Raw genomic sequence first — 138,147 nt, 5'->3', positions numbered from 1 at the left:
TCAACAGTTCTATCACACCAGAGATGTGATGATGATGATGATGATGATGATGATGAGACCTTATACTTCTTCTACTGATGCTGCAGTTCAAAAGCAAGTGGAATAATCTGACATTTAAAAGACATTTTGAGACTCAGATAAGGTTCCATCTATAATCACATCGGGAATGATGGGTCATTAATCTGTCTTAAACGCAGAAAGCTTGAAAGCGGTGCAATTGGATGAATAAAAAAAATGTGTTTTTAATGAAAAGTTATGCTTTCAATAAATCTATACATTTTATTTGGCATTTTGCCCTTTCCAGAATACCACTCCGATTCACACGTTTCATATGAAAACTAATTCAGGATGCAATCTTTCACCTGTCTTTCTTCTTGAAGTTTTAAGAGAGAGCCAGGCAGGGGAACTGGCAAACGCCCCCAGTCAAATGTTACTGCAGCATGCCAGAGACATCACAATAGAGCCTCTGTGCAAGGAAAAGACCAAATGGGTGCACACACACACACAAAAACATCCCTCTGCTCCTGGGCAGACAGCCACTGACCCAGTGCAGCCCCTCTGTCAATAGATGTTTATTGTGCTTCCTTTAGCAGGAATCTGCAGCAGAAACCTGTTACTGTGCTGTATGCAGGCTAGCACAGAATTGGAAAAAAAGGTAAGCTCATCTGTAGTGTGTTTGTACTTTTTGGGGATTTTAAAAGTGATAATTCATTGTGTTTAAATTCAGATATGGCTGTTGGTGTTGTCTTTGCAGTACTATAAAACACATACTCTGTTTTTCATGCATTTACTTTGACAGATTAGTGTTGTCTCGAAATACATGGAAAGTTTCTTACCAGAAAGACAAATGAGTGGTGAAAGAGGCTATAGCAGTATCATTTGGAGCTTGTCAGACCTCTGACCACACATGGCAACGCGTTTGCATAAAATAATGAATGATACCACAATGCATTAATGCTTTAGAAACTCACTAAAACTCTTACTTCTAGCTAGCCAGGGTGGTTTCTCCCTATCCGCTATGTAGCCAAAATGGAGACCACTGAAAGTGAAGGGGTTCAGTAAGGATGGGCATGACTTTCAACTATTTGATTAGTCAATATATTATAAAAATAAAACTTCAAATAATTTGCACAACTTTTTTAGTCTAAAATACATATTCATACATATTGGGTTCTTCCACACCAAACCCACCAAACACATCCATGTCTTTATATACCTTGTTTGTGCACTTGTGTGCAGTCATGTTGAAACAAAATCAGGCCATCCCCAAACTGTTCCCATAAAGTTGTCCAAAATGTCTTGGTTTGCTGAAGCATTAAGAGTTCCTTTCACTGGAACCCCACTCCATAATCCCCCTCCAACAAACGACACACTTGGCACAGTGCAGTCAGACAACAACCGTTCCTCTGGCAACCAACAAACCCAAACTCGTCTATTGGATTGCCAGACGAAGAAGTGTGTTTTGGCACTCCAGAGAACATGTCTCCCGTGATCTACAGTCCAGTGGCAACATGCGTTACACGACTGCATCTGACACTTTGCATTGCCCTTGGTGATGTAAGGCTTTATGTAGCTGCTTGGCCATGGAAACCAATTCCATAAAGCTCGCTACGTATTGTTCTTGAGCTAATCTGAAAGCCACATGAAATTTGGAGGTATGTAGCAACTGAATCAGCAGAAAGTTGGTGACCTTTGCACACTATCTGCCTCAACATCCTCTGATCCCACTCTGTGATTTTACATGGCCTACCACTTCATCGCTGAGTTGTTGCTGTTTCAGTCACTTTCACTTTGTTAGAATGTACCAGTGACCCGTGATTATTTCACAACCTGACTTTTACACAGGTAGCATCCTATCACAGTACCATGCTTAATTCACAGAAACTCAAAACAGTTATCTCTCACTTTCTTGTATGACAGATCAAATTTGCATTTTGGTGCATAGTTGTGGACTATTTTTTTTTTTTACCAATTTTCAGCAGAAACTTTCTGTTGGATTGGGGCTGTTGATCATGTCCTTTAGCTGATATTCCTTCCCTGAAGAAAAGCTTGAATGCTCTTAACTCTGGAGCAAGGCACATTATCATTCTGAAAAATGGCATCATCATCATCAATCTTACTTTCTATCAATGGAATCAGAAAAGTGTCGGAAATTTGAGTGTAATCCTGTGCTTTTACCGTTGAAGTAATGATTGCCATTTCCGCTGGGCTTTTACCTGGCATTCAACACCATGTCATATAAGTGGTGAAATCTGGTTGTTTCGTCAGGGAGTTGTCTTTATGTGTTTCACTGGAAACAACTTTCATCCAGTCAGTCGGACTTTTTATTTTACTTGCTCAGAATTTTTTGGCACATCCTACAAGTTCAGCCATCATTTTTGCTGTTGGATTTCATTCTCAAAGTTGTCATATGTCTCTTCATTGTTTCCTTCCTTTTAATCTGCCAGGTGCAACAGCTCATTAATGTCTGCAAGCTCTCTCTCTTTTAACTGCAAATTATTTTGCATATTTTGCTCTGTGCAAGACTTTGTTTCAGGAATGGAGATTAAAATGTGATTCCAAAATGTTTTCCTCGGCATTTGATATTTTTCCTCTACGTGATGAGGAGAGAAAAAGTAATAATACGACTACTTCCACCAGGGGTTAAAGTACACTGGCATGATCTGTAACTGATAATCAGCAAGGGGTTGATCAGACTATAAAAAGTACCCCCTCAATGGCTAACAGCTTATTTCATTTAAAGCATCCTTTCTGACACCTTTCTAAATCATAATTTTTGCAAAATGGAATTAATATTTTATTAAATTTGACCCAAAACAAGTGACAGAGCCCATAATCTCAGACATTGTATACATGCAGATCAGACATTTTGCCATAGACTTCTATAGGTCTGGAAGTATTTTGATAACACCTTCTTGGTGCCATTAAAATGAATGAACATTTAAGTCGATTCTAAGTTGGTTTCACTTTCCAGACCCAGCATTTGCCTCCAAGTACCGCTAAATGAAGAGCTTCACTGACCTACTCACTTTTCAAGTCTTTGACAACAGAAAAGACAAATGGATTCATTGGATTGGATGACTAGTGCATGGATAGATAGCACTCAAAAGAAAATAAACGTACTCTAGCAAAAACAGCCTTGATCCTGCCTTTTGTTCCCTTATCATGTTGTCACATCAGTTCTCTACCAGCAGTAAAACAATGACGATCCAAGCTGAAATATGTTTGTACACTAGAATGCAGTGTTCTTCACTAGTTAATGCCTGTGCTGTAGTTCCTTGGTTTCATTATGAGACATGTCATTAGCTAGATAATCAAGCTTGTTCCCATTATCGCTACTCATTTTAATGAGGTGTGTACAACCACAGCACGGTCTCCAGAGATGAGCCATCATACAACACGGCCCAATTCTCTTCTGCATTTTCTAATGCTCTGCTAATGGGCCTAAATAAAACAACATTTCTTTTAGTTAGTTCACAGTCTTCGGGGCTAGACATTTACTCAGGCGATGTGCATAGACCTTTGTTTGTTTAAATGAATAGTAATGCTGGACCTGCATAGCAACTTCATTTCTGCTCCACTGCAATTCGACCAGCACACACTGGTTGGATATTTTCCAGAAGAAATATGTAGTGTCTCCACCATCAGAGAAGGCTATGATGCATGACCCGGTTGACTCGGCTAATAAATGATTTATCAAAAGCACACATAACCAGTCTAGGTCAGGTTTGTGGACACAGCCACATGCAAAGAGAGGCAGAAATACGAGAAAGCAGTGAACGTGAGAGCAGAATGTCGAGGCTCCAGATGGCGTCGCTGACAGGTGTGATCATCATTGGGAATTACACTACACTTGTGATACTCTGACTGTAGACCTCACAATGTGTGATATCGCATCTCTAATTTCAGCCACACATCACACCACAATCAAATGTCTTGAACGTGGGTGACTTTTGAAATCAACAACAGCAACATAACTAAGCAGAGAGCCAACATTTGTATATAGGTAGGTAGGTAGCCTAGAAATAACATTATTTATTTTAAAAAAAAAACAGCTTTTCAAATCATAAAATCAGATCAGTAAAATGAAAATTAAAGGGAAATTGGGAAACTTTCAACAAATCAATTTCTTATTTAAATTAGGCAGTCGTTTTATCCCATATTGCTACAAACTCAAGCTTAAAAGAAAATCAATAGTAAATCAACTTCTGCTATACTGATGTGATACATGTGGTCAGACAGAAACCAGATCAGTTTGTCAGCTGGAAGTTATTTCTCAGCTGTTTTTCTAACTGAGATAGCTGCCTTTGACAAATCTCATTACTAAGGCCTGAGAGAATCATTTCAATAAGAAAATCACCATAAAAAGACAATTTTACGTTTGCTTTATCACAGAACTCATCAGAAATTGGTTACATTAAAATGTAGAAATCTAGTTAAGTCCCATTTTGTTTTACCATTTAGCTTTCAGCTTAGTGACTGTTGATTAGGGGTGGCTGTAGCTCAGGAGGTAGAGCAGGTCACCTACTGATCGGAAGGTTGGTGGTTCGATCCTTGGCTCCTCCAGTCTGCATGTCAAGTATCCTTGAGCAAGATACTAACCCCAAGTTGCTCTCCAATGCGTCCATCGGAGTATGAATGTGTGTGAATGTAGGTAGATAGCACTAAGTATAGTTAAAGTGCTTGTGAGAATGGGTGTGATTGGGTGAATGTGGCATGTTGTATAGAGCGCTTTGAGTGCTCTGAGAGAGTAGAAAAGCGCTATATAAGAATCAGTCCATTTACCATTAGACATGCAGCTAATTTGAAACTAATTTAAAACTGTACATCAAATTGGTGGAAACTGTGTAGATTAATGTTTTAAATACATCTTTTTTAATTGAAAAAACTGGCAAAAATTATTGAGACTAAACATGGGGATAAAGGTTCACTGCCCTTGTATTTTACTTTGCTTTGCTCACACTATTTTTGGTTTTGGTTTCTGGATGTTCTCATGTTCTAGCGCTTTAAGTTTCTAATTTTCGTGTTTATTCAAAGGCTAAAGTTTGGACTCCTGTTTAGATTTCATATTAGATATCCTATATCATGGTGATTACTCTGTGTTTTGTTGTCACTTCTAGACAAAGTTTAGTATTTATTAAATTTTGAGCTCTACTTAAAGTTACCTTTTTTTTCCTCATAATATCTATATATAATTTGAATCTTTGATTTCTCTCTTCATGGTCTCCTACTCCTCTTGTGCTGACTCACCCTTTCCATCTGCTTCTCGTTTTTGTTACTCTCTCACTCGTTCTCTCTCTCTCCATCTGTGTGAGTGTGTTTGTGTGTGATCAAGGTAACCCCACTTTTGGCTTTAAGGGGCGGGACCTTCACCTAGGTAACGAGCTCACCTGTTCCCAATCATCTCATCCCCCTTACTGCAATTTAAGGTTGAGGAAGACGTTCAGTTGATCCCTGCTTGTTAAACTAACACTGTTGGTGAAGCTGGCTTGTTTGTATGTTTTACTGTGAGTTTTGCTCACCTTTTTTTCCCATCTGTGCTTTGGCCTTTATGTGAATCTGAGAGTGAGAATATTATGATCTTGAATTTCACTAACTCTAAACCTTTTTGCCTCTAGCTCTGTGACTAACTGTGTGTGTAATTAAACCTGTGAACTTTTCTTCAGAGTCCTGCGTATTAACTTTAATCACTCCGTTGGACTGGACAGTGATTTTGCTAGTCAGATGTTCTGCTTTGTGATCCTGTGTTTTTGTTCATGACGTCATTGTTGTCTAGTCTTACCAGATTGTTGAAATTCTGATATCTATCCATCCATCCATCCATCCATCCTAATGTAAGGGTGAACAATATAGGGAAAAAAATCATAAATATCACAATGCACAGTGAAATAAATTAAAGCACTACATCTGTCAAGCTTAAAAGTTCCCTTTTACTCTTAAGTGAAGATATCCATTGGTTTAAATATTTTCTGTACATATGGTTTAAAAAACAGTGTTCCCATCTTTGTTATGCTCTCTGTCCCAGCAAAAACTCAAAAAGGCATAAAAAGAGAAGTGAGAAATGAGGCTCATGTAGGGATCAGATGTGCAACTTGACCAATTCTCGCCACACTCCTGTATAGCTGGGAAAGTGCCGTCTTGTTTAATGCTTACGGCGAGTGAACCTGGTAACGAGGGTCAGCTGCTTTACCAGCTGACATTTTTCACCGTGCTTACTTGCATCATAACTTTGCTATAACGTAGGCTGCTGCATTTGTGATTTCGCTGTGTCTCTTCATTTTCATCATAAGGCATTATAGAGGAGAGCAGAGTATAAAATCTTACTTTGTGCATGCATTGCATTTTACAGGTAAGCTTTCAACTGTGCATTGTGCAATGATTGCACTGCTTCAAACGACAAAAATGTTTCGTGGTGTTACTTGTCTTTGTGGAAACATACTTTTGACACAGTTTGCAGTGTATGCTACTCTGCTTCTTTGTCAGAGTTTAAATAGCCAAATATATCCACGCTGCAGAATCCCACATAAACCCTTCTTTTCAGCAGCGTCCTTGTCTTTTGAGCCTTGGGCTGTGGCCGTTGGGGTGTCGTGTTCAGGACTGCTGTTTTTCAAGTTTTTGTTCACAGTTTCCACTGACATTTTGTCTTTTATCTCACTTACACTCTTAACCTCTTGCTGCTGGTATGTACGGCTGCTACTCTACTCTCTGTGGAGGAGGAGCAGCCATGTCGAGCTGGCTCTGTTCCCACCACTTGATTGGTTCGGTGCAGCACTACTCTCATTGCCATTGGTCTTTTATGTTGTTAAACATGGATCTGTTGACTTTATATTTATCTTGTCTCATGTTTCTATCAAGGAAAAGTTCATTCTCAATATTTATCTTTGTCATTTTATCTCCCAGTTTCCACAGCGTTCCCTTTGCATTAGTTTACATCTAATGCAACTTTACATACATCTTTCACTATCTGCTTTTTCTCATTTAAGGTCAAAAGTAATTTCCTGTTTTATTCTAATAGCCAGTTTTATTTCTTGTTTTCTTATGTCTTGATTTATATTTTACTTCCTGTCTCTTGATTGTCCTGAATATCTGCACTTGTGCCTCATTCCCCCAGCTGTGCCTTTTCCATGATTAATAGTGTATTATTAGTTCAGTCTTCACTATGCCTTGTGTCAAGACATCTGTAATACTCCACAGTTGTTTTCCTTGTTTGTTGTTGTGTTTGTTGGATTTTCTTTGTTAGATATCATATTACATTTGCAAAAAAACACCAAGAAAAATGTGTCCGCTCTTCTTTCACGGCTAAAAAGACTTTGGCTGATGGACAATAACGGGTAGAAGGAAGGAGTGTTGGCACTGAGACATTCTGTGCTACAAACAAAATTTGTTACAGGAGCCTTGATTCAAACATCCCGTGTGTCCCAAATGGTTTGGGACAATTACACGTATCATTACATCTCTAACTGAAGAACAAGACGGGACATGTTTGTTTTATTGACATTTAACCACATTTGTGTGTGTGTGTGTGTATGTGTATGTGTATGTGTGTGTGTGTGTGTGTGTGTGTGTGTCATAACCAACTGAAAATACCACACAAAAAGTACATAGTTTTTTATTGTTACATATTAAACACAAATGGACTATGAAATTAAACTAAGTTCATTTTAAGGTCCCTCATATAACGCTTTCAATTAAGCAGTTCCAATGCTTTGTTTGGACTTTCACATTTCCTTGTTTCCATAATTTTGTTGCTCTTTATTACACCAGTGAACAAAATACATTTACCAGCAAAGACATAAATGCTGCAAAGTGTGGGCACATTTATATTGTCTCTGCTCAACGCTGTCGGACAGAAAAGCTGAGTTCTGGCAGTAAAAAATGTAATTTGACCTAATGGTAACTTATGTTATGGTGCTTTGTGTGAATGTGAGAGAAAGAGAGTCTATATTTATGTCTTCAAGCACTCACTGTAGGCTGTTTTCAAAAATCCGTCACAAAATAACTGTTTAGATTACCTTGTCTTGGTTGCAGTTGAGCAGCTACAGCTGTGTGGATTGGAGTGTACTCTTCTCAAGCGGAGTGCTTTATCACTATTAACTTCCCTCCCAAGTGCTATCATTTTCTCTCTGTTTTTCTCCCCTCCTCTCATTTCCAGACATAACAACATTTTGTCTCATGGTCCTTCTCTCACTCTCACTGCTTACTGTTAACAACAACAACAAAAAAAAACATGCATGATGTATATAACATGTCTGTTACCATGCTCTTCATTTTTGCAGGCTGTCTTTCAACGTCTTTTTTTTAACACCACTTCACAGAAAGGAGATGGTGCAGTGAGAGAAAAAGAAGTGGGAATAAAACGCGGCAAGTGTTGTCTGAATACAAATTGCAGCTGTCAAAAGCTGTGATATTAACATTTGGCTCAGACAAATATGCTCCTTTGGCATAAAATATAGTTGCTGTTATTACTGCATCTTCATTTCAAACACTCATTATAATTGGCATTAATTCAGTGTTAGAAAGCTGTGAAAATGTAATTTCCAGTTCAAGAGCTCCAGCCGGAGCTTAGCAGGAGTGAAGAGCATTACACTGTCTGTTGAATTGGTTTTGCCCAGCTTAGATTGCCACGACTCCTCTGCTGAGAGGGACGGGTTAATAGAGCGACGTCTGAGGAGGCCGAGAGAGTGGTACAGACGGATAAAGAAGAGCAGGAGTGTGCTTATTTAGATGTAAGGGGAGGAGTGAGGGATGCGGAGGTGTGAAGGGGGATTGAGTGATGGGCTTGATTTCACCTGTGTGCTCGTCTGGCTCCATCAGCTGGCCTGCAGCTCCGATGCAGTTCATAACGCCACTCCTACCTACATCACATGGCTATTTGCAGGAAGCCGCTGTAGTTTGATGGTCAGACATATTGGTCATCACTGACTCTTTGCAGGAAATGAACAAACTGAGGGGGAAGGCAATTTCTTATTTGGCTTCCCTTTCATTTCTCTCCTATAAGCACAGTGAACAGACTTGCTGTATCGTGTTTATTCATGCTGAAAATCTTTTATTATCAGCCTCTGCTTTGTAGACAACAGTTACCATTTTTTCTTTCTGTGCTTTTGTTTCTTTCTTTTTTTTCTGATAAATGTTGAAAGTGTGTTTGTGTATGTGTGTGTGTCTGTGTGTGTGTGTGCTTCTTGTCTGTCAGCTGCTTTTGTGCTGCTCTGTTTTAAAGTTCTGTAGGATTTGTTCTGCTTATTGGCTGTCTTGTTCCTCCCTGAACTGTTTGGCTCCAAAACAGGTCTGTGTGATAGTTGGATTTCTCTCAGGACTCCTTGCAGCTAGCTGGGCAACGCTGGCAAGTCTTCGTGTTTATGAGACAGCGGGCATGTGTTTGGTCCCACCTGGCAGGGGGAGATGGACGGGGAGGGGGCTTGAAGTAGCGTGAATGAGAGGCCTGTTGTGTCCCTGTGGGGAGCGGGTGGGCATATTGGAGAGCAGCAGGTGCTCAGCCAATGTGGGAGGTGGCCTAAGCCCCCAGAATGGTCACCTCGAAGAAGGGAGATCCTCTGATTGGCTGAGGATCAATACTGACAGGGCCAGCGATCATGCTGGTTTGCCAAGTACCCAGTCAGAGTGCACCTGGCCTGGAGTCACATGACCGGAGATGTCTCAGACAGACCCTGTGTGTGGTGCTTGTCCCTGGCTCCTTTGAAGTCCTTGATTCTGGCTTATTTGTGCTGTGACCACATGGGGAGAGGAGGCCCTTCTCTTCCTCTCAGGAGAGCCACTGGGAGTGGTTTTGTCAGTCTGCCAGTCACCATGGATGTAGCTGCTTTTCAGCGGATGCCTTTTTGTTTTTGAACTAATTTGATTTTTTTTTTCCTCAATCTCTCCAGGGGTGGCCAGTCAGTGTTCTGCCTCTTTGCTATTAGAATACCAATAACACACCCACCAGTGCCAACTTAACAGTCACCCAACCAGGAGTCCAGAGGGTCTGCTTTCTGTTCTTGGGTCTTTCGAGTGTGTAGATGCAGGCCAACAGAGCTGCCTGGACAGAGTATGAGTGTTGCTGTCACCCATATATTTCGCTCCAGCCTTTGAAGCATTGTTAGACGTAAATCAAGCGTTATGAGATCACTGCAAAGCTAGCAGTTGGTGTCATTTATCAAGAAAATTAGAAAATGAGCATAGTGATGTGCAGCAAAAGTGCCAAAGGACAGTTGTGTAACTCAAGAAGTCTTAGAAACTCCAGACTCGGTGGGTCTTTCAAGAGGAGCCATGTGCACATGCTTGTAGTCCCTGTGATTTATCTTTTGATAACAAATATATAAATACATTTTATAGGCCGATAATATTTCACATCTGAACTTTAACCATAAAGATGTTATCAACAGGGCAGAATAATTTACTGTGTCCTTTGCCCTCTACAGTTCACCGCTCTAGCACCTTTCTCCTTGACCGTGAATGACCCTGAATCTGGGTGGCCAGAAACCAGAAAGATGAGGTTACCAAGAGGAAATAACAATCTCCCATCTCTGACTGTGGGCGATCCTCATCTGCTGCTTGCAACTAAAACCTACAGCTATTATGTCATTATTTCCAGCCTCTGCAATAAAAGGCTGAAAAGGAAAATGAAGAGAGATAAGAGCAGGGGAGGGAACAGAAAACTGAATAGTGCAGTCTATTGTTGTAAAATTGTTCATTTTTCTGTGTCAGGACAGAAGGGAAATCAATAGGAGATATTGATGTTGAGCTCCAGGCTCACTTGTATCATTCCTGCTTTGTCATTTTTCTAACTGTCTCTAAATTGTGATTGTAAAGGTGAGTGGTGTTTGAAGTTGTGTGTTTTTGGTTGTGTGTTTGTGTGTTGTTGATCCCAAGAGCAGATGGCAGAAAGACACCCCTGTGTTAGGGAAACAGAATTTCAGCACCATGCCTACCACTACATAGGATTTGCGAGCATGTGTGTGTTTTTTTTTTCTCTGTGTGAAACGTGTGAAATTTAAATAATACATAAATATAAATAAATATATCCTGACTTTATATTTCAAAACAAATATCATAACCCCGTGGGCTGGTGGGTGTAATGGAAGGGTGTGATCCTAAATCCTGTGATTGCAGAGATCATGAGCTTGTTTACGGCTTCAACTGCAGGATTTATTTTGCTTCCTAAGAGCATTTGTACGCCTATAGTTTGTTTGGTATGATTCAACTGATGAGTTTGTAAAATTGTAGCTTTTCCACATGGTTTGGTTTGCTTTCACACAGAGAAAAACCCAAGTGATGAACTCCAAGCAAACCAAAACGTGTTACTACAAACCACGTGAGAATGTTCAGTCTGCTCATTGGCCAGATGTGTCTGTGGGACCAACAAAAGTAAATACAGGAACAGTGTTGGTCAAGTTACTTGAAAAAAGTAATCAGTAACTAATTACTGATTACTTGCCCCAAAAAGCAATTCCGTTGCTTTACTGATTACTTATTTTCAAAAGTAATTAATTTCTTAGTTACTTAGTTACTTTTTAAAAACACGATTTACAACCTGAATAGGTGATAAAGCAATAGATCTTTCAGCCCAATTCTACTTTTTCTGCATAATCCATCATACAAAATGTAATCAAATGGAAAAGTCTCTTTTTAAAACTTGTTTTATTAGTTTTAATCTTTTAACTTTATGCATCAAGCAAAAATTTAATTATATGCAACATTCTCTGACTGGGAGACATTTGTTTGACATTTAAACCTATTTTCCGCACATTCCAGCACATAAAATTAAATATTTTTTGGTGTTTACACTCAGTCTTTCAACTAAATGCAAGTGAAACACAGCAGAAAATAAATAGAATCAAAGACTCAGCAGTCCTGTTGCTCTATTTTCACCTGTATAGCAGGCGGATGTTTGCCCTGGTGCAGGTGTGCCGCAGCAGTCATTGGAAGAATCCACAAGTTTGTCTGTGAATTTCCCATTCCCTGGTAGCGTACTCGGTGCTTGCTCTGAAGTTAAGGGGTTTTTTCGCTGTTAAATTAGTTTTCTTTCCACGTAGTGACGCTAATGTTTTTGTCACTTTTTACAGAATCAATCTCAAAGTAAGGTCAGTACTTCCACGCTTTAAACGCTGCACAGTCATACTCTCTCCCGCACTCGATATATTATCCATTGTTGATCTGCACACAGCTGTTGCCACGAACATTGCACTCGCTTGTCATGAGACACTCTCGCAAAACGCAACGTGCTTACGGGAAAGTAACAGTAATCTAATTACCTTTTTTGCAATAGTAATCCCTTACTTTACTCGTTACTTGAAAAAAGTGATCAGATAACAGCGTTACTGCCCATCTCTGTACAGGAAAAAGGTGCTGTGTAAAAAAAAAATAAAAAATTTATGTTTATTTCAAGCCTAGTTGCTAGCCCATACAGACCTTTGCACATCTATAAAGCCTTCCCACATTGAGAATACAAAGCAGACGTTGCTACAATGTTTTTCAACTCAAAATTGTAAAACGCACCTGGTAGCTGGTTCTGATCGGGGTCTGCTCCGCAGTTTGTTTGCAGTGTACTGAAACTACCTCCTCCAAAGGGTCTTGGTGCAGTTTTTTTGGCTCGCACCCGAGTGCTATTTCTGTGTTTACACCCGTACAAACAAACTGCACAGGTGCAAAACAAACCCAAGGTTGATTTAAATGAACTAAAAAACAGCCTTAAACAAGGAAACACAAACTCATAAATGAATTCCCATGAATACCTGCCACGTATTCATAGGTTTTGGGAATGTTTGGAGGGGGTGTTGGTTGTTTTTATTATCTTTGTATTATAGTTCTATATTCTGTATGATTGACATTCTGGCTTTTTGTTATGGTTATGTTCCAGTTATATGTGTATTAAGTTAACAGGAAGTTGTTTATCCCTATTCTGTTTATTCAGTCTTGTCTCCATGTTTTCTTATCTTCTGTCTTTGTGTCAAGGTTGTGTAATGTCTTAGTCCAGGTCTCAGTGTAAGTCACTTCATTGTTTTACTTTGATAGTCTCTCATCCCTTGTGCACTGTTCTGTTTTGCCATTAGTTCATTAGTTCCTTATTTCTGCGCCATCAGGATTATTTTGTATTTTTTGCTTTCTTTCATTTAGCAATAAATCTGTTTTGAGTTTTACTTTGTACTTTGGTGTCCTGGTTTGGAACCTAACCTGCCTGCTACATGGCCATCGTGATATAACTAACAACCTTTTGTAAAGTATGATGTCACAGATGTTGATACATTGTCAGGAATTGCACGAATAACCTAGCAAGTTACATGGCAACTGGAACGAAACAAAGTAAATCATATGTCCATGACCGTTTTTCTTCTTCAGTGGTACTTGAATTGCACAATATATACTAATATATAACGCATAGCAAGTCGGTAGTAAATTCATTTAATTACATGAAATTACATTAATTACTGCATTTGCATCACCTCTTATTTCAATAACACAACACATATGTCAATAAGCCCAATTAGCTTAGTGTCACAAAGACCATTTGTGCTTCATCAGCTTGGATATTTTACTTTAAGCTCACTTTACCCGCTAGTGACAAGTCTGTTAGCATGACCTTGCACTTAATACTAGCAGTTCCAATCTCATAACATTTTATTTTATATTCAAACTTAAGTTTAACTGCTTCACAACAGTCTTAGAATTTCTAATATTTTACGTACACGTCATTTTGAGGACTATTAACCTATTAACAGAAAGAGGCACATTTCATGACCTTGGATTTAACTGATTTTATTATGTTAGCGCTTGCCTCAATAAAGGTTTACGATCCTCCTGAGCGCTATGCGCCACCTAGTGGCATCTTAAAGTAATGCCCTACGATATTACACATACAGTGCAGTGACATAACCATTGAATCAGTAATTAAAGGCATAATAAAATCAAACAAAAATGTATATCTTAACTTTTTAACTCCTATTTTAATCCATATTTATGTCCTAAATGCAAATTTTCAGTCTAAAAAGTAAATATAGGTAAATATATTGGACAATTGCAGAACATGATTTACTTTGAGTGCCTTGTTCAGTGAGAATACCAGAGAATACAAATGTCAGTACTCTGACATTTGTGCAGGATATTGGAATATGCATCACGTCTCAGACCTGTAATTAACACTTGGCTTTTTATTAACCTCAGCCACTATCTGCTCTTAATCAAGTGTTTCAGTCATCTTACCCTCACTGTACCTGATGAACATTTTATATGACATAGCTATCATTTCTAATCCTAAAAAGTAACTTGATACTAAAATCAAAATCATTGTTTTTTTTCTCCTCTCTCAATGAATTTGCAGGCACTCGGATACAGAACAAAACAACCACATCAAGGCCCTTTGGAAGAGGTATGGTTTCCAACAAACTCTAGAGCAATTTAGTTAGTTTGTTTAGTAAGAATGTGATCTTGATCTGACCCCACCTATTAGGTTTATGCTGCTAAACACCTAGTTACGTCTGAGTTCAACACTTTCCCATAGCCAGGCATGCTTTGCATTCTGGTATACAGTAGAGTACAAGATAAATGCAGATTACATAAACTATAAATATGAATGTTATGAGTAAATTCTCCATGTTATCTGCTTGTGCCAAACACAGCACCTTCTTCTTGTACTTAATTTTTTTGCTCCCGCCCCACAACATGTGGTTTGTAGTGATGCATTTTGGCTCGCTTGTTTTGTTGAGTTCATTTGCATTTGCAGGCCATTTTTGTCTGTGTGAAAAGAAAACAAACCACGAGAAAAAGCTGCAAGTTTACCAAGTCATTAACTGTTTCAGACCACAGGAAATAACCTACAGGTGTAATAACACCATTAAACAACTGTGCAGTAAGAATACTGAATAGTTCAAGGTTGGCAAAAACAGGATTTTAAATGTGTATTAAGTGATTCATTATACATACAGTTGTTTTCATATACAGCCATTGTCAAAGGGTAAATTTAAAACATGACTTCAAGGTTGTCTCCTTGCCCTCTATTTCCCAACTCTCCTACCCTGGAAGCCCAACTCTGACCACTTGCTGGTGCACATTTGCAATTTCACCTTGGAATGTAAGTTGTGTAGGGAGCACATATGAACGTGTTGAACAGAACCCAACGTTCATGTCGATGATAGTAGGTGGTGGAGAGATTTGGCCTCCAGCTACGACTCAGAAAGAAAGGAGGTGTAAAATCCAGAGTAAGGGAGGACATTTGACACAATGCCTCACCCTAACAAGCTTTCCCCATCTGCCCGACTCACCAGAAGCCCACCCGCATCTTTTTTTAGTTTCCAAAAGTTGTGAGTTCATTGTTTTGACATAACAGATGGGGTTTAATTCAGTTCATTTTTATTTTTATTGCAGCACTTCACAACAACAGACACCACACAATTCTTCATATTGCAAGGTAAATGTACTACAACAATACAAAGGGAAGCCAAAAGCACTTGGTATTGGTGGGAAGAAAGAACTCCCTTTTAACTGGAAATAACTTCTGGCAGGACCAGACTTAGGGAGGGGCAGCTATCTGTCGCCACTGGCTGGGGATGATGGGGGAAGACAGGGTAAAAGAATCACTGTGAATGAGAGCCAGAGATGAAAAATAACGATTAAAAATGTAATCTAATTACTTTTCTTGATGTGGCGTTATGGCTCAAGTCAAGACTTTTTAGAACGCTTTTAGAGTAGCCTCATAATAACGAATTACAATAGTACAGCCTAGAACTATAAACTAGTTTTTCACACAGCCACATTACCCACAAAGTGGATAAGAATTTTTATGTGTCTGGGCTGACGTATGCAACTTTTTGGTCTCATCTCTTTAAATCTTCATCCATTGTGAAATGTAACATTCCCATCTGGTGACATGGGTTAAGTCAAAGCAGTGACACACGAGAGATGACCAAACAACTATTTACTTATTTATTATGAATTTCTCTCAAGGGTTCTACAATGAATATGTCCATTCCTGCAATGAGTCTCACTCTCCCAATTTGATTGCCAGGCTGGGCTTTCTTTTTTCCGCTTCTACCCAGCTTTAGAAAATATATAGTTCTGCAAATAACAGACATTTATTTTTGAATCACAAAAGCCCTCGTTGCTCGTTTCTAGGAGACAGACCTGAGTCAAGCTATCATTACTAGTCCCATCATTACTGGTGCCCACATATGTGCTACTTTATAGTCAAACGACTTAATTTTCTTTCCCCAGACAAACGATTTGTGCACATGTGCTGGAGAACACATCACGGCACTTCTAAACATTTACACCCTGCAAGACATCACGACACAAACACTTACACAAGTAATTAGGTCTGAAAATCTGAAATTAAATCACAAACAGGCTAATTCCCTGGGAATGGCATGGGGAAAACATCTCTCCTCATAACTGGCAATTGAGAATGGGCCTATGTCGTTGTCTTAGCAAAAAAGTAATTAGCGTTAGCGAGATAGAGACTGAATTATAGCCGAATAGGTGACAGGAAAAAAGAGAGGTTGAGAGGATGGGAGTTTGACGGAGAAAAATAGAGAGAACCTTTGTGAAGGCAAGTGCTGGATGTATACATCTATAAGCTGCTTAATTTTACATGCTGTTTAAACAGGCAATCCATTTTTAAATACTTCCATTTTCCTTGGCAAGCACTTTTCTGTTCTGAGGTAAGGGAGCTCTTTTTTTACTGCCATTTGCTGTCTGGCGTACATACTGTGACACTAAGGAGCGCTACAAGCACAATAGCCAATGTAGTGCTATTTTAATCACAGCCACAACTGTACTTGGAAACAGTACCCTGAAAAGCGTCTGAAAGACTAGCTGTTTTTTGTTATTCTGGTTGTTTAACCATATTCACGATCATTACCTGTCTAAAATTAATCTTCCCCATACCCTGTCAGACTACAGGTCTTAGCATATGCTGTGCGTCAGAAAGCGAAAGATAAGCACCATTTATCAACATGAAGTGTATTAATTAAAATGCATTTTCTTGTTGTTCTTTTCAGCCTGGTGGCAAATATTGGATTTCTAAAACATTATGTTACAGGTGCTCGTTAAAATCAAAAATGTACATATCAATTTCTTCCCTAGTGGGTAGAAATCTTAATAATAATTAAGATGCCTGCAGTACATTTTTGTGGATTTAAGTGGTATTTAAATGAAAGTAGCAGTCTGTACAAGAAAGCCATGCACGATGAAATGTCTCCATGTGGAAAATGGGAAATGGCAGTGCAGCCAGGGAAATAAAAGACAAACTTGGGAGGGGCGGGGGGATCATAAGTATTTCTTTCAGGCAAGCAGCTGAAAACAGCACCTCTGACGAAATCACACATCGTCATAGTCAAGTCAACAAACCTAACATGTGCACTTGTTTTTGCCGGGGGAAATTTCCCCAGTGTGAGATGCATTTACGCTTGCATGGCTACAGTGGCCAGCTCTGGGCATTCAATGTGCTCTTCTGACTCTGTTGAGATAACTTTCCACCAGTGTGCCAGAGTCTGACCCTGGCTCCAGGCCTGCCTGAGGGGCGTGCGACTCATTTCTAAGCCAGAATGACTTTCTGGTCCTGGATGCTTCCTCATAACTGTCTTGGCTGGTTTCTGACTGGTCTGAAATTTTTATTGGACAAGCCACACGCAGCAGCTTGTGTCTTATAGGAATGTGAATGGACAAAGATCCTACCGCTTTGATTTTTTTCTCCTCTGTCCTTGTCAGAGGTTTTCAGATGAAATATGAGCTAAGAACAGAAATACATCTCTGTATATAAATATATATATTTTAAAGGGTAGTAAAGTGGTTTTCTTCTTAGTTTTTCTTATTGAAAAACAACACTATATATAGATTTTGTGAATATTCAGGGGGTAGCAAAGTGTCTAATAGTTCGGGTGAAGAAATACTTTGTTGGGTATTTCTTTAGTGTCGCCAGAGTTGTTTTTGGTGATGGGTTTGTGTGGTGTAAAGTCAGTCAGCAGGGGAGACAATGATTTATGTGTCGTGCAGGAGGGAGGCTACACATCTTGCTGACACAATCCAGCCATCCAAAGGAGTTATGTCCACCCAAGTACACAAAGCAAACTGAAGGTGGACCAAAACAGGACATAAAATAAACTTTAGTTATTACCTCACACTTTTGCACACACACACACACACACACACACACACACAAAAAGAAATATTCACACACAGGCGTACAAAGCCTCCAGGCCAACCCTCCTTCATTGGCTGTTTGCTCATCTGCTCCTCTTTGCCCAGCAAGAAATGTATGCATTGCCACGAAGCATAAATAAACATGGATCAACACATGCACACAGGCATAGATGCACACATGCGATGCAAAGCAAAGAGACCAAATCACACAGTAAATAAGCATGTTTAAACACATTCACACATGCAAACAGAAAAACCCTCCCAGTTTATGAAAATCAGCTGCAAACTTATGGGCATTCAGATGGACGGGAAACATGCTAATTAGAATTGGTTTATTAGTAGATTGTTTCTCAGCAGTATCTTTTTTTTTTTTTAATTAACAAGGTCTATAGTCATTATCTTATCAGAAGGACACAGGCTGATGGATGCAATTGTTGTCCGTGACAATATGGAGCAGAACTCATAGAATATACTATTGTTCTCTTTATGCATGTAAGTGCATGATAACACACATAAATAACATGCATAGATTTGTGGTCATGGTCTTGAGGTGGCAGCCTCTTATTCGCTTCACTCTTCTTTATTACCAATTGCAAGTCAGAGCCAGATAGCTTTTATACAGCTGCCATTTAGTAACTGCAGAGGCAACATACAACAAGCTCTGCAGAAGCGCTTCACATAACAAAGTTGCCAGTCTGTTACTCAGTCTGGCCTCCGAGTCTGACAGCAATTGCTGCCAAATTGGTCATATGCCATCCAAAACTGGCCACAACTGATCATCTGGGTCTGGACTGCAGCCAGCAGCCCCCCCCCCCCTCCCCCCCCCCCACCCCCCCACCCACAACCTTCGTATGAACTACACGTGCTCGCAGAATAATAGACAGCTGTGTTTGCGAAGCCAGTGCAAATTTACAGCCCCTTTACCCCAAAAAAGCTGGGGCTTTGTGTTAATTATTTAAAAATCATTTTAAATTAATATTTGTAATAGACAGTGTTACAAAACAAAATCATATGTTGATTTTTTTTATAACGTTTCAGAAGCTCAACAGCTGAATGCCTGCTTTGTCTTTTTTTGGCCTGCATTTATATAGTGCTTTACTCAGTCCCTAAGGACCCCAAAGCGCTTTACACTACATTCAGTCATTCACCCATTCACACACACATTCACCCACTGGTGACGGCAAGCTACATTGTAGCCACAGCTGCCCTGGGGCGCACTGACAGAGGCGAGGCTGCCGGACACTGGCGCCACCGGGCCCTCTGACCACCACCAGTAGGCAAACACGGGTTAGTATCTTGCCCAAGGATATTTGGCATGCAGCCAGGAGGCAGCCTGGGATCAAACCATAGATGCCACCAGGCTGACCTGCTCTGCCTCCTGAGCTACAGCCACCCCATTTTGGTTATACCTTAAAATGTTTAGCTCACAGACTCTTTTATTACAGAGCAATGCTGGTAGAACACGTGTAGAAAATGGTTTGGCATTGTCTTTTCCCTGAAATGGATGGATGGATGGATGGACGGAAGGACGGATGGATGGATGACCATGCATATACACTAATTTGACCAATTTTTCAGGTTCACCCATTCAACTGCTCATTAACATAAATATCTAATCAGCCAATTACATGGCAGCAACCCAAAGCTTTTAGGCATGTAGACATGGTCCAGATGGCCTGCTGAAGTTCAAACTAAACATGGGAGAAAAATGTGATTTAACAAACTTTAAACGTGGCATGGTTGATGTAATTTTCACACACAACCATCTCTAGGTTTTTACAGAGAATGAATTCATGCCATTATCCTAATCTTTGTAGGAATCTTTGTTCTAACCCTAACTCGGGATACAAAAAAAAGACATATAGAGGGATCTCGGAGTACAGCCACTACTCCTGCATATCAGAAGGACCAGTGGAGGTGGTATCTGGTAAGGAGAAAGGTGTTTCGAGGTACTCCCCACTGGGAAGAGATGATAGGGTAGAACAAGAACCTGGTCAAGAAATTTTATATCTTGTCCAGCCTTGGAATTCCTCCAGGATGAACTGGAAGGTATGGCTATAGGGAAGAAAGACATCTGGAATACCCTGCTTAACCTGCTGCGATGATGACCCAACTACGGATAAGCAGTAGGTAATGAATCAATGGATAATGGATCTAGTGAGCGACAGTTCTTTGGACAAAAATGAGTTCTAGACTTCAGAGCTTAGATCAGAATGGCCCGACAGCTTCAAGCCAAAGAGTAACTCAGATATCAAAGTGTCCAGTGAGTGTTAAGCCCAAGCATTGTACTCATGCCACGTGCATTAATGATTACACTTTCCCTCTGCTCTTCAGCTGGATGATACTATATTTATGTTTTTTCAAAAGGAATTTCAAATTTTGATTACCCAGAGGACAGTGTTCTGCTGTGCCTCCATGAGTACGGCGACATTTATGTATTCTGCTTATGTTTTTTTTTTCTTTTGGAGTGCTGAGTTTTAAATTGGATTTGTGATTGCGGCAACAAACTGTTGTCACTGACACTGGTTTTCACAAGTGTTCCAAAGCCCATTCAGTGATTTTCACTACAGTGCACTCCCCATTTCAATACAGTGTTGGTGTTAAAGCCTTGTCCTTTATATAGAATAAAGATTTCTCTGGGTTCTTTTACTGATATTATGTAACATAGATGATGAAATCCCTACATTCTGCAGTTTGACAATGAAAAGGGCATTGTTAAAAAATCTTTAACAATTTCCCAATGTGGTTTCTTACAGAATGTTGAACTATTCCTTATCTTTAATTCTGAAAAATTAAGCCTCTCTCATGGTTATTGACCTGTTATCAATAAACTTTAATAGCTGTAGGGATTTTTTTTCTAGCTTTATAGAAATTCTTTCTGCCTTTTGTTCTCTTGTCTTAACTCTTCTGAAACATATTTCTGTCACCACAGATGAGCATATTTTGAAAAAGTAATAATTTTACAGTTTCAAATTTTCAATATGTAATATTTTTTCAAATGAAGAATGCGGCTTAAATGATTTGAAACTGTGACATTTTAGATTTCATTACATTTTACAGTCCCTCTTCTTCTTCTGTTTCCTCTCAACAAGTTGAGTCTTTGGTGGAAATTGAGTTGTAGACATGTTCTACATAAGCATGTTTGTGTTTACTGCATACAGATCTATAGAGAGAAAGACACACACACACGTATAAATCCACAAATACACCGAGAACACCAAATTACCAAAACACATCTGAGAAAACTCATCTAAGACTGATGCATCGCAGCTTAAAGTAAGGGTGTTTTCTGACAATTATGGCAAAAAATGTCCTGAGTAGTGGGCCAGACAGAAGTGACCTTTTATAATGCAGAGGCAGACAAAGCAGGATGAAGAGAGAGGAGGTGGGCAGCCGTCTAAACACACTCCAGCCTTTGCGTCATATTGGAGTGTGTGCTTAGGGCTACATAGGTCTGATTAGGAATGGATCGGTGACTTTTTCCGTACCAATAAACCAAGCATGTCCACATTTTCTCTCTCGCTCACTTGTTTTTTTTCCCCTTCCTCTTCTTCTTCTGTTTCCTCTCAACAAGCTGCACTTTTTGTTTGTGCTCTGAGTGACTCACCTCTGCCAGGTAACTGACAACATATATTGGACACCAGTGAGCCCATTAGCATTCTGAAGCATCACCACCGGAACAGTTACATGACGTCAGCGTCTCTGTGGAAACTCATTCAGGGATCAGGGTCAGATTCACATTGTGCCGCAACCATATTAAAATTCCTTCTGTCAGGTTGTCAGAGAACACACTTTGAATAATCGTTGTGTGTCTCTCAATCTGTTTGCTGTTCCCATAATAGCTATCATTTACAATCAACATTGTTGTTCGGTGCTGCTGCTGCTGATAAATAGTCTGAAACACCTGCAGGGCACATGTATAGGAAGAGAAATCCAACCATGGTGAGATGTAACAAAACACCTCACTGACTCGCTAATGTGTGTTTAATTGTCCAAACCAGCCTGAAAGCCTGCAAGCTCGTATGAGCAGGAGGACTGATTTCGGCCTGAGATTAGTTCTGTTCTGTGATACATGAGTGGACAATCACCCCTACTGAGTGATTGAGACACTTTTTTCTAGAGACAATAAATAATCACAGCCTTGTTTTCCTAGTGCTGGGATAGCTTATTTTCATATGCAGAGACATTGAAGCGTGAAGCCCTATGGACACAAAACTCAACTTTATTTCTTAATGTATTTTTCTTTTGCTTTCTGTTTGTCTATATTAGCATCTGGACAGATGGCATCAACTGGGATGTTCATGAGGCATTATAATCCATCCAGTATCCATGGCCAAGAGAGTGGACATTAGCAAAGGTGGGCTAGTGCAGACTGGCCAGTCTTGCCGCTAAGTTGGCTAACAATTCTAACAAAGGAGTTAGCCCCAGTGACAGACTCAGTGACAGTTACACTCAGGACCAAACAGGATAGAAGGCCTCACACCAACCAGGACGAGGATATTGCATTTCCATTGAAGTAAGTTCCCTCCTCTTCTTCCTGTGAGATACACAGCATGGTGGGGCAGATAAGGGCGCCTCTATTTGAACTTCACGGATGCTCAGCGACCAATGAGTGGCAGCATTCGTACCAATCCAGGCCTGCAAGGATTGGATTTGTTGATTCAGGGTTGATGTGTGAGGTCTGCATGAGTGTGTGCATGGGGCCCACAAAGGTATAGTATTGATTTTTAAAAAAGAATAACTTCAGAAGTGTTTAAATCCAAATTTTGCAAGTGACTGTTTTTTTTCTGTTCTTCAGTAAAAAATTCCCTCAAAAGCCATCAGTATTTTTTTTAATGCTGTGTGTTATGTTTTCTCCATTGTTAAATTGCAGAAATGTGCTCTGAATGGTTACATCTGCTTTGTGTGGCTCACGTTTCTATTACATATCAATGTTGGTGGAATAACAGGAATAATAATTGTGTGTTCAAATCACAAGATATGCGGTTAAATCGGTTTTAAATCACATCATCTGCACTTTTGTTAACGTCAGCATAATTTCACCACACACATCTTCCACAACAAAAGCCACAACCACTTCATCCCTAGTTTAAACATTACATCATTGAAGATTATATTTGATTGGTTGACAACACTTGTATTTAGCTATGTGACTATGTGCTGCGGGGTTCAGCAGCTGCCTTATCTATTTTAATTATATCTGTTTCTCTCTGGGGGGGGGGGGGGTCTCTTTTTTGTGGCTGTATATGAAAGACTATTTTAACCTTGAAGATAATAGAATTTAAATTTAAACTTAGACAATATCATCATAAGGACTGCTGAATGCAATGCCATTTTTCTTGCATATTAAATATCAAAATTAATTAGCACTTACTACTGAAGAGGGCAACAACAAGGACAAAAGTTTTCCAACTTTCTGTTATGCCTTAATATTGCTGTTCTTTGTCCAACATAATTTATTGACAAGCTTCATGGCAGAAATATAGTGAGCTGATAACACTATTGATCAGACATTTTCATTTTATCCCACTCATCTACCTGCTCAGTGGAAGTGGAAAAAGTAGCCCTACCAGTGTCTCTAAACTACTAAGCAGCTTTGTAGTGCATTAGATTGAAGGCCAATAACATTAAAGGTGGATTATGTAAAACTGTTTGCTAAGCAACAGCTTAAAGTTTAACAGTTTAAAACATTTGAGAAAATAATGACTGGTCTTTTATTTTAATCTGGTTTCATTATTTTCTGGCTATATTGCTTCACTGTGTGTGGATAATAAGTTGAGAGGAAACTGGAGGAAGAGTGTTCTTGTTGACAAGTCAAAGTATTTGTGTTTAGTATTTGTATTTTCCTCACATATGGGCTCAATTAAATCTGGACTTCACTGTCACTCGATTTTTTTCACATTTTGTCCCAATTTCTTTTAGCACTGATTGTTGTTTACACAGCTGTTGTTTACTTGGATTTTTAAATATATTTGTTGATGATGATAATGCACTAGCATATGCTCGTATCTAATTCAGTCATCATACACTTACATTTAAAAAAGTTTTGTGCTGAAGAATACCTCAAACAGTTACAGGCACCATTGGCGAGCAGGAGTAAAAGTAGACCCAGCCAATTAGATCTTATGCTCTTATGCTGCTTTTTACATCGCTTACAATGGACCCTGAGGCTGAAATCCTGTAACTCCTACAACAGAAAATCATGCAGGTTGGTTGTTGGATAATTTCTATGCTGCTGCACAACATCTGAAGAAGGAAGACATCACCATGTCCATGTGCTGCAGAAATTAAAGAAAAACAAGAAACCCCACCCATTTTTTTTTCTTTTTACATCTGGAACCTTTAACATTTTCCCTTTCATAACTACTAGACATAAAAATGCTGCAAACTTTAAAATCCACTTATAAGTAAATTCCATTCATTGTGCGACTCGCATGTGGGACATAGTCCACTTACTATAGTAAACATTCTGCGCACCCTTGTGCAGTATGTGAGTCAGATGGTGTGACAGCTTAAGGCCCTAAAGAAAAACATGTGCAAGCTTTTGTAATGTGTTTTCTTGTTATGTATTCTCTGCTTTTGCTCACCATAAGCATCTCTGCTGATGCTCACTATAGATTTTAATCACCCCCAAAATTACTTTTATGCTCTGATTACATTTTCTACATGAGCTGGCTGACTAAACTATGAAAATAAAGCAATTATAAGAAGATATTGATCTTTGTCAGGTGAAACTGAAGCAGTGTAGCAGTGATCGGTGAATGATCTTACTCCATTTGACAGAATTAAATAGATATTGCTCTCCCCATCCTTAGGGATTGACAGTGACATGGCCTTTATTAATGCACTAAACCCCTAGCTGCTCCACTCAAGCTGCTCGGTGGCCAAACAGTGAACAGCTTAAAGGGCATCTCCCTAATGTGTCACTATGTAAATGGGAAACACCCTGCAGCAAATATGACAATTCCAACCTGGAGTGGCTGGTGGGGGGTGGGGTGGGGGCGGGGGTTGTGTTGGGATTTATTGACCCACTCAAACTGACACAAACAGATGAGAGACTATTTAAATAAACTGTTCACCTGCATTGTTGCACTACACGCAGGCATAAACTGATAGACTGCAGTAGTATCTGTGCTAGCCAGCTGTCTGTCACCCTGAGTAACATTTACATCCTGAGTCCGGAACATTAGAAGGTGTGTGTGCTCAAAGACTAATTAGTGCTTGCCAGCATATCGTGTGATGAAGGTAATGGAGAGACTAATCTTGGCCCACCTAGATGTTTTTATGTTTTGTCTTGGCCTCTCTGCAGTTTCCATATAGACCAAATCTGAGAGTCGATGCTCCAGAGAGCTCCGTCACATTTAGATAGTTACAGCGGGAGAAGTGAGGTGATCACCTTCTTTGAGTTCCCAAGTGCATTTATCATGATTCACCTGCTGCTACTGAGAGAGAAACTACAGGAAATGTCAGTAAAAACATCCAACATCATGCACTACTGACTACCTGACAGACAGGCCACAGTATGTGAGATGGGCCAATGCTCTGTCTGATTTGGAGATGTGCAGTACAGGAGCTCCACAAGGGACTCTGCTGTCTCCATTCATGTTCACCTTGTACATCTCAGGACTCTCAGCCACCTACTCTGATTATTCTGCAATGGTTGGATAGATGAGGAGTACAGAGAACGAGGGGATGATATTATGGAGTAGCCTTGGAGGATTCATCTGCTTCTGAAAATAAAACCAGAGAGATAATGATTGAAATGGACACCAGCACGACCTGTGTTTTTACTGGGAGGGGATGCTGACATAGTGAAGCAAGTAAGCATAACTGCATGCCAACTGCATAACAACATCAACCACAGGTTGAACAGGAAGACTAATATAAAATGAGCAGGTGCATGAGGTTATGTGTTTGGCAACGTGTGTGGTGAAAAATGATGGAGATCAGTCAGTTGTGGCGAGTGCAGTGATCTGTTGAGGGAGCACCATTGGAGATTAGGAAGGCTGGCTCCGTGACTGGCTGCAGATTGGACAGGTTTGAAGTTGGTGGTTACTAAACAAACTGTTATTCATCGCGACTGATCCTGACCACCTTCTCTAACAATTACTGGACAGCAAAGTGGAAAAGGTTCTCTGACAGACTAATTCATCACAGCTGCCATGAGAGATATAGCCTATAGTATTTCTCATTTTCATTCATTCATTTTCATTTTTTTTTACTATACTGACCATGTTGATATGGCAGCTTTGGCTAATGAGAAAAGGTTAGACCTCAGTCCATTCTTTAGTATATAGAGCAATTTCTTTTATTTGTGCAAGCAGTTCTGAGCCTGGTTTTCTGTCTTGACCTCTTGGTTAGTATTTATAAGTTTGATACCCCACCCTCCACCCTGTGAGCCTGGATTGGATAAGCAGAAAAGAATGGATGCTTTCTAATGTGAGTTATCTTTGTATTATTTCCTGTTTTACTTTAATAGTTGTTCCTTGTCCATTGCTTTTAGTTGTGTTTCCCTCCTGGTCTGATTGTATATAGATTTAATTTAGCTGTGTCTCGATACCCTTCTGTTTCCAGCCTCCCTTTGTGTATCAATAGCCCAGCCTTCTATTTAATATTTGTCACTCAGCTGTTGTACTTTCCAGCGTGTTTACCTTGTGTACTCCTGTGATTGCTTTGGATTTCACTTGGCTTGTTTTTGGACTTACAAATAAAGTTGTTCTGTAAACTGCTGCTGGAGCTCTGACCCCGTCAGACTTTATGCTCTTTACTCTGAATTTGTGCCAGAAACCTCTAGTCTGTTTCTGCGGCCTTTGCCAATTAAAAATTAAAGCTAATACTGATGGTACTAGCTTTACAGTTCAAAAAAGAAATTAACTGAATGGTGTATCAAAGGTCTACAATTTTCTCTAAGGGGCACTAATTAATTTTTTTTTTTAAATATTTCACCTATAACACAAAAGTCATCCTTAATGTGTTGCAAAATGAAAAATCAAAAGATTACTGAAGACATTTGGATGCAGTTGGAGTAACACTAAGTAGCTGTTGGGTTATTTCACAGGATAATCGAAAGTTTTGACCTCCTGGTACTCCTCTTCTAGGATTCTGTTGAGAATTTCGTGGCAATTTATCAAATAGTTACAGAGATATATGTCTAACTTTTAGTCCGCCTATTGAGAAGAACACAGCCCACATCAGCTGGCCATGAATTTCTTGATAAACTCTCCAAATTTGTTTTTCATAGTCATGGATAAAAGCTGGTTTATTCTCCATTGATGCCCTCCTTGATGTCTCTCAGTCTGTGGACTCCAATTTAAAAACTCAAGCAGTGGATACTGAATATCATTGCCAAACCTTCCCATCTTTTTCATCTTATCAGACCTCCTCTTGCACAGCTCAGTCACACAAACAACACACACACAATCTCTAATCCCTCTGGGAAATTTGTGCTCACCCACCTGAGAACCGGTGATGGAAAAACATTACCCACAAAATATCAATAACTCCTATCAGGCAATCTGTCCCTGTTTTACTTTTGATGTTAAAAGGCATTAAATTTTTTTCTCTGTAATATCAGTCTGGTCCCAGATGTAAATTCAGACAAATACAGATAAAGACATATACACACACTCAAACACGCAGGCAAACTATTCGAAAGCACACACTCACACATTTTAATTAGCAGCACTTTAGTGCAGAAAGCACTAAACCGTAGGCTAATTAATCTCCACAGTCTGTGTTTTCGCTGCGAAACCACCTCAGGGAGGGGTCCAGGTTTGCCTCTACGTTAAGGAGTTTATCTGCTGGGAAACAGGAAACAATAAAGCTGAAAATATTATAAGGCAACAAGGGAAAGGCCATCAGATTAATATGCTGTTAAAAGTATTTGCTTATGCAGTACACTGATGGTCAAGTCCCGTGCCATGAATGTGGAATGTCAACTTTCTCTGCTGGCTTTCTGTGTGTGTCTGTTTTGTGTGAATATGTGTATGAGTGTGTGTGCAGGTTATGTGTGAGTTCAGCTTGGTCACATACTGCTTCTCATTACAAATCCTCTCATGACTGTATGCAATTTGTGCCTCTGCTCTGTAGCCTTTTATCAGCAGGCAGGCCAAGTACCATCTCTCTCTGTCTCCTTTGGTCTCCATCATCCCTCCTCAGTGCATATTTGTCAATCACTCTGTTTCTTTCTCTCTCGCTCGCTCCCTCTCTTTCTCATGCTGACATTTCTGTGGACCTAAAGTGCAAATTGTAATAATTAGCCGAGAACATCTACAATTGTGCGTTTCCTGGGCGTATGACGTCAGTTCTGGCCATTCGAGGATAAGATGACTGGATTCTCTGTGCTCGTCGGAGCTGCTTGGAATATCGGAAAAAGAGAAGAGAAACTCAAGAATGCAAAATCAGAGCATGAACCCACAAAGGTACTTCTAATCCTCCTGGCGTCTCAGCGGTAAAGGGCAAATGGCTGATCAGATTGCTGAAATTGAGGCTAGACATCCTGCAGTAATAAACCTGAGTGTGAGTGGGAGTAGATTGTCAAGATAAACTGCAATGGCAGTCTAATTTCACAAACAAAGCAGCAGTTGATTTGCCTTCATCCAGATGACATGTACGGGTCTGTATTAATGTATGGATGGCTGCCTTTTTTTTTTGATGGATATGCAGGTTGATGGGGAAATGTGGGCCAGCGCAACTGAGATGATTCTGCCCAGTGCCTCCACCATACCCACAACCCCTCCCCCATTAAACACACACACAGATAGACACACATCGGCACCATAATACTGATCCTCTTAAGTGTCAGTCTGAACTGTAGGGGCACAACAGGTCTTGTGCCCCCACTGTGTGTGCTGGCCTTATTTCCATTGCTCATTTCCTGCCCTGGGCAACACCTTTCTGCAGCTATTCTGTGACTCTTGTGTCCATCCAACAATGCCCCACTTCTATTTTTTTCTGCTCTATTTTTCTAATATTTAAAAATGAGATATTTACTCCCTTGGGCGCTTGAAATGTGGGCGGTTCTAAGCGAGCACCTTTGTGGGGCATCAACGTGGCTTTACTAAAATCTTCGCCTTAAACACAAATTTGCCTCAACAGAGATACTAATAACTCAAAAGTATACAAAATAGCAGTAATTCAGTAAGGATCACTTTAGTCAAAAGAAGAGTGTCATTTTCATCTACAGGTATTGGTAGTGTTTGGTAATATTGCTGTTTTCTGGGACCCTCACCCCACACAGAGTTGAGCAGACATCAACAACAACAGACATGCCATATCAGACACAGATATTGGGTTAAGATGGGTTGAAAAGTGTTTTGCAGATGGAGCAGCAGCTCTGGGTCATCTAAAGCAACTAACAGTGATGAGATCTGCCAATAGGATCTGTAGAGAGGTATGAATTTAGCCAGCAGCAAAGTCTGGGGCAGAGCCCAGCTGTCACTGACTGACGTACGGGAATTACAGAATTTGGTGCGTCTAAACTACGGTAATGGTACATTCAATTTTACTGTTTTTGAAAAAAATCATGATCTGAGGGCAATTTAACCAAAGAGAAATGTTTCACTTCAAAATAGGTATTGTGTGTGTAGCTGAAATGTATTTTTTTTAATAGCCTGACCCCTGGCAAGACATTACCACTTGGTTAGCCCTGAGCTTACTAACCATATGTATTGAAGCTGCTGGAGTAGCACACAAGCAACTCAAAATATTTTTATGGAAATTCTTTAAATAAGCTCCATTTTGAATACTCAAAATATTTTTGCGACCCAATCCTTTAGCACTTCCCACACACCTTACACTTTTTTTGGCTTGTTTCTCTTATTATCTAATCCAGCTTCTCTGACATTCACTCTGTCTGTGGAGCTCATCTTGTCAATTGTTTAATGTCTAACAGGGAAACAGCAGCTGTTATAAAGGCAAAGCTTTTACTTGCTGCTTGAATGATGTGACTTACAGCCTTATCGACTCTCACCTCCACCTAAGAATTGTTATAATACAATGGCTTCTCAAGACTGCAAGTCTTGCTGCCAGAAATCAACTGACCAGCTGACTTTTATAGGGACAAACTATATATATAAAAAAAATACAACTTTAAAGTATCTGGAGTCCCTGCATCAGCTGGATGCTCTCTGTTGATTGAAGAACTCACGCATCATCTCACCTAAAGCTTCTGAAACAGTATTGAGTCAGTCATTTAAACAACAGCACATCAGTGCTCTGGTGCTGCTGCAGTGCAGTTCAATTTTATTTGTGCCAGCTGAGAGGTCTTCATAGTGTGAACAACACCTTGAAGGACTGACTCACTCCCCTGGCTGCAATGTTGTTTATCTTGCAGGGCAACATGAGAGCACAGAGACGCCATTAACACAAAAAATGGGCAGTTAGCTTACAAATGTCATTTCTGAAGGCTGGAAGAGGAAAGCACGTGGAAGTGTTTAACTACGCAAAAAATTCAGGACTCTGAATGATTTATTTGTTCCATTGTGATGAGCATACAGTCTAAGATTTGCGATGGCATTTAAATAACAAAGATCAGGAAAGAAACTTCAGCCAAAAATGATATTTTCCCCAATACAGGCAGGCTCTTGCTTTATTTTAGAGTTTAGTCAAAGTACAACAAAATAGCCCTAACATTTTACCACTTATCTTCCACAAAGAAACATATTTAAAGTAGCAACAATAGCATTCATTACAGTGAATCCAATTGGCATGAATGTAGCTGACGAGGAAAGTACTGTTAAATGAGCAAAATAAAATCAGATACTTTGCTTCTAAAATGCACTTGTGGTAGTTATGCTCGCACACACCTTCATGGTTCTTCACTCAGTCTTAAAATAATCTAATTTTAAGCTCTTAATTTGCCATCATTCACTAGAATTCCTTTTCAGCATTACCGTACGTACAGGTTTTTCTCATCCATGGCAACAGGAAGCAGTGTCAGGCAGAAAAGTTAAACAACAACTCCGCATGTCTGCTGGACAACACTGCCTTTGTTTCATCTCCAGACATTCTGCTTCAACATGGTTCCGCGCACTCTCCGTCAATACGCCGCCGTGCCATCCTGTTATTAGAGCCGTTTCAGGAAATTAATTCCACTTTAATTCCAGGGACTAGACAGCACTTCCACTATCACAGCTTCCTCATGTCCAGAGGCTTAGTCCAATTTGCCATCATTTCAAAACAAGACAAATATGTAAACAGCTTATAAAGTATGCACACACGCAACAAAAAGGAAAGAAATCCAAAGCATTTGTTTCCACAGTGCAGTGTTTCTTTTTTTTCTCACTCCTCTGCAGTGCAAAAAAGGAAAATACGAGAAAAAAAAGCATCAAATAATAAATAGACTTTCTCTTTCATATATATATTTCTGTGTTTATACATATATATATATATATATATATATATATATATATATATATATATATATATATATATATATATATATATATATATATATATATATATATATATATTTGTGATGATAGGTCTCTACATGAGCACACAGCTCTTGGCCCGGTCCTTCCTCATGGCCGGGGCCTGGTCTATTTGCTCAGTCCGACCCGGCAGAGGCGGAAGGGGCAGTTGCGAGACTCGTTTCAGGCCTCTGCGGGAACTGCTGCGTTTTAGCTGCGGCTTGTGCGGCCGTCGCACTGACGCCAAGGTGGTGATGTGGAACACATCCCGAACACTGTTTTCAGAAACCTTGGAGGTGCACTCCACATACGCCACCGCTCCCATCTGACGAGCTATCGTGCTTCCCTGGAACATGGAGACAGGCAAAGAAGAAATGAAAAAGGAGGCAAAGCTAAATTTGAAAGTACAAGAAGAAGAAGACAGGGAAAACACGCATCATTTTAACAATCAGAAATCATGTGGTATAAATCCTCTTAACATTCGTTGTCCTCTCTTCAGTGATTTTGACTACTTGTGCATTCTTCTTTTTTTTGTATGTGAAATCCTGAATATCTCTCAACAGTGGCTTTTCATTAGTTTCCTCAGGCTTTAAGAGGTCGTGTAAGACATAAGTTTCCTTCATGTCATTTTTCAGTGTTTCAAAAAGAAAATTAAATATCCCCATATGCACTCCATCCTTCATTGTTTCTTGGCATACGCAGACACTATAGCTCAACAGCAGAAAACTAAATGTCCCCCAAAAAAGAGGCAGCAATTCTGAGATATAGATGTTGATCTAAACTGATGACTGAAAGCCAGCGATCTGAACATGTCTGTAGATAAATGAATTTCCTCCAACTGAAGCATGAATAATGTAGATGCTGACTCCTCAGTCTGCAGTAAAACAAAAGGATGGGAATCCGCTGGGCCAGTTTTGATATGGTCTATGAGGCTATTTACAGGGAAGATAATCACACTAGGTACCAGAGCTTACCCCTGAGTAAAGTTACAATAACTGAGTTATTTGAAATTGTAAATTGTTTGCTCGTGATCAAATCAGACACAAATTTAATTTGAAAACCCCCGAGCCTCTGCCTTCACTACAGTACTACATATCCTCATCTGTTGTTTAATGATCAGAGTTTAAAGCTGTTAAAGCACATGCCGAGGATCTAACAGATGAGACAGAACTGCATTTCCCATGACCCCTACAACTGCATGTTCTCCAGCACAGAGAAAGCTTTTCATCTCAAGTGGAAGTAGTTTGATTTTCATCGCAGCTGCACTGAGGCGTGTATAAGAAGCGATGAAGGCCTCATTAGGTGAAACAGCAGATTTAGATTCCAGGGTGGCGGTGGGAGGGGAAAGAGGTAGATTGTAGTGACAAGTGGAAATGCTCGATCGAATCTCGGACAGATTAGTGTGGAAATGTCTGGAGTTCACCCAGTGGTCATTCGCAAGGCGACTTCTCAGCTCTGCTGGAATTCAATTTAAAGATCAGCAGCAGGATAGCAACACAGGCTATTAGATTAGAGCACCGAAATGTTTATTGTGCACAGCTTTGGCATCTGCCATGTGACACACATTTTCTGGGCATATTAGAGAGGCAAACAGTAGGTGTCTCAAAGCAAAAGAGAGACTGAGAAGGACCATGACAAACGTTTTCTATGGTTCTAGCCAGTAAATGGTCCCCGCTATTTTACATTACCTCCGTGGTTTGTCGCTCTTCTTTTGTTTACGTGTCTTATTTATATGACCTGTCTGGGGGTTTTTTTTCAGTTGCTGAGTTTTTTTAGAAACAGCATGCTTTTAGCCTCCAGTAAGCTCTTAGACAGTAGCGGGAAAAAGGCTCCTTTGTTTTGAGGGCTTTTGTATGGTGGTGAAAAAAGCCCCTCCACTTTTTGTATGTCTAACACAGGAGAGCACACAAATTGAACACACTGAAAGCTGATTAAAATTCACAGATTTACAGAGCAGTTTATCATCCCCTCCCCCTTCTCCCCCATCCCCTTGGCTTAGAGGTCACGGCAGCATGTGATAAAAGGACTCACTCATTTATCAATGTCCATTTTCTATTCATCCTGCATTTTGAAAATCTGTAAATCTGCATGAATATTTCATTTCAGGGGGAAAAAAAAATGTTTCCCTAGACATAAACTAGACTAACCACTTGTGCTTCTTCCGCAGCCCTTGCCATAAGCAACATTACATTCCCTGTCAGCAAATTCTGGCCAAAACGCCAACCCCAGCAACATGTCCCCGAGGGGTTTAACGCTGTTCTAATAGCAGTCATGTGGTATTTTATTGTGTTGCATGAGCCTTTTCTCACACTCCTTTCCTGTGGGACCGCAAAAGAGAGGTAATGCCACTGCTGATACAACACAGAAAAATCTCATTTTATCGCTTTATTGCTTTCTAATTTCTTTTCCACATCTGTTTTCAAATCTGTCTGTCTTCCCAGGGCACCTTGCAAGTCTCAATCGTATTATTTATCTCACTCCATTCTCCTCTGATATCCATCATCTGCTAGCTCTCACCTGCTCGTGGGTGACAGGGATGAGGCGCTGTTTGGAGAGTTCCCTCAGGGTGTTGACGTCTGTCCTCATGTCCAGCTTACAGCCCACCAGCACCACCTTGGCATTTGGACAAAACTCTTGCGTCTCTCCTTGCCACTGCAGGAACGTGAGCCGACAGAGAAAAACCGAAAGACACTCTTGATTATGTCAAACATGAGCACTGAGCGCTGAGCTGCCTTTGCTGAAGTACAGTGATGACCTTTTGGCTACTCAGACACTGGATACCTGAGTTTGAGGGAGATTAATGCTCTCTTGCTAAAAGACATTTGTTCAGCTTAGCAGACACAGCAAAAACAAATGCATAACTTTGGTGTGTTTTTTGTGGGAATTTAAGTCCAGCCTTCAAAAGGTTGGGGATTTTGGTTTCCAGTGACTTTTCTTATGTCATTTTGTTCTCAGCAAATTACTCAATGTAATTCAGTAAAGACTTTTTAACTTGACTAATCCATCCATCCATTGATGTCTGTTCTCTTTATTTTTTGTCAACAAAGCCATTCATCAGTCAGCAAAACTAAATATTTTGTTCCAGTCATTTGTCAGCCTTCATTTGTCAACTGTATGATGAATATGATTTTTTCTTTTACTTTTGTTTGAGATAAACAAACATTTTACAGAGGAATAAACCACCCCTCTGTAATTGTACCAGGTGGAATGAAAAAGTTCAACTATTCTGCCAGTAAACATCAAGCATCCTACTTTCTTTGAATTTGTCGTCACCACTTCCAGCATGGGTGCTATTTTCAGATATTGCTCCTTTTAAGTCCCTTTTTGTGCGCTGAATCCCCTCACTGTGTCAAAATGTCAACTCTTCAGCTTTCATTTCTTTTTGCAGTAGAGGACAAAGTTGCGGGAAGCCAAATCTGGCAAGCAGTGTGGATGAGCGATTATTGTGTTGGTGTGTGTGTGGCGGAGGTGTGGTCCCGGGCGCGGCTGCAGGGGAGGGGTGGTGCGGTGAGCTCAACGGGGCGGTGCTGGAAACGCAGGTGAGAACAGCTGATGGCGTTTTGGACTGATGATGCTTTCCTTACCCTTTATAGTGAGACGGGAGAGGAGCGGAGGGGGGCTGGAGATCAGCTGTGACCGACAGCTGTCGGACTGTGGTCGGTCATCACAAACAACGACAAATAAACTTGGTGTCTGAAAACAAAGACCTGGGCGTGTGTGTGTGCCTGTGTGTGCCTGTGTGTAGTGCATTTCACAGTGTGGCCAAAAAAACTTGTCACTGTTCTGTGTGCTGGTGCACAATGACACAGTGACGGACCGCACAGTTCATATGCTCTTCTTAATACACCTGAGAACATTGATAGTCTGACCCAGGGAAATTAATTTACAGCGCACAATTCTGAAAATCTCAAAATTAAAAAAGGAAAAATAAAACAATGCACATTTTTTTAGTTTGTACATCTGGCCTTTATGAACTGCCTTTTGGCTTGGACACTGCAGATATGCAGATCTTATCAACAGGGGATATCCTCCACATGAAAGTCAGTGGAGTTTGATGTTTTATCTCCTCTCAAGTTTGGGCTCCATGGTAAAATCTCATATGCATAAAAGGGCAAAACAGCAGCAGTGCTGGAAGTGTTTCAGAGGTCTACAAACAGAAGACCTTAACGGTGCAATGTGCCAAATTTAAATTGGGTATTTTGGGGGTTTTTGCATTTTTTAAATGGGCAGATTTGTGAAATTTTACGAAAGCAGCTCATTATTGGCATTTTCAGCACAAAACAGACAACTAATTAATCTTAAGTGTGATGGAAAGGGGTGATAACTGTAGAGATTTATTTAAAGTTACATTCATTGTGGGTACATTTTACATTTTCAATTGTTTAATTAATGAATTGTCAGACTGTTAAAAAAATCAAAACAAAACAAAAAGGACAGGAATGGAAAAATCTTGTCATAAAATCTGTAAATTATTATGAGTAAGAAGCTAAAACTAGAAATATTTGGCAGTTTTGCTTGAAAAATGGCTCAAAGATGAAGTGATCAGCAAAAAAGCCACAGATTAACTGGTGCTGTCAACCATCCAGGATTAATCAGGTAATTATTTTACCGCTAATCAGATTAAAGAGACTTCCTGTTTTTTTATGATACAAGGCAATGTTCACTATTTTACTGCAACAGCTATAGGGCCACGTACCGTGACTTTTTCACTCGTGCCAGCTAAGTTTGGACGTCTGTGTGGTGTGTTATACTTTCCTTACTCAGTCTCCATCAACAAAATCTATTTCAGGTTCTGTTCTGAAAAGGTTGAGCAGTCTTCCTTCTAAAATCACCCTGAGATTAAATGTCACTACTGAACCAACACAGTGTCTCCTCCTGGCAACACAAATACATGACAGCCCTGAAATATTCCACATGCCATGTGCAGAATGTCAGGGTGTCCATTCATCCCTTGTACTGAAAACAACCTCTGACCTTTCAGGCACATCCCCATTCTGTCAATGACATCCAATCAAAACCTTTGATTGTTTAACCCTCTCTCCTCCACCAGCTGTCGTCTAGAAACATTGGTGACCCCCCCTAGCTCCTGGAGGTCAAGAGTCTAATTTAGGATGGTGATTGTGCCACAGGTTTTCCATGTGCGCCTGAGTTTCAGGGATTATTGGGATGACAACTAGGGGGCAGGGGTCATGGCAACCCCCTGCCAAGTGATGCATGGGAAAAGCTAAAGCTGAGGAGCAGTGCTGCTTCTCCTGTTGACAGATTCCACGGAGGCTAGAAAGATATTGGTGGGTTAAAGAAATGGTGTCCTGGGTTAGATCTACAAAAGTCTGCAGGGGCATTTTAGCAGCTCCCTTTAGACCACTAAACACGTCAACAGACCAGCCATGGGAACTGTCTTCAGCCCACAAGGGGTGCAGTTCAAAGGCAAACTCACACACACATGGCTTCAAGATGAAACACCACTAAAAGGCACAGGTCTGCTTTTCATGATACACATGCATGCAAACAGACCCATTAAGTTGGGTATAATTACACCATGGGTGTTTCACTATACTATGTGGGCACACAATCTGCCACTGGCTGTAAAAACACGTCCAAAACCACATTTGATGACGCCACCCGGCTATTACACCCATCCCAACTGCACTGTTCCCAGCCATTAGCCACCTTGCAAATGTTAACAGACACCAACAAGTGAAGTATTCAGCATAAAACTCAGATTTTATATTTTAAATGTTCACAGAAAGTCTGTTTCTAACACTCCTCAACATTCTTCTGAAATGTCTTCTCTGATATGTCTGGTGTGTCTAATATGCGTATCTGATATTCCTTTTAAACCTAGCCGGCTGCAAGCCCTCTTATTTCATTCTTCGCATTGACCTTCTATTTCTTGCAGGGACACGGGTCAAGTATCCATGGACATTTTGATGAGATAAAGGAAAGCGAGGCTTTAACCTCAGTGCTGATTTGCTCCATTGTTAAGCCGTGAAAAGCTGCTGGCACAGAAATCTAAGTCGATACAAGATGCTGATCAGGAAAAAGTGAATTGGATTGGTTTTTCGTTGGTTCTCCGCTTTCACTGCGATATTATATGCTGATCCAAAGTATTGAGAGGGGGAGTAAAAAATACTGACCTTCTTTATGACACTGTCCAAAGTCTCTGGACGGCTGATGTCGAAACAGATGAGCACTGCATCTGAATCAGGATACGCCAACGGCCTCACATTATCGTAATAAGAAGAACCTGTGAGCACACAATAACATATGGTGTAAGGTCATGGTGTCTTTGGGGAAATTCCTAACTGTTTTTAACCTGATTTAACCCTGCAAGACTCTGCATCCCAACCATATGGCCTACTCTGTCAATTAGAAACATACTGCACACCCCCGGAAAGTGATCCAAAGGTCATTAATACATGAATAGCCCATTAAAGCAGGCAGTGTGGCACACACATCGACATGCTGCAGCTCGAACACACTCTCCAGATGTAAATGAACCTTGATCTTAGCAGTTATGTGCACGTATTTGTGCATCTTTTTCTCTTGGGCTTCCACACAGCTGTGCCTCTCCTGTCACAGTACTTCAGGAGGAATGTTGAGGAGTTAGTCATAGCAGCACACACACACATACACACGCATATACACAAAGGTGAATTATAGTGGCTTGAGAATTGGAGGACTGGTACATACGATCCATAATCATCTTGAAACGACAGCGAATGCCAGCACAAAGGCCAAACTAAAGGTTGAACCCCTTAATTCTCTCATCTCATCCCTCTTTCTGTCTCACTTGCAAATGGTCCTTGATTTAAATTCTTCCATTTTCTTTTAGACTCTATGAGATTCACATGCGCTCACACGCTTCTCACCACTCTTGCTTTTCAATTTTGTACCTTGATCAAATTTGAGGGCAGAGTGGCGCCTCTGTACTTCCACAAGTTGCTCACTTCCACAGTTCCTGCTCTCTTGCAGCTCTCATTAGGAGGCTTGTAAAAATATCTGGGCTCTCGTGGATGTGTGGCTGCGGCCACGGGCACCCTCCCTCCTACCGTCAGAAGCTGCTGTAGACCTTATGTTCTGCATAAATTTCAAGCCTCCATAACTCAAAAGTTTGTCACATTGTGCATCAAATCTACCAAAATTAGCAAATCACATTACACCGTAAATAAATATTGAACGCTTTGGAAGATTAAACAGATTTAGGTTCATACAAGCTGATGATTTTTAATATTTATACAAAACCAAAGTTTATGTTTGTTTGGTGTGTCTGTGCTTCATACCAAACCTGACCTGCCACACAATAAACAGACTGTTAGAGCTGCGTGCTTTAGTCTGGTGTTCTGCACAAAAGCACTACACCCCGCATCACTATGTTCTCTTTGTTAATAATGGAATGAGTATGTGACAATAGCTGCACGCGGCCCGCAACCCCATCATTCAGCTTGCTGTCCTGTAGTGACCTGCTCATTGCTCTTTGAGAACAATGCAACAGGCTGCCTGTCACATCTTCACAAGCTGGAATGGTTTTGTTTACATTTGTTTGTCACTAAAAATCCATATTAACATCAAATGCTTAAAAATATTACCTGAAGTATCAATTAAATCAGAGAAAAAACAAGTATGCTTTGTTTACAGTGGCTTCAAATTTCTCTCAGTTTAACACTACTGACTTTGATATCATTGTTTATACAAATTACTACCCCCTGCAGCTGGCAATAATACATATTACCACATCCTCACAGTGTGGTGACTAGATAGTGCGTTTCAAATTAGCATTCAATTAATTTTTATAAAATCTTGCTCACCACATGCACACAACCATTTATCTGCTGGCTGACTCTTTAACACACTGACTCTTTTGCTTGTCAAAAGAAGATTATTGTTTCCACTTACAGCAATTTGTAGTTCTTATATGGCCCCGTTTAGGACCTCCCTGCCCTTCTGAATGGTTGGAGGTGGGAGGAGGAACAGTAGGAACCCAGCACAGACAAATAGAGGTGGATTGCAAGTGAGCTTTCAAGTGGATTGTAACCACAAGTAGACTACAGCAGCTTAAAAAAACCAGTAATACATGTGTTTTGTTTTGTTTTTTAAATTTGATGCATAGCAACCAAGTTTAGCTGCAGCACTGCACTTCTGAGCTAATGGCATGTTTGATCAGCTTTGCACATCCTCATGCACCTGGACATAGAACAGAAGACACAAATAATACATTAAATCTAAATTAGAAATGCTCTCAAGCAGCAACACCAGAACAATTGAACTCTGCAAAATCCTTAAGGATGCTGGGCAAAATACATTTAACATTCCTTTGCTTACTTTAAAATATTTATGTTGTAATTTCAGTGCAATACACAGGAAAGAAAAAGTAATTTTAGCCTACACCTTGCGGGGCATTATCAGGAATTCATAGTCTCCTCTTCATCTTATTAACACAATATTACTACAGTTCTGTATTGCTGAGAGAGCAGGACTAACACAAGCACACACAACCACATCCCCAGAAAAGGATGCCAAGTCCGACACTCAGCAAAGCTCACTTTGTAAGACAGCAAGCTGTGATGGGTAGCGGTCACACATGAGGTGCTGTAGCTGCTGAAGTCGGTCTTTAGTATGTATCGCAGTGCAGCAGACCTGTACTAAGGTTAGAGATGAAGAAGAAATGAGACACCCCTGTGGGGGTGGAGTAGGGACAAAAAAGATTTAATGAGTTTGATGCCGGAGCTAGGGCGTGTAGCGTTTTTTTGCAACAGAGAGAGAGAGCAGCAACCAGGGGATTAAAGCAAAATCAAGATGAAGAGAAAAAGACGTCAGATGAAGCAAAGTTGAGACAACAGTACTAGCTTGACTCAACATGTAATTAGAAGCTGAAATGTGGCCATTGGGATCAATTTGTCAGTCCCAAAGATCAAAATGATTGACAGGTCATGGTCACGGCAGGGCTTGTCACAGCACAGCAATTCAGAGCTCCTCTGCCCTGAACGACAGGAAAGCTACCTCAGCACTTTTGCAAAGTCGGGGAAAAAAGTCCTCTGAGGGAGCGGAGAAAAGTGCTGTGTTTAAAAGAAGCCGAGCAGGCACAAATAAAAACCAATCAACATAACAATCAAGAGCACGAGGGGAAAAAAGGGGAGAAAGCATTTTCTCCTGCCATTTCTCCAACAAAAAAACATGACCAGAGATAAAAGAGGATGTCACTGAGGGTAGGGTTGGAGTGGGTGTTTGGGTAGGTAATGAAAGCACTGGACTCGGCAGGACAGATCAAATAAAGAGGTATGAGAGCTCTGGCTGGGTTGGCTATTGGTGAAGTTGGCCTGTGCCCATTCACTGTGAGGTGGAACAAAAGGTCAATTGAATTTCAGACATAGGCAGCATGAGATGGATGGGCCAGAAGAGTGTGGGAGGGGAGCGTAGCCTGGCAGGAACCACTAAAAATCATCACGCCTGGCAAGGAGCGGGGCCCTGCCACGCCGTGCCAAGGACGGGCATAAAACACCCCTCACAAAACCTCCTTAAACATTAGCATTAGCCTAGCATTAGCCTAATTTAGTACAGGAGATCTCTCACAGTGGAAAGTGGATTTCTGCATTTATTATCCACAGGACTAATTAGTGCAAAGCCACACTGCAGAACCACACAAGAGGTTGCACCTAAACATAATGACAGAGTTAGGAGGAAAGCAGTCCTTGTCTGCCGTCACTTGAGCTTCATCAAAGGCCAGAAACGTCCCAGAGGATGCTGAGGCGGACAGGAACTTAGTGGAGCGCTAATGTACAGTAATAAGACTTGAGGGTTTGCGGTATGACTTCATTTATGCCTCCTGTCCCTTGACACATCGACTCTCCTGTAGGGACAATCTATCTGAGACATGACAGCTCTCTATCTGCTCATTCAAAAGCTCTTCTGTGAAAAACTCATTTTCTGATAGAGCTGAGAAGAAAAAAAAATCACAATAACACACAAACATGTAACAGGGCAGATTCTTTGGGAATCCAACACTTCAAAAAACCTTGTATTTTTCAATACATTAATCTGTAATATCACAGCAGGAATGATCTCCTTCTCTCTGTTTTTGTTGCATGCTTATTTCAGGCGCAGCTAAAAAGCCAACCATTATGAGTGTGTGTGTGTGTGGGGGGGGGGGTGGGGGGGGGGGGTAGTCTTTGCCTCTAAGCTCTCTGATGTGTTCATGCACATATGGCAGGGAGTCAACAGCAACTAAGAGCCTCATTAGGCCATATAGAAATCCTGAAAAACACCCATGCAGACAAAGGAAGGGTAACGAACACCCTTCCAAATGTCACCAAATCACCAAATTAGCGAAAACGGGATCTTTTTTCTTCTCCTTCAGCTGTTTTCCTCTTGAAATCCACCTTCAGTGTGAAGGGAAAACATTTTAAGTCGCGGTGGCAGAGTATCTTAGCAACCTGGGGGATGCAAATGGCTTCATTGCGAGGCCTTAGAAAGGAAAAAAGAAAGAAGAGAGCAGGAGACTGAAAGCACTTCAGTGCATCGCTGATTAGAGGTGACTAAAAGGAGAGTTGGTGCTCCAACCTTTAGGAGGTTGAGAAGACTTTCAAACACTGAAGCTCCGAGCTGTGTTGTGACTTCTTCTCAATTAAGGCTCAGCTCAAACAGAAATAAACAGACTGCTGCCAAGACACCCTTTGAGAGGAAGTAGTTACTCTGACCTAATGTAGCCTACAAGACAGTGTATGTTTTATGTGAATGTAAGCCTGCGTTCTTTTTGACGTCCACATCTTGAAGGTGCACATCGAGCCACTGACCTTATCTAAACTGTCATGCAAAAAAATCTAACCAGTAGATAAAAGTACGACATATATTGCAAATTCGAGATTTTTTTTCACTTTTAATATCATCTGGTTTTTCATAAATACATATTCAGAAGTACTGTCCAGCAAGTTTGGATAATTTATGTTACATTTTTGATAGAGCCCGACCAGTATAGGATTTTTAGACCAATATCAATGCCAATATTTGGTGATACAAAAATCCAAAATTCTGATATATCAGCCAGTATTTTTATTCCCTATTATTCAGATACACAAAGCAAACTGGTTCCTGAACAATTTTTATGTGTATTTATTTAGTCTTTTTTTTTCCCAGGTGGATATTGTGTTTGTAGCATTCCAAACACATCACCAAAGAGGGAAGCTGCAGAGTGTCCTCTTGTGAATAAACTATGCAATATCAACACTCCTAACACGATTGGCTGTTTCTCTGGTCTTTAATTTTCTGCAATCATCAGCAATTATAAAGGATACTACTAATTTATCAGTAAATAACTGATATTGGCCAATAATATCAACCTGCCAATAAATACTTCTAATTTTTACTCCTACATGATATGTTTCCCATGTCATACTGGGGAAAGCTAACATGTCCCTGCTTCAGCTATTTAATTCATCACTGACAAGGTTACGCTGATTTGTGCAGTGCTAAATTGTCATTTTATAATAATGCTGTTTAAAGAGAAAGCTAACATTTTGGGGGACAAAGCAAAGAGATTATATTTGCAATCTTATCCGTCCATCAAAGAGGCATCAGATTATTACCAATCTAAATCTGCAACAACACACAGCACATTACAGCCAAAGCAATCAAGACCCATCTTTGAGTGATAAGAACAGAAACTGCTGCAACAAGAGTGCTGCAGCTGTAACGGGCAGAATTTGCTAAGGAAACATGTGATCGCACCAATTATCGGCTTGATTTTGCATTTATCTGTTTACTTTCTTAGTTTTAATTACAAGTTTAACACACATTTATTACATTATTTTTAAAAACTTCGCATCTCACTGTTCTTGCTTAAAAATCTTTGTAATTTTACTTTGATGAATCCATGCAAAAATGTGTAAAAATATCACATTGTGATTTAACACAGTGTTACTGTGCCAGCCTCTTTCTTCACCAAGTAAAATAACTTTTACTTCTTTGCCTCCAATTTCAAAAACAGACTACCTCGTGTGAAACTTATTAAGCGTTCATCTGCATGTTCAGAGTTTCATGCCATGATTTCATACTCATTCATACATGAAAAATTATTCATTTCTAATCACCTGCAACTAATTCATAAGTACATATATGTAATTCATTAATAGTCAAAGAGAAATTAGCTATGTTTAATTTTAGCTTTTAAAAAAAGTTATATATTGTAGAGACTTGACCTTGTGCATATCCCATCAAAATGTTGAAAGTGTCTAAAAAATATTGGACCTGAAAGCTAATACTGCAATTGCAACATTCATATTACGCCACGACATGAAATCTTTGCCAGATTTTGTGCAATATCTTAATTCGACTATTTACAGCTCAGACATACTTGACATACACTTTATATGAGAAGCTTGAGGCAATGAATTCCTAAATGAAAACGAAATGTAACGAAGTGAAAAAGATGGAACACATGTAAGCCAATGAACTGGAGCTATTCTTACATAAATTTTAACACTTTTCTGGTCTTACTGACCACTCTCCACCACATTCACGTTTTTTTATTCGTTGCATACACCTCTTTCTTATCACACACGCACACACATCCTAGGGAGTTTTGGCATTCAGTATATTGACAGTTTGTCGTGCAAGCCGGAAAAGCTAAGGATCGAATCACTGACCTCCTGCTCGGCTGATGACCTGCTCCATCTTTGGAGCCGCCACCAAAAACAAGAAAAATAATAATCCTGTAATTACCAAACCCCGGCTAACCTGAACTCTGATCTATGCTTACATCTTTTGCTACTCTTTCAGGTTGACATATATTACATACACACACACTTCTCATACACAGCTAAAGCTACCGATTTGTAATAGAGATGGCTGTGTCAAGTTTTCAAAAGCATTAGTGCACAGCCAGGACAGTGGAGGTGACACTGGGTTAAATGGCCATTAACCTTGCGTGTCTGCAGCCTATACGCAGAAGATATTGATCAAAGCCCCCACACTTTCCCTGTGGAGGAAGTGCAGCCTTTGAAGAGCATAAAGCACCTTCCACAGATCTGCTCTGAGCTCTGCTGCCAAGGAGTTAATACCTGTGTCTGTCATCCAATCGAAGGTTAAAAAGAAGGGCCAGCCAAAGTACTGACAGCGCAGGCTGGAGACAGAGCAGCATTACTGTCTGTCTCCTGGTTGCCCCAGGGGTATAGAGATGGAATACTGTGTCCCCTTTCAGCTTCTCCTCACCCCTACTCCTTGCTTCACACACAGACGCACTTTCATTCCATCACAGTAACAGCTATGCATTTCATCTCCTGTGTCTGTGGTTCAACTTGTGTTTTTCTTTTAAAGATCACTATGCTTCTTTGTCTCTCACTTCATCTTTTGATATATTCCCTGTCTAGCTTTAAAAAAAAAATAAAACAACACACCAGATGTGTCAGTACTTTGGTTTTCCCCTGCAAACTGTTTGAGAAATAGGTGACTGGTGTGGGAGTCTACATTGGGCTACTCTTAAACATTTGGGGATCTTTGTGTGTTTAGATGTTATAATATAAAAACTCCCAAGCGTTTGTTTGTGTGAGGAACTCAAGTAGTTGTGAATGACTTCTGGTTGTGTACAGGAGGCACGCACACACCCAGCTTTCATCTTTTTTATAGTCTCCAGGCTTACCCCAATCATCATCTGCTTCAATAGAAGCTTTTTTTTTCATGCACAGTCATTTTGCAGCTCAAACAAAAAGCTGGTTTTAATATCTCCAACATAGATCCATCTTTTTGTTTTGCTTTTGTAGGCTCAACTTCAGATAGAGAAGAATCTTAGAGGAGGAGTAATTTTTCACAAGGATCATTAGTTTGTAGGATTGCAATTTTAAACCCTGATTTTTAAAAACGGACTTAAAAATGAGATAAAACAAAATAAAACATTAGTTATAAAAGTAAATCAGTGATTTTCTGACCAAAATATAGAAAAATATTTGAGAAGAAGAAAAGAAAAATGATGTAATGTTACCATACTGTGTACATTTTAACTACATGGTTAAAAATCTTCTGCAAATTTGGGAATTTAAAAGATAATTTCACAGTCACTCAGCACGATACTTTTTTTTGTCCCATTTGGTTCTTTAGCCGTCAGAATTGTTGTCTGAAGGCCAACAAAGATACCCAATGGATTTACTTTATCAAGTGGATCATCACGGCCTTGCCGTATTGGTCCATTTGTTCGACCTTTGTTGTTATTATTTATTTTATTTTCAGTTGTTACAGATGGGACAGACATGACTAGGGGATAGGAAAGGGAGAAAGAAAGATGAAGGAAAAGAAAAACAAAGGGAAAGAGGGACAGTGAGAAAGGGCGCTTAAAAAGAGAAAGAGAGAGAAAAAAAACTCCTGGATCAGCTGTTGAGAGAAAAAAAAGAGAAAACAAGCAAAAAAAAAAAAACAGAGCAACATAATAAACACAACACCATCACATTGATCTAGCTAAGTGTAAACAGCAGTAAATACTAAATATTGAATGTTGTGGAGCAGCACGCAGGACCGACAGCGCACAATGTGCTTTGAGGTAGCAGCCAAGAAAGGTGTAGTTTATGTCTATGGACGGTGAACACCCGTGTGCACATCTGTGTGGATCAGCGCACTTGTATTCAAAAGGTTTCACCATGTAACGGTCTTCTAGAAGGTGTAGGGAGCCATAGCCCCGTCCAACCAGGGCATGAAGCAGGCATGGAGGAGATCCAGGCCCCAGACATCCAGAGGCCCCAGAGTGCTTGGGCTCTCGCACTCTGGGGCTCAGCACAATACTTAATAGATAACCTGCTTATTTAATCAAGTTTGTCAACACACACAGCTCGACCACAAATCCACCCATTCATCCAGGAAATGAAACTCAACACCAAGCCCTATGCTGCACATAAATAAAAGAGGCATTTATCCTTGCAGATTATACACACTAGTTTAAACTTAGTGGCAAACACCAGAGCTGATCTACCCAGCAGGTGGATTCTGACATGGGCTGTTGGGGCAGCAGCTGTCTACCAGGCTTCACCTCTCCTTAATTCCAGTCACAGAACTCAACCCGCCTACTGGGACTGTGGTGTTAAAGCCTTTTGGAGCATATTTAATGCATTTTTTATGGCTTGCTGTGTGGAGGATTGAGTTCCCAGTACAGTTGTAGTGAGTGATTGTAAATTACTGAGCACAAGTCTACCCTATCATCCACACACGTTCACTTCTGACCATGCAAACATGATGGAGCCAAAATGCTAATGCTGACGCTTCTAAAACCATTGTGTGACATTATGGTGGGTATGTCCATCTTTGTTTTTTTGCACAGTCATCACTTGACTCAAGGATAAAAATGGTTTGAAAAAGGTTGGCTTAAACCCCAGTGGCTGCAGTTTTCCGAGTCTGTACCACCTTAACACCACCTCCATCTGCTTTGTTTTGTTTTAAAGCGCCAATTCTGACAGTCTGTGAAAACTCTCCAAGTCGTTTCAAGTTATCTGCCAACGCTGCCAGCATCACCCACTGACACCCAATTCTTTGAGCACTGGGGACTGCCATGCCACAATGAAATCTGCTTTGAAAAGCTTTCAGCCCTGCTCAAATATCACTATCTCTCTCTTACACATACACACATACACAGTATTCAAATTCATGTCTTTATATTCCTTTTCACCTGTAAAAAAGGAGTGATCACATCCTTTATTCCCACTCCCCTACACCTTTGAGTTTCATACTCTCCTTTCGGAATTTGTACCCAGTCTGGAAGCTTTTCATTAAAACTTGTAATAACACTGACTGCGGCTTCTCTGTCCACAGCTGTCAGTCTGATAAGAAAGCAGAGGTGAGAATATTCAGTCAGCAGCTACAACCACATATATATGAAAAGAAAATTTGAGTGAAAAAGGGGGATCCTCTGCTCCACTTCCTCTGCTGCACAGCCATGCAAGCGCATCTCTATCATTCAGCTATCTATGCACCCCCACCACCCCAGCTCCCCGCTCTGCAACCCCCACGGGACGCCAACAGATAGACAAGACGCTACTTCAAGTGCAATTTCACATCCACAAAAGTTGCGGCAGCGAGAAAACGAGCGGGCTGGATCTTGTTTATAAATAAAGTCATTCATAAATGATGGCATCTGTCGAGTGTGCGTGAGTGAGGTGCAGGTGGGAGGTGAAGGATGGAGGTGAAATATGGCCTCTCTGTGTGTGTATCCCCTTACACTCGGATGGGTTCCAGACGGATGCTGAGAGGGTTTTGCTCCTCTGGAGGTGGAGGGCCATCGGGACTGAGAGTTAGCCTTATGAGAAGCAGAACGAGTCAGTGTGGCTGTTTGAAGTGAATTGATCAAAGCTGGGGCGGAATCGGGTACAGTTGCAGTCAGCAGAGGGGAGTGGACTGGGTGAAAACACACAGAGCCATGGTTCTCTGGGTGGATTTCCCATCTGACTGAATGACAGAGGCATTCACTGCTGCTCCTGCCACTGCTGCAGCTTGAATAGGAGCAAGCGTCTGGTTCAGTGTCAGGGTGGATTAGTTTGTGTCCCACATGAACAGTGCTGGAGGGGTATTAGATATTACTGTAATGCTATTACTTCTCCAGGTTACACAGTGATTTTTTTTTTTTAGTCATTACATTTTTTAAATAAAACATGCACTCCTACTTTGTTTTATATTACATTCTTGTGAGACATTTAATTAAAAACTGCATAAATATGTATTAAGCATAATTAATTTTTACTGTTACCGGGGAAGATTAAACAAGCAAAATTAGCAGCCCAAAAAAGTTTTAATAGAATTATCATCTGTTGTGTATTTGTTAAATGAATGATTAAGAAGAACATAATTTCCTCTATGAGAATATATAATGGGCAAAATGATGCTTTTAACCAAGCTTAATGGCCAAAGCATATTTGGGCATCAATAATAATGTAGCTACAATATATAAGCTTTCATTTTAAACTAAGAAAGCTGCAGCTCACGTGGTCATCTTAATATGCCCTTCAAGTAACTTATACTATGATCAATAATTTCTTGGTGCGTCACTGGATTCTTTTGTGTGTGCAGACACTTAGAACGAGTGATGGAGGACATTAAAAAGACATTTTTACTTCCCTTTTTGTAGTCACTCACCATCTCTTTAAGGATAATGCCGACACAGCCAATCACCCTCTGGAAAAGACTGAGGTGCAAAGACTGAGGGGGTGCAGCGAAGTATAAGACAAGACATCAATGTGTATGTGCTGCTGATGAGGGGAGTAGGTAGAGTGCATTATGATGACATAAAGGTGTTTTATGATTGTATAAATATTTAAGCACCAACCTCTAGTACTGAATCTACTTTACTAAGTGGATTGGGTAATATTATTGGGTAATACTAGTAATATTTGTATTATTGGTGCTGTTTTTTACGCTGACTGGCCACTTATACATGACTTATAACACAGCAGTTAGTTCTGTCATGTATAAGAAACCAGTTTGAGATCATTTGTGCCATGGCATGTTATCCTGCTGGAAGCATACATGAGAACATGGGTACACTGTGTCATAAAAGGTAGAGATGGTCAGCAACAACAAAGACAATGTTTTTCCAGTCTTCTCTTGTCCAATTTTGCTGACCCTGTGTAACTCGCACCTTCAGTTTCCTGTTCTTAGGTGACAGAAATGACATCAAGTGCCATCTTCTGCTGTTGTAGCCCATCTGGTTCAAGGTTTGATGTGTTGTGTGTTCAAAGATCCTCTTTTGCATACTTTGGTTATAATGAGTGTTTATTTGAGTTATTGTTGATTTCCTGTTATCTGGAAGTATTCTGGCCATTCTCCTCTGACCTCTGGCATAAACAGGACATTCTCACTCAGAACACTCACCGGACATTTTCTCTTTTTCAAACAGTTCTCTGTAAATCCACAAGACTGTGTTAGAAAATCCCAGTAGATTTCAGAAATCCTTAGACCAGCCTGTCAACCATGCCGCAATCAAAGTCACTTAAACCACCTTTCTTCCTCATTCTGATGTTCAGTTTGAACTTCAATAGGTCATTGGGAAATTGTCTACATACCCAGAACCATTGGTTGTTGGGGTGTCATTGGCTGATTAGATGTTTGTGTTAAGAAGCAGTTGAACAGGTACACCTAATAATGTGAGTGTAATTTTACCTTGTTTAAGTAATACAATAAAGCCTTTATAGGCATCATTATGAAAGTGTGTTTGGAGAGTTGATTTTTAGAGATACAATTGTTGGAATGGGGTTAAAGGAAGAGGTACAGTATATCTGTATCATTTACATCCTTTTAATTCAGGTCAGTGAAGGTTACAGAATTGAGAGAATTGCAGAGTTAACAGAATGAACTGATACAAGCACTGAAATAAATTCATAATGACTCTTTCATATTGTCATATGTATGTATAGACAACTGTTTGGAGAGGTTACAGCAGTTTGAAAATAGGTGGCATTTGTGTGTCAAGGACCAAGGAATGGGACAGATCCCCAAAGACAAGCCTTAAAACACAAAGCTCTGGTGACTGGCTTGATGGTTGAATGTGGGAAAAGCACAGATGTATACTCCTTTTTTTGCTCCTTCTGTTTCCTTTCTCTAGATGTCAATCTAGTGAACACTTCCTGCTCTCACAACCTGCTCTCATGGTAAACACACCCACTATTCTTTCTAGTCACTTCAAGCCCTCATTCCCCCAACCTCTTTGACTACTGATTGAGGCAGCAGATGCACTTTTCAGCCTCATTGTGCCCCAGCTGCTGCCTGTGCGTCCTTCGACAGCACCCATTATGTCTCTGGTCAGCTGAGAAACATTAAGATTAGAGTGTCAACGTTGTGGCTATTCCCATCGTCACTCGATCACACGATATCCATGACTCGTTTCTTTTTTTTCTATGTATTGTGTGCTTTCTTTTTAAAAACACAAATATCAGGAAGAGTATCAGAAAACTAATCTTAATTTAGTTAAATCTGCTATTGCTGCAATCAAATTACAGTATAAAAATAATGGAACAATATAATAGGCACCACACACAGCAATGAACTTTATGAGAGTTTCAGTCTGTCTGCAAAGCTCCAGACACAGTCACATAACAGACATTTCCCTTAGAAGCTGGTACAGATCAAAAATAGAGACAGAAACAGTGCGCCTTAAAGCAGATAACTCATAAATTGCAAGGGAAATGGCATCTTACTAATTAAGAAAATTTTCATTTAGCCTGGAAAAAGAATTTGTTGCTCTATATAAAAAAAGCCTTCCATAAAGCTAGGACATCTTACTATTCATCACTGATTGAAAACAACAACAACCCTAGGTTTCTTTAAGCACTGTAGCCAGGCTGACAAAAAGTCTGAGTTCAGTTTAGCCAAGCATTCCTTTAACTTTAACTAGTAATGACTTAAGGAATTTCTTCACAAATAAAACTTTAACCATTAGAGAAAGAATGCTCATAACCATCCCAGACATATCATTATGTACAGGTATTTTCAATACAACTGATATATTTTTAGAATCTCTCTCCAATTCATTTTTTTGAGTTAAGGTTGGCAATTACTTCCTCCAAACCATCAACATATCAATCAGATTCCATTCCTGCAAGACGGCTCAAAGAAGTCCTACCATTAATTAATGCTTCAATCTTAAATATGATCAATCTATCTCTACAACTGGGCTACGTACCACAGGCCTTTAAGGTGGCAGTGATTAAACCATTACTTAAAGAGCCATCACTTGACCCAGCTGTCTCAGCTAATTATAGGTCAATCTCCAACCTTCCTTCCAATCTCACAAATTCTTGAAAGAGTAGTTATAAAACAGTCAACTGATCCTTTGCAAAGGAATGGCATATTTGAAGAATTTCCATCAGATTTCAGAGCTCATCACAGCACAGAAACAGCTTTAGTGACAGTTGGCTCATCTCTGTGCAGGATTCAGTACCATTCACCATAATATTTTTACAGAGTTTTGAGCATGCAATGTTAAGTACTGTCATGGTCCCTGTGCCCCGCTGGTCAACCCTCTATTAGGCGATATGTTTGTGGTTTGTCTGCTCTCTCTCGCTCTCTCTCTCACCGCGGCAACGCTCATTGCGGGCTCCCGCTGCTGGCCCACACACCTGCTCTCATCACCGCACCGGTCGCTGATCCCAGCTGATTACTGCACTACTTAAGATGGCGAGTCTGCACTAGTCTTCGCTGGATCGTTGAGCTATCAGCGTCAGTCAAACTTGTGTATCTGCCAACCTGTATCTTGAAAGCCCTTTGTTATTATCCCGCTAACCCGACCTTTTGTGTTTAGATCATTTTTGGAACCAGATTCTGAGAGGAGTGACTGAGGAGGAGCTTTTGTACAGAAAGTGTGGAGCACCTTTTCCCCTAACCCTGTTTCCCACGGACCCTGGCAACCCGGACCCGTTTCCCCTGCACGTTGTATATAGCCACTTGGTGATTGTGTTCACTGTGAATAAACGCACTGTTCTTTGCTTAAAGGAATACCCTGGCCTGTGCCTGAGTCTCTTTCGGAAACCATATCAAGTAGTGTTTAAGTTACTTCGCTGCAGTGGTTTCTATTATATCTATTTTAGAGACTCCAGTTCGTTCTTGTAAGTGGAGAGGCAATAGTCTCACACACTAAGGTTAACTGTGGATTTCCATGGTTCTGTGCTAAGACCAATTCTGTTTACATTATACATGTTTCCCCTAGGCAGTATCATTATAAGGCATAGCCTTTTCATTGCTATGCAGATGATACCCAGCTTTATCTATCCATGAAGCCAGAAGTTAACACACCAATTAGTTAAACTGCAGAAATGTCTTAAAGGCATAAAGTCCTGGATGGCCTCTAATTTCCTAAATTCAGATAAAACAGAGGTTACTGTATCTTTTTACTGTGTTTAACCAGATGCTTACTTCTGCAAGGCATTACCTTGGCCTCCAGTAACACTGTGAGGAATCTTGGAGTCATTTCTAACCAGGATATTTCCTCCAGTGTGTATATTAAACAATTATGTGGGACTGTTTTCTCTGCACGCTGCAGCAAGAGTATTGACAGGGAGTAGAAAGAGAGAGTATATTTCTCCTATATTGGTTTTCTTAATTGGCTCTCTGTTAACCCCAGAATTGAATTTAAAATCCTTCTCCTAACACACAAAGCCTTGAATAATCAGGCCCCATCGTATCTTAAAGACTTCGTATTACCATATCTTCCCATTAAAGGACTTTGCTCTCAGACTGCAGGCCTATAATATTTAAAAGTAGAATGGAAAGAAGAGCATACCTCTCTTTTTGAATGAGTTTACCGTTAAGGCTGGGCCAGGTGACCCTGAACCCTCCCACACTATATTACAACAGGCTTGGGGCTAGGCAGGGGGCTTCACATAATGGACCATGTTTCACCTCTTTTCACTCACCATGTGTTTATACAGCACTCTGCATTTAATCATGAGTTATTGTTAATCTCTGACTCTCTTCCTCAGTCTGTGTTTTGTCCTGTCTTCCACCCCTCATCCCCAACCAGGCATGGTCTCTCCCTCAGCCTGGTTCTCCCAGAGGTTTCTTCCTGTTAAAAGGGAGTTTTTCCTTCCCACTGTTGCCAAGTGCTTCCTCATACGGGGTCGTCTGATTGATGTGGATTTCCCTTTGTCTTTGCTCGGTCTTTACCACTGAATTGTATTTCATTGAGAGCTAATGGATAACTCTGAACAAAGACTACTGCTGTTGCAGTTTGCAATCATGATGCATTAGGCGGCCCGATTTGTTTGTGCTGCCCAAGTGTGGTTCAGTTAATCGGATATTGAGGTTTCAAGTTAAATAAAGTCACAGGATGCACATCTAGGCTGACCTGGGAAACAAATTTAAATTGTTTCTTACAAAAACATTTTATTTGCCGCATCTAACAAAGGTGTCAAATGCATTTTCTTTTCAAATAAAATAGCTGTACCTGCTCATTGTCTTCTTTACTGCCCTCACTGCCTTCGACTTTCAATCGACAGAATAGCAATAACCGGTAATAGGAAATGTGTTTTGCCTGTGTCCTCTTATGCATACACAAGTAATAGGAAAGAAGGACAACTAACACATTTAAGCATTTCTTCATGTTATCAATCACCTGTTTGTATATTACCTTTTATCCAGGTTATTACAGTTTAAAGTGCTTCACAGAAGACTGCTAAGACAATAATTAGACATAAGAAATAAAACATCTTACCACTACTTGTGAAAAACTACAAAGAACAGGCCTATTTATAAGTCGTGTTTATGTGGACTACCTGTACATATGCATTTTAAATAACCACCTGTAATATTAATTTTACCTGTAATATTTGTTATGTGCCTTGTCATATGGTTTAGGCAATATTGTTTACTATAAATATGCTATGTGATATTTTTTGTACTCGATATAATCTTTTTTAAAAATGCTTATTTATAGGTCTTATCACTTATAAGTATTGTCTAACATTACCAGTTCTATCAACCACTGAAAATAATATGCATCAACACTATTAATATTAATATATTCTCGTGTTGCACTCCTCGTCCCTTTGATTCTGTGTCATTTTTAGTAAAAACAGCTGCAATCAAAATTTGATTACTTTTTGTGCATCTGTCATTATAATAGCTTAAGCCTTTTCTGTCAGTAGCACAGTGTGGCAAGACTTAAGAGTCCGTATGAACTCATCAAAAGCTTTAAGACTCTGAAAGACTTCTTTTAATTCTATCCAGTGAATGTTCAGTGCCTAATAACTTATCACTGTACTTAGTTAATATGTCATTGTAAAAATGTGCTAAGTAAAAGCCATATGCAGCCTATCAGCAGTGTGCAGTACTGTTCAGCAGTGGACATTCTATTTAAGCAGATTATACACTTTTGCCTGGTGCTTCACATTAAGCTGACAGTTCACGGAGGCTGAGATGCGGTGAAGGAACGTGTGCTGATGAGTCTTAGCTTATAGCTGTGTCTATGGGCACATTTACAGGTTCCTCTCACTGAAGAAGGTCATAAGGACTGGGATGCTACATCCTCTGGGACCTGCCAGAAGTGCTGGGCAGATGGGCATTTGGACTACTCGAGGTGTTTTTGTATGCATGTAAAAATGGGTAGGAATATGTAAGCACATGTAGTACAGAACATCAGCCTGCACTCTGTGTGTGTGTTTGTGTATCAAAGTTTCATTGAGAGAGCAGACATTTTGTGTGGTAATTACATCCTGTTTGTTCCATCAGTGTGCCTGGATGCCTTCATGCAGCATTTCTGCACACCTCTTGCTTAACACGTTCCTAACTGCTAGTGACCCCAACGCAGTGATGTCTTGTCTAATGGGCAATCAGAGATGGAGAACATCAACAGCTGAACAGAAAGAGGGGGTATAAACAGATAGCACACAGATAAAGATGCAGGAATTCAACTCTTCACTTGTTCTGTTTTAGCTTCCTTAATCTTCTCCCACACCTCCTTTAATGTAAAGAGAGCCATTGATTATTGATTCCTTGATACAATGTAACTATAATTCACAAAGTACTGCTTGCCTGCTCCAGAATAAAGGCATCCAGCCCAGAAGCCAGGAGTGCCAGCTGTCTTGAAGCGATTGTTTACAAACCCACTCACAAAGTCATGGTGCAATGGAGTGAAGCGCTATGCACAAGGCCATCATTTTTCAAAAAGTTAAGGGGCAGAGTTTGTTCTAAAAGACGAAGAAAAAAAAGGAAGCAAAGATTAGTCTAAATTTCTCTCAGTTATTTACAACATGAGGTAGACCTACCTCTCTATCTCTAAGATATAGTATTATAACTGACAGGGGGTTTTTGTTTGTTTTGCAGGTTTATCTGCTAACTTTATTACCAAAAAGACTGCAGGCTCATCCCCAAATTAAAATCATGTGGTTGACATAAAGGGACCAGAAGATACATTCTGTTATCAAGCTCAGGAAGCCCTAAAGGACTGAGTGATAGACCCTCCTCCAAAAATATCCTCACAGGCATTTCAGTATCTGTGTATGGAGACTGTCAAGGGGCTTTACCTTACACCAGAAAGTGTCTTGAGGCAGTTGTTGTTGTGAAACGGCATTCTATAAATAAAACTCAATTAAATAGAATTGACTTGGAGGTACAAAGACCAAAATCTATTTACAAGCTTTGCAAAATTCCAACAGTCACAAATCTAGTATTTTTCCCCAAACCGTGCCTATCGTGCTTCCATGAAAATAAAAATAGCCAGTAAACTTGAAATGTGGATTCTTTTCTACAAACAAAATATCCAGAGTTACACCTGAGATGGATTGTTGTGCTTTATCTAGAGTCTGCAGCCAACATCATCATCCTGAAAAAACAGAAACATAGACAGATGTTGACATTGTTTATAGACCATTTTAACATACATAAATAATTATAAATAAACCGAATTTAGAACTTAGATGTACTTATGTACATCTAAGTTCTGTCTCATCTGTTACACGGTCGGACTGTTACAACTATTGCCTCTCTGTCCCTGATGTCAGTATGATAAACCCATTGATGCCAGTGCTTCAGTGCGTTCAAGGACTACCTCGAACCGTCATTGAGGTAAGGTGCACAACACCAGTTAAACTTTAATTTTGGATCATTTTAAACATAGAAAATGACAAAAAAAAAAAAAAAAAAACATCAGCAGATGGTTGTTCAGAGTTTAAATGTTTGCCGGGTAGCTCTTTGATGTCATACTTAGGCACTGAGGTGCTCTGCTAAACACTATAATGCTTACAAAGTCAAAATGAATGTCTTTGTAGTAAGCTTAAACACTGTCTATCTAGATCATCCTGCTAACTGAGACAAAAAAGTATTAGTCTTAAACTAATCTCTCTAACTAAGGGCATAAGTTTGAGATATTAAACTAAGTACTTTCATCTGATCCCTCATTTCCCAAGTGTTTAACACAGCACATGGAGCTAATGCAGGACTCAAATTGGATGCCCTTCCTGACACAACCACTTGCTTGCGGGCCTCTGATGCTGGATTTGTGCCTCCTCCTTGTGCCAAAGTGGGGATCTGTTGCATGCAAGTTGATTGTGTTAACCACTACACCCTGCAACCATCAGTTTGAGATATGAAACTGAAAGTCATGTTAACTTCATTCAGTATAAATCGAGGGATCATCAGTGGATCCTAGGGATTCATCCACCAAGGATGGTGCATGCCTTTGTTGAAGTAATCCAAAATTAGTCACCTGGATAAAAGTAGAATACTTACCAAAATGCCAGCTGATGACTTATCACTCCCTAAAAAGTAACAATTTGTTACTTTTCTTGTCTCACATGATAGTAAACTGAATATCTGAGAAAAAGCAAATAGTCTTTTCCGCTAGCCAAGTGGCCAGTGGACAAGCAACAGCTAGTTCTTGGGCTCTTCCGGTGTATCCAGTGAACATCCAGGTTACAGCTTCTTTTTAAATCAGTTTTTCACAAATGCAAATAAATTTAAAACAACTAGCAAAACAGTGAATGGTAGTTTTAAAGCTTGATGGGTCACCAGAACATGGAATAAAGACAGGCTATTAATGGGGGGGGGAAAAAATCTGATCTTTTACTCTAGATTCTACAATATTAAGGAAATATGTGATCATAGGAATTAACTATTTTGTAACCATTTATATAACTTCTTTAAAAATTGAAATAATATAAAATATAATTGTCGCATTGTATGCTGTTTGTGAGCAAAAACTTGCGTGTGAAACCAGACTTTTTAAACTTCTTCAACAATTGTTTAATTAGCGACACAAACGGTTATTTCAGGTTACAGTATTTCACCAGCCTTGCACTTCTTCTGTTTACTCATTACCTGAAACTGTCAAGCTGGAACAGGTTCCCAGTGCAGGTGAGTGCCTTCCAGCTTTCTGTGCATCATCAAAACCTGTTTTCGTTTAGGCAGCTATTGCCCTGGGCTGGTTCAGCAAAGAGTATGAACAACTTGTGAACAGCGTTTGAAATGATGTCGTCATCCTCCCGTCAGGGTGTTGACAAAAATAAACAAAAGGTGCATTTACAGTCTGCAGCTACTTTCCAACAAGTCCAATAACCTATAGAGCAACTAAAATTGGAAATTGTTCAGAGGAAAGTGAAGAAATCTAAGAATTTATGTAGTTAAATATTTAATGTTGAGTCCTGCAGTGGTAATTCAGAGAGGGCGAGCAGAAAGACTATACAAGCCAAGAGCAGACAAAGTTATCTCTAGTGATCAGCATAGTCCCTACTCAGATAATATCAGGTCTGATAGAACATTCTGAGCATCCTCCACCTCCAGTGAGCCGTAGGTTTGGGTGCAGAGGAGACTCCGTTGATTTTATATCTGCTCTGCATTGTGATTGTAGTTCATTCATTGTCCATTAAATATTAATCAAGCGGAAAGTGTTGAGGAATGCAAAACCCACTGAACTCGGAATGTTTTCACAGGCCACTGGATGTCCTACCAGTCCACTGCACTAAGTATGTGGAGTTTAAAGAGCATTAAGACACCAGGAATGTTGGAAAGTTGGTATGAGAGGAGGGAGACAGCCAGACTGTGACTAAGGTAGCGCTGGCACTGGGAGTGGTGTTACACACTTGTTAGTGTCTCTCAAGTCAAAAACAATCACACCTCTGACTGTGAAAACACACGGAAGCTTTTTAATGAGAACGCGCACAACTTCAACTGTGGAATACTCATTAGAGGTTTAATTTAATTTAAGAGTCTGTTATCAGGGTGTAGATTAACAATCTGTGACATTTTCATACAGATAAGTTCCTGCTTCCTGTCTTCTCTGCAGAGCACTGCTTCAAACTGAAACAAGTTCAACAAAGCTTTTATATATTTTGTTGTGAACAGCCAGAGTCAGGCAGGTCTGTTGCAGGGAAAAACATCCTCCACAGCACAGCAAGTGATGTGCTTCAGTGTTCCCAGCAGCAACAGAACTTTGTTGGAAATAAACAGAGAAAGAACAATGTGCTTGGAATCGGAAACTATAGACAACATTGCTGATCCGACACAGAAAAATCAACAGAAGCTCAGAAATTTCTTTTACTGAACTCCTCAGGTTAAAAGTGATGAAGATAGGATCTGAATGACAAGTGAGCTCGAGGAAGTAAGTTGCAAAATAACACCACAGCATGAGCGATTAGTACTAAAGATGTCAGCAAAAGAAGAAAGGAAAACAAGATGCCTGTGGACTGCCACTTAAAAGTGTTGGGCTTCACGTGAGAATCAGGTCAGTACATAATTATAATAAAGGTCAATCAAATGGACCAATATAGCAAGGCCATGATGATCCACTTGGTAAAGTAAATCCACTTGGCATCTTTCTTGGCCTTCAGACAACAAATCTGATGGTTAAAGATCCAAACGGGACAGGCAGGAAAAAAAAAAGAATCAGGTCAGGCATTAGAGAGACAGCTGTGAAGAGAAACACAAACAGACGTGAAGGTACTGCTGTGGGAACTTTGGGAAAACCCGAATTGTCATGAATTGGACTTTTAAGAAACAGCATGCACACCTCTCACTGAAGTATTACTCTCAGGCCAAAGCTACAAGAAATCTTTCTCAGGCACCTTTACCATAATGGGAAGAGAGGATGAGTGCCTCATTGCCTCGGGCTCAGTAAAAGCTCCTGACTCGCTGACTACCAAAGAGGCCCACGAGCATCAACAGTTATCTCTAATGATCTCTGATAGGTTATCACCGACCCACGCTGACATTTTGACCACTTGACGGCTTATGTTGCTTTTAAAGTAAATTAAAAAACAGATACATGCACTGCTGAAACCGACTACACCATCTATCACCATGTCATGTAACATGGACACACATTTATCCAAATATAGTGTGTTTATTTTCTCTTTTTATTTTCTCTTTTGAATTCCATTCAATCACCGTCTAATTGATTTAATTCTCCAGATGGTTTAGAGCCGAATGCAGGGAAGAATACAAAGTACAGCTGAAGGTTGCCCTCTGATTCCCATAAGCTGTCTGACCTCCCTGTTTCTGCTTAATACGTCTTAAAATACCCATATGTTTAGGGAGTTCTATAAAAAATTGCACATGAACAAACGTACAGATTTACATGGCGTGATGACCTCAATTAGATAAACAGCTTACCTTTGTTCTCACCCATCCTGCAAAGATGAGACCTAGTAGAAGAACTGAAATTATGGTGACCAAGTGAATCAGTGGTTGACTTCCATGCAAGAGTGAACGCTGAGAGCATTTCTAAATGGTTATATCCATTTAACCTTACTGGAGAAATGTGAAACAGGCGAGAAGCAAGTTGTTTAAATAGCCTCGCCTCAAAAGGCAATCAATAATGTTTTGTGAACTGAGCCCGGCCACAGCGGGCAGACTACAGCAACAATTAAAGGGGAGACAAAAGTTTATGAGAAGAGGCTGAAGGTGAGACAATAATGCGTGTATAAATGGAGTGAAAAAAATTGGAGAGCAACGCGAAAATTGATTGATGCAAACATTAGGTCAAAATGAAAATGTCCAGTGGATTGTAGTTGCACCTGTACAGATAACAGCATGTGTTTACCAGCTATTGGTCTTTCATTGTCTGTTCCCTTTAAGGTCAGCTTTGTCAAGAACACTTGCAAGAGCCTCACAGAGTAAATTCACAGGTCAAAGTTCACCAAAGATGACTGTACGCCAGGCATGTCAAGACATTTTATAGCACTGATCACTGTGATTTTACTTAAATTAACTGATAAAGTCTGAAATCCTTGATCAATGATAAATGATAAATGACTGTGTGACCCAAGAGAGTCCCAAGAGTCTCTGCACTGAACTGCCGGCGACGGTGCTTATGGTACATGAAAGAAAATTAAAGCAGAGCATGAGAATGGGAGCCGTAGGCGGAGAGAGGGTGAAGCAATAAAATACTCAGACTCAAATAAAGGAACGATGGGAGACATGCTATTCTTTTCAGATGAAAGCCTTTTCCATTTAAGTGTGAGCCAATTATTTTTCTTGTTGAGAGAAAATATGAACATCTGTGTTTGCCGTGAATCAGTGAATAATGGCAGACCACACAAGGACCTCTGAATGCGCACACACACAGAAGCACATAGGCAAACAACCACACATGCACACACACATTTGCCCTGTGGGCTGGGTGACGTCATGTTTGTTGTAGGGTGGGCGGCTCCTGATTGAAGATTAACGTCTAAAACTGCCGAAGGTGCTTTAGGCTTTTAAAGATGGACAGAAGCACAACATTAGAGCCACATTAGACTCTTACAGCTGAGAGATAAGGAACTCTTCTAAGTTGTAGCCCTGGGCCTGAGAGGGCCTGGAACCCCTGACTGACAGGCTGAAGCAGATTTACTCTCTGGGGCTGACATGAGGTTCAAGAAAAAACAACATTCTTTGGCTGACTGGTCTTGTAAGATAAAAATGCTCTCATAGTCTCTCCCAAGACAGTTTTAGGTTTGGGAATGTTTATGGTAACATAAAAGAATTCCCTCTGGAAGGATCCCATACAGACTGCTATAACTACTGAGCCATGTCACCGGTCAGATAACTGGCAGGAGCCTCTGGCATGAGAAGACTGTGACATGCAGCATCTCAGATGCACATAGCTGTAAATCTAACCACACTGACAAGACAGGGATAGATCTTGGCTTCCTATGCAGGAGTCCTACAGCCTGGTCATACACCACTAAAATAAAGATGATTTGTTTTCAGAGAAAGTTCCATTGTGATTCAACAACACTCCCGACATGTGGATTCCTTTCTATGGAACAATAACACTTATACACTGATATCACTGATGCTGTCAAATTAGAAATGTCTAATTTGAACGTGCTATGTTCTGAATAACATATCAGCACGTTCAAATTAGACATTTTTAATGACTGCAAAATTAAAGTTAGAAATAGAGCAGGGTGATATGACCAAAAATAATAATAATACAATATACATTTGAAAATTTGCGATAACGATATAACTGACGATATAATTGACACTAGACAAAATACTTTACAACTCCACAACTTTATTAATGCAAAAAAAAAAACATCAATGTATTTTCACTTAAACAAGCGGCTGTTTTTTGCATTAAAGTTATATAAAAATTTAACAGTGCAAATTCCTTGCTGACAGTTTAACCAAAAGGCATTTCCAGTGGAAATTGGCCGACATATCCTCAGCATAACCATGTATAATATCCAGAAAACTTTAAAAAGAGGATATACACACACAATACGGTAATATTATGTTGAAGCACAGTACGTATCAATCCGCGAGGCTCCTGCCTACTATAGTCGTAATGCTCCGACAATCCATCAAGCAGTGTGGCTTCGTAGCTTAGCAAAGTCATGCTAAAACATTTGACAGATTTTCGAGCGTCGCGTACCACATAAAATCATTTCGAGGTCAGTAAACACAACCAGAATTCATACATAAGGCACAGAGGATTACAAGGGGCACTGTCGATTTTCAGAAAAATCAAAGGATTGATTTTAAGTGTGCCGTATTTTCCAAACAACAGGGTAATAACGATGGCCCGCTAGCATGCTCTACCAAAAATAGTGCTTTGTTGTGTATCTGACGGACAAAAGCTAAACCAGTTCCACATCACTGAAGTTGCAGCATTTTTACAAACCAATTCTGGTTCATCCGTTTCATTCAATGATCCGCTTTCGCCCTTCTCATTCTCTGTCGCCGTGCTTTTCCGCCATGTGCGTATGTAAACAAAGGCACTGCGCATGCGTGTTTTACCCATATTCTATCGCGATATTTCATTTTCTTATCATTGCCCAACATTATACCGATATTACCGTGAACGGTATAATATGGCCCAGCCCTAGTTAGAAAGCCCCTGAAAGTAATGAATGTATATGGAGTTGAAAATAAACGCAATTAATTAATTTCGCACAGGGTTGAGGAATGAAGTCGTTTCTTGAATGATTTGTCAGCAAATTACTTAATAAAATATCCAAAGGAAACAAAACTTTATATAAATCTTGATCGGATGTCGGAAAATGTGTAAAATGGGGAAACTTAATCAAACGAGCAGACAAAGATTAGCCCAGTACTAGCCAGTATCCATCTAAATCTGAGGAAAGCTCTTAAATGGTTATAGCAGTTACTGGTCCCTTCAGGCCCATCCTGTCTGAATTATCCACGCCATAACCCCTTTCTCCTCCCCACAGTTGCCTGACCCTGAGCCAGATCATGAGAAGAGGTAGCCACACACAGTGGACAACTCATGAAAGAATGCACACACAAGACACAGAGAGACATGGCTGGCACCAAAGTTTCCAGCACTAGCAGATGTCCTGAGTTAAAAAGCAAACAAACAAACAAAAAACGACTAAAAACAAAAGACATCTCGAGTTGGCTAGGTCAAAGCAATTTGTCAAAGAGATGACTGCTGAAAAAGTTGGAGAGGGAGTTGGAGGCAGTGCCACCCTGTCACACCCAGGGAGAGACACCACGGCAGGGCTGGGAGACGATTGATTTGATGTCAGCCTCTAAGACACAGCACAGACAGAGACGTGAAATAGTCTTACCTGACGTGTCCCACATATTCAGTTCAATCCGGTGCTTCTCTATTTCAAAACTGGCTGTGTAGTTTTCAAACACTGTGGGCACATAGTTCTGAAAATGAAAGATTTATTTTAGTTAGCCGATGAAAAGGGGCATAATAAGCCTCTGTTTATAGTGACTGTGATTAGACTGCTGAGAGTATGACATTTGAAACGATGCAGCTGACAAATACAATAAAGGCAGACACATTTCACAGCTGGGCTGCCACAAATGCTTTCGGGGATATTATGTTTAGAAACACAGCAAAGACAAAGCCTTAAAGTTTTGTAGTCTGTATCGGAGACACTACAGTTCATTTAGTCATTTTACAGTCCTTTATTTCATGTCTGCTCTAAGGTTCTTTCTCCTTCTCTTCTTTGGGCATTAGTGTGTTTAGACAGGTGGATGTAACCTGCCGGATTAGTGCTGAAACTGAGCTGCCGAGTAGAGCGTTACATTTAAATGACGGTGCTGTAGTTATTCATAAACTCCGCGGTTCCCTCCTCTACAGAAAGACCGAAGTTTGGACTTTTTTTAATAGCTGGACCTACCTCTGGGTAGCAGTCCTTGGCAAAAACGTGCAGGAGCGCAGTTTTCCCACATTGCGTATCCCCGACCACCACAATCTTGCAACGGCTCCCTAGACTGTCCATGGTTTGTCCGTCAGACGTGTATTCTTGACACGGAAAGGTGTTGCATCCAGCATCCGATACGAGGCGCAGCGGAATTCAACACTTTGAAGAAAAATTAGCAAATACATGCGCAGAGCCGGTGCGCTTTATCCAGCTTCTGCTGTCCGACGCGCAGTGCCCCGGTCCCACTGACACACTCCGTCTGACTCGTCCGCTCCCGTAACTGCGAGCAGGACGCACAAAGCCCACCCTGGAAACTCCGCTACTTTGGTTACTGGCCACGCCTTCCTCATTTTCACATCTGAGCCACATCATTCACATGTTGTATGCTGCTCTTATTATTATTAGAAATTAAGGTCCAACTGTACAAATGGTTCACAGGGTTTGTTTTTCTCTTGTATGATTTCACTGAAAAAGCGACCCAGTGTTCATGGAAACCAATCAGTGCTATTTTATCCCTGCAGCGATTGTATTCTGTTGCATCAGAAACCTAATTAAGTCCACAAGAATGATATCACAAGGGTTATGACTAACACTACTAGACTACAGCTAATTATCTCAAAGTTAATAAGGACTCAGTATCATGTCTTTTTTAACTTAACTGTGTGATTAACATAAAATTGGAGCATCTGCTTAAATCTGCCTTTTCCCTTTTAAAAAAAAGGCCTATTTAATATAAAATGAATAAATACGTAATAAGAAAAATTCAAAGCCTGCTCAGTAACGTTTTGTGATGGGTTTTGATTTACTTACTGACCAGCTACAGGGGAGGAATTATACGTTTTGCTAATGAATTACTGTAAATAGGCTTAAACTACTGTAAATAGGCTATAGAATTTAGCCTAGAAATTAGGCTAAATTCCAATTTCCCATTAAGATTTACATGGTATTATTAGCCCTAATGTGTCTTTGAGAATATACATTATTTAATGTTTGTTATGTAATTTTTTTTAGGTATTTTTAGGAGGGATGGCTGTTTGTCTTGTGATAATTACCAAATGTAAAACCTTATTTCACTGTTGGCAAAGCTGCATAAATTCTCAGGACATTGTGCCCCTCGATTTAATGCCAACATGACCTTTTAATGGTGATGCAATAAATGCAGCATACCATGATAAAATAGTCCATCAAATTAAGTAGTTAGAGGTGAATGGGCTGTTTTATGGCTTTTGCAGCCCTTCAATTAGTTGATATTCCTTAGAAGTGCGTGCCCCGCAGAGGAGTTAATGTTTTTGTGAATGAGATAATGAAATGACGCGGTACCACGTGCCGAGACACAGCGCTTGACTCAGCTCTGGTTGTTTGAAGACCGACACCGCCTCCTTGTGGACGAAAAAAAAGTGTCAGCCCATATAAATGTGGGCTATACAACAGCAGTGACCCCAAGTCATAAGCGTTTAAGCCAATACAAGTTACCTGAAACTTAATCCATCAATCACACTTTATTTGTTTAGCATCTTTAATGCAGGTTAGTGCAGTTCAAAATGCTTCACAGATTAAGGACAAGCCAATAAGTGATTAGACATATCAAGAATTAAGAAAACAAAAATATGCAGCAACAAGAGACTTTAAACTACTCAAATAGTTTGTTTGTATTAATGAGAGAAATAAATCCGAATAGGACTATTCGGATTTATTTCTATGACTATGACTATGATCCTGGATGTAGATTAAAAAAAAGTTCATTGAAGCACTTTAGAATATCACATTTTTCACCTAAATTACCTGAATCTTTAAGAGCTGACGTCGTCTGTGGTTTTTGAGGTAGAATTCTGATTAGGCCTTTTTTAATTAAAGAGGTTTAACAGTTTCCGAGCTGTCTAAAAATCAGCCAGTGTGCCTCAGATTTAGCTTTTCTGGCCCAGGCGGCATCTCTCTCTGTGAGGAGATGGAACAGGAAAAAAAATAAGGATTGTCTCAGCTTTTTTCTCTAAATTTGTTAGAGGGCACATGTTTATCTATAATTTTGATAAAAGCATCATAAAAGTATTTTTACACTGGGTCTACATCAGTAAACCTAGTGTGGTAGCTAGGTAGATTCTATTTTAGTCACAGCCTGTAAAACGTGGGTGAAAAAAATCAAGGAAATGCTTACAATCGTGTTTAAAATATTAACTATTTAACTATTTGTGGTCTTGATTATGAGGGCTTTGACTGTCTGACTGCAGCTACCACTCAGTGTTCAACAATATCATTTGCAAAAATACCAATACAGGACAAATTGATGAGTGATGACTTTTCTGGGCATTGAAGAATTGCGTGAGTTCTGAGACAGAAAACATCAGTACCAATTACTCAATCAAATCTTATTTTCTATAGCACATTTGATTAATCTTAGTGCAGTTCAGTGCTTCACAGATGACTAATAGGCCAACAATTAAAACTGCATAAAAAAAATTAATAAAATTACAATGATTTGCAGTAATAAGCAATTATATAAATTAATTAAAGAGCTTAAAAATCAGACATAAGTCTTAATAATAAATACATCTGGGGAAGATTAGAATATAGAATACAGTAATATAGAGATAATACTGATATATTATAAAGGTGGAAGTAAATGCTGAAAAAACAAGGCCCTAAAACATATGAAAAGCTCAAAAAATGTAATCTGGGTAAATTCAGAGTATCTTTGCTTTTGTCAGATGATCTGTTTGGTTACCTTGTATCCATCTTTTGTTGATATTGCTTTTTGTGCAATATTTTCATTTCCTGTCTTGCTTTACCATCGTTTTTGTTCATTTTGCCTTCCTCTGCATTCTACATTGGATAACTCGCTTATGCACACCTGAGCTAAATATTAACATTTGTGTTACCATGTTTCATTACTATGTATCATACCACAACAATATGTTGAAAGTATTTTGCCAGGGTTTATATGTTATTTTGGTTACAGGCCTTCTGTAACTGTTTGCTCTAACTTTACCAGTCTAACATTTCAAGAGCTTAAATTTACATGAACAGAATTCTATTCACATTCATTGTAATAGTAAAGCGATAAAGAATATTAATGCTCACAAAGATGTTACAATGGGCCACCTCTTATTTCTTTACATTTTGCTACAGCCAGACATTCGTGTCAATTTTTAAAAGTGTTCCTGAGCAATAGATCTCCAGGTTTTGTCAAATTATTCTTTGGATATTGGCTGCTTTTTCACTAATTTTTAGTGTAGTCTTTATACTTGACCAGTTTAATAGGAATGTTTGTGTGTGTGGGGGGGGGGGGGGGGGGATGTCATGGAATGAATCAGTGTTTTGTCTAAACATAACAAAAAAACAAAGGATCCATTTCAAATTGTCTCTTTAGGCAATTTGTTACAAACTGGGTTTTTTTTTTTTTTTTTTTTTTTGCAAAATTACGATTTGATGCCTTTTTTTTGTTGAATCTATAAAAAATGAGAAAGATAATACAATTTGACAGTTTTGCACCACCAAGGCAATTCCCCAAGAGCTATTAGCTGAAAACTTCCTTAAGTCCTTAAGAAACTGAGGAAACTGAACAAATAAGGAATAAAAGAAGTGGCAGGCCTAAAAAACTATCTACAGCATTTCAAAAGTATCTAAATCTCGTGTCCTAAAGAAACAGGAAAGAATTCAGCAAAGACCAAACACAGGACCTGAGAGATGCATGTGGCTCTTCAGTTTTCAGAAGCCTCATTAGAAATGGTGTCAATAGACCAGTGGCTGTCAAGAAGCCATTCCTAAGGAAGAGAAACAGGAAGAAAGGTTGAAATATGCCAACATACACAAGAACTGGATTGAAAATCAGTGACATCAGGCCTTACGGTCTTATCAATCCATATTTGAACATTTTCATTCAAATTATCATCAATATCTATGAAAGAAGTCAGGAGAGAGGTAAAACAGTGATTGTCTACGGTTATCTGTAAAACATGGTCCTCTTTCATGGTTCGGGGCTATAATTTAGCAGTGCTGTAAAAAGCATATCTGAGCAGAAAAACAAACAATGGATTGGCTCTCCGAGAGCTTGAGAGAGAACAGAGCAAAAGACATCCAACATCCAAAGAACAGCTTTGAATGTCCTTCAAGAGGGCTGGAGAACTACTCCTGAAAAAAGAAATGACGAGAAAGAGAGTTCAGGCTGTGCTGAAGAATAAAGATGCTCATACCAAATATTGACTTTCAAACTTGTTAGAATTGTACAATTTGTTTTTGCCTTGTGTACTATGTATATTTATTTCAATTAATTTGAGTGAAACTAATCTTTAAAAAAGTAAATGCTTCATGTTGGAGTCATTAGAGCAGCAGGTGGCAGTATTTATTCATTATTAAAGCAGGCTTTTGTTTTGTTTTACTCGGGGACCAAAGACCTGTAGCATGCAGAAATTTAGGATGTTTTCAAGATCATTATCAGTTTAAGAAAACTCGTGTACATTTTAATAACTATATCTAAAGCCTTCATGGAGTTTAATTTTACTTAAACAGCATACCTCTGTTAAGGGAACTGGAGACCCGGTTTGTTAAAATAGCTGAACACGAGGGAAACAATACCTCACACATTACCCACATTGCACTTATTTGCCTAAATGCATCAGCGTTTGCAATAAAAAGTGGGAGATTTGCATTCACCGTAATGTTGACGGTTCAGTCTGCTTTACCTGCCATTGGCAGTTTATCATTATGACTGTGCTGAATACTGCTAAATGCTACGAGATGCTTGACAGTCTACTCAGCCAGCAAATTCATTACACCCATGGATTAATAGTGCAGATATGGCAGTGGATCATTCGACACCAAACTATAACCAGTTTATAAATGCCCAGTGGGTGGTCATCTTATTTCCAAGCTTTCAGTTTCTGTAAACGTGCCAAGTACAACTGATTGAGGCTGAAGGCTTTACAGTGAAATTATTACAGTCTGCATTTTATTTCAAACCCAACATAAAAACTAAACCGTGTTGCCTTTTCGCTTTGAAATACTCGCATTTCGAACCTCCCTCCAGGTCAGCCTTTGTGGCAGTTGTATCTGTAATGTTGGGTGGATCTAACCTCTGCCTCGATTAAGGCATACACATACACTTTTTAGCACAATCAGCTTCTTAACCTCCTCCCGTCACAGAAATTGCACAGATCATAGGTCTGTCACTGAGATTCTGATTCTTGGGGTTTGAACTGGTCAAGATAAAATCTTAAATAGTGAAAAGAATTTTACTCTTCAAGTCCCTGAAGAGATTTGATATGATACAGCCAGAGTAGAATAAATTCAAAGTAACGGTTTAACTTTTCACAATCCACAGTCAAAAATAGTTGCTTATGAACCTTATCTTAATGATAGAGTTCATAAGCAAAGAGGGCTGAAACCACAGATTAAGCAAGAAGCCAGCTCTGAAAATGATTTGTATTCCTCCTCAAGGATAATGTCACCAAACCATACAGGAAAAAAACTACTTCAGTGTATTAACAGGGTAAAACATTTATGCACCTTTATGTTTTCATCAATAAGCTGATAAGTCACCATAGCCACACAACTGTATTCATTTCATACATTTGCAGTAATAATTCCCGCTGACAGCCACGTGGAGGGTTTAAGTGAGCTCTCATTGATTTTTTTTTCTCATAGATTTGTTGTTAGTCCCACAATTTGCCCAGTTTTAATGGAAATGAAAATATGTGTGTGTTTGTAGTTCACACACACACATCCTCAGAGACTAGCCAGACTCCCTGCAGACTCGGTCTATTATTTTCCTGGCAGTGTGGTGACACAGTACTTTACTTTTTACAGTTCATTCAGTAACCTACTTAGACAATAGAGAAAGTCTCCACACTACACCAGGTGTCCAATACATCTTTGGTCCTACTTTCCTTTAATTGCAAGCCTATTCTGTGATGGACATGTTTTCGAAGCCCCTTTATCGCTGGTACATGAAGCCATTTTCCTGACTTGTCATAGTTAAAGTGAAGGAAGGCCTCTCAGATGTGAGAAACCTGAACATAGCGATGTACAGAGTGGCTCGGTGCTGTTGGGAAACAATAGACATCTGCCTTATAATATTGTGTCAAAGTGACAGATCAATAATGCCTGCATCCTACATCATTAAACTGCTGTGGGATATTGATTGCTGAGTTTGTGCTGAGTGGCACTTTACAGCCACAAGGTGTCTCACCACTCCTCTTGTGGTCACTGCTCTCTGAACACTGGGCTAGGCCCTCAACTCTAAAGGCATTGAGCTGATGAGTGGAAATGTCCTCTTGTTTCTGTTTGGGACAAAATATAAGCAGCTACGTGTGCCACTTGCTGTATGTTTTTGTTCGCAACAAGCTTCTACAAAATTCTAAAATTATACAGCGAATAATATTCACAGTAAAGCTGGGAATGTTATGAGTGCCAGTGTCCCACTTTTGGAAAAGTCATCCTGCCCCGTGGCCAGTGTTGGGAAGGTTACTTTTAAAATGTATTCCATTACAGAATACAGAATACATGCCCCGAAATGTATTCTGTAACGTATTCCGTTACGTTACTCAATGAGAGTAACGTATTCTGAATACTTTGGATTACTTAATATATTATCATGCTGTTTACAACTATGTGAATGTACTATTGCTGTGATTTATTACTGTTACTGAAGGTCCGCGGCTCCGAACCGTAGTAAAGGGACCTCTGACTAATACAGTGGGTTCTGTGTCGGGCTCGTAGCCGAAAACTAGCTTTACTTTGTTGTCTGGGTCAACTTTGCTAGCGAGAGACAGAGAGGGGCGTTGAACGGCTGCTCCAAAGGAACTTATTGTTTTTGGAGGAAAACACGAACACGGTGTACAGTCGAGTCTTAATAGCATACTTACAACTGGGCTCGTCAGGCACTCTTCTTGGCTGCAGTGGTTATTATTATATTTACATGCTTCCAGCTCCCGTTTTTGCTGGATGACAGCTCGTACTTTTCCTTTTTCTCCCTCCCTCGCTCACAGACACATAACGGGTATGGCAGTCCATTCTCCCTGCAGCACAGACTACACTGCCCATGAGGCTACATAGCTATACCTGTAGCATTCTGCCTATTAGCTTAGCACAACAACAACAAAAAAGCCTCTCTCACCCAGGAAACAGCAGAGAGAGAGAGCGTCACCCTGTAACCATGGCAACCGTAACGCTGCCGCCTGGAACAACAGAACGTAGCTGTCAAACAAAACCCAAGCAGACCTGACCCGCCACAATATGAAACAGGGAAGTACCACCGTGTAATCCATTTATATCAACAAGGTAACTGTATTCTAAATACCACCTTTTTAAACAGTAACTGTAAGGGAATACAGTTACTCATATTTTGTATTTTAAATACGTAATGGCGGTACATGTATTCCGTTACTCCCCAACACTGCCCGTGGCTCTGGATCCTCCTTGCTGTGGAAGGATAATACAAAGCAGGTTATATCGTTTCATCAAACACTGGCTTGACCTCAACACAAGCTCATATTTTTTTCTGAGCTGTCTGTGCAGGGAAGTTACAACAATGAGCAGTAAGCAGGTCCAAAGTTCCTGCAAATCCTACTGCAGAATAGGCAGCATAAACAGACGTTTCCTGTCGCTCCTGGTGTTCCACAAACCTCTCTGTTAAACAGGCTGCAGTAAACAGCCAACACATTCCTGCTAAAAGAAATATTAAATAAACATGTTTATACAATTCAGTGCCTAAAATGAAAAGCCTACTGAGTCTATGATGGCATTTTTGTGTCACACGGTGTAGTTAATCTTGTATTAATCTTTAACTGCAGCTTTCTTTGAAGTGCTTTTCTATTCTTAAAGCTACTTTTTCCTTTAACCACAGCACCTCAATATTCTTAAGAGGATTTGCAGGAATAGCAGGCTTGGACGTTTTTCCAAGGATTGCTTTACTTGCCTTTCAGTCTTAATTGACATTTTTTGTAAATCATCCCTCTGCTTAATGCAATATAGGCTCATTCTATAGTCTAAGACAGACAGCCAAATCCACCCAGTCATACAAGCCAATCCCCAAGCTTCATCAGTACTCCGTGTTTTCCAGACTGCCTATGTCTCGTCCCACTCACACTCTCTGTCAGAGCGCGGCGTTGACAACCACTGGCCACTGATCAGCCCACTTTGCACGGGTCGCGTCTCCATGCTAGACTGCTGAAAAAGGAGCTCTGTCCCTCACATTTTCTTTTACTTGCAAGTCAAGCATCTGACTGAAAGCAGCAAGCCCGTCCACGGCAACAAAAGCACAAGAAGTCAACCTCCAAGTGATTTTCTAGGCTCATCACTGTCTGCACAATGTCTGGAGAAGACGCACCTGCTCAGCAGCAAAACGCCGTGGACCAAAAGCAGGAAACCAAACCTACCGAGGAGCCCAAAACCGAGCCACCCAAGACGGAGTCCCCACCCGCCGCCGCCGCAGAGGCAGCGGCCACCCCGGCGGCGACCACCGAGAAGGTCCCTGAAGAGGAGACCTTCACCTACCGCGCTCTGGTGCTCACCGGCTACGGGGGGTATGATAAAGTCAAGCTGCAGGTGAAGAAAGGCAAGCCGACACTCAAGGCTGGTGAGGTCCTGGTTCGGGTCAAGGCATGCGGACTGAACTTCGCCGACTTGATGGCCAGACAGGGGCTGTACGACCGGCTGCCGTCCCCGCCGGTTACCCCGGGAATGGAGTGCTCCGGGGTGGTGGAGGCTGTAGGGGAGGAAGTAACAGACAGAAAAGTAAGCACAAACTAGCTGTTGCCTTTTCTTTCTTTTACTGTGTCATATAAAAATGTTTTGGTGATATGTATTTCATTCAGTTTGGGGCTGAACTGTTACATCTGGGCATGGGCGTGTCAGGCTTTTCTCGCTTCGCTGGAAAAAAGTAGCGGTCGGGTTTCCATTTCCAGGATTAAATTAATTTAACGTCATCAATCGATTGCAAGGCAATTCATACAAAATACGGGGATAATATAAATCGACTTTTTGGTTTAATATTGAGCTAATGTGGTTTCACATCCATTCATTCACTTCTGCGTAGAAAGCAGATGGCACTTGTTGTCTTAACGTGAAAAGCAATAAAGCATGTCAGTGTGCTCATGTTGATTTTTCATCTCTGTTGAAGAAGCCAAAAGTGTGTTAATGAGGCAAGTTGTGCACAATGCGGCCAACAGAGGCGTCGCCCCTCTTGTCTCCCCGGTTTTCGAATTGCGCTACCAGTGCGCACTTAGATTGAGCAACTTCAAGTACAAACTAGTTGCTGAGATTGAGAAGGATTCTCTGTTCACACCAAACATTCATGTTGAAAGTCTAAATCTATATAAACACATGTAATCTGTGGGATGCCTTCCATCCTTGCTGCACCTACGCTATGCTGCGCTTTGATGTGCGCCATGGTGCGCCGTGTTGCGTCAAGTTAGCTGGAGACACCGTGGACAAGACCGGAAATGAGTGTGTTCTGCCTTCAGAATTAAAGATACTAACGCGTTCATGTGTTTATTAGCCTATCATATTTTGTTAAGAAAAAGAATGAAGCAATTAGGTGTGAGAAAACGAGCACTTTTGATGGACAATAATTGAAAAGAGTGGCTAATGGGTATACAAAGTGGCTCTACTTGCAAAATGTTAGGCTAATTAATAGGCATTTTATTTTGGAGAATATGGAACGCTGTCACAGTAAATATTATGACTTGACACCGGTGGCGGAGACCGAAGTCACCGACGCCTTTTGTTACCGGGAGCGACGATGGCGCACACACGAATGGAAAGGGCGAGGCGCGACGCAACAGACAGCATGGTGTGAGAAACTGAATCAGTCGCACTATGTTCCAACAGATATCGAATCATATGTCCTGTGCTCAGAGATCTCTTTAACCCAGTGTTTCAACATCAAAAGTTCAAACCAGTGCGCTCTCAGACAATTAAGTAAATTAAACAGAATATTGAAGCCCCTTCCACCTTGATTGTCATCCACAAAGAACGATGCGTTGTGATTATTGGCAGGATTATTGGTGTCTGTCTTAAATTGCACGATGAGCCATATGAATCTATGTCTTGTCTCCTAGCAGCATGGCATCACCACGGTAACGCCTTTTAAAGGTTGTTAAACAAAAAAAAAAAAAAAAAAAAAAAGAACCCAAACGTTACAAAGCAGCCAATGATGACTCACGCTGCTTGTTGTACTAGTACCAGATTTTCTCACATCGTCCAGTTAATATCTGTGGACAACACCATGTGATGCAAGTGCAGAATCAGTCCATCTGACAGGGAGTGGCACATATGTCTGTAAGGTGTGGATCCCTAGATGGATGGCTAATCTATTGCAAGATAACAGTAATAGATTAATTAAATGATTGGTGATGGGTGAACTTACAGCAGCCAGACATCATAGAAAGCGAAGACCCCTGTGTTTTGAGAATACTTCATTGCTCCTTTCCACATTGTCAGGGATGTTGATTTGATTTAAAGGTCACAAAGCACACATAGAAACACACAGCCTATCGATACGCTCCTACATCCCCTTGCGGCCTTTAGCTTATAGAATTAGGAGACAATCTTCCTAATGGATAGAGATCACTGCAATCTTTTGGCAGCTGACTCACATGGAATGTGCTGACCCCTGATGGCACAGAATTTTTGGGTGGCTCATCACCCACTGCTGCATTATTTGTCTGCCCTGTATCTCTCCCAGATAGACATATGCACACAAAGACATTCGACAGTGGGAGTGTCTGAGTGTTTTTCTTCCCATATCTAATACATAAAGGCAATAATATATTGCTTCTTAATTAAATAAAGTAAGATAAACAGTGGTTAAGTAGAGTGCAATCCATTTTATTTCATATTTCCAAAACATTGATATAGCATATTAGATATGCAATGATTTAGGTTAATTTCTTTGTTGTTTGTTTGTTTTTGAGTCTTTTTAATGCTTCTACACTTTCTCCCCCCCTTTGGCGAGTGCAAAGACACGTGGGATTCTAAATTTCTCACTTCAAAGCATGACTTTAAAAGTGTTGTAGTGTTTAAACAGGTGGTTTTGTATTTGGACTCTGTTGCGGGTGTGTGAATGGGTTTTTTGGTGTTTCTCTGGCCAAGGAGAGAGTTAAGGTTTATCTAGCTATGGGCCACCCTGACTAAGACACCCATAGCAATTAATGACATCTGGTCAGGATTCATCTTCAGGAAGTTTGTTAAAATGCTGAATAGGACAGTATTCACATACACATGTGGTGAAAGAAGTAGGGGAATTGCAAGAACACTGATGTCCTGTTATAAGAAACTTAAGTAAGGATATGCAGCAAGGACATGTAATTATTCATTAAAGTAATAAACTGTAAAGTTATAGTTTAGAGCTCTCAGCTCTTTATTGTAGTTTACTAAAATTCTTGAAGTATAGATAAAGGCTATTAAACATTTTTAGATTATGTTCAAAGATTAAACAATATTTGTTTTGAAACTCAAATCAGTACATGGATCAAACAGTACCGTACGCTGGTTTTTACTCTATCTTGACCTCCTTTTATTTATTTATTTTTCTCCTCCATTGTCTATCAGTAACTTTCCCTTCAAAGAACTATAAGTTGACTGAAGTATTACAGGGGTTGAGTCACCTGAAATAACCCTAGCAGGCAAATGTGGGGAAAAGTAAAACACTGAGTCAGATCAGAAAAATCATGAATCACCCCGAAGCTCCCGTGACACTAAACATCAGCGGGGTTTTTTTAATGTTTTGTTTTTTGTTTTTTGTTTTTTACATCAGACCAGCTTTAAAAATGTTCTCCCTCGGTGAGGATCTCGCCCATATGTTCTCAATTACCTCCCTGGCCCACATTGTCAGTCTGGTATTTCCTCCATCTATCCTCCCCTGCCTTTATCTATAGCTTTTTTTTCCTTTCATATAATCTCTTAATTCTGTCTTTGACCGCTGGGCTATCAGCGACTTGCTCTGTCGTGCTGCCTTCACTTATTCTGGCCTTGTAACAGTTGCTGGCTTTCTAAAGAACAGCTTTCTCTATTTTCTTCTTGAGATTGTAACACGTGCTTTCCTTTCTCTTCTGGAAATTTCTAAAGGTGAACAGCTAGACTTTATTAATTCATCTGAGGGAAAAAAGATGATAGATAAAATATAGAGATGCAGCAAGTGAGTGCGAAAAGCAAAAAACAGCTTGCAGACCATCATGTAGTTTGCTGGATGGGAGCTGGGTGTGGCCTTAACACCATACAAACTCCATGTTAAACCTAACGCCTACTGATGCAGCAGAAATATGTATGCTTTAATTTTATTCACAGGAGTCACAAGAGCTGTGTGGGTGTTATGTTTGGCCTTTATCTTTCGCCTGAACCTGACTTTGTTCAACCTTTCTTTTCTTTTTTTTTAAACTTGATAATTTTTTTGCCTACATCATCAAAGCTCCAAGCCACAAAGCAGCTGACTTGGAGGCTTGCATACCCCAAAATTGAATCACCATCTGATTAAGTCCATTCATATACAATGTCTTTGTTCAGGGTGCCTGCACTCCTCACCCTAACTACATCTGATGCAGCATGAAGGCAGAGAAAGGAAGTGCAAGAAGAGGCTATGCGTTTGTCACACTGTGAAGATGTTGTAACAGAAGTGTCACAAGGCTGGTTTATTTGGCCTTGAATGTTCCTACGCAGCTTCTGTGTGACTGACAGTAACTCACATGCTTTACATGGGCATGGAAGAATGGCTGCAAATGCATTTGTGAGTCATGTTTGTTTCCTGTAAACGCCTGAACTCCCCCGCGTATCGATTTGTACCACACTGCACCCCCAATTAAATCACAGAGGTTGATGAATTTGAAGATCCCAGCGGTAAGAAAAGACAAGGAGATGGAAATGTGAGAGAGCTGTCAGCAAGCCAAGGGAAGTAGCCCGTGGTAAAAAAGTGATAGTATACTCTGAAATATACCAAATGACTCAGCCTTTAGACAGAAAGATGAGGGTATGAAAAGAGAGAGAGAGAGAGGGAGATCTCTCTAATTGGAATGGATAGACAGCGAGGCGCATGGCTCCCTCCAGACCATTAGAGAAGCCCGGGTGGAGAGGGTTTGTTCCCAGGAGGCGAGAGCTTGTCTTATGCTCAGCCATGGGGAAGAATCTGGCAGGGAATGTGATGGGTGGAGAGAAGCCAGGGGAGAAGATGGGCCCCATTGTCCTGTCTCACTGATGAGGAAGAGGTGATACGGGACACTCCTCACAAGGGAAAGAAGAAAAAGGATGGTTAAGACAGAAAGAGACAACAGAGGATGAAGAACTGGTGATGAAAGAGGGGATGTCAAAGAAGTCACAGACAGGATGAGACGCGGGACTGGAGAAGGGGAAGGAAGACATGCTATAGTTATAAGAGGAAAAGGAGTCAGGAAGTGAAAGAGAAAGAAGGGAAGAGAAAAAGTGGGGAGAGTGGAAACGAGGTGGGAGGGTGAGCTATGTCAGGAGCTGTGGATAAGGGGGAGGAAGAAAACAGGAAAAGATTTATAATGCTACAGTTGTTGCTGTTTCTTGTGTCCCTCGACTGAGTTCTCCTGATTGGTTAGTTAGCCCACTGGGGGAGGGGGGTAATATCATGGCTAATTCTTGTGGAAAGAGACTTTTGCGAATTGGAGGATCCTGCTTTGATAAGGATGGTCTGAGAGCAGTAAAAGGACAAGATGGTGATTGAGATATGAAACACACATTGCACCTGGGACCAAAGTTGTTCTAAAGCAGTACTAAAGCAGTGTTCTAAAGCAGTAACATTTTAAATTATTAAATGCTTCTCACATGTTTTCTCATATTAAGAGCCAAGAGGGCACTTATGATGTAGTGATTGTTTGGTTTTTTCCCCTTCTTGAGTGTTATTTCCTGATCGCATGTAATACTTTGATTCTTTCTCATGTTTTAATACGATGCATGTTGGTTTTTAAAGCGAACAAAATCTTCGTGCAAGCAGTTAACCACTTCAAATCTTTTCTTCTTTTTCTTTAACTGCATCACTGTTTTTCTTCCTTTATAAACTTGGCGCAGCTCTGGTTACTATTCTTACTCTGCTCTAGTTTATCGCTTTCCTTCTTTGCTTCCACACTTTAAAAGCGAAGTGTTTGAGTTTGGTGACCGAGGTGGCCGCATGTTTGTGTGTGTTGCTATAAAATAAAAATAAACCTTAGTCTAACTATTTCTGTTCCGTGGATTGCATCATTCACACTGCACTAAGGACTATGAGATAAAGATAGCAGGAGATAAACAGACCAGCGCCTCCAGCAGTGAAACGGGTTCATCTCAAGAACTCAGTCGGTTAAAAAAATTGCAGAATTTAGACCTTATTTAAGAAAATTGTTTAAAAATCTGTTATACATACATTACTGTAATGTATCATTCTGCAGTTGATACAATATTGACCCAGAGACAGAAAGGAGAGGTTTTTCCCTGGCTTACATCATTGTAAGGTGGTCCACGGGATTCTGATATGTTTTAGTGGGAAACAGATATCTTACTGATTTTCCAGTGCTTTAGGACTTTGGTGTCAATCTTTTTTGTCAGGTGGGATGAACTCAAAAATCCCCTCATCGACACCACTCATCAATAATGCAAATGTGTTCAATTAAATGAATTTTAAATGGGATCTTATTTTAATTCTGCATGTTCCAGTCATTTGTAGAGCTGTATGCTTGCACTGGAAAACTTGTAACCATTTCAGTGATTTATCCATTCATTAAGAAAATAAATTGTTCACGTGTTAACTTAATATGTGCATGTAATGTAATCAGACCATCTCATTTATATTCATTTACCCCCTAACAAGCTCTGGCCCCCAGGTTACAAGAACTGAATTTACAATTTCTTTCCACCCATGTCTTGCTGTGCTCTTTGTTTCAGGTTGGTGATAAGGTTATGGTGCTGAACCGCTTTGGGCTGTGGCAGGAGGTAGCAGTGGCGCCAGCAAACCACACCTTCCTAATCCCAGAGGGGATGAGTTTTGAGGAGGCAGCAGCCCTGCCTGTCAACTACATCACCGCCTACATGATGCTGTTTGACTTTGGCAACCTGCGACCCAACCAGAGCGTGCTCGTCCATGCGGCTGCAGGTAAAAACTAAGCAGAAACCAGTTTTCAAAAATATAGAGACATTTTTATGCGCATGTGGAACACACAGACTCCTTGTTTTCTGCCAGGCATAGGTTGAAGATACATTAATAAAAGGGATTGTTACTTCAACCACTGTGCTTGCAGCGTTGAATAATTGCCTGCATTCCAAAAAGGTCATATGTAAATAAATGTAATCCTACAGCTATTTGTCAGTTTCATCTTAGTTTGCACCATCTCTGTGATTGTGTACTGAACTGTGTTTATATCAACCTCTTTAATAGAGTTAAAGAGACCATTTTACAGTTCATCAGAAGAGCACAAATCAAAGATACAAAGCTGGTATTACAGACTAAAGAAAACACCCTTTGGCATTTTCACTTCTTGACTTTCTCCTTCTCTGCGTGCCCTGTTTATGCATTTTTCTTTATGAATTATAGCCAATGGAAAAGGTCCCAGACTTCATCTGTATGAGATATGGCTCAGTGTTTTACTCTCTCTAGGACTCCACTAATACAAGAGCACCTGCCACCTGGAGTGTAAACGGTCAACGTTCAGAGCGAGTGTGTGGGAGGGAGAGAGATGGGGATTGAGGGAGTAAAAGCACCTGTTTTGGGGTGTGATCCACAAAGCTTGAGAGCATTTAATTCTGCTCTGTTTACACAATCAGGCCAGCTGGAGAGAACTGAAGAACACTAGCCAAAATAAGACGCTCTCTCATTCTCCCTTCCCCTTTTCTGCTGTCTACCACTGCACATTTCTCCCTTTTTGTCTTATTCCCACTTTAATTGTGTAGAGGGAGCAAGAAAGGGATCCCTCAGCTTTGGGAGCAGTTTGTGGGTGAGGGTTGCTAAGAAACCTGACACTTTTGGGATGCTGACTGCCAGGTGAATGCATCCCTTGACATTAACACTGAAAAAAGAATGAATTTGTAAGCTAAACTGCGATATGCTGAATGACAGCTAACATGCTCATAGTTGTGGAACTGGTGGTCTACAGGGGAATCCCAAATGTTTGCATTAATCATATCATCTAGTTGATGGAATTCATCCCTGTGAATACAAAAACTGTATAGCCCAAGGGTTCCTGTGCAGAGTGTGTTGTCGATGAGAGGAATGCTGTGTGGTGTGGTGTAAGACACATTTCCCTGCTGGTTTGGTTGATGCGGCATCTCTGGTTTCTCAGGGCAGGCTGCCAATCTTGGCTCGCCAGCTGTCCGGACATCAGGATTGTAAAAGCACATTGCTGAGGCTATGACAAAAACATTTGCTGAACAGTCTTGCCAGCGCTCTGTCATTCCTTGCATGTGTAAATAATCATTGCAAATAGTGTACGTCCTGCTGCACCGCTCTAAAAGCTAGCAGTGTGTATATTAGTAGTGCCTTTTCTGAATAAGGTGTTAGAGCGTGAGAGCTGCGTGCATCCTTCTCTTAACATCATCATCGGCTGCGTGGCTCAAAGTGTGTGTGTGCGTGTGTGTGTCCCATCCTGAGTCTGTCAAATTGTTCCTGATGTTCTCTGATTAGTGTGATCAAAGGTGTCTGCTGTGACAGGGTCAAAGAGAGATGGGGGTGGGGTAAGACTGTGAGTGTCTACAGACTTATCTGCGCTGTTCTTTCAAGTCTGTTTTCCAATAACAAGAAGGAGATTGAAGCCAGGGGTGCTTATGTTCCTTACAAAATGTATTCCACCATTCCAGTGCAACTGGTTATTTCAAATTAAGACCTAACAGGCTTGTCTTTCAACCGTCAATGGAAACCGGAGTAACCAAGAGAGCTCTCGCAGACACAGGGAGAACACACAAACACCATGCAAAAATCCACAAGCCAGCAGGCTTATGGATTCAAACACAGGACCTTCTTGCTGTGAGGTAACCGTGCAAACCACTGCACCACTGTGCTCTTCCACTCAGACAGTGATGAAACTGAACAATTTGCTGTATGTAAGTGTGTGGAAGCTGAAATTTCTGGCCCAGAGTAAGAGAGACAAGCTTTATGAATACGCACTATTTTTATAAATGTATAAAAAAATAAAAAGTGGTATGAAAAGTAAAATTTAAAAAAAGTAAAACCAACCAAAAAATACTTCATAAACCAGCGCCAGTACATATTAGTCTAAAGCCTTTTACTAAATGAAAGTTTAACTTGCACATAAAGACTTGTTGCTTTTATGTCATTCATGTTATTGTAAATGAAATTTCTATAATTTCTGACAGAAAAAGAAAGTGATTTGATGATCATGGGAAACTTTCAGTACTTTCTGACATGTTTATAGACAAAACAATTACCACTTAAGTTGTTTATTATCTAAAAATCAACTGCTAACACAGACATTGCTTCTAGCTTTATAGTAAAGTGATCTAAGGCGATGGTTCCCCTTTTTGGCTAACACTGAAGCAATGTTTACCTGTGACCCCTTTTTGCAGTCCATGATTAAGCACATCACATGATTGAGTTCTGAGGACATCACAACTCAAATATCCCTGGTTTCATTTTGACATGGAGGGGGCAGGGGTTATGACTCTTAGTTGGACTTTCCATATTGTTCATACTCAGCAAGGCACTCTTATTATGTGTAGTAACTTTGAGAAGATTTCTCTTTTTTAACATCACTTGTTAGTGCTGGTGTTTGTTATCATCTGTTTCCACAGGTGAAATTAATCGATATGCAATTCCAAGTTACATGCGTCTTTTATCCTATGAAGTTATGACACAATAGTGAGTTACAGCTAAACCTTTCTCACAGCTCCACCCATTTGACTAGCATAAATAGGCAAAGGGATTTACATTAGACTCATTAGACTGTCTCAAAATTTTGCAATTGCTGGGCGCATTTGGAAGTGCACCCAAACAAACAACAGAGATCTTGTGTGTAAGACATGTCTGCATAACACCACATTCTTGCAACATTTGTTTATGTTGAGCAAAGATAATATAGTGAGCTTTAAGATGAGATTAACTGGGCCACATAACCCAGGAGTAGCACAGGCAGCGATTGGTTTTTCAACCTCAGTGACAAAGTGCAGTTGTAACTACGATATAAACTGGTTATTTTTTCTTTTTATTGAAGGCCGAGATCGACAGCTTTTTACCACATAGACTCTCTGTTTGAGTATTTTTCTTCATTCCTCACCTTCATGTCTTTCTAGTAAATCCTTGAGGGTTCATCCTCTGACTGACTGTTTTTCTTTTTTTTCTTATAAGAATCTAATCCGCTAATTAATCGCTTTGGAAAATGATTAATTAAATTATATTTAAAGCGTCCCTGAAGGTCCTGAAACTTTTAGTTGAACAATAATTCCTAATAATGAACATCTAATCATATCATTTCATGACAGATTTGGGAGTTTTTCTTATATAAAGGTTACTAACACTGATGTATATCATAGTTTGGATAAGAAGAATAAAATGCAAAAACAATCTTTAAGTCAGGGGACAAGTATCAGAATCCTGGAAGACCAACAGAAGAGGGTTCTCCTCTTCTAGAATGGATTTACAATGTAGATAAAATTATGTCATTAAAAAAAAGTATTGGTCCCTTTAAAGAAATAATCTGGCTTTTAAATGGTTAACTTGTAATTGTTGCACTTTATTTTAAGACCTGATGAATGAGCTGAAGAAATACTGGTAGGTAACTTTGTATACTTTTGGATGGAGGAATTTTTTATGCTATTCTAACTCACTATATGTTTATTATAATGACATGAGGGACATTCTAATTGTTAAACTGTGCATGTGAAATTTCACAGAATCCATCCATTCTCAGCTTCTTATCCTTTTCGGGGTGGCTGGAGCCTATCCCAGCTATCTTGGACGAGAGGCAGGGCACACAGGGCCCTGTCGCAGGGCTAACACACAGATGCAGACAACCATTTAGACTCACATTCACATCTATGGGCAATTTAGAGTTTCCAATTAACTTATCCCCACTAATTGCACGTCTTTGGACTGTGGGAGAAAGCCGGAGTAACCAGAGAGAACCTAAGTAAACATGGGGAGAACATGCAAACTCCACACAGAAAGACCCCGGCCTGATGGAGGAGCTGAACTCAGGACCTTCTTGCTGTGAGGCAACAGTGCTAACCACCGTGCCACCATGCTGCCAAATTTCAAGATTTAAAGATCGTATGAAACTGAAGTAAAGGTTAATGTCAGAAATAAAAACATAACCCTTCGCAGCTGGTTGCTTTAAATCAGTGGCTTCTAAAAAAAATTTGCCAGGTCTCACTTCAAAAGCTGGAAAAAAGTTCACACCGTACATGCCAAAATTTTTTATCATTCTCTAGAAATAATAAAAAAAAGGATTCAACAAGTATTTCAGTGGAATGAAGGCCAGCATTTATTTTTTTTTATATTTTGGCCTCTATTTTCCCTATAAAAATAATTTATTCACTAGTTTTACTCCAAATTTCTCCCACGTCATTTTCAACCTCATTTTGTGAAAAGTTGCCTTAATGGTGGTGATAAATTTTAATGCTCTTGCTGATGGAAAGCAGTGACAGATGTTCATGGGAATAACCTGCTGAACTCTGTTGTGAGCGTCATCAGGGATGGATGCTTTTGTGTCTCCATGTTTTCTGGTAATGTCACATCAGCATGAAGAGCAACATTTCCTCAAATGTATGGTGACCTTAACCCATCAGGATCAGGTGACCAGATAGGAATGCCTGCCTGGTGTTTAGACTCTGTCTGTCAGTCAGGCCTTTATGTGCATGTAAGTAAACTCTGGTGAATAGTCCTCAGCTGCTTCTCTCGTGGGTCCGCTCCTGTCCTTTCTCTCCAAACAATGGCTTTTTGTATTTCCTCCCATCGTGCCTCTCTACTCCACTGCGTTTCACATCTGCATCCTCAGTTGTCCTCCTCCCCCTCCGGCACTCCGTAACCTCTGCTCCCTCTGCTTGACCTCTCCATATCCGTGCTCTAGTCCTCGTCATCGGGGAACGTACGCACGTTTCCACTTTTGTTTTCCCCAGAGGGCTTGGGTGGGGACGAAGTTTAGCGGCATTAGGATGCATCTCGTGGGTTTTTCACTGTACCCAGCCAATTGCCTTTCCTCTGACCTCTCCCTGAACTGGCCCTAATGTTTATGAACCCTGGCCAGTCGTCGCCCCCCCCACCACACCCACACTACACATTCCTGCATACATATGGGGCTCCACTGCTTCCAAACATGACGTCTACCTCTGTTTTATTTATGACTGACTGCGGTCCAGCATTAGGTGTGACGCATTGTGTTGGAGATGTAGAATGCATAATAAGAATTAGGTGGTGCTGTAGGGGAGGATTTTGCTTCTGTGCTTCAGCCATGTCCCCCATGGATGCCTGAATTTCCAGCTCAATCTTTCACTGCTTAAAAAAATAATACTCTGCACACTAATAGCACTGTAAGGTGCTTTGGTCTCCATCATATGTTATCAATTATCTCGGCTCATAAAGTTTGAGGTTCGTGTTTTGGATTTTATTTTTCTCAGCGACCAATTATGGTGGCTGCTGCAGCTGCATCTTCCTGGAGTGTATAGGATAGCCTTACGCCAGGGTTACACTGAGGATTAGCTGGCAAGAGTTGAAGTGAGATGCTTCCAGCTGCTGTGTGTTGGTGAAATACAGTCTTGACTGTGATGGGGGACAGCAATCACAGCTGAGGAGTTAAATCCTTGTTAATGGTAATCTGTAGAGCTGATGGTCCTGGAAGTAATTTCTACTCGTGTAAATTTCAGCTTGAAAGCATTCTTTTAATCTCCATTGCTCCGTGTGAATTGTGAAAGCAATAATGAAACAACTGAAAGTTTCTTAGACCATTTTTTTTACCTTTGAATCCCTCATGCCTCTGCAAACAACTAATGTGAAGGTATGTTATTTTTAATTGCTTTCATACTTGTCCTGCTTTAGAAGCAGCTGTTGGACAGTTCTCTACATAGCACATTGGACTTGGGGAACTTGGGTATCTGAAATAATTGCAACTTTTCCTTTTTTGTCGGGGGGTGGGGTTCTATATGCACCTCAGTATTACAAGTGTACTGTCAGTGATCTCTGAATGCTTAGTGAGTGAAACAGGTGGCTGGATCTCTCGGGTTTGGTAAATGAGAACCGTATCCTGGTATAGATCTTCATGACTGCTGTCAAACCTTCAGGCAATGCCTAAGGCATATGTGTAAGCCACCAGTGCGCAGTTGACTGCAGATGGGACTGGCAAAATGTGTGTTGTTGTTTTTTTGTTGTTTTGGGGTTTTTTGGGGGGGGGGATGTTGTATGATTCCAAGAAAGATTCTTATTTCAGTGTAATTTTTTCCTCCCAGGACTCCCTCACAGATTACTGTTCTCATTAATTATTTACCAGCTAACAAAGTCCCTTGCTGTTTAAGCATTAGCTCATGCGTACTTACATCTCTGGCTCTCACAGATTTGTTGCTCCTTGGAGTGATTACAAAAGTCTGTGTCTTTTATAAACGATTTCCCTTCCTCTTCTTTCCAGTCTGTGTGCGCAGGAGGTCGTACCCTAGTTTAGCAAATGCTAATTCACTCTGACCACTAAGCGGGAATCTGGGCTGCGTGGTTGAACCGTCTCTGCGTTCCCTGGGCCTGGCGTTGCCGGCAGGCAGATCAGCTGCACAGATAGGAAAGAGAAACCAGGGCAACCTCCAACCTAACCCACCAATCACGTTGCTTGTTCGCGCTCTCATTGCTGTAGCCGTTGACAAATGACCCAATCTACCCTCATCCCAACCACCACATACAGTCACAGGTGTATGTGAAACCTTTTTCAGGACACCTGCTTGTGTGATCGTATCTGTATCTGTGTGGCAAAACAGAATAAGTGCACGCCAGCTTGTGTTTCCATTTGCGACAAGAAAAGAAGGTTATGTCTATACCTTTACATGCATATTATTATTTGGTCTGTGCTGTGACTGTTTTTATGTTAGTGCTATGTGAGAATCATTACTCAGGAAATTACAGGGGCCACCATCACATATGTGCAAGGGATGTTTTTTCTTTTAATTCACTCACAGTAACTAAAAGTGGATTTCCTGTATGAAACACAGAATTTCAACATTAGAGAGAGCACATTAAACTGCTCTTCAAGCCCACAGTGCATGTACACGCACTAGAACAGTCATTCCAGAAAACACAGAGTTTGCATATTGTAGTATAATACCTCAAAAGTACACATGAACAACAGCCAGCCACAGCTCCTTTTGTCATTATAGGAGTTGTATCTGAATTCAATTATAGAGCTGAAAAGAACAGCAAGAATCTCAACAAGTTTATTTGGATCAACTTGTTGAGATTGTAACCCTGCCATGGTGAGTCTGGGTAACAAGAGATGCCTGTATTTCATTCTTTGTTAGCCACTAATGATAGGTTAAGGAGGACATGAGTCCTTCTGTGAAGAAATCCCAGAAAAAGAAACAAGGACCAGGGACTAGTCATCTTCTGGTGTTGACAGTAACCGTACGGCCTCCATCCGTCCCCATACTAACACCTGAAATCACAGACTGACCCATACAATTGAGTAACACCGTGACGTGTAAGACGATCTTCATTTGGGCAAGTAACGCAAAACGCTGACAAGGATATGGCTTTAAAGTTGATTGACGCTCGACGCGGAGATTTTATTTATTTTTATAAATCTGAAAAATATTTCTCATGTCCCCACCCTCCCCTGCTGGTGAACTCTGGGTGTGGAGCAATAATAGTGGCCTCAGTGTCAGTTTGGATTCCACTGTGTTTTGGGGAAAATTCCTCTTCACTCCTAACTCATATTGTGGAATCCAAGTGCAATTTGTGCCAGAATGTTAGAATGTACGGATTCAGGGAAAGACAAAAACCCCACTGTTTGTACAGCTTCTCCGGAGAGGGAGAGAGGGAAGAACACAACAGATAGGTGGATGCTTTCTGACATTTCCTAATCGCCGAGTGTAAACAATTCAATTGAATCTTCAGGAGAAGAAATGTAATTAGCAACAAAAATGTACTTAAGCTGCTTTTTGCTTCCCTGAGCAAATGGATAAGTGTTTGTGGCTGGTTCTAAATGAACATGAATTCACACTCTGCTCCTGCCGAGAAACATTATTTTAGTTAAAAGAAATAGATATAAAGGGAAGACTTATAATTCAGGAACACAAGCAAAAGCACTAGGTTAATAAGAGGTTAATATTTTAATCTTGGCATATTTGTGAAGATTAGCAGATACCAGCAGCCATTAAGAGCTGTTCAAAGCTATGGCCCCGCTCCTGTCTCCTTTGTGATCTGTGCATGTATCAATGTGTGTGTCCGTGTATGTCTGTGTGTGTGTATTTGCGAATCGATGGGGTGCAGTAAGGGGTTCTGGCACAGCTCAGGAGTCTTGTGATGGAGGATCAGGAGTTTGTTCTCATGGGATTGAGAAACAGGTACCGTTCTCCTCATTGGCCACAATGTTTCTTTGACTGGAAACATTTGTAACCAGCCAGTATGAACTAATTTTGTCTTCTCTCATTATCAAAATATGGGTATACAATATCATTAAAACAAACACGTATTGCTACTTTTTCCCCTCACTATGTATTAATGCAACAGAAGGGGAAATTACTATGTTTACTACAGTAGCATTGGTTAAACATTAATGTGAGTGCATGGCTGCAAGTATGCAGGGAAAATGGATGCATCATCATGTTGGACACTTTTTAACACCTGTGGGTTGCTACTATGTGACAAAGCCATTGACTAAAAACAGCTCTTAAACCTCCCACATGACAGCCAATGCATATTCAACAATTTCTCACTTTGTCTGCCTTCTCCTCTACCTCACACAAGCGGTCGCGTGTGCACTAGTGCAAAAACTCAAGTCAAGCAGGCATGTTTGCGCTGTGTTCGAATGTGCGAAAACACGCATGCAGCTTTGTGATGAACTGTTTGTTATCACATATTAATTATAATCCGGTATGAACTAATGACAAACTTGCCCAAAGCAAGAGCAGTTATTGAAACAAAATGGCTCCCTCTGCTCAGTCATTGTCGGCAATTTGGCCGAGGTTTCCTTGGCAACGCAAACTTGGTTTCTCACTGAGGACAAGGAGAGACGGTGCTGTTATAACGCAGCCGTGACGGCGCTCACATCCAACAGCAACAGCCTCGATTTTGTTTTCTCATCAGTTGTACCCTCGGTGTCAGCAGGCGTGATTATAGTAACGAAGAGCGGCTGATTCATCTCTCCTGGACTCAGGCTCTTACATCAACAAAACAACACAGAATACATTTCTTTCTTTACACTGAAATGAAGGCTTGTGAAGGAAGCAAATGAAAATGATTTGGATTTGTCTTTATGAGTTTTTTGACCCTTTTTGAACCCTGTGAAAGATTCAAGTCTAACAGAAAAATGAGATCAGAATCATTGCTGTGAATCATGCAGTGTTTGTTTTAAGTCTTTTGAACTGACTAAAGGAATTATTGTGAATTTAAATATGCCGTTCGCTGTAACTACCTTTTTTTTTTTTTTTCTTTAAAAGACGCTCCTTGAATGATTTTGATGACTGTGTATCAAAAAAACAGTTTATTGTTCACTTTCATTTTTGTTTCATGTCCAGCAGCAAGAGCTTTGATTCTCATACCCAATGCAAAGTGATTGATTCACCTCTCCTGGTCTAAGGCTGTCAAATTAAAATCACAAAATAAAAAGAATTTCTTGTCGTCACATTGAAAATAAGGCTTTTGAAGCAGTTGAATTTTTAAAAATTCGGCTTGTATTTCCTGATTCTTTCTCCTCTATAACACATTTTAGTTACAAAACTTTCATTTATTTTTAACACGGGAGTAAAAGCAAACCATTTTATTTTTCATGCTGGTAAGAGAATGGGGCCTAATCCTATCATTAGATCTTGGTTCAGTTTATTTATTTTTTGCTGTTTTTATGCAATAGTGCATCCGCAGAGAGGAACTGCTGAGACGTTGCTCTGAAAAGACTGGTTCACTGGCTCAGAATAATCTTTACGTTTATATGAAGGGACCAGAGGTGCATCGGTGTCATCTGATGCACAACATTCGCTCTGTGCATCACAAAAGAAACAAAAATTCCAACGTTATCGAAAGCACTGAAAACAACACATCCCACGGCATGTTCAAAACACTTTGCTACTGTGTGCATTTTATCACTGTATGTAAAGATAACTTATTGACAACAATCAATTCCACAAGTCTAATCTTTTGCACAAGGCCAATCAAATGTGTGCTTCTCATGCATGTCTCTGTCTTCCTGTCTTTAAGATGATCTTGCTCTTGATCTTGCATAGTCTACTAAATATTTAAGTGTAGATGTCAATGTAAGCATGCAAATTATTCATCTACTCCAAACCTTTTTAGCAGACAGGCAACCCAACTATGCAATTAAAAGTTTGTTATTTAAATACATGTTTTGCTTTACTCTCTGATTCAGATAAGATGCACTCTTTACTTGGTCAGGCATGAATGACCTTTATGGATGCCTTTCAGTTCAAGTCCTCAAGTCAGGCCCTATTTCAAACAAGCCACTGCTTATCAGTAACCTATTACTTCTTGCGCTGGCTGCCTTCGCAAACACTGGCAGAGGCTTTTGCCACAACTATGTACACACTTTGGAATACAGCAGACAAAAAACACAGATATCCAAAACATCCAATCTGTCTTTAAAGTCTTGGACAGTGGAGCCCTTTTTGTTTTCAGCTGACATGATCATAAGGGACTATGTCATTTGTAATCCAACTGTCATTTTCCGAATGGTGGGGAAAAAAAACTTGAGCTACTTTTTTTTTTTTTGACTTTGGCATTTTTGACAGGTTGTTTCAAATAAGAGAACCAGAAATTAGATGTCATTTGAGCTACAATGGCTACTTTCTCCAGACATGGGTGTCTATTCACCCCAGGCCAGCTGGGTTAATGTGATTGTGTTTAATGCGCTCCTTACATACCCCTGAGCAAAACACATTCACACTGATATTGACTCGCTTGTTTGGGAGAATTAATAATTAAAATCACATTTACCTGCCATAAGTATGTGTAGAATGGAAATTCCGAGATGCTTGTGTTGAGGTATGTTTTGTTCAGGGTGTCGCCTTGTAAGATTAAGTTGGTTATAAATCCATGCCAAATAGAGTTTGCACTAGAATTCATTACAAATCGTGTTTCTCGCAGTGCATGATTTCACATATCAAATTAACTCTTGTCTTCCTTCAGGTGGTGTGGGGATTGCAGCTACTCAGCTGTGCAAGACAGTGAAGGATGTGACTGTGTTTGGCACTGCTTCAGCCAGTAAACATGAGACCATCACCCAGGGTGGAGTTACGCATGCCATTGACTATCGCACCAAGGACTATGTGGAGGAAGTCCGCAAGATCAGTCCAAAAGGTAAGAAAATTAGCCATCTGCACTGTCAAAGTTGCCTAAATTCATATTGAGACTGTTTCATATTTCAAATAGTTCAGATTAATATTTTTCCCTGCCAAGAACCAGTACTGTGTGACTGCAAACACTGAGATGATACATTTTCAACCACATTGTCTTTCTCGACAGAGCTGGCTGCAATGTGCACTAGACAGATAGCATGTAGGGAGTCATTTTCCCTACCCAGCGAACTCATTTCACTAAACAGTGACTGTTTGGATTCTCACTGCCACCAACAATGTATCCACACAGTTTTATGTAGATGGACTCGCCAAGATGAGCACAAAAGAATTCAGCTTTTCAGTAAAATGAAACAATGTTCAGTTCCTGTTTCTCCTTCCAACTACTGCTGTGATCCTAGCAGGATGGAGACTGTTATTATGCTGGTGGCTCATTTCATAGTCCCCTCTTCAGGCCGTCTCTGTTCTTTGTAACATAGAGTTAGACAGACAGGCATTACAGAGACAGATAGCGAGAACTGACACTTTGGACACAATGTATCTAATTAGAAGCCTGGATCAATGTGCAGTCCTGCTCTCTACCTTTCCCTCTGTGTCTTTGGCTGTCTGTCAATTTATGTGTGCTGTGGTCAAGGCGGAGTCCTGCTGTGAGCCTCCCACAATCAATAAAAGCAGGGTTTAATAGAGCAAGGAGGGGTAGCCCAATTTGAGGAGTCCCCTCTGGCAGAAAGGAGCATCATTAGGCCTGAGCTTATATAGTTCACCATTAATAAGCCACAAAGAAACCTTCATAGTTAGATTGCCATCCTTTACCATCTGTTCAGAGGGTAGGTTATTATTCTATCCTCCAAGGAATGGACAGCAACAGAAAGTCATTTTATCCTTCTGGTCTGATCAGTGACAAGAATGAAAGAACATCAAACAAGCAGGCCCTTACTCGACTCTTCTTCTTACGTCTCTTGGAATATATGGGCTCGTCTCTGTGTAAACACGGTGCAACTTGGCCACACTTGCTACTCCCAGTGAACTCTGCCATGCAGAGGTGGCTGCTGAGGAGACTTGGCAGGCTGTTCTCTCTGAATTCACACCAGTGATGACTGTCCCTTTCTTCTCTATTCTGCTCCAGGGATGGACATAATACTGGACCCTCTTGGAGGATCAGATACCCATAAGGCCTACAACCTGCTGAAGCCTATGGGCAAACTTATTACCTATGGTAAGTAGAAAAACTTCAATTCAATTCAATTCAATTTTATTTATATAGCGCCAAATCACAACAAATGTCGCCTCAAGGCGCTTCATAGATACAGAGAAAAGCCCAACAATCATATGACCCCCTATGAGCAAGCACTTTGGCGACAGTGGGAAGGAAAAACTCCCTTTTAACAGGAAGAAACCTCCGGCAGAACCAGGCTCAGGGAGGGGCGGCCATCTGCTGCGACCGGTTGGGGTGAGAGAAGGAAGACAGGATAAAAGACATGCTGTGGAAGAGAGACAGAGATTAATAACAGATACGATTCAATACAGAGAGGTCTGTTAACACATAGTGAGTGAGAAAGGTGACTGGAAAGGAAAAACTCAATGCATCATGGGAATCCCCCGGCAGCCTACATCTATTGCAGCATAACTAAGGGAGGATTCAGGGTCACCTGGTCCAGCCCTAACTATATGCTTTAGCAAAAAGGAAAGTTTTAAGCCTAATCTTAAAAGTAGAGATAGTGTCTGTCTCCCGAATCCAAACTGGAAGCTGGTTCCACAGAAGAGGGGCCTGAAAACTTAAGGCTCTCCCTCCCATTCTACTTTTAAATACTCTAGGAACAACAAGTAGGCCTGCAGAGCGAGAGCGAAGTGCTCTAATAGGGTGATATGGTACTACAAGGTCATTAAGATAAGATGGGGCCTGATTATTTAAGACCTTGTATGTGAGGAGCAGGATTTTGAATTCAATTCTGGATTTAACAGGAAGCCAATGAAGGGAAGCCAAAACAGGAGAAATATGCTCTCTCTTTCTAGTGAAGGAGAAGGATGGATAAGCACTGTTTGTGAACCTGGAAAACTAAAAAATATATAGACACAATATCCTTATTTTTATTATCTAAAACTGAGGATATTGTATGACTACTTTCCCAATGAGGCCAATGCTTGAGAGTCAGTTGGTAATTTTCACGAGACAGACATCCACAACATTGCTTTGGAAGAACAGGCCAATAATTTGGCCTGTAATTTTTTAACTATACTATTAAGTGGCCACTTTTTTTTTTCTAAAACTTAAGGTCTAAACCAAAATGTTGGCCATTATAATTGTTGGTGACCTTATTATAGCGTCATGTAACATTAGTAGGAATGCTAAGGCTTCAATTTACTACTTCATTTTTTTAACTGCTTGAAATAAAGCACATCAACAAAAGACAATATACCCAATATAAGACTGATGATGTCAAACCTTTAATTTGTAGCAGACTAGTAGAGTGGTGGGCAGAATAGAGGCCCATGTCATCGGCATGCTGCGTGTCATTCGTGGGAAGCCCTTTACACTAGCTGTGTTGAGATGCCAAACTCGAACCAGTATACATGCAGTGGGTGGGGTCGGCATCCACGGAGAACAGGGTGCTCCCTTTGCATGTTGCTCAGAAACCTACTACCCAGCATGGTGCCCTCCACCCTCGCCCATTCATCCATGTCACCCCCACAAAACCCTCCAGCTCCACCCCACCATCCTCTCCCTCAGCTTCTTTTCCAGCTTATCAGAAGTATGCATAGCCGAACAATGAGTGTTTTATGCGCAAGAAACCTGGAATGTGTCTGAATGTAGCAGACTGGGTCCCTCTTTCTGTCAGAGCATGCTTTGTGTCCCCTGTTTCCCTTGAGAAAAGCTCACACAGTGAGGCCATAGGCTACATGAACGCAGGATGAGGGGGAATAGGGATGTGTTGACAGTGACAGCTGAAGTGCTAAAGAGGTTTTTTTTAGGGTGGAAGGTGTAGGTGAGAGTTTGAGGACTGAGGGGGAGACAGAAGGGAAACAACAAACTCGATATAACAAGGTGCAGCACTTGACGCTTGACAGATATTCAATTTACAGTGACGTAAAACAGCCAAAACGGCAAATCTCCACACTAAAGGACCAGTTAAAAAGAAACATTTGTGATCTTTTTGTGTAAATTACTTGACAAAAAATTATCTGTCGTACAATTTTCTGCTCATTAATAGAGTGGGTCTTTCACCACTAAGATGTAAATAGGTTATCAGGAAATGAAAATAGGTTATCAGGTGGGTAAAGCTGTTGCAAATGAGAAAAACTGAGAAAGTTGGTGGGCGACTGGGAAATTTCATAATTGAATCTCATGGCAAAATTTTGTCCTGGAAAAAATACTGTATTATTACTACCACAAAGAAGATTTAGAATATTTTGGCAGGCATGCATGCATGTTTCTATCTGTGGAAAAATAAGTATTAATCCACACCACTGAGGATGAGAAGTTGAGATAAAAACTGAGGTGTAGTTTGAAAATGGGTGTGGTCTAACAAAAGTGTGCAGAATAAAGGGTTCCAGTTCCTTCCCCATCTATTTACAACTCTCCATATTATATATCTTAATATCTATAGACATATAAATTTGCCAGCCTCAATAACAGTTCAATGGTAGGAGCCAACACAAAGAGTTTTGAGTAGTCTGTGTTTCATGAATTTAAGGTAGTCACAAAACTTTTGACTGCAGGTGTGTAGCTGGCCCGCTCTAAGTTCGTTTCTAGTTGAAAGTCTTTCTTAAGCTTTTTATTCCAGTGATAAGCGATTTAAGCTCTTACTTTTTCTGCCAGGAGCGGCTAACATGCTGGCAGGGCAAAAGAAGAACCTGCTTGCTGTGGCAAAGAACTGGTACCACCAGTTCTCCATCCACACACTCAGCTTGATTCAGGGAAACAAGTCGGTGTGTGGCTTCCACCTTGGCTACCTAGATGGGGAGACAGAGCTCATCACCGAGGCAATGAATACCATTCTGGATTTCTACAAGGACGGCAAAATCAAACCCCGCATTGACTCTACTTGGCATCTTGAGCAGGTTTGTATCTCTGTGCTTGCCCATTTATGCCAGTAATTACTATTAGTCTCATGTGGATTATGTCTTGGTGGATTACGTTCTTTATTCTCACATAAAATAAATTTATAAGTAGAGGCTATGATCGGTTAAATACTATGAGATTACATCATTGTTATTTTTTTGGTTTTTTGAAATTTTGCTTAAAGTGGTCAGTGTAGTTGAGTAGATTAGGTCATTGCAGGGACTATTACAGTATAGCCTAGAAGTTTTGACATTACATTAATTTAGTATAAATGTAATGGCTTGTATTTATTTAGTTCATTTGTTAATCTAAATTATATTTTAGATGAATTTCTGCTAATCTTTACAATTTAGCAGAAATTCATCTAATTTTTTTCAAAAGTTACATTAATAATAGAAAATTTTCTGTATTTTACAAGACATGTGCAGTAGTTTTCCTTTTTAGCTAAATTTGCCACTAAACCATTTCATGTCCTTTATATCTTTTTTTTCTTTTTTTGTAAGACCAGATAATTTATCACAACACGGGTGCATTTACACCTCTAATATATATGCTTATTGACTCACATTTACAACCCCCCCCCCCCCCCCCCCCCCCTTCTTAAAATGGATGTGAATGCCAGGTGGGCCTGTGTCTGTTTATGCATTTGGTGGTAGGATCTGCAGAAGCTGGGTGTGGCCGTGATTCAATAAGCCTCCCATTCAACAGCCAAAGTTTGTGCAGAAGAAGCGCTCTGTCTCAGTCAGACAGACAGACTCAGATTGTTGCTGACAAAATTAACGCTGCTAACAGATATGAATAGAGATGGTGTGAAAAACACAGATAGACAGAGAGAGAGAGAGAGTCAGAGGCTGACATCTTCTGTTGTCAAAGTCAGAGCTGGTCAGTATTTTGGCTGTGTGACTGGGACCGGAGAGAAACACCCGCTGCCTTTCTCCGCCATCTGACGCTCTTTCTCTGCCTCTCCATCTGTCTGCTCTTTCTATCAGATTCTTTTTCTCTGTCTTTAGGTTATTGACTCCCTCTCTGTCTCTCTCTGTCTCGCTGTATTCTCTCCTTCTCCCTCCTCACAGTGTATCTTTTTTGCTCTTTCTCTCTTGTTGCTATGGTGACATCCTTTAGTCAGCGTGTGCCTCTGTCTTAGGGAGGGGCCCTGATGTATGAGAAAGAGACATGGAAGGAGAGTGGAAATACACAGAAGAGAAGGTATAATCTCTGTCTGGCTTGGAGCAAGTTTTTGGACTAAGTCTGCAAACATGGGTTAGATTTACATGAAGCCTAATGATTCTGAAAGGTTTAAAAGCTCCACACAAAGAAATATGAAACGGCTGAAACTGACTGAAATTTAAAATGGTTGCATAGGGTGGGACCTTTTCATAAACTGATCAGAATTTAAAAAGAAATTATATCACATAAACGATTCCTTTTTTTTTTCTAAACAAAGGTGGTAAACACTTTTTACAATTTTGTAAAAAATGGTGGTTTGAGCTGAATTGGCCCTACGTGGAGTTTGATTTTAAAGAAGATAATAATGGAAACTGCTTCAGATCAGAGAGCTGCTCCAACACCCATCAAAGGGATAAGAACTTTCACAAGAACTTAATGCTAGGAGAAACCCGTTGGATCATTACTCGTACTTGGCATGAAGCGGGTTATGGTGTGCTTTGGATGCCTTCTCGCTCATTTGCTGTACATTCACTCTACTTTTGGCTATCTTACAATGGCACAGTGGAGTATCACGGGACCAGGGAGCTGGCAGGTCAAATGCCGATTAATGTCCAATCCAACTGTCCAATGTTCTTTCCTGGGTAATGCCTGTAAAAATTCAGGGCTGCAGTTTGAGTGAAAATGACTATTTTTATTACTCTTATGCATGTTACACTGTCCCAGTTTAGTGTATGTGCATCCATGCATGTAAAACTCAGACCATATTAAATCACATTCCATGTAAACAGCTGACCTGAAATCTTCAGTCAGAAGATGTAACCGTAGCCAGTCACCCTTCTGCTAGTAGAAGTAAAAAGCTGTGGTTTAATAGGGCTATGTTTTAGTGTACTTTTCAAACGCAGGCACCAAGGCAGAAGATGCATTGCAGAGTATATAATTAAGTTAATTAATTTACAGATGGAGGGAGAAGACCATTAAAGTTAAGGTTTGGGGCAAAGAAATCGATACAGCTTAGTATCCTGATATTTTATGTGGCAATTATGTGGAAATACAGGGAGTCCATTTATTTTATTAGATAAATAAAAATACTCTGGGAAAACGATGAACAACAGGGCTCACCTCATGCGCCACCATCCCGTGATCATGTAACTCGAGCAAATTTACATTCAATCGGCTCAGCAAACTAATGGCTCAGTCATGCAAGTTAAAATTGTCCAGAGCTTGGAGGTGTTACGCCAGTGATCGTGATTACATAGGTCACTTGATAGGAGGCAACCTTTCTGCAAACAGTTGCTGTCAGACTTGGACTGACTGCAATCACTCTGTGATTGTCAAAGGTTTCATATATTTGCTTAAATAATTTATAAATGCGAACAGATGACTCTTTGTCACTGAGCACAACATGAGGGAACTCGACTCAAATGGCTGCCAGGTTGTAACCAGGTTAAACTCATATAGAACAGGTTGCTGAGTTCAAATGTCAATTTATTTCTGGAGAAGAAAAATTAGGGGATTTTTATGATAATTTATCACTGTTAATTAAAAACGTGACCGCATGGCAACATTTACGACAGGTTTTAGTGACACTGTTGGTTTGCTTCAGTCTCATTTTGCAGCAAAAAATAAATAACAGAACTGAGAAAACTTTTATTTTATTGGATAAAAATTTCCGAACAGGAGGAGAAAAGAAGGGGAGTCGCCGACAGAAATGGGGAGGGAAAAGTCACAAAGACTAACAGGTCTAAAAGTACATAAAGTAGAGCAGGATGGCAATCAACAGGCGAGGGGAAAAAGGCAAATCACACCATAAAAATATTGGAAAAAATAATAAAGGCACAAAATAAAATGGACACATACACAACAGAAACTTACAAATAAGAGGAGTTAAGTGAAAAAAAAGAGACATGGAAAAACGAATGACACAGCAGACCATGATAGATAGTTGATCGATTTTTATGACCTCGGTTGAAATGCCACATCTTGACCCCATTCATCACATCCCATCCCCCCACTGTCACTCTTTGTTTTTCCTCCAGTAATCAATGAACATGCTAGGACCATGTTTTTTGTAAATTAGACTGTCCCTTCCTTTCCTGTAGTTCCTCAGGATTCATTATCTACATCTGCACTGATTTCCAAGAAGATAATGGTCATGTAAGTAGCCACAAATAGCACACCCTTATCAAGATGCCTGGGAGTGGGAGAGGTTGGCAGATCTTAGAGAGTGAAGCCTAGAAGTCGGTGGAGTCGTTAAAAGGAGGCAGTCTGTGACTTTCATTCACATCGAAGATGATTCTTATAATTCCTGGACTCACCCCTCCCTTTCTTTCATTGCCTCTTCTTCATTTGTGGGATACCAGTTGCTCCCTCCGCCTCCTCCTCTCCCTTTCCCATGTGTCTAAGTCGTCAGGGCCACGTTTCAGCCAGGCTTTACGTTGCTAGGAGATGGCCCTGTTGCCGTGGCATTGGTCGTTAGGTGGTCTGCCTGCCTCGCGCAAATAGCGAGATTGGAGGAAGGAGGGAGGGAGATGTGATGGAGACGGGAACAGACAGTGGACAGAGCCCAGTGGTCAAGAGGAGGGTGGGGCCAGTCTGGCTGGGATTCTCCACTCATCATTATGATGAAGGAGCAGTAGGACCAACATCGCCCATCCATCAATACGAGGAGGGGAGCCTGGGGGTTGTAATCTCGTCTGTCCCCAACGTGAAATATTTAGTTTTTGGAAAGAAAATCTCATAAATATCACATTTGCCACTTCATACTTCTTCTTTTTTCTAATCATTTTAACCCAATAAGCACCTCAATAGGATGGTGTAACATTTTTCCAGGTCAACCTTTCAATAAGAATGACATGCCAAATTCTACAGTACCACATTTTTTGGTCACTATAATCCTGTTCATTCTAGCCAGCAAAGAAATCTCTTCTTAAAAGCAATTTTACTTGAAGTGATGGAGCATAAAATCCTCAATCCTTGGTCTTAGGAAAGAAAATCAGTTCTTAAGTTTAGGCTTAACGCTTCAGCAATCTGAATCACACAATACTTTGAAAGTTTTACTGCAAAATGTATTTTTAGTGGAAAGTTTCCAAGCCGAGCTGTAGTAGAGCCATCAGCTATTATGAAGCTAATGAATGTTTATAAATGTAGATTAAATTTTAAAAAGCAATACCTAAGTTGTCATCAGTTGAAAGCCAGTGGCTTCAAGTTTGCATTTCAGCAAAGTATTCCCTCTTTTGCTTTAAACACAGACTACTTACTTCCATGTAATCAAAGCCTACTCAAAAGGTCCATATTGCCTCAACTTCAGATAAAAAATGGAAACCAGAATGGCTCAAGTTACCCATGCATACAGATTCTGCATATCCACAGGACTATAACACAGTGGATGAATTTTGAAGTACATCTTAATAACTGTGACAAATTACCTGTGAATCTTTTAATCTCAAACTGTTAAAGCATCACGAAGACCATAGATTTACCTTGATTTTGTATCATATAATTAAAATGGTTGGTTACTGGTACATCAAGTGGAAAATGCACAACAACCAAAAGCTGACATAGCTCACATTGCGTATGTGATAAAATTCCTCGCTGTCTGTTGGTTTACTGACTCATTAATTCATTGTGGGCATTGTCTCGAAAGGTAAATGCAAATTTGTTTTGCAGAAGTTACATTTTTAAACTTACAAAACTGAACACAGGTTCGAAAACCAGCATTACACTCCGTCTTCTTGAGGAAATCTGTTACTTCCTTCCTAATGCGTAGTGATTAGAACATCTTAGTATTGTGGGGGGGGTGAATTTGATAAAATGAAGCAAAAAGTGATTTTGATTTTAGTTGGCCTATCATTAAAACATTCACTATTTTTATATTTAAGGCACACTAAATAATTAAATAATGCATGTTTGAAGTGTTCATTATTCCCTCCATTTGCTCCGTTATCCTGTTACCACTTCTTATTTGCTGTGCACTGCTACAACAATCTCATTTCCCCTCAAAGATTATTAAAGTCTCATCTAAACAAATATAATTTCTCATATACTGCATATTAAAGTCATATTTGAAGAGCAAGCTTGCAATATTTGTTTCCAGGCTGTGGTGTCAAGAAGGGAAATTGGAGGCAGATAATGTAAAGAAACACATATTGCTGTGGGAATGTTTTCGGAGGGATGATACTAGCTTCTTCTGTCTCAAAGAGAACTGTTTAAAAGCTTCCCTTTGCTCCGTTTCGCTATTTGCTCTTTCGTCTCGCCTTAAATAATCAGCTTCTCCCTCTCTCCTCCAGGTGGGTGATGCCATGAGAAAGATGCAGGAAAGGAACAACATCGGCAAAGTGATCCTCACTACAGAGCCGATGCCCGAGGAAGAGAAGAAGGAGGAGACCAAGAAGGAGGATAAGAAAGAGGATAAGAAGAAAGAGGATAAGAAGAAGGACGACAAGAAGAAGGACGATGCCAAGAAGGAGGAGAAGAAGGATGACAAGAAGGATGACAAGAAGAAGGAGGAGCCCAAGAAGGAGGAGAAGAAGGAAGAGGAGAAGAAGGAAGAACCCAAGAAGGAGGAGAAGTGAGAGGGTTGAATGGATGGATAGTCAAGCAGACCAGCAGGGAGTTTGTGTCTTGGGATCTCGGGTGTGGTGTGGGATTGTGGGGATGGATTTGGCAATTTAGATGGATGGGGTGGGGTTGGGGGGGGGGGGGGAAGTAAGAATGGGAATGGGTTAGAAGGATGGATTAGAAAATGATCACAGCATTGTCAGTCTTTCACATCCCCTCTCCATCACCTTTTGGGTCCACAATGACAGCGATTACTCAGACCTGGCTCCACCCACCTCCCCCTCCCTTCCTTTTCTTGCATTTATGTCTTAAAGATTCTGATCACATCGAAGCTTCGAACCGATCTTCCTCTCTGACATTGAGTGGAAACGGCCAAAAAAACCCAAAAAATAACATAACGATAATGGCAGAGACAGAAGGACCATGGAGGATTGTGGGTACGGTCCAGGCCTGGGGAAAATTACTGTTTCCCTGACAACAATAATCCCCGCTCTCACGCCGGCCCCACCCTCGACCCCGTGCCCCTCTGCACTTCAACTCCCACTGTGCTAAATTGTTCTGCTCTGACTTCCACCTGCCACCTCTGCTTCCCCATCCCCTCACTGTGCTGAGTCCCCACCCTGCCCCCACACACACACCTCCCACACCACCGCCCCTGCCCACCCACCCTCAGGCCGGACCCACAGACAGGCACAAAGACGGGCAGTAAAATGAGAGAACCACACCCACCCACACGTTGCTCTCAGTGTCCAACGCTTAGTTATGTCACCAAGGATGAGTCAGAGATGCCTGTGATTGGCTGGTGCACCTCCTCTGGAGATATTTGCATCATGGCTTTTATCATGATGTTTTATGGCTCAGACAATAGTGTTAATACTGCAAGACCTAACCCTGGTTGTCATTTATGTGCACTTAGCTCGAAGCTTGTATCGGTGTTCATATAAAGCAAGGCGAAAACCTCTCAACAATGCATTCGTTCCCACCAAATTAAGTGAAGATAATATAGAATCTGCGGTTTTGCACTAGCCTGAATATGAATTTGCCTCATAATGAGCCTTTCAGTCCAACGTTGAATAGAGAGGCAGAAATCATTGCTCAGCTTCCTTCTCCTTAGTTACAGATTTTTCTAGCTGACCAACTGTTGGCAAGAAGTGCACAGTGCCAATTAAGGGAGAATTTGTTTCTGTTTAAACAAGTACACACACAAACATACACTCTCGGAGTGTGATGAATGAAGCACTGTCATGTTGAGATAGCGAATCGTCTGAAATGAGCAAGTTAAGAAGGTGAATACCAGTTTAGTTTTTAGTTCACTCTGGATAAGGCTCCTCCTCACTCCTCCTTGAGGAATTCCATGGCTCCTTTCACAGCGACCACTCGCCTGTCGATCATCCTGACCTGAGAGAGGAGAATTCACTTCAAGCTGGCGTCCATACTTTGCCTTTCCTCCCCTCTCTCTCTCTCTCTCTCTCTCTCTCTCTCTCTCTCTCTCTCTCTCTCTCTCTCTCTCTCACTTGCACTACTCCACTCTCTCCCTCCTCTTTCCACTTCCCTCTCTATGGTCGGCATAGCAACAGGCGTCAGGCTCGTCAGAGATGGCACTGTGGTTTGTTTCTCCCCCTCTCCCAGAGTCTCTCCTTTCTGCTTTCTTAGTCTACATTTGCCAACAGTTGGTGCTGTCGACACGTACTTCAACAGGTGTAAAATGTATTGAGAATGAGGAGCTGAATCATAGAGTCTTAAAGGCTTAGGCCTTTAAGACTCTATATAGAGATAGAGCGATGTCTGCCTCCTCTTGAATATGATGAAATTGGACAGCACTTGCTTTAAGGTGGTCAAACTATTTTCCTCAAACTACACATGACACTGTGCAAAAGGAAGAGTGAATCTGCCCATGACAAGAAGCTCATGCTCACAACCAAGTGGTTAGATTAATAGCTTCCTACTTTGCACAGCCAGCTGCACTCTTCTTTTAGTCTGCTGTTCTCAAGTTTTGTGGATTTGTTTGCATAACTGGGCCATGATTCCTGGAAAAAGATACTGCTGCTGAGCTGTTCAGATGCATTTCATTTGAGCACCTGAGGCAAGTGCCATATAGTTTCACTGTGTTCAAGAGAAGTTAGACACCTTTACAGCCAGTCTCTTGAAAACTGAGCACTGAGACCATCTAAATTTGTTTCTTTTCTTTTTCTTGGAGAGTGAATTATCCCTTCAAGGCCAGTCCTTCGTATTTCATCGCGCCAAATCCTTCACGTCTGAGTCAATCAACTTTAAACCTTGACTATTTATCCACCTGCCCGCCTCACTGCCTGTCTGTGAGTCTGGCCTCTGTGTCGAGACTCAGATGGTGACTAGTGACTTTGTAAAAAAAAAAAAAACAAAAACAAAAAAATGTTTCCAAAAAAACGGAGAAAAAAAAAAGTTGTTGTGTTAGCATGAGTGGCCTCCCTCATGTGCTGTGTGTGGTGTGCCATTATGTGTGAAGATGTGCGTGTGTCCTCAGGTCATTTGTCAGGTTTTAAAAGCACCCCCCCCCCCCCCCAAACTCCTACCAGACGTTCCCTCCTTACACTACTCTGCTACAGTACGATGTAGCTCTGAAACCAACCAACACATCATACTCTATCTCTCCCTCCTTCTGATAAGAGGCCTGTATTATGAGGACAGTTGGTATTAGTATTTTGCACTCTGCTCGCTGATCTTAATGCACTTGCAAGCATGGCGGTCGCACTCCAGTCCAGCACAGGCTTTGATTTTGCTCCAGATTTGCAGCCCATTTCCCATCATGCGCTCCCACTGTATCTGCTAAAGCTCACTGAAAGCACAGGTGGCACACACACACACACAGAAACACACAAACTCATGTAAAAGTCCCCTCATTTTCAGCTTGCCAACTTCTCCTGGGTGGCAGCTAAAATCAAAGCATTCATCCATCCTTGACTGTGGGAAGTAAAACGCGGAGCAGGTCCAAGCGACGTGGGCTGGAGTGCGACCGGCACGCTGGTGTGGGGAGTGATTGTGTCCTGTCAGCCTCTGGTTAGTGTTCTGTTCTAATCTGCTGGGCTCCCTTTGTGAACCTGTGGACGGTGCTTCTGTTCCGAGTGCCATGTGAGAAAAAAACGCTTCAGTTTTGAAATGAGAAAAAAAAAAAAAAAGATGTTTTACTTACTATGTTATTTTTGATTTACCTTTATATTTTTGTTCGTTTGTTTGTTTTTTGTTATCCAAGGGTTTAAAGTTCAAAGCTCATACTCTTATGTGGGGACTTGCCAACCTGCACTCCTCTTTAAATGTGATGAAGTCTTTCTGTTGGTTTAAACCATGTGTGCCAAATTGTATGTATATTCCTCTGTCCATGCTTTGAATATTAACAGTGCATAAAAAAATATGAAGAAAATTCTGTTGTTGGATGCATTTCCGTCAACCTTGAAGAAAAGAGAGAAAAAATCACACAAGTTGTCACATTGTGTCAGATTTATATCCCAAAATGCTCACAGGTGCTGACAGAATTTTGCTGCAGTTTATAAAAGGTTTAACACAATCTGTATTTGGTGATTGGTTGTAGTCTTGCTGAAGCATCGGCCTGTATTGTGCCTCTCCTTACCTCAATCTGAGATGTATTTAGTAAATGCTTTTCGCTGTGTTTTACCAGGTCTCACATCATATCAGCCCCAATAGGACGATTCCCTCTGTTGGTTTACAGCTATACCATCAGTATACAGTGAAGAGGAACAAAACATGGTGGATTTAAGACTCAAAACTCCACCACACCAAAAGACGGTCGTAAATCTGCAAATTTCCCCCAGCTCCAAATCTCTGTGCTATTCCTCTCTATGGATTTCTTTTCTTTCAGTTTGTTTCCAAAATGGTTTGTATAACAAGTGAGGGACCAGATGTTTTTTACACAGCTGTGCAGGGAAGCCAGTACTGTAACACAGCTGAGCACAGCCTCTGCTTATTGGCTAATCATAGCTCAGTTCTGGCCTGCCCCAGACACAACATTTCCGCTTTGCAGTTGATCTCAGTTCACTCAAGGATTATTAAGAGTCCTTCCTCTTTTCCTGTGCTGCATCTGCAAAACCTCTTGGCCGGTGCAACAGTTGCAGTCCAGCAGCCAGCCAAAAACTCCTCTCCATATCAGCCTCTTCCTTCTGCATACACATTCAAAGAAAATAGAGCGTTACTTTGACATCTGGAATTTGAAATTGCATGCATTCATCTGCATGTGGAAAACAGATTAAAATCCCTTTTATTTTTTTTTTCTTTCAACATTTTCCCCGGGGGAATTTTGAACTGAGATGCCTTTGACATGAACTCAATCAGCGGGGTGGGTGTTTCGCGTCTTGAATTCGGGTTCAAGTGGATCCGTCGGTTAAAGTAAAACCCACCCCTTCCTACTGTGGCCTGCAGCCTGAGAGCTTTTCCGCCGTGGTGAAGCTGAATTGTAATCTCATCTTGAAATGGTTTCCCAGTCATTCCAGACACTTATGCAAGAGTACTTAACAACTCAGAGATGCAAGGGAGGGACGAAAAAAAAGTATTTCAAAGTTTTCCAAAAAAATTAAAGTGTTTTGTTTTTTTTGAACATTTTAAATTTGATTATACTGTCACTCATAGTTTTAGATCTAAAGAAAGTGAGTGTTGTATTTCCAGCAGCTACTTTTCTATCCGTCTTGGCTTGAAGCTGTAGTCCCTCACAGCCACCCACCGTTCAGCTTTGTGGTGATTTATTTCTTCTATATGGTTTCTCAGGTCATTCCGAACAGCAGTTTTCCCTATGTAGGAACCCACTTAAATCTGAATTTACTAACACACACATCATTGTTTCACTGAGTTAACTGCACAAACTGTCACACCGATTTTCCTTCACAGTACTCACATTTTATGTAAGCTTTAGTGTTCTCAGTCAAAAAAGGGAGGATGAAAGTGGCTTAGTTCCACAGTCAGAGCCACTGTGTTCGCTACACTACGAACTCAAACGACCACATCTGCCTGCAGCTATTATCCTTAGCAGTCGTTTTTGAGATATTGCAATGCAGCTGCATTGCAAAGATGCTAAGGAAGTACAACCTGGCTGGGCGTGTCATGTACAGTACTAGAATGGATGTTTAGTCAACAACAACAACAACAAAATAAGTCATGTGTGTATGTACCGTTCTGTGTCTTTCACATTAGTTTAGTAGTCATGTAGTTGTGTGGTGTGTGAGAGAGGAGAATGCCAGCCTGCTGCCCCCCTGCGTCACCTGAGACCCTTCAGCATGGGAACCTCCATGGCAAGCTGGTACATTTACAAGACATCTTAACCTATCTCTGGGAATGCTTCAGAAACCCACTTCACATCCATCCTACTCCACACCTGTCAGTGACCGCTGGTAACTTTCTACAAGGCATACCCAACAGGTTGATTTCTATATTTCCTATACTCTGTCCTTTCTTGTCTTGTTTTGGACAAAAAAGGACAGAGACTCTGTCCTTTCTTTTTTTTTTGCCCTTCTTTGTTTTTAAATGGTTGCAAACACACTTTCTCGTCTCAACTTTGTTTTTTAAACCCTTTGAATTGATGCTGCTTCTGTGCTTGACTCTGGGTTTACTGCGTGGTGCCATGTTCTCCACATGGCCTTTAGAGCTTGTAACGCTTCAGTGTGTAATGTTACCATATGCCTTACATGTTTTCCAGGACTAATAAAAAAAAAAGCATAATAAAAAAAAAGACAGGAAATGTGCTTTTTTATTTCGGTGCCCAGAAGCAAAGACAGATTTTTGACAATTAATTTATTAAATTCTGAATATTTTACAAATTACTGTCTGTTGTTCCTAAACTAAATGATGACTACAATCACACAGTGCGGTGCAAATTTTTTGGTCTATACAGTACTGTGCATATTGAAGACTTTAATATTCATTTGTTCTGCAAAATAACCTGAAACGGTATTTTTAAAAAAAAAATGTCATGTGAAATACTATAGGCCCTTCCCTCTTGAACAACTTGTTAAAAGAAAATTGGTAAAGGACGTTACAAAATTAAAATTCAGTCTTCAATGACTCCATTATTTAAAAGAGACTACAATTAAAGGATGATCAGATATCAACATCTCACTATAACAAAGCAGTGTGATTGTCAACTAATCAAAACCGCAAAACAGTGCTGTAAACACAAAGATCGCCAATATACTGCTATTTTTATATATAAAACGAGGAAAAAAATACATTTTTTACATGTTTTAATCATGGGCCTTTTCTGTTGATTCCTCAATTCCAAGGGAGGTCAAGACCTCAGACAAGCGCGTCAAGTAAGTGGAATCTGGGTACCCATTCCTGAGAGAGACAAAGAGAACATTGTTCAGGTCAGGTCCATGGACTGACTATGACCTTTAATTCTGCAGCTCTCTCAGACATCCTCGCTGGCTTCACTCACCCTGATTTGCCTCCCTGTAAGCTGGTCTTGTGTGGGATGCCGTCCCAGGTCACCCTTGCATCTGTCCCTTTGCCTGTCACTGTGAAGGTGAGTCCCTGCCTGAAGGCTTTCTCCAGCCTGGGCAGCAGCTTCTTTGTCGGCTGACAGTCTGGGAAGTAGGCTTCAAATAGCCCTCCCTTAAATGGTTTTCCAGGGGATGGATGCCCATCCTGATAAAACGCAAGACAAAGAGCGCAGTCATGAACAAGGTCTCGGTATTGCAGTGTATAAGCTGAAAGGCAGCCTATAGCTGCATGCTATTTTGCAGGAGAAGGTCAGAATTGTAACTGCAGCCTATTTTATTTTAACAACAAAATAATGAATACTGGCTGATATCTGCAGATCTCAGCCGATCAGGAAACACACATATATGAACTCATAGCAACAATGTGAATCAGAATATGCCTCTGAAGTTTAGCTAATTCTTTCTTGACACCCTGTAGGAGTCAACTAAAACACAGGTAAACAACAAACTAATACTTAAAATTAGAGAAATCATAACTCAGAGCTTTAATATGTCTGCACACACCTGATGTGTAACAAGGACTCTGTACAGAATTGAACTATTTAAACTGATTTAAGAAAAGGTCCTAACTGAGCAGCCTGAAATGTCTCTGAAATGAAAGCTTAGAAGGTGCGCCAATGTAATTTCTCATTCAGATAAAGCACAACAAAATATCAGCGAGAAATGTTTTTAAGCCACTCACCGCTTGGATACCATCGGGAATGCTGTAAGTGATCTTGATAGTACAGAACTTGTTGTAACCTGGCAAAGTGATGTTTAGTTTAGATCTTACAATTTTGCCCAGGATGCCCCGAGGTTTCTGCTCCGTCTCGTGACAAACTCTGCAGCGGACATGTACCGTGTCCAAGCACTTTGAGCAAAGAGTGGCTCCACATTTTGTTCTCTGCACAGATATCCCAGTTTCTCCACAAACACAGATGTTCCCCAGCCTCTCCTGGCCTGGTTTGGCTTCCCCTGGGGTGTTCTGGATCTCTGCTTCTTCTTGACCTACACTGCCTATCTGCGTAGCAGGTAAGGTGGTCCCTTTCTCAGTGCGGGTTAATGTTGATCCGACACCATTCAGACCCCTCACGCTATCATTTCCTGGTGTAGACTGACTGACAAATGACTTAGCCTTCTGTCCATCCATCTCCATTGGATCTATAGGCTTGACTTTCTCCTTAATGACATGATCTTGCCTTGCCAGACCAATAGATCCACTCACGATCTCCCTCCCACCAAAGTCACTTCTGTAGGTTGTCCTCCATTCCCGACTCCTACTTGTACCATCAGCATTGCCTGGTTGGCTCTCTCTAATCACCTGAGAGTTACTGTTAAAGTGCAAGCTAGTGCTTTTATCTTCATTCATTTGAAAAGAAGTTGGGGAATATTGGTATTTGTCAGGTATTTGAGCCGAGTCTCCAGAAAATACTTCCCGCAGGGTAGCACCTACCTGGGAACACAACTGCCGTGGACCAAGAAGGTATAAGCTCTTGGCTAATATCTCGATAGTAACCTTCTTAAAGCGGCTCCGCACTTCAGAACAACAAGCTTGTAAGGTTTCATCTGCTTTGTCAGTGATACCCAGTTCAGACAAGGACAACTCCTGCACAGAGAAGTCTGAACTAACTGAGTCAACCAGCTTCTGCAAACCTAGATGACATGAAGTCACTTTGGATGAGTTTGCTCCTCTTATGGTTACAGTCAGCTCATGACTACCTAAGCTGCTGTCTTTTAACTGGACATCAGAAGCTAGGTCTTCCACTCGGTAGCTGTATGCTTCTTTTATATGTTTCCACATTATCCTGGATACTGTAAGATCTGCAGTATAGACTTCCTGCTTGTCCCTTCCTGTTTGGGTACTGAAGCTAGAAGACCTGCCCCTGGCTCTGACTGTGGACTTGCTGCTATCTTCTTGACTCTTCGGACTCATAACTTGAGCCTTCTGCTGAGGCGTTCCTGAGAAACTACTGGCACGCTTCAAGGTGGATCCGGATCCAGCAGACTGAGGTGCAGGACTTCCTGACAAACTGAACTGTGTACCACTAAAAGGGGATGATGAATTCTTAGGTCGAGCATCTATTAAATCTGGATTCAAAGAGGTTCTATTTTGAAGCGAGGAAGATGCCAAACTAGATCCAGTCTTGAACAAAATGTCTCCTCCTGTGTTTTGGGGTACTGCTCTGGAAACTGCCTCACCAGAAGTCCCTGCTGTTTCTGAGAGTACATCATACCCTAACATTGGCCCTTGGCGTGTTTGTCTGCTGGGAGATGAGTTTGTTCGTAAAGTGAAGTCAGCTGGTCGACTGCTTAACGCAGCTAGCCCAGAATCCTTAAACCGAGCCGCTAGTTTATACCTTCGGGCTCCTTCGGCTCTTCGTTCATCTTCCTCTGACTTCAGCATCTCATCTAGCTTATCATCCACCGATGCTACAGTGGAGGGTGTGGGGAGAGTGAATCTCTCCTCATCAGTCTGAGGGTATAAACTTGAACCATATGAGGGAAATCTCAGGAGACTAGCCACATCTTCCTTTTTATCTCGCTGGTTAACATTGTCCAGGAGAAGAAACTGCTTGGCCTCTGACACATCACTACTGCTTCCAATAATATAAATATTTTTTTCATCTTCATTCAGAATAAGTTTGGGAAGTCTGACACTTAAGTTCTCAATTGCCCTTTGCAGGCCTCCACTGGGGTGCAGGAAAGCTTTGGGCAGCTGGGATCGACGGATTTTGGCCTCAATGTCCTCATGAAGCTGACTTATAGCCTTTCTGGCTATCTTCAAGCGCTCCTCCTCTAGACCATCTTCCCCAACTGCTGCTGTAACATGCAGAAACAGAGTGGTCAAACCCTGACTTGTTACATCCACCACTTCAACCCCATACTGCTTCAGGATATGCTGGTATTCCTTCCGGCAGTGTTTCTGCAGGTACTGAAACATGTCTCCATCCATAATTAGTGAGAAATCATCCGCCGAGGTTGTAGAATGCTGCAAAGCAGCTCCATCTGCCTGACCAGTGTCCTCCCAGGTGTAACCACCAGGTGTCAGGTCTCTTTCTGAACTTAAACTGTAGTTGTCAGTTGGCCTGTCAATGTGATTTTTTTCTTTGTTGTCTCTTTGCTTGTTGGCTTTTCTGCTCTGATCTTCTGACTCCTGTGTATAATGCTTCTGTGCTTTTTGGACAGACCGGAAACCACTGGAAGTAGGCTGACTCAAGTCTTTTGAGTTTTCTGCTGACTTTGAGCCTCCTGGATGGCCCAGTAGTTGTGCCAAAGCTGCCTGCACTGTGGAGTAAGAGCCAAATATTGTAGAGCATTTCTCAGTAGCAGTATAGTTGATCTGGACATCGTGGTGGCTCTGAAGAAGGCTCGTCAATGCCATGATTCCCCCTGGAAGCTTGCTGTAGTCAATTGTTGCTGATAAGCTTAAGACGACCTATGATGATGAGAAAAAGAAAAGAGAAAAACAAATTAATTACTAATAATTTTACACTGTATCTGTTGAAATTGTGCAGAGCGGCAGCTAAATCTACCTGATCTGGGTCGAAATCTTCACAATGCTCAGTTACCGTGAGCTTATACTTCTTCCCATCCACATCCAGAACGTGTAGCCTGTAGTGAATAACTCTCTGTGCCACTGTGCGAGAGGGGTCATTAGAGAGAAATCAATCACAGTCTGTGAAGCATCCTGACTAAGTGTTTCTACAACTGGCCACTCCATTGACTTCAATGCCAACATTCCAGTTTAGTGTAAATCACTGGTGGCAGCAGACAGTGTAGTACCTTTCTATTACTTTGTAAATGAATGCCATCTTTGGTTGGTTTACAGTTGTTTAGTGTTAATACAGTCAGTATAATATGTAACTAATGAACAGTATTTTTGCTGACACAGAACATTTAGTTATTCAGACAGTAATCCCTCTGATCTACACAGCAGATGACGAGACGTACTGACCTCCGCTGTCCTCGAAGGTGATGAGAGCAGCCAGAGGCGTTGCCTTGAGGAAGGTGACAGAGTCTACTTCCCCTCCTCCATTTCTTTTTCTAAGGAAGTAAATCAGTAGCTTGTCTTTCAGTGTGTTATCCTCGATGTCTGTGGGCAGTCCACACACCTTCACAGTCCTGCCTGGTTCTGCCATCTGCTGGAAGAAACACAATCACTGTTACTGTGAGAAGGAAAACTCTTGAAGCTGAATGCAAGGCTAAACAGTAAAATGTTTTCATTTTGCATTAATGGTGCGCATGAAAATCAAAATGATGATGGCAAAAAGTCAGAACATGACATCTCTCAGTGAAAGACGCCACAACTGTGAATAGGAATCGAAACATATTTGATAGTCCAACTCCCTCTGTTGGGGGTTACCAGGAAAGTACATCAACACAGAAAACTATTCCCAGTTTCCATCACCAGAGAATATTTTTCATTAAATTGTAGGAAAAAAAATGTCTAGACACTTTGCAGCTGGTTATTTGAAGCAACAGCAGGCTAACACCAAAAAATATATCATTGTAATGTCAAAGCTACTGAGCTATCCAGACTGCTATGTGGAAACGAAAGACTAGAAAACACGTCGACTTCGTGTATTGCGTACATGTTTGTCCAATATCAACAGGAGTGTAAATTTCGTGTGTAAAATTGTACCAGTGAGGTTAACGCCCCTTACTCCCCTTCTTCCTGCTTCCCACGACTAGTCTGTAACTAACTGACAAATAATAAGCTGCTCTAAAATGCCTTTTTAAACCAGATGTTGCTTGTAATACACGGCAGATGTTACTGGATGCAAAGTTGCCAACATCTGTGCTAAGTTTAAAATAAATCTGATCAAATTAATAAAATAAATAAATTCATCCAACTTGCAAAAAAGAAGCGCTTTTGCGTGCTCGTGTCTACACGATGTGAAAACACATTTACGAGCGTTAAGAAAAGCCACGCTGCAGCCAGACGATAGTCAAGGAAGTAGAGAAAATCAAAAACATCTCGACTGCCAATCTTCTTAGCGCATATCGACAGATCTTCTATTTGCGCCCGAGGCAGTTACGGTGTGTCGCATTCTTTGGATATCTTTCAGATTTGCAATCATCACTGACCTTAAAACGCTTTCACGACCGTTTCTTGCTTTCTTTCAAAGATCGTCACTCTTTACGAGCAATGGAAGAAAAGTGAAACTACCGGTTGTGCGTTTTTTCTTCCCCGCGCTAGGGGGCGACAAAGTCTCATGTGAGTCGGTGCGTGCAGATGTTTGCGGGTGCCCGACTGATCTATAATCTGTATCATACAAATTCCCAAACTGTTCCTTTATACGTGGTTATTATTATGATTATTATTAGTAGTAGTAGTAGTATTTGTTTGTTTGTTTATTTGTTTCTTCTTTCATCTGCCTTTTTTAGGGGTGGCTACGGTGGTTCATCTGCCATCTCAATCCATCTCAACCTGTGCCTTGCATCATCATTTGTCACACCAGCCCTCCGCACGTCCTCCTTTACACCCATTAATCTTCTCTGTGTTCTTTTTCTCTGATCCTTTATCCAGTATATCCACTATCCTTCCCCTCCAAACAACTGAACCATCTCAGTCTGACCTGTGCACTGTCCACTTTGGATAGTTGATGTCACACCAGATGTTTAAACTCATCTATCTTCCCCTCCTCTACTCCTTGCAACTTCACTGTGTCACCTATCTAAAACTTATGCACACATGTATATTCTGTCTTGCTTCTATTGACTTTCACTCCTCTTCTCTTTAGAGCAGGGAAACTCAATTTTCATTGTTTGAACAATGGATAGTGAGAGCAGCTGAGAAGATCATTGGAGCCTCTCTTCCCTCCATCACGGACACTTTTAGAACCCACTCTGCAAAGCCACCAGAATTGTAGAGGACCCCACAGACCCCTCACTCACACTCTTCACCCTGCCGCCTCCTGGAAAGAGGTACCGGAGAATCTGTGTCTTGTTTTGGGTTGTTTTTTTGGGTTTTTTTGCAGTTTTTGCAATTTTTGCAGATTGCACTTTACATAGTCCTGTGTTTGTTCCTATATTGTACTTAATAAAGGAAATCTGTCAGCACAACCTTTTTGGGCTTAATTTGTGAAAATTAATTAATTAATTAATGTATAAAAATACAGGAAAGGTTCTGGTAGCCCACTGTCCAGATTTTCAAGTAATTCTAAAACGTAAAGTTCTTGTTAATTCATAGAAAAAGTCGTTTTTTAATTTATTTTGCTGTTGACTCATTGTAAAAAACTGAAACAAGACATGTCATTTCTTTGCAAATTAATGTAGTATGAAAATGACATGGTCTTTATCAGTAGAAAAAACTGTAAGATTTGTGAAAATGCGGTTAAAAGTCCAAAATTTATGTCCTCCTTCAAGTTTGCCAAATCAGTCCAGGGGGGCGGATTGGAGTAAGGCCCCCGGGCCTTACATTTGACACATTTGACGCTCTGGAGCATACCTCTTACCTCTCTTTTCCAGTTACACCCTACTCTTATAGTATTCCTACTACTACTACTACTACTACTACTACTACTACTACTACTACTACTACTACTACTACTACTAATAATAATAATAATAATAATAATAATAATAATAGTCTGACCTTCCTGACATCCTCTAGTTACAACAAGAGCCAAAACGTTATTGTCTAAGCAATGTAAAATACAGTCTTGAGTCTGAGTCTTAGTAACCAGTATACTAATGCTATGTAGCAACATGTGTTCTGTTTTCTACATTTTAATCAGTATAAGCCAAAAGCGGATGATAATAATGTTTTAATTATATTTAAGCGAGCCGCAGTCAGTAGGTGGCAGTAATTAGTTTGAATACTGACTAAGTCATAAAAGAAGAAGACTGTTTTGTTACGTCCAATCAGATGCTTTGTTGGTTCATCCGGTGCGCAGGCGCTGTGTAGCAGATATTTCATGTGCTGTACGTCGTGTCCGGTGGAGGTCACAGACATCCGAGCAAAGTGAGGTAAGTTATGACATACGTTATGTGTGTGACAGTAAAATTACTTAACTGTTTATCAAAATGTCATTGTATTAGCCATTGGAAGTGAAACGGAGAGACGTTTTATGTGCTATTTACAAGACACGTAGTGTTACAAGATTAAATGAACACGAGCGACCACTTTGCATCAGCGTGGGATAACATGCGTGCATTCACCCGGCGTGCAACTTGGACTTACCTGTCGCACGCTTTTTAATCGTTTTACGTATCTTATTGTCTTATCTGTAGTATTGCACCGGCCTTAAATCTAAGATGCGGTGCTCTGTTTAGTTATATGTGCTTGCAAGATGTCTCAGCTCAGTTAGTAGATAAGCTAATGCTAGCTAGTTAGCCAAATTAGCTAACAACCACAGCCTTGGTGTCAGTCCAGCTCAAGGCCAAAGCCAACTGTTATTGGAAAGAGGGGATTTAGCCTGGATGACCGAGGTCCGCCACAGGATTATGGTGCATTGCGTAGGTGTAAAGGTGGAGATGCGTAGAAAGACATTCAAAGTGTTTTCATTGTCACCAGGTTGCTGTCATGGCCAAGTTATTTGAGTCCATTGGGAAGTTGGGGCTTGCCCTCGCCATCGGTGGAGGTGTCGTGAACTCAGCCCTTTTCAACGGTGAGTCCTAGAAAGATCCATGGTCTAATGGAATTTTCCATGTATAGGAAAACATGCTCAGTCATCAAGTATAAAAATTATTAATTTGGTAAAAATATATATTTTGTATAAACCACATTTCCGAAAGAATTCAAGAGGTTTTGGAAGGCAGCAAAAGCTAATGAATAGCTATCTGTTAGTGTTGCATGCAGATGAGAAAACCAGTTGTTTTAGTTTTACGAGCATGTGTTATTCTGAAGTGAGATTTTGGTATTACACTTAGGGTTACACTTAACCTCTTTTGCTAATTTAGGATGCCTTTGGTCTACTCTGTGTAGCGCCTATATTAGTTGCCTTTGTTTGGTTAAGCTGATGAATTCATTAGCATTCCAGATCATAAACAAGGAAAACGGTGACCTTGAATTTATTCCTATTTATTCTATTTATCCCTTTTGTATACTCTTTATTTATATATGTCTCTGTATTTATATATGTGTATATATGGTATTCTGCTCACGTTCTGTAACTTCTGTTGGTGCTGTGCTATTTTGAAACCAAATTTCACAGAGGAATCCACCCGAGGGATTAATAAAGTTCTATCTTATCTCTTAATAAAAATACAATTAAAAAATAAATTTTTCCTGTTAAACAAATTTTTCTATATGTGATTCTCTGTCCTCCTTGTTGCAGTTGATGCAGGTCACCGGGCTGTGATCTTTGACAGGTTTCGAGGTGTTCAAGATGATGTTGTTGGTGAGGGAACCCACTTCCTCATCCCCTGGGTTCAGAAACCTGTCATCTTTGATTGCCGCTCCCGCCCACGCAATGTGCCTGTCATCACAGGCAGCAAAGGTATGCAAGCACTCCAAGGAACTTTAGTTTCTGCAAATTCCATGTCTGTCAAACTAAGAAGGCTTAGCTTTGTGGTGTGGTGAAGACTCTTAAATGTTTAGTTTTTCTAACATTAAAACCCATGTAGAGGGTATGTCAGATGTTTTTGAACACTTAAATTTTCCAGTTGTTACTGAAATTTATATAACTCAGTGTATGCAGAAATAAAGTGTACAACAGTAACAAAAACATTTAGAATTAAAAAAATAATAATAAATTTAAAAAATCATGGCGTGCCATATTCTAAATTTGAGACACTATTCAGATGAATCTTGCCATTCCTTCTACAGTGGCAGTGTAGCCAAATTTTTCCCTAGAACTGCGTGCTTTTGCTCTTACGAGTTGTTTTGCTTTCCACCCAGAATGCTGTTAAGTGGAATTAATGGGTTAGTAAGTTCTGTCTGATGGCTCAATTTTTAACTGGCTAGAATGCCATGGCAACTCTGCACTGAGATCTAAAATGTTCTAAAAGACATTTTAGTTATATTTTGTAAGCGCAACAAAGAGTCTTAACTGAGCAAATATGTTCATACACAAACCTCTTGAGCTGTGTCTTAGTAATGTGAACAAAGAAAACCCATTGTTACAGTTGTGTGTGTTGTGTTGCATTCTAATGTAAATGCAGTAAAAAAAAAAGAAAGAAGAACCAACAGAAAGAAAGAAAAAAAAAATATTCATATGGTAAAATAAGAATGGCCATGGGGGCTTTCCATTAAGAATTCAAAAGTCTCTAAAGGGCATTACAAAGTGATGAATACTTTGACCACCTGTCAGTATTGTTTGCATTCTCACAAACCATGGTTATTTAAGTTTTGAGATCATGATGGTTTTGAGATCAATTATTCGACGTCACACTTGGGGTTGACCTACTTTTTAAATCTAGCATCAGTTGTTTGTTGCACACTTGTTTGGTTAAGTTGGTGACTGTGTTTTCACAAGGTATGTGGTTATAGGGCTTTATAAAAAAATTTTTTTTATACTTTCTCCTGATTTATGGCAAAGTCTCTTTCATTTGATTTGGTCAAGAACTTAAATGTTTTCTACTTGGCCATGATTTGCTTAAATGGCCTAAATGGACTTTCTGAATGTACAGAATTAAACGGCAATGCTAAGTTTATTTATCTATTTGGTGAATTCATGACTACAATCATTCTAGTTCTTAGCTGTAGCATTAAAAAAGCATTTATAGCTTAATGTCACATACGTCTCTTGACCACTGTTCCCTCTAAGCTGAGCGCGTGAGCAATCGTGCACTGCTGACACAGTCTCCGCGCACAGAAAATCAGCGAAATAAAATAAATGCATGTATTTACTTTCATTCCAATTCAGGCTGGATTTTTTTTTTTTTTGTGCGCAGCGCAGGTTTTCTGTGTGGGGAGACCATGTCAGCAGTGCGCGATTGCTCACGTGCTCAGCTTAGAGGGAACATTGCTCTTGACTAAACTAGGTACATTTTGTACAGAAGAAAAGTGAAATGATGCACTCCCCCCTACTAGTGTTGCGCACACACACAGCCTGATGAAGAAAGTCCGCCATGATAAAAGTTCACAGCCGCTGCATTATTGGTTTTTCCTGGAATTGTAGGTTTTGTTGAACTAGCTAATACAAAGAAAACATTCAATTGTGTTGAATGTCCTCTGTAGTTTTGACCTCAGTGCATCCCAAAACAGCTGAGGGAATTTAAATCTGGAGACTAAGCTTCCTGCCATGTTCTACTTTTTATTTATTTGAATCAATTGGCCCCCCCTCCCCCCCCCCCCCCAACTATTCTGATAGCTATATTATTGCCCTTATAATGTGTCAGAGGTTACTGTAACATGATTCATTGCAATGCTGCTTTTGTGTTATTTAAACTGTCACGGGTTTGATTTAAAAATGTGGAAAAATAGGAATGTTTGAACCCACAACTCTCATTTGATTTGACAACTGTGTAAACATTCCCAAAGGAGAAACTTGTTTGTATTTTACACAGAAAACTTTAGTCCATGAACACAAACACTTGTTTTAACGTGTAGGCCAGTGTATACAGTGTGATTAAGGTCTGAACCATTCACCCTACAGATCTGCAGAACGTTAACATCACGTTGCGTATCCTCTTCCGGCCGGTGACAAACCAGCTGCCACGTATCTTCACCAGTATTGGTGAGGATTATGATGAGAGGGTGCTGCCATCGATCACCACAGAGGTCTTAAAGGCTGTAGTGGTGAGTAACAGTCCATTAAAGGTCAAACAAATTGGCTGAATGTATAATGAACAGAGTCAAAAAGCACTTAATGTTTCTCTCTCCCTCAGGCTAGGTTTGATGCTAGTGAGCTCATCACTCAGAGAGAGCTTGTGTCCAGGCAGGTCAGTGAGGACCTCACAGAAAGAGCCTCCACCTTCGGCCTAATCTTGGATGATGTTTCACTGGTATGAAGTCAATGTAAAATTATGCAGCATTGTTCTATACTATCCTTGGGTTGTGTGTTTAACTGCAGTAACCTGCTGTATTGTGTTCTTTCAGACACACTTGACCTTTGGCAAGGAATTCACAGAGGCTGTTGAGATGAAACAGGTGGCCCAGCAAGAGGCAGAGAGAGCCCGTTTCGTTGTAGAAAAGGTACTTCTAACATTGCATACAATCCCTGTACTATGAGCGCATTCTAAGACTGTGCATACAGCTTTATCGTTTTCATTTTAGGCAGAGCAACAGAAGCAGGCAGCCATCATTTCAGCTGAGGGAGATTCTCAGGCTGCTTTACTCATTGCCAACTCTCTGATGGAGGCTGGTGATGGTCTGGTAGAGCTCCGTAAGCTGGAAGCCGCTGAAGACATCGCCTTCCAGCTGTCACGCTCCCGCAATGTCACTTACCTGCCCTCCGGACAGGGCACATTGCTTCAGTTGCCCCAGTGATAGTGTCACGCCCCATGTCTATCACCTCCCCTCACTGTCTCCAGCCATTACATAGGCCATGGACGTAGTGGTTGGAGGATTCAATAAAGGATTCTCCCAACATCACACACATTCCTCCCACTATTTCTCTAACCAAATCAGGACTGGGCTCTGCTGATAGCAGTATGGTGGGAGACAAAGTGAGAGATCTGTGATGGTTAAATTTATGAAGTCCTTTTATGTAAGGAAGTGAAGGGGTTTATTGCTCGATGATAACCTAAAATATATATAGTGTTTTGAGAATTGTCAGTGCAGTAAATTCTGTCAAGATTCAAGTTATGTCAAAGTGAAAGCACTTAATGAGTGGAAAGCAACAGTCACTTGTACATGAAAGAAAACGTGTGTGATTTCTTTAAACAATAAATGTGAATGATAAATGCCATTCTTCTGTTGTGCTTGGAAATTTCATCAAATTGTGTATCTGTTTTGAAATCTAAATGAATTGTCAATCTTTCTGATGACTGCAAGGTATGTGTCTTGACATTGTTTATTCATTTGGCTTCAGTCATTCAGGCTTACTAGAGAATTTTATTTTTATTTTATTTTTTTAAATGTCTGCCGCCTTCTTTCAGATACCTTTGTCACACTAATGTTACTCCGAATCAATTGGAATATGCTTAGCAAGTGGTACAGGATGGTACTTGATTCTTTTCTTTGCTATCTTCAGTTTGTATGGAAAAAAATCTAAGCCCCGTGTTGCAGAAAATAATGATTTATTAAATCGCCTTTCTGCCTCTCAGTTGTCAGTCTTTTTGGCCAAGGCACAGAGATGTTTTACACAGGCATAACTGTCACTGGGGTGGGGGGCGGCATTTATTTTGTCTTGCTTTAAGAAAATAAAAGGTACACCATTAAAAAAAACTATATACTAAAAAAGTGTTTCAAACTGGAAGGAATAGTAGTTTTTTTTAATTAAAGGGAAGATTTATTTTGTATCGACAATAAAAGTAAACTATGAAGATAATTTGATTCTTTAGAATGAGACAGTTTCGACACTTTTTTTCTCCTGTGTTCTTTATATACATCCATGCATTTTTTAAAAATGTTTTAATATCGCAGAAATATGCAGTTTGGTCATTTTCCCGAGAGTCTTCATGGAAATAAACTGGAGGGCTTGAGTCAGTTAAAACAGCTGTTACCAAAACAAACCCCGAATTAAAATAGAAACGATATTAAAGTTTAAGAGTCTGTGATAAAAACTGATTGCATTTATTGTAGTTTTAGAATTTTTCCTCTGGGAGGATTAAACGGCCCTCGGGGTCTTCTCATTATGATTTCATCAATCAAGGATTTAAGCTCAGCACGTGCGCGCGCGCCGTGCCCTGTCTGCTTTGGAGGGGAGACGAAAAGAATCCAGACCAGACAAGCTGCCGCGCGCCCATCCAGACAGCGGCCTGGATGCCTGGGATGAGCGCGGGACGACGGTAGTACACGCGAGAGCTTGGCCGGGCCACGTAGCGGGGTTGAGGACGCCGGTGCGTAGATATCTCCGCAGTCTATAGCGGACATAAACAAATAAGCGCCCACATTTTGCACACAAAGACCAGTGGCAGTGGCCCGTCTAAATGCATATCCGTGAATGAAAAGAGAGCGAGAGAGAGGGAGGGAGAAATGCGTGTGCAACCCTGAATCTGTGCAACTCTGATTGCACGAACGCAAGAAGAAGGTCGCCCTGACGGAGGTAAGCCAGCAAACCGACAACAAAATATCGCTGTTTTAGTTGATTTTAAGCACTTACATGTGTGACACGCATGACAGCTGTCGGAAACAGCAGCCGTGGTTCGCCGGTAGTGCGGGGCCGAAGCTACGGTGAGAGCAGTCTGCGAGCCCGGCTAGCGCTGACTTTATGACAGTGTCGAGTTGAGTGGGTTTACCAGTAGAGCAGTCTGGGTTTTGTTGAGAAAGCGGCATTTTTCATACTGCACCACAGCAAGAGAGAAACACTGATGATAAAGCATGACATCAGCTTTTCGTTTAGCTTCACGAGGGTCCGAAAACTGTCAGACTTTCCCTTCGGAGTGCAGCATCGAAATTAAATGTAACGTTAATGCTAAATATTGACGTTAACGCTAGCTTTGAGCTAACTAGCACCAACCTGGGCGGTTTATGATTTTTTTTTAAAAAAGTGAAACTACTCTTTTGTTGGAAGCTACTGCCTGTCTGCAAACACCAGCCTTTAGATTGTAGTGCTTGTGTATTAGTATGACTGTTCTCCAAATGAAGTGACCTTAACTGCACTAAAACATCTAATGGCTGCACCTTGAGCTAATGTAGCCAAGTTAGCTTGTCATGTGTGTGCAGGTTAGTACCTATGGACTACTGCTAGCTAGCTAAGTAGCCTAAGTTGGCCTGGCCTGCACAACGTTACTGTTGTTCGTTGTACAATGTTGCCTTTTTGTTTTAACCCTTTCTTTGCTTCAAACACACTGCAGCGTTAACTGCAAGTCTTGTAGATGAATACGCTGCATCCAACCCGACGAAAACAAATTCATATGCGCATGTGATTTACTTCGTTTTGATGCATATGAAGCCCTTTTTTTATTATAGTCACGTTTCGGTGTGTTTTCACATTCCAAATCAGAGTGTCAAAGTAAGTGCTAAAGGCTACTATGTTTTCTTTCCTTATCCATAATAGAGATATCCCAGAAGTAAACAGCTCAGCAGTGTCTCCTAAAAAGCTGGTGTGGAAGAGATGGGAGCTGACATATTCCTTGACCACCTCGTGTAGTGCCTCAAATGATATGTGCTATATCAAAAACCCTAGGTACTGCTCTATGACCTCGATTATGGGTTTGAGGGCCAAATACCTACCGAGGCATGGAGCACCCCTGCAGTGCACCACACAGTGAGCTGGTTAAGGTCTTATGAGTTTGGACAGAGTCAGGAATGTGAACCTTCACAAGGTCCTCCACAAGCTGCAAAAGGGAAAGCTCATTAAAGTCTAGACTCAAGAGGGTGCATGGATTTGAGTAGCACTGCTGCATAGTACGAAGCAAACGTGACACATTTTGACTTCAAAGGTCTCTGCTTAACTGTCAAAGTTTAGCCAAGTACTTGTCAGCATGTGTACTATTTAATGCTGATGGGTTTTAAGTGTTGTATGCTGCCGTTGCAGTTACACTCCCATCCTGTGTCATACAAATATCTTAAGCCACAGTAGCATCTATCCGGTATATGACTGGCTTTGTGGCTTACATATGAAATGAGTTCTGGCTTCTCTGAAACGTGATTGAGGACAGCTATGAATTGGCCATTGCTGAAAAAACTTTGATTTCTCTGCAACTTTTGCTGAGCATTAGTAAGTCTCTGGCTGACAGGTCATTTCAGTAATCCAGACATTCATTGATGCTCTTTTTCTTTTTTTTGCATCAGGGTACAAAGTTCATCTTTGAAAGCTGTTAAAACTTCAATAGGCAGTCGCATAACGATCTACATTTCTAAAAGTTTGACCTCCCTATCCTACAAGGTGAATGTGTAAACTAATTACTCGTGATATTGAGAAGTCTGCGCTCTGCTTGATTCCCACATCAAAGGACTGCATTATTTCACAGAGAGTGAAACCCCAAAATGACTCATCGTTGATAACGATAAGCAGTAGAAGGGTTATACTCAACAAGGTTGTATAACCACACTGTTTATGTGCTTTTTTTTTTATTTTTATTTTAAAAATGATCAGCAATAATGTCTTTTTGATCGGTTTTATATTGGTATAGTAATAAATTGGCTGTGTTGTTGTGCAAGCATGCCTTTTTTTCAAACGAGAATGTAAACCAGCATAATTGCATGTTTAGGCGTGGGGGTTCTCTTGCAGTTTATATTGCTCTGTCATCTAGACACAGGATAATCTATTAGGCTTTGTGTCTAGGACTACCATGTGAGTTAAGTTGCTCTGTCAGTGCCGAGCTTGCCCTCCCCTTGTGGTCTTAATGCTCTCAGAGCTCCTGTCCAATTCTCAGAAAGGATCAGTCAGCCTACACAGGAAGGCAGGTGTGCCTTATATGTGCATACCCAAAGTCTGCATAAATGGCTTACTTTTTTGCATGCAAAATGAGGTAGAACCAACTGATTAATCTCTGGCTTAAAAAATTGCTTTAGTTCAGCTTAGCTCTGCCTTCCCTGCAACATGCTTATCTACAGAGGATCAAATTCACCAGATATACGCACCAAGTCTTGAGGTGAAAAGACAATCTTTGGGAAAACGACCAGTGAATTAGAAAGAAAATGTTAAATAAGATGGCTTTAGCTCACATTAAGTTTGGATCACCAAAGTTTCATAGTCTATTTTTAATTAATCTGGTTTTATTCAAGATTATTTTCAGCAGGTGCAGCTTCTGTTGCCAGGTAGGATTAAATCAGTGGTAGTAAATGTAAGACACCACAAATTACACCAACAGTTTAACTGACAAATAACGATCTGGTTAAGCCTCAGAGAACTCGTTATGATTAATATTTGATCACGGTAAAATAATTAGGCTTATGCCTTAATTACAAAGTGTGACCCATCGTCTCAGCTGCATTTCCCATTATTTGCACAGTAATGCTCCTTTTTCTGGCATTTACAGAAACTCTTTTCTAATGGTGACTTTAAATTAAACATCAGAACAAAGTAGAGTTCATGGGTGGAGTGGGGGGGTGTGTGAATGTGAAAGTACCTGTTAGCCTGTTTGTGATTTCTTTGTAGACGGTGGTGTGTCAGTTCTTGAAATTTAAGCATAAGATGTTTGTGAAGATTCTGAGGAGAGGATGTTTGCTGTCTCCTGGAAAGGAAATGTAATTTTTGTTTATTGCATGGGGGGAGGTTTTCTAGCGAGCAAACCGCCCTGGTGCACACTCAAAAGGGTTTGTAGGGTGTAGGGTTGTTCAAGGTCAGCAACCTGTCATCCAGGTTCAGTTCCAGGATTACATGTACACCAAAGCCAACATCATACATAAGTAATGCATTACTCTTTGATTCAATGTTTTTTGAGCTGTTACTTGCATGAGCACAGTGATAATACTGTTGGTTACAAGATGTGCACTACTTCGGCTTCACTGAAAGGTTGACATACAGTTTCCTGTGGTTGTATTTGCAATACAAGCTCCTAAGCTGTGGTTACACTATACTCTCCAACAGTCAATGGGAGGTTTGTGCATGTGTGATGTTGAAGAAGATCTTGTGATGTTTAATCAGTGTGCTTTAGGACTTGAATCTGGCTTTTGCTTTCTGAGAAGTATATCTGTAAATGGTCTCTAACCACCACTGGAACACAGTTAGGACTGAGTGAGTACCAATTTATTTAGTTTCAGATTGTAGGTAGTTTACAGTGATTGCATCTGTGTTTGTGCATAGACAACCGATGGTGTTTAACAAACAGGCTGTTTTCTGCTCTAGCATTGGCATCGATGAGATCGTCTTTAAGAAGATATGTTACATATTTTCAGTACTGAGAAGAAGTTGTAACTTGTTGCACTTTAGTTGATCTAAATATGTCCTTATTGCAAGCATGAATGTTGATGTGTCACTCTATAAAGCAAACTGTCTCTGCTTTATAATGAGGTGTTTCAGTTGTGGTTTAGAAATATTTAGACTGCTCATTTGTTGAAATTGAATTCACTCGCATTCATGTGTGAAAGCTGTGGTTTCCACTCCTACACACAACACTGAAACATTTGTGGCCAAGTGTGGCACTCACTGTTCAGAACTTGACAATATGGCTGTAGTTTCAGGTCACACGGAACACTCTCATCTATATTCTTCTGTTTCTTTGTCTTATCTCATAGGTAATGCACAACAAATGGCTGTTCAAGCAAGACGCAGAGGTCCTTACAGCATTTCCGTTTTTGGTATTCAGCTCATCTTTACCTGCTCTGCTGTTTGAAGACTGGCGCTCTGCAGGGCAGCAGCCTGCAGCTCAACAACTGGAGGGGATAATTTTAAATGTTGAGAATCAACGTTAAGACTTTGGTTTTGCTTTCTGATTCTTAAGCACATGATACAAAAGTTGGAACTGATTGTATGTCTATACAGCTGCAGTTCTTTGCTTGGACGGTATGGATGCTCTCTTTGAATCCGGTTGACCGTCTCTCACCTCATCCCCTCCTTCCTGTCTTTTCAGTAGAAGGAGGGTGGGGGATTAGTGTGGTGTCCCCTGCCTCTCCTTGTAGGGTAGGCTAGTCTACCTAGTTACCACCGCTGTTACTCTTTTCCCTTGCCCTGTGCTCCTACTAACTGTACCCCTCCATACCTTCTCCCTCTTCATGAAATCCTGTCAAAGCCTCAAGGAAGAGGTTTCCATCCCTAGTCTTGGCGGGATGTCACAGGAGGAAGGACGCAGGGCACCGGTGTCCCAGTCCTACTTTCACTCTCCTAACCCAGACCTGGACTTGACGGGAAAGATTTATAAGAGGGAGGTTGGTGGCAAGCCTTATTCTGTGTTAGTGGACAATAAAATGGCAGCCAAGACATCCATGGGAGATCAGAACATTGGTCAACACCAACATCAGCAGTATTTCAGAGAGGGGGGGGCTGGGCAGGAGGTGGGGACACAGGGGTCCCAGGCAGGCAATGATGGATCCTCTGATGATACTGAAGATGATGATGAAGATGAGGAGGAAGAAGAGGGTGAGGATGGTGAGGAGAGTTTCAAGCGTGAGCAAATCATTGTGGAGGTCAACCTGAACAACCAGACACTTCATGTATCCAAAGGGGACAATAAAACTGGAACCACAGCAGATGACTCTGAAAGAGCTGGAAGTGATGATGACGACGATGAAGAGGAGGAAGAGGAGGAGGAGGAAGATGAGAGCCCTGAGGAAGATGAGGAGGACGATGAGGAGGAAGATGAAGTTGAAAGTCAAAGAACGCGGTCAAAGAGAACCCGTCGAGGGTCTAGTAGTGCAGCAGCTTCCAGCCAGCCACGGAGGAAAAGTCTGCGAACAGCTCTGGGTGCTACCCCTGCTGGAATGACCACCAGAGGGCGACGGAAACGCACAGAGCCTCCAAAGAGCAAAGGCAGGTCAGCTAGGTCAGCTCCCTCCTCTTCTCCTACTGTACCATCAGGAGGGAAAGCAGAGATGGAGGAGAAGGAGATGCTGGCATGTGAAAAATGTCCTCGAGTATTCAACACACGCTGGTACCTGGAGAAGCACATGAATGTTACACACAGACGAATGCAGATCTGTGACAAGTGTGGCAAGAAGTTTGTCTTGGAGAGTGAGCTAGCCTTGCACCAGCAGACTGATTGTGAGAAGAACATTCAGGTAATCCAAACCTTTATCTGATATTTGTGTAGTTACTCTTGTAAATTTTATTCTGGAGAAAGAGGTTTCATATATTCTTGCGTATAAAGATGTTTAGATAAATTAGAACAAGACTTTCCTCTAAGCCATGAGACTTGTGCACCTGTACTACAGCCTTATCTGCTGCTCCAACCCCAGGCTCCTCTTTGACACCTGCGGACACAAACTCTTTTGTATTAGTAATTATAATATTGTATTTTTCAGCATATAAGTATATTTCTGGCAGGTTTCAGTTCATTTCTAAATTACATTTGAACTGAAATCAGTCATATTTAACTGATTAGAATTTGTAGTCATGTATTTAAAAAAAATAGGGGGAAAAAAATATATATATCCATCCATCCACCCATCCAATGTAACTGTAGTATTAAGTCAGGATGTAGTTTTCTGCCACTAAAGGTGGCTGCTTGTTCAAGAAAGGAAAAAAAGGCAAATGATATGTAGTTATGTTTTTTTACAGAATTTACTCTAAATCATTTAGTGGAAGTAATGACCAAAAAAATGACTTTTCTTTAAAGTGAGTTATTGTGGTATGTGAAAGCAAACACTTTGTTTAAAACTTTTTAATGTGACTAAACTTGTGACCTGATGACTATGATACCCTCTTGGTTGATGTTGGCATTTATTTTGTTAGAAAATCTAAAGGCAACATTTGACACTTTAAAAAGTTAAATTTTCAAAGAGAAAACTGATTGCTAAAAGTTTCAGTAACTTGCTAGCAGCAGCAGCAGACTCGGAGCTCTCTCAGCTCATTTATTTGGCAGTTTGAACGTAGCGGCAGCTGAGAACTGAAAGTGGGTTTTCAGCTGTTAGCTCACAGGAGAAGAGTGTGGGTTTTTAACTAAGGTGGCCAACAGTCATTTCACGGGGGATGCAGCTTTCAAGGTGCTTCATGCTAGTGATTTTATGCAGCCATTATACAACATTCATCACTCACTAATTAAAACAGATATCAGTTATGAAATATGCAGAAAGGTCAGTAAAAAGCACATATAGCAAGAAATTTAATTTAGCTGAATTGGATATTCCTGAATTCCGGAAGTGTTCAACTTGTCACATTAGCCATGATATTAACCTTAAAATTCTCCAGTATTTCTGTAGCTTTCTTTCTCCTTTTGATATTCATTAAGTTTTGAAAAACATCTAAAGTTATCATGGACTGCTATATAAAAATTCTACCTAGACAATGGTAATTAGAAGTTATTACCATGAAAGTAAAAGCACACAAAAAAATGCCATAATATTTTATCTCCTGAAACATAACTTAAGCTGCGGTGTGCTTTGAAGAAATGACGGGAAACACAATCTGAGCTCAGTCTATGCATTTCCTGTGTAATTTATGTTTAGATTGTGTGCTAGCTCCATGTTTTGAGGGCCATATTGTTTTCAGCCACCACCACAATACAGCTGTAGGAGTTTGTGTTGAATTTACTTCATAAGCTATTGATAACAACATTGTCATGGTTTGGGGTAAAGCAGCACAGAAATTTTCTGTCAAATATGCAACCTAAAAATACTAATTGTATTTTGTTTGAAAAGTCATGTGTGCATTACTGGTAATGCTTAAGCAATATTTTAGATACAGGATATCTGAAATTGACATTATTTAGATCAGCCATCTATTATCAAAAATATTTCAGTGAAAGAAGGTGCATTGTGATTTAACTTCTCTAAAATTGAAAAAGGCGACTCAGCATCTGAATCCCCAAGGGTTATACAGCTGTTTTTAGCAGCTTTATTTAGCCCTTGGTTTGTTCTGCTTGATTTGCATATGCAGTTTAAAGAAAATGTTATTTGATCAGCTTCCTCTGAGCCACCTGAAACCGTTTGAAACAATTACAGGGTATAAAGAAACCTGTTCTCACGTCATGGAGATATAATATGTGTAATTGTGCAACTGTTTCTTTTTTTCTTTTTCTTTTTTGTTTGTTTTTCCCCCTTATTTTTTGTCCTTGAAGCAACTCTCAAAATAAGTAATTTCTGTGCATGTGTGCTAACAATCTAATTTAAAAGGCTCTGAATTATGAAGTTCAGTTTTTCCACTTTCATGTTTTCTGTCAGCTTTTCTGATAACCAAAGAGAACATGATGTAAGAGTATGATCACACAACTGGTTCCACAGTGTTTCATTTTATTAATTGATTGATTTTGTTAACATAGAAAAAAGGAACACGTTGATGGAAAAAATTCACATGATAACTTGGCAATCACATGCTAAAAGTCAGCTGGAAGAAACTGTACTTGTTTTTTTGGCCACTTTGGTTTTACGTTTTGCAGTTTGTGTGGATACTTTTTCACAGTTCATCTGGTTATCTTGTCACACTGCAAGATATTTTATTTTAGGGAGACAACAGCCTAACCATAAAACTCATGCTAGACAGAAATGACTGCAACGCCCAGTTTGATGTTTGGTCATGGCCAAACATCAATGTATAGTACTTGGACATGTCTGCAACTGTCCAAGTACGACTGATTTATACTTTGAAATTAAAATGGTCTTTTGATCGGGTTGCATTATGTTCGATATGATTTAAGAAGGAAGTATTACTATTAAAGTTTTTTTTGTTGTTGTTGTTGTTGTTGTTTTTTTAAAATCAAGAGTAATGATTTAGTTATGATTTGGCCTCTTCAGTTTTTACTTTGATGGTAGGATGGATTTCAGCAGGATAAACCCTTGCTGACTTTTTTTGACTATTGTTGCCCAGCAGAGGGCGCTGGAGTATAATAAAAGAATTCTGGCTGATCAAAACAAAATGCTTAATATTAATATTTTTTTGTCTTCCTTTTATACATTTTTGTTGTTGTTCTTCAGTGTATTTCCTGCAGCAAGTCTTTTAAGAAGCTCTGGTCATTGCATGAGCACATCAAAATTGTGCATGGCTATGCAGAAAAGAAGTTCTCATGTGAAATCTGTGAGAAAAAATTCTACACTATGGCTCACGTCCGAAAGCACATGGTTGGTAAGTTGCAGCTGCTGTCTGTTACTGTGATATCTAGAAGTGTGAGACACCACATGGCTTTCAATTACATAATATTTACCTGTACAAGATCCATTTTTTTTCTTATTGATACTCAGCATAGTGTCTTTAGTGACAACATACTGCCTTTTTTTTAAATATTGTGAAATGTAAATTCTTTTGTATGATCATGTCTCGTCATAGTATTTATTCAAGCAATACCAATTTAGTTAAAACTTTAATTTGATTAGTTTGTTATGATTTAGCCATCTCACATGCATTTTTTTTTCTCTTAAATCCAGCTCATACGAAGGACATGCCATTCACCTGTGAAACATGTGGGAAGTCATTTAAGCGCAGTATGTCTTTGAAAGTTCACTCACTCCAGCACTCTGGAGAGAAGCCCTTTCGTTGTGAGGTAAGATTTCTAACAATAGACTTCAAACAGTGACTGAATCAGTATTTCCCCTACATAAACCATCCAAGTATATTTGGGTGTTATTATTTTTTTTGTTTGAGAGAACAATGCATCCACAGTCCGTTTACTTGTGGACAATCCTTTGACCTATATATATAAACTTCAGGGTGTGCTAAGCACCTAGTCTGGGCTTTTACATCTCCTGTTTTCCTCCAGTCTCCTGTTGTGGACTACAGCTTGTGGCTGTTGTCCTCCTCCCACTCTAGAGATCCTGTGAGCTGAAGGGCTGTTGCAACCAGAACCTGTTTAGAGTGGAGAACAGGTTCATGTGCCACTATACCAAACTCATGGAGGCCTCAAAGGAGTATGGCTGCAGATGGTAGACCAGCAGTTCATCTGCATGATAAGAGACTTAGATGCAGCATTTCTAAGTTATTTATTTGTAGCACATAAAACTTAAACTTAAACTTAAATTTGCTCATTGACTTATTTATTCACTTAATCCAGTGCTTTTGTGTCCCAGTCCCCACCACAACTAAAGTTTAAAACTGTGGTAAAACTTAAGAGGAAATAGATTACTGCTAATCCATGTATCTAGAGGATTTCTGTACCTTAGGCACAGATTTCTTTGGCTGGCCTTCTTTGAGTTCATACTTGTTATGAATGAAAAAAAATTATTTTAAATCACATCAGGGCGATCGTGGCTCAAGAGTTGGGAGTTCGCCTTGTAATCAGAAGGTTGCCGGTTCGAGCCCCGGTTCGAGCCCCGGCTCGGACAGTCTCGGTCGTTGTGTCCTTGGGCAAGACACTTCACTTGTTGCCTCGCCTCGCCTCTGTCAGTGCGCCCCAGGGTGGCTGTGGCTACAATGTAGCTTGCCATCACCAGTGTGTGAATGTGTTTGTGAGTGGGTGGATGACAGGTTGTGTAAAGCGCTTTGGGGTCCTTAGGGACTAGAAAAGCGCTATACAAATACAGGCCATTTTATTTTTACAATTTCACAGGGTTTTGTTGCCGTTTAAATATTTGCGTTAAAGATCATTTACATAACATGGAGGGCATATAATAGTGGTTACTCGCTTCCTTTTCAGCAGGCATGGTTTAATTGACATACTGTCTTCAAATACCCTTGAACAAATAAAATTATATAACGATGAAAGTGCAGTGGCTTTAGAAATGTTTATATAAGCAAACATTTAAATTTCACCCCCCCCCCCCCCCCCCCTTCTTATTTATTTTTGGTGTGAATTTTACTGTTGATTTTATTCATTTTGATTCAATTATATGTTTTAAACTAGTTGGATCACTTGAATGGAGTGACAGAATTTATTTTGTTGTGTGCTGTAAAAGCAGACTTACACCAGTAAGTTTCAGCTGGGAGACATCTGTGTCCTGTGGTTTGTGAATAACCTAAAATAGTCAGTGTCTTCCAGATGTTGACTGTGCACTGTGTGTTTTGCATTCAGTGGACAATGTTCTACAGAGGAGCTAAAGCCAGACTATGTCAAATATTAGAAAACCACGCATGAACACAGTTCACCAATTAACTGAAGCGTTAAATAGCTGAAGGAATAAATGTTCAATGTATGCATGTGACATCTGTGAGAGAAGCGTTTTGTTATGTTGTGTGACATGATGGTTGTTTTGTTTTTTCTTTGTTTTTCTTGTTCAGCTGGGTTGGGTACAGTTGAAACATTGTATTACTTCAGCTGAAGACCTTTACATTCCCAAACTATTTAAATGGGGGTCAAACCAGAACTATGTATGGAGGTGGAGTTACTCTAATCAGATGTTTGAGGTCGTAATCAAATATTCAACTATATCTTTAATAAGTATATAGGCTCTTTATAGAAGCGGCTTTTCTTTTTATTTCTTGTCTTCCCTTACAGACATTTATTTGGTCAGGTGGTGCCACATTAAGGTTATGAATACTTCACTTCAAGAAAACCCTGACCAGACAAACCTCAGATTGCAAATACAGTGTTGCTGCATGCACCAAAATAACCTGAGCAGTGGTGCTGGATTGTGGAACTAACTGTGTTTCTTAAGCGTGATGCGTCATAAAGCAGTCCCTACACAGCAGTGTACATATAACTCTAAATAATGCCACACAACAGTTATATTTAACAACAACAGTTATGAAAATGTTAAATAATAACATTATCATTTGGGACAAAACAAGGAAGCAGCCAAAAGCAATAAGTGATTTATTGTCAGAGCTGAAGCAGCTTTTGTCACATCAAAAGCTGTTTTATGATTGAACAATGTTACGGTTCTGTTTTAAACCCTTACTGATTTACTTGGGTTACGGTTGTCAAAATAAACATTTCACTTCTAATCTATTTTCACATTAGACAATGCAGAAAGAGTAGCGCATGATAAATGTTTTATCTAAATCAGATTGTCAATTTCTGTGTGTCAGCAAGTGTGCTTTTTTTGTGTGTGTGTGCATGCTGTTTTACTGACTGTGTGTGTGTGTGTGTGTGTGTGTGTGTGTGTGGACATGTTATCTGAACGCATCTGTTGTTTCTGCTGTAGAACTGTGACGAACGGTTCCAGTACAAGTACCAGCTGCGCTCCCACATGAGCATTCACATCGGACACAAGCAGTTCATGTGCCAGTGGTGTGGCAAAGACTTCAACATGAAACAGTACTTTGATGAGCACATGAAGACACACACAGGTGAGAAACAAGTGTGGGTCTTTTAAGTTCCATAAGTGTTCTGGGAAAATCACACATGCCAATCAGGCCAGTGTCCTTTGGGATAATCCATATGGCTCTGAAACCTATGGACTTTCTGCAAAAACATGAGTGACAGTATTAACCTGCTTTTTAAATGCAGGAAACCAATTCTAGTTTCAGAGCCCTTTTTAAGTGGTGAGGCATTTCTATGAAATCAGGAAGCTTTATAGAAAACTCATCACTTTGTTTGTAGAAACTGAACGAGGCTGCTCTCAAATATAGTACCCTAGTTGTAGTTTCTCCACAGCAGGAGATTCCAGTTTCAAATAATGTAATGTCTCCACTGTGGATTCTTCAGTAAATAATGTCACTAACTGGTTACACACAACCCTCAAATCTGATATATGTAAACAGTATTTTTGTCTGGCATTGATCATTGTCTATATAAAAATAAAACTCCCATTTTTTTTTTTAAATTTACATTTCTTTTTCTGCAGTCAACTAAAACAAAGAAATGACTACTCAGCAGATACTTGCTACTTTAGTCGACAAATGTCTTGCCCTTCTGTTTTCCATGTTTGCATAGTTTCCTCCCAGCTTCTATTTAAATGCAGTCGTGCAGAAGCAAATTACAACGACCAAGTTGGCCCAGCTGTTGACGGGGAAAATTACATTTCATACAGACCAGTTGTTTCCTAAATCTTTTTTGTCCTTTGCTTGACGGTTACAGCCCTTTGTACTCTTATTGAAATATAACAAAAGTATCAAATGACTATAGATTTATTTTACTTTATAAATCTAAAGTTTATCAAACATTTACCATCCTTCATTGGGCTGCTTTACCAGCCACCCAGTCACCATACTCATCCTAAAAAAAGAATCAGATGGGGAGTTGCCAACAGGAACATTATAGTGGTAAGAGCAGGAGACTTTGCCCATTTTTAATGAGAGGGATGTTCTACATCAAAGAGGAGCCTTGCATATACTGTGGCTTATAATGACTACCCAAACACATGCTGTATTACACCCCTTTGATTTTCTGTCTCTGCTGCATTGCTATTTCTAAGACCACTGCTAAGCAGTGATGCCTGTATGTCCTTCACTGTTTTTCACCAGCCGTGCCTGTCGTGGGTGGACACACTGCACTCCATAGGCTCTCACAGTTCTATTTGTGATGTATAATTATGCTACCCTCTCCTCTCCCTGCTGCTACCAACCAATTTAGCCTCATCCAGGAGGAGACACACCCAGCCATGCTCTGTAATAGGAAGCATACACTTTCAACACCCAAAGTTTGGTTCACTGCATACAGATTTTTTTTTTTCCATGTGAATTCTCATGAGTGAATGTAAGGTAACAGTTACAGAAGACTAGCACATTAACTGTCACCTTTTGATATTCATTTAGTGTGGAGGAGCTTCACACATAACATGCAAGAATAAGGCATTTAGAGAGCCCTTCAGCAGCTTGTTAATAGATGGCTGTGTGGGTGGTAGCAGGCACATTCAGTGGCTCCATGGAGGGAGGTTAATGAGAGCGACAATCCAACGGAGCTGCTGTTGTTCACTTTCACATCTCCTCTGCTCAAAGTGTGAATTGTAATAGCTTCCTGCGGAGTGGGTGGGTTGACAGCAAAAACTTATTTACATATTTAAAAGAGAACTGTTGCTCTCTGCAGAGGGAGAGGACAGTTAACTTTGTTGAATATTTAACACTTTCTAACCCTCACTTTTGACACCGAATGATTTTATTGTAATGCATTTTTTTCCTGTGCTCCATTCTTCTTGTTAATTGGTAGAAACTGTTCTTTTTTTCTCATACAGTGTTATTGTTGTTTTTTATGAATCTATGCAGGGGAGAAGCCTTTCATTTGTGAGATCTGTGGGAAGAGCTTCACCAGCCGACCCAACATGAAACGCCACCGCCGCACCCACACAGGCGAGAAGCCCTATCCCTGCGAGGTGTGCGGCCAACGCTTCCGCTTCTCCAACATGCTCAAAGCACACAAAGAGAAGTGTTTCCGGGTCACCAGCCCCGTTGTTCTGCAGACTAGCGGCCCACCTGTGCCTGTCCGGATCTTTTCCAACACCTTCTCCTCATCTTCCTCAACCTCTGGCCCTGGGCCCTCAACTGCCACCCTGGCCACCACCTCAGCAACCATGGGCCTCAACCCAACAGGAGGGTCTATTCCTCCTCAAGGCACTGTGGGGCACACGTTCTCCCATGTGCCACTCCACTCAGCGCCTTCTCACCATCATCCCCACCCCTCATCAACCCAGCAGCACCTCTCAAGCACACCCCAACATGCCCAACCTCACCCCCACCACCACCTAGCAGTGCCCCCTGTCTCCCACCTCCCCCCACCTCCAGCTCTTTTTAAGAGTGAGCCCCTAAACCACTGTGGGCACGAGGACAGCAGCTACCTGCACCACATGGCCCCTCCCGATAAGGGCCCCGGAGCGCCGCAGCACCACTGAACTGTGCTGCTGGTCTGTAGGCCAGCACCAAACCGCGCCTTGTTCCACGTCTTCTCATAGTCCTGCCTCAGTTTTTTAGTTTCAAGGCCCCCAAAGCCATGTCTACAGAGAAGGCGTAGCGTGACCAGCACCATTACTCGGTATGTGTCTACACAGGAGACTTCAGGCACTGAAATCAAATGTGTTTTATAAGTGCTCAGAGCCCAATAAACAGCACTGTAATTACGTGCTTTTGTTTAAAACATTTGTGTATATAGTGCAAGTAAAACACAATGCATTACACAGTCGTGCTAACTGTTAGGAGTACTTATCTTTTTCCTATTAGAAAAGGATGAGATGGGTCATGAGAAATGTGGTTGAAGCTCTTTCTGTGTGGACATAAAGCAAAGGTGCTCCTGTCGAACAGATTCATGTAACTCAAGCTAAACTTTACACACCCCTGCGTGTTCTGAAGATACAGACTTATGCACCCTCAGTGTACACATCATGTAACACCTCTACTTTAAAATCCTGCTCAACTGACAAATATTTTCTTCAACAATTTCTTCTGCAGAAAACAATTTTAGTGTAAGTTCTCAGTTTGTACATTATTTTCATCAAAAGCTGCTGATGGAAGTCGTCTCATGTATTACCTGGGCTTCACTGATCAAAAGATCAGTGTCACTGATTTCTCCTTATGTCAACTTGACCATAAGGTTGCACATTGGTCAGGGCTTGAGCTTTCTGTGCAGGTCCTCCCCATAGCAATACTGCACCTGTCCTCCTAGTCGTACTGCAGAGCCTTGGGGCCCCACAGAAACGTTTAATGAATGTTGTAACTGGTTCTACCTGAGCCTTTCTCTGTCTTAAGGTCAAGTCCTGGCCTTTCTGTCAGAGGGGCAACAGAAGTTGTGCAAGATGCAGTGCCATAGGTTACAGTAAGGAAGGGGGGAGGAACTTTGTAAAAGGACATTTGGTCAAAAGATTTTGTAAGTGGTTAATTGAATCTGGACTTAGTCTGAGATTCATTACATGATAAAATGGTGCTTTCCATTCCAGTACATGTTGTTTTTGCTTTTTTTTTTTTTTTTTTTCTTCTTAATTTTCAGAAGTATGAACTACATAATAGCATTGTATTGTGTCATACAGAACATGTCTTGCCAGTTGAGCTTTTCTACTGCGCATCTAAGGTTTGACTAGATATTTTGCGATCAAGACAACTCTAGTTATGCAGGACATTGCCTAGGCGCGCACACACTCACTCCTCACACTTTTTCAAGCACACGCATACACACAAAAGACCACATGGTCACTGATTTATTTACTTTAATCAGTGCTGCCTCAGCTTTCAATACTGTTGGCCAACAGAAGCTTTTAGATAACGGACGACTGTCGAGTACTGCCACTGTGAGGGGCCAACCACGTGGCCCCATCAGGATATATCCCACCTCCCTTCGCTGCTGTCGATGATACGGGTTATCATGTTAAAGGTCATTTGACACACACACAGTATACACAACTGGGACCTTTACTCATCAAAGTTCTTAATGGGAAATTATGCATATTCCTCTCAGCCTATATTCCACGGTTTGGTGTGGGGTGGCGTTACTTTTTTATTTTCTTTTGTACTTTGATCGTACTGACATACTTTGATCCACACAGGCAAATGCATGTCTAAAGTTGCTGAATGTTGCCTACGCAGAATGATGGCCGATAACTCATATGTATGTTTTTTGTTTTTTTTATTTTTGTTTGTTTTTTTTTTAATTATTTAATTTTAATGTCTTCTGCTCAGTTTTAAGCTAATGAATGCTTCTGTCATGTAGATATACTGTTATTAGCACATGATAGGAAATGACAGGATAAGAAGCAGTGGTCATACAACTTCTAATACTTGGAATTCTTGTATAGATAAGCATATGTTTGATCAAATCAGCTAAAGAAATTACATTTATTAATGTAATAGCCAACAGTGTGAAAGTTACTTGTGTAAAAGAAGAAAAAGGTTGGCTTGTGTTGGAATGAATTTGGGATTGCTTGGTTTTCCCCTTCATCCAGTCTGATCGTGTGTTTAGAGTGTGTCTGTGTGCAAGTGTGTATGAGTGCATACAGTCTGTGTCTGTCTGATTGTCCCCAGTGCTCTTGTACCAAAAGCTGCTTTTACACAGTGTGCCCCAATGTACGCCTATTTTGGGATACCTGACCTGAACAATAGCAGTAAATCTACCACGACCCTCTTTGTGTCATTCTAATGGTGTTCAGTCTGAAGTGGTTAAGCTCCATTGTTTAGTCTCTTTTTGGATTTGAGACCTGCAATTATCCTGCCATTTCTGTGGGTCTTAATACTGCTGCATTATTTGCTTATCATCCTGTCCCCTCTGGTTCACTGCTGTGATTCAGCATTTTGCAGTATGGATTTTTGTCTTTTTTTTTTTTTTTCTTTTTTTTTTAAAGCCTTTTCACTTGTGTGTATTCTCTGCACTTTACTGCTGCGTGGGTGAGGCGCAGGGAAGGGAGGGAGGGGTGGGACTGACAATGCATTGTGGAACAGAGAGCAGTTGTGGCTGCACGGGAAAGGGCGGAGATGGAGGTGATTACTTTGAGTGGATGTTTTTTAGGCAAGGAAAGGAGGAGAATCCCAGGTGGAGGTGGGTAGTGTGAATTGGACCATGGCAAAATAAAGGACATTTTCTTTCAGTGTCTGCTCAAATCAAATCATTGAAATACACTTTTTGTTTTCTCCAGTATGGGCTCCCTTTAACGTGAAAGGGATGTTCCTCCTGCTTTGGCGACTTTACACTAGCCCCTCCACGCACTTCTTTGTTTTTATCTGTTCATGGAGTTTTCCCCCTTCTCTGTGTCATGTCTTGTTTTCTCGGTTTGCAGAATGATTCTCCTCCTCCTTTCTTTGTTATATAGAATGCACTTTCTACTAAATTTCTTGGGTAGTTAAGGAAAAATAACATTGTATATTCTTTAAAGATGTTTTAAAAAAAATCAATATACTTTTCCCCTTTGTATTTTTAACCACTTAATGTAGCATTGCGTATTTTATTATTGTATCTGGTACAAAATGTGCAGCTTTATAATGTCCTGGTTTGTCGTCTTCTTTTTTTTTTTTTTTTGTATGTTATCTGGGGATTGAGGAGAAGTTGGGAAAAAAAAAAAGTTGGGCCTTTTTTGATAATGTACATTTAACTGACTGCTAACTTTAAAAGTAAAAACAAGTAGCCATGATTATTACATCTGAGTTTCTGTTTGTGTTTTGCTTTGCCGGATGCGGATGGTTATGAAATGCAGCAGGTCGGTTTAACTTTCATACCTCCTTTCCTGAAAAGTGTAGCTGCCACTGCAGCTCTTACTCTACTATTTTTAGGTTCACTGGGTTCTTGGCACAACATGTTACCTAACAATGGCTGCGGGCTACATATGACCCTAAGGGTTCAACAACAGCTTTGCTTTGCTGAGCATTTATTTGACAAGAGAAGTTTTAGATCCTCTTCTTTGTGAGCACTTCTTGTTCACTTTAAAGTCACAGCAGGCTTTATTGTATTTGAGGGCAGTGATCTTGACAGTCAAGTATCCACATTGTACCTCTTAGATATGCAAATGCGCCTTGAGGCCATATAACTATTAGATTACAAGAGTGTGTTTAAAATCGACTTCTTGGATATCTCTTGTTGCATCTCAGCCAGGTTTATTCATGCATTAACAGCGTGTATATCCACCGAGGTCACATTAAGGCATTTATTGTTGCTAGAATACCTCCTAAAATGCTGTGTATCCTCCATCACCATAGGAGGTTTTAAGTGGTGCACCAATGAGTCACATAATCCTATAAGGTAGCAGAGCGGGCTGATGGGTAGAGAAAAGTGTGAGTGACTCACTGTTGGTGAGTGGGTGGTCAGGTACCAAGGCTCACTCCATGAGCAGGGGAGATAATAACACACCGTCTGTACATCTCGATTCCCATTTGGGCTTGAAAATAGTCGGCCTCCCCAGCTGTTAGTCATTACGCCTTGCGGTGTCGAGGAGGGAGGAGGCCCCCCCTCCGTCTGTCAGCAGGCAGATAAAGAGAGGAGGGCTTCATGCCATGTTTTTGTAGGCAAGTGTGCACCGCTCTGAAACTTGCAGTGCGGTTCATTAATCAGTATACTTGCAGGGTTTTATCTAGACTGCTGTCTCGTGGAGAAACAAGCAGGCAACACAAACTCCCTTGCTGCGATGCTAATGTTTCCCTGTAGTTAATAAACGAAAACACAACACTGCTCTCAGATGTGAAATGATTTTGTTCCAGTCATCCTCACAAATGTCTCGCATGTGGTACTTTGCCCCCGTTCCCTGTGCCGCCTTTGCAACAGAGTACTTATTGGCCGGAAATCCAGATCATCCTGGATAAGGGAAGGTGCTTGTTCTCTTTGTAAGAACATGAGAGATCATTAAAACTGTTCTGTTTTAAGTGAATGTGGCAGAGTTACTTTAGCAAATTCAGATGAGATGGGGTTATTCAGATGTAATCCCTGACTCTCCACTCTAAATTGGAATTACACAAAGACGTATAAATGGGAAAACTTGAGAGCTTGACCTTGTCCCATTGACCTCCCACTGCTACCAGAAGTGCTTATTCTCCACACCTTTTTTTTCGGTAAATGCTCCATTGTGTGGATGTGGCTATGCCACGTTT

General features: G+C 40.6%; 5 protein-coding genes across 7 annotated transcripts; 3 read left to right on the top strand and 2 right to left on the bottom strand.

The window, feature by feature from the left end:
* Positions 1–31,564: 31,564 nt before the first annotated feature.
* On the bottom strand, positions 31,565–64,518 carry rnd2 (Rho family GTPase 2). Its single transcript, XM_085155586.1, has 5 exons — positions 63,572–64,518; positions 63,005–63,092; positions 37,676–37,785; positions 34,056–34,190; positions 31,565–31,884 (listed from the first exon to the last, which is right to left on the bottom strand). The coding sequence occupies exons 1-5, from the start codon at positions 63,671–63,673 to the stop codon at positions 31,615–31,617; spliced, it is 705 nt and encodes a 234-aa protein (XP_085011712.1). The 5' UTR covers positions 63,674–64,518; the 3' UTR covers positions 31,565–31,614.
* Positions 64,519–71,610: 7,092 nt separating this feature from the next.
* On the top strand, positions 71,611–103,197 carry vat1 (vesicle amine transport 1). Its single transcript, XM_085155584.1, has 6 exons — positions 71,611–72,322; positions 78,461–78,668; positions 89,850–90,020; positions 91,143–91,232; positions 93,834–94,075; positions 99,530–103,197. The coding sequence occupies exons 1-6, from the start codon at positions 71,897–71,899 to the stop codon at positions 99,812–99,814; spliced, it is 1,422 nt and encodes a 473-aa protein (XP_085011710.1). The 5' UTR covers positions 71,611–71,896; the 3' UTR covers positions 99,815–103,197.
* Positions 103,198–105,741: 2,544 nt separating this feature from the next.
* LOC146519694 (uncharacterized) lies at positions 105,742–111,473 on the bottom strand. 2 transcript variants are annotated; one of them, XM_085155574.1, is made up of 6 exons: positions 111,347–111,473; positions 110,214–110,397; positions 109,792–109,895; positions 106,962–109,694; positions 106,216–106,424; positions 105,742–106,115 (listed from the first exon to the last, which is right to left on the bottom strand). In XM_085155574.1, the coding sequence occupies exons 2-6, from the start codon at positions 110,395–110,397 to the stop codon at positions 106,022–106,024; spliced, it is 3,324 nt and encodes a 1,107-aa protein (XP_085011700.1). In that variant the 5' UTR covers positions 111,347–111,473; the 3' UTR covers positions 105,742–106,021. The 2 variants fall into 2 exon arrangements, with proteins under 2 accessions (XP_085011700.1, XP_085011701.1); XM_085155575.1 differs by having other exon boundaries at positions 110,214–110,400; positions 111,347–111,457.
* Positions 111,474–113,111: 1,638 nt separating this feature from the next.
* phb1 (prohibitin 1) lies at positions 113,112–118,056 on the top strand. The gene is made up of 7 exons (XM_085155589.1): positions 113,112–113,230; positions 113,778–113,871; positions 114,541–114,702; positions 116,803–116,945; positions 117,035–117,151; positions 117,246–117,341; positions 117,423–118,056. The coding sequence occupies exons 2-7, from the start codon at positions 113,787–113,789 to the stop codon at positions 117,633–117,635; spliced, it is 816 nt and encodes a 271-aa protein (XP_085011715.1). The 5' UTR covers positions 113,112–113,230; positions 113,778–113,786; the 3' UTR covers positions 117,636–118,056.
* A 136-nt stretch (positions 118,057–118,192) lies between these two features.
* Positions 118,193–136,706, top strand: znf652 (zinc finger protein 652). Of its 2 annotated transcripts, none has more exons than XM_085155578.1 (6): positions 118,193–119,355; positions 123,435–124,913; positions 127,764–127,911; positions 128,211–128,326; positions 130,863–131,007; positions 132,862–136,706. In XM_085155578.1, the coding sequence occupies exons 2-6, from the start codon at positions 123,912–123,914 to the stop codon at positions 133,482–133,484; spliced, it is 2,034 nt and encodes a 677-aa protein (XP_085011704.1). In that variant the 5' UTR covers positions 118,193–119,355; positions 123,435–123,911; the 3' UTR covers positions 133,485–136,706. The 2 variants fall into 2 exon arrangements, with proteins under 2 accessions (XP_085011704.1, XP_085011705.1); XM_085155579.1 differs by lacking the exon at positions 118,193–119,355 and adding an exon at positions 119,362–122,934.
* The last annotated feature ends 1,441 nt before the right edge of the window (positions 136,707–138,147 follow it).

Source organism: Neolamprologus multifasciatus, chromosome 4, assembly GCF_963576455.1.
Source record: "Neolamprologus multifasciatus chromosome 4, fNeoMul1.2, whole genome shotgun sequence".
Lineage (NCBI taxonomy): Eukaryota > Metazoa > Chordata > Actinopteri > Cichliformes > Cichlidae > Neolamprologus > Neolamprologus multifasciatus.
The sequence above is the reverse complement of the archived record's forward strand: the minus strand, read 5'-3'. Positions and strand labels throughout refer to the sequence as shown.

Excerpts from the sequence above, each read along its gene's own strand:
- LOC146519694 (XM_085155574.1), bottom strand. The coding sequence starts at position 110,397 with ATGGCAGAACCAGGCAGGACTGTGAAGGTGTGTGGACTGCCCACAGAC. Across the intron at positions 109,695-109,791 it reads AAGATTTCGACCCAGATCAG|GTCGTCTTAAGCTTATCAGC; the intron begins GTAGATTTAGCT and ends TCATCATCATAG. Across the intron at positions 106,116-106,215 it reads TTACAGGGAGGCAAATCAGG|GAATGGGTACCCAGATTCCA; the intron begins GTGAGTGAAGCC and ends TGTCTCTCTCAG.
- rnd2 (XM_085155586.1), bottom strand. The coding sequence starts at position 63,673 with ATGGACAGTCTAGGGAGCCGTTGCAAGATTGTGGTGGTCGGGGATACG. Across the intron at positions 63,093-63,571 it reads CCAAGGACTGCTACCCAGAG|AACTATGTGCCCACAGTGTT; the intron begins GTAGGTCCAGCT and ends TTTCATTTTCAG. Across the intron at positions 31,885-34,055 it reads TCCCTGTCACCCACGAGCAG|GGAAGCACGATAGCTCGTCA; the intron begins GTGAGAGCTAGC and ends TCCATGTTCCAG.
- znf652 (XM_085155578.1), top strand. The coding sequence starts at position 123,912 with ATGAAATCCTGTCAAAGCCTCAAGGAAGAGGTTTCCATCCCTAGTCTT. Across the intron at positions 128,327-130,862 it reads AGAAGCCCTTTCGTTGTGAG|AACTGTGACGAACGGTTCCA; the intron begins GTAAGATTTCTA and ends TTTCTGCTGTAG. Across the intron at positions 131,008-132,861 it reads GCACATGAAGACACACACAG|GGGAGAAGCCTTTCATTTGT; the intron begins GTGAGAAACAAG and ends GAATCTATGCAG.
- vat1 (XM_085155584.1), top strand. The coding sequence starts at position 71,897 with ATGTCTGGAGAAGACGCACCTGCTCAGCAGCAAAACGCCGTGGACCAA. Across the intron at positions 72,323-78,460 it reads AGGAAGTAACAGACAGAAAA|GTTGGTGATAAGGTTATGGT; the intron begins GTAAGCACAAAC and ends TCTTTGTTTCAG. Across the intron at positions 94,076-99,529 it reads CTACTTGGCATCTTGAGCAG|GTGGGTGATGCCATGAGAAA; the intron begins GTTTGTATCTCT and ends TCTCTCCTCCAG.
- phb1 (XM_085155589.1), top strand. The coding sequence starts at position 113,787 with ATGGCCAAGTTATTTGAGTCCATTGGGAAGTTGGGGCTTGCCCTCGCC. Across the intron at positions 113,872-114,540 it reads GAACTCAGCCCTTTTCAACG|TTGATGCAGGTCACCGGGCT; the intron begins GTGAGTCCTAGA and ends TCCTTGTTGCAG. Across the intron at positions 114,703-116,802 it reads TGTCATCACAGGCAGCAAAG|ATCTGCAGAACGTTAACATC; the intron begins GTATGCAAGCAC and ends TTCACCCTACAG.